Raw genomic sequence first — 142426 nt, forward strand, 5'->3', positions numbered from 1 at the left:
ACAACACGGCAAGTATGTTACCAACATAAATTTCAATGCTGAGATCTTTTTGGCAGGCATCTCCACTGTTTATTCAGTATTTCCAGTTTAAGCTCAAGCACTGCTTCTTTTTTGAGACAAACACAGGTCTCCACACAAGATAAAAACAGAAAATCAGAAGGAACCTTCAGTTTGAAAGCAACAACCTTAACAGCCTGATTAGAAAATAAACTGGATGGGGCCAGGAGGCTTCCTTGGCTGACCAGAGAAATCCAGGGCAGCCTACGGGCCAAAAGGGGAGCACATAAAAAGTGGAAACAGGGAGAGATCACCAAAGAGGAGTATACCTCCTCTGCTTGCGCTTGTCGGGAGGCAGTTAGACGGGCCAAAGCCACCATGGAGCTGAGGATGGCATCCCAAGTAAAGGATAACAAGAAATTGTTTTTTAGATATATAGGGAGTAAAAGGAAGGCCCAGGGAGGAATAGGACCCCTACTAAATGGGCAGAAGCAATTGGTGACGGACAGGGGGACAAGGCTGAACTCCTCAACGAGTTCTTTGCCTCAGTGTTCCTAAGTGAGGGGCAGGACAAGGCTCTCACTGGGATTGTAGAGAGGCAGCAGCAGCAGCAAGACGCCAGACTACGATGCATAGACCCTGAGATGGTGTAGAGTCACTTGGACGAACTGGATGCCTTTAAGTCGGCAGGCCCGGATGAGCTCCATCCGAGGGTACTGAAGGCACTGGTCGACATCACTGCACAGCCACTGGCAGGAATATTTGAACGCTTGTGGCACACGGGCCAAGTCCCGGAGGACTGGAAAAGGGCCAGTGTGGTCCCCACATTTTCAAGAAGGGGAGGAAGGAGGACCCGAGCAACTATAGGCCAGTCAGTCTCACCTCCATCCTTGGCAAAATCTTTGAAAAAATTATCAAGGCTCACATTTGTGAGAGCCCGGCAGGACAAAGTATGCTGAGGGGATACCAGCATGGGTTCGTAGCAGGCAGATCGTGCCTGACTAATCTAGTCTCTTTTTATGACCAGGTTACGAAACGCCTGGACACAGGAGTAGGGGTGGATGTCGTATACTTAGACTTCAGGAAGGCCTTCGATACGGTATCCCACCCCATACTGGTGAACAAGTTAAGAGGCTGTGACTTGGATGACTACACAGTCCGGTGGGTGGCGAATTGGCTGGAGGGTCGCACCCAGAGAGTCATAGTGGATGGGTCGGCTTCGACCTGGAAGGGTGTGGGCAGTGGGGTCCCGCAGGGCTCGGTCCTGGGACCGATACTCTTCAACGTCTTCATCAGCGACTTGGACGAGGGAGTGAAGTGTACTCTGTCCAAGTTTGCAGATGACACAAAGCTGTGGGGAGAAGTGGACATGCCGGAGGGCAGGGAACAGCTGCCAGCAGACCTGGACAGGTTGGACAAGTGGGCAGAAAACAACAGGATGCAGTTCAACAAGGAGAAATGCAAAGTGCTGCACCTAGGGAGGAAAAATGTCCAGCACATCTACTGCCTAGGAAATGACCTGCTGGGTGGCACGGAAGTGGAAAGGGATCTTGGAGTCCTAGTGGACTCCAAGATGAACATGAGTCGGCAGAGTGACGAAGCCATCAGAAAAGCTAATGGCACTTTATCACGCATCAGCAGATGCGCAATGAATAGATCCAAAGAGGTGATACTTCCCCTCTATCGGGCGCTGGTCAGACCGCAGTTGGAGTACTGCGTGCAATTCTGGGCACCGCACTTCAAGAGGGATGCGGATAACCTGGAGAGGGTCCAGAGAAGGGCCACTCGTATGGTTAAGGGCTTGCAGGCCAAGCCCTACGAGGAGAGACTAGAGAACCTGGACCTTTTCAGCCTCCGCAAGAGAAGGTTGAGAGGCGACCTTGTGGCTGCCTATAAGTTCATGACGGGGGCACAGAAGGGAATTGGTGAGGTTTTATTAACCAAGGCGCCCCCAGGGGTTACAAAAAATAATGGCCACAAGCTAGCAGACAGCAGATTTAGACTGGACATTAGGAAGAACTTCTTCACAGTTTGAGTGGCCAAGGTCTGGAACGGGCTCCCAAGGGAGGTGGTGCTCTCCCCTACCCTGGGGGTCTTCAAGAGGAAGTTGGATATGCATCTAGCTGGGGTCATCTAGACCCAGCACTCTTTCCTGCCTATGCAGGGCGTCGAACTCGATGATCTATTGAGGTCCCTTCCGACCCTAAAATCTATGAATCTATCAAGGCATGAAAAAAGTCAGGAAGCATCTTTTCCCATGACTAGGAAATTCTGTAAGATGGTGTTTGTTGCATTGGTCAGGTTAAGACTTTGGTGCTCTTACGCACATTAAAAAAAAGTCCGCCCTACCATGTTATTTAAATGAGACAGCTGTGAAAATTGGGTTGGAGTTGCATTAAAGCCTTGGATAAGTGACAAGAAGCATGGACCTTATTGTCAAAAACCAGAGTGGTTTCAAAACAGATGTTCAGAAACACAAACTGCACACTACATTGGTTTTGTGCATACAGCAAGGGGAAACAGTGAACTGGGGAGAGTCTGAATTTCTATCTGTTCTTTCAAATTAGATATAAAGTGGAACTGAAACACCAGCTCTGAACACCCAAAATGTCTGGATCTGGGATCTCTAAAGGGCCAAACCAAAGCCTCAGATCTGAACATACTTAAAGAAGTTGGTTCTAAACCCCCAGCTTTCTAGCTCATTCCCATCCTGAATTATCTGCTGTCAGCATAGTCAAAAACACAAATTTAAAAAAATTGCAACTATTTAGTTGATCTAATAAAAGATATCACCTCTACCAAGAGTTCTGCAAAACAATACAATTGCATTAAATAATTAATCTGTGCAACTCACATCCACACAATGTTATTCAGGACGAAAGTTCAGTAGGTTTCAAGAAAGGATTATATATTTACATGCAAACATGTATAATTACATTAGACAGGTAAGAGTTTAGAATTTGGGTGTTGCACTGGCTGCCTTGTATTAGGAAAAAAAAAACTTTCCTCTGAGAAAGTTATTTCATAACTTACCTTCCCTGGCTTCATGCCCTCTTAGAGGAGAAAGCATCTAGTAGCAGCCAGTGATTGGGACAGCCTATTGGACTAGGCAGACCAGACTAGACTGACAGCAGACCGTAAAGAAACCTCAGATGAATAATCTATATTTAAATGATGCCATATAACACCACCTAGTGGAAAATGGATAGAATCATGTGTTCCAAATTCCCTGAGTGACCCATGGGACAGAAAAGAGATATAACAGTCCAGCTCAGAATATCACGTAAAAATACCAAAGTTGGTGCGTGATAGAGTGTGTTTGTTGTTACTCAGGTCTCATTTTTCCAGCTGTAACATGGGGATAATGGGATTCCCTTAACAATGGTGCAATGAGGTCTGATTAGTTAAAGTCAGTGCAGATTGCTGTCACCAACAACAGCACTTTTATACAAGGGTCTAAAACCACTTGTTATTGGGATTTCAGAGCCAACCAAGAGGGAGATGTAGTGCCAGGAGGATGAGCTAGATCTGGAATTCTCAAGGCAGCTCTCAAAGGTTGTATGGTCAAGAGATACAGTTGTCATGGGTGACTTAAACTACTCTGACATCTGCTGGGAGCAGTCAGCCAGATCTAACTGCTCACGTAGGCTCTTAACCTGCATGCAGGACCACCACCTAACACAGGAGGTACACGGTCCCATTGGGGGAAATGCCTTGCTGGACTTGGTGCTAGCTACAGGGGATGACCTGGTGGGGAATCTGCAGATACAAGGTAACCTAGGGGATGGTGACCATCAATTGATGGAATTCAATATCCAGTGTAGGGTGGGAAAAGTAACCAGCAGGGCAGAAGTGCTAGACTTCAGTAAGGCTAACTTCAGTGTGATCATGAGATTAGTTAGTGAGGCATTGACGATCAAGAGCATTGGCAAAATGGGAGTCCAGGAAGGGTGGTCAATTACTCAAGGGAGCAATCCTTCAGGCGCAGAAGGAGACAATCCCATTGCGCACAAAAGGGGGCAAAGGGGCCAAGAAACCCTCTTGGCTGAACAGGGAAATCCAGAAAAGCCTAGGGGCAAAGAAAGAGGCATACAGGCTGTGGAAGCAAGGGGTAGCTACCAAGGAGGAGTATACCTCCTTGGCTCACACTTGCAGGGAGTCCATCAGAAAGGCCAAAGCTGCAATGGAACTTAGGCTGGTGACAAAAATTAAAGGCAACAAAAAGTCTTTCTTCAGGTATATAAGGAGCAAAAAGAAGGTGTAGGGGTTGTATGTTACCCTGCAAGACAGGCTAGGGCAATTGGTGACAGATAGGAGGGACAAGGCTGAACTCTTCAATTAGTTTTTTGCCTCTGTATTCCTGAACACGGATCGAGACAAATCTCCCAATTGCTTTATAGATAGGCACAGAAGGAACACCAGCCCACCAATGGTCAGCACTGACCTAGTAAAGGGACACTTGGAAGGGCTGAATGTGTTTAAGTCAGCAGGTCTGGATGATTTTCATCCAAGGGTGCTGAAGGAATTGGCCAGTGTCACTGCAGAGCCATTGGCATGGCTGTTTGAGCACTCATGGTGCTCAGGTCAGGTCCCAGAGGACTGGAAAAGGGCCAGTGTGGTCCCTATTTTCAAGAAGGGGAGGAAGGAGGATCCAGGTAATTATAAGCCAGTCAGTCTCACCACTATCCTTGGGAAAACTTCTGAAAAAATTATCAAGGATCACATTTGTGGGAGCCCAGCAGGAAAAATAATGCTAAAGGACAACCAGCATGGGTGCATAGCAGGTAGATCCCACCTGACTAACTTTGTTTCTTTTTATGACCAGGTCACAAAATGCTTAGATGCAGGAGTTGAAGTAGATGTCATCTACTTGGATTTTAAGAAAGGCCTTTAACACGGTAGCTCATTCTCATCCTATTCTCACAAACAAACTGAGCGCTGTGACAGATGATTATACGGTCAGGTGGGTGGCAAATGCCTTAAGGGTCGCTCCCCAGAATGTGGTAGTGGATGGGTCGGTATCAACTTAGAAAAGATGTGGGCAGTGGGGTCCCCCAAAGCTCGGTCCTTGGACCTGTGCTATTTAATGTTTTCATCAGTGACTTGGATGAGGGCTTGGAGAGCACTTTGTCTAGATTTGCAGATGGCACAAAATTATGGGGTAAAGTTACCACACTAGTGAGAAGGGATTGAATCCAGGCAGACCTGGACAGGTTCTGAAAAGTAGGCAGAAAAGAATAAAATGCAGTTCAACAAAGACAAGTTCAAAGTGCTGCATCTAGGAAGAAGGAATCACCAACATACCTATAGGCTAGGGGATGGCCTTCTCAGCAGCACAGCAGCAGAAAGGGATCTCGAAATCATAGTTGACTCCAAAATGAATATTAGCCGTCAATACACAGAGTGTAGAGTTGGAAGGGATCACAATGGATCGTGTCCGACCCCCTGCCCCTGGCAGGAAAGAGGACCGAGGTCAGATGACCCCATCCAGGTGACTATCTAGCCTCTGCTTAAAGACCTCCAAGCTAGGTGACAGCACCACCTCTCTTGGAAGCCCATTCCAGATCCTGGCCACCCTTACTGTGAAAAATTTCTTCCTAATATCCAACCTAAATCCACTCTCAACTAGTTTACACCTGTTATTCCTAGTCACTCCCTGAGGCACCTTAGTAAACAGCGCTTCCCCTATTCCCTGTTGACCTTCCCTAATGAATTTATAGGTGGCCACAAGATCTCCCCTCAGCCGTCTCTTGTGAAGATTGAAGAGATTCAGCTCTCTCAACCCCCCCCCCCCCCCCCAATAGGGTCTATCATGAAGGCCACTGATCATGCGAGTGGCCCTCCTCTGGACCCTCTCGAGATTCCCCGCGTCCCTCTTGAAGTGCGGCACCCAAAACTGGACACAGTACTCCAACTGTGGCCTGACCAGTGCCGCATAGAGGGGGAGCATCACCTCCTTTGTTCTATTAGTCATGCACCTGCTAATGCACGACAAGGTGCAACTGGCCTTGTTGATGGCCTCGTTACACTGCTGGCTCATGTTCATGTTGGAATCAATTATGACCCCAAGATCCCTCTCTGCCTCAGAGCTGCTGAGAGGGACACTCCCCAACCTATAGGTGTGCTGAGGGTTCCTCCTTCCCAGGTGGAGTACCTTACATTTATCTTTATTAAATTGCATCCTATTTCTCTCTCCCCGTTGATCCAACCTGTCCGGGTCAGCCTGAATCTGCTCCCTGCCCTCCGGTGTACTAACTTGGCCCCATAACCTGGTATCATCAGCAAACTTGGAGAGGGTGCTATCCACACCCTCGTCCAAATTGCTGATGAAGATATCGAATAATATCGGTCCGAGGACCGAACCCTGCAGGACCCCACTGCCCATCTCCCTCCAGGCCAAGAAGAAACCATCCACCACCACTCTCTGGGTGCGGTCCCTAAGCCAGCTGCGCACCCACCCGACCGTGCAGGCATTCACTCTGCAGTCTGCTAGCTTCCCAATGAGGATAGGGCACGAAACTGTGTCGAAGGCCTTCCTAAATTCCAGGAAGATGACATCAGCCTCAGCTTCCTCGTCCAGGCAGTGTGTGACCTGGTCGTAGAAGGCTACAAGGTTTGTCAGGCAGGATCTACCTGTGACAAACCCATGTTGGTTTCCCCCCAGCATAGTTTCCCCTGCTGGGCCTGCACAAATATGTTCTTTGATTATTTTCTCTAGCATTTTCCCAGGAATAGAGGTAAGACTGACAATGTGACAAAGTGATCAGTAAAGCTAACTACACTATCATGCATTAGCAGGTGCATCACAAACAGGTCCAGGGAGGTGATGCTTCCCCTCTATGTGGCACTGGTCAGGCCACAGTTGGAGTACTGCATCCAGTTTTGGGCACTGCACTTCAAGAGGGATGTGGATAACCTTGAGAGGGTCCAGAGGAGGGCCACTCATATGGTTAGGGGCCTGCAGGTAAGGCCCTATGGGGAGAGAGTGAGGGCCCTGGATCTCTTCAGCCTCCGCAAGAGAAGGCTGAGGCAATCCTGTGGCCGTTTACAAATTCTTTGGGGGGGTGGGAGCAGCAAGAAATTGGAGACGCTGCGTTGGAACAACCAGGAACAACAGCCACAAACTAACAGAGAGCAGATTTAGGTTAGACATCAGGAAGAATTTCTTTACAGTAAGGGCTGCCAGGATCTGGAATGGGCTTCCAAGGGAGGTGATGCTCTCCCCTACCTTGAGGGTCTTTAAAAGGAGACTGGGCAAGCACCTGGCTGGGGTCGTATGATCCCAACGCTCTTTCCTGCCCAAGACAGGGGGTCAGACTCGATGATCTATTGAGGTCCCTTCTGACCCTAGCAACTAAAAAAACTATGCTACACCCAATTTATCAAGGGGTACACCAAAGTGTTCCCTAAGTGACAATTTCTCAAATTCACACACTGAATTAGTGGCAGAGGAAATAGAAAGAAAAAGCATCAGGGACTCCTATATCTTTTCTTTTACCACCCACACAAATGATGTCAGGACAAGAGGATATTTCTTCATCTTTGTACACACATTGTATTCTGCAAATAGAAATGGATTTCTGACGCACCTAGTGGCTTTGACCCCAAATCCATCAGTAACTGTTTGCTCTTCTCAATTTAGGCCTTCTCAGAAAGCACTGGCTAGGTATCACAGATCCAACCACAGCCAGTAGACACACAGGGTAACAATAATAGAGGACATTTTCAGTAAACCTAATTAGATGGGACAGCTCATGCTCTGGAGGAGTAGCTGATTTTCTTGATGCTGTCATATCCAGGCTACAAGCGGTATCTGGGATTTGACTTGCTGAATGAGGAACGAGACCTGTATTCAGGTCCCAGATTCAGTTTCTAAGGGGACCTTGCCTACCTTCCGAAATAATGACTTGTATTTATAAGCCCAGTTCCTGTTTCTAGTTCATGGAAAAGTTGCATAGCCCTGTATACTGAAAATACCTTTAAATGTCAGTAGCAAATTTTTGCACATGATCTAAAGCACAAAAACAAGAAACCTTCCCAGGTTTGTCCTCTGTTGTAAACATGCACACTTTCTGACGAGGGATGGGCTGTGTCAGTATTCACTTTTAAGCATAAGCTTAGGTCCCATTTCAAGTCAAACTTAAATCAGGGCTTAAATGCTCTGCTGAACTGAGCTTGCTGAATGCTTGTCAGTATGAGACCCAGCGTGAAGTCATGTTTTTCACAGAACTACTTCCCATTAACCGGAATAGCAGCCAGCGCACTGCAATATTTGATTCTCTTCCAGTTTAAACAATTTCACTGAATTCGCTGTATGGGGGTCACACCATGCTAGGAAAGTAGCAGAGATGACTCAGATCCGAGTACATCCTTCACCAAGAAATTTGGCATGAAACAGTTCATCTTCTCCAAGATTTGCAGAAATATTAAGTTATTATTTATATGACTCAAAATATTCTAACAAAATATATAGGGAATGGATTTATTTTGGCCAGAAGTGGAAATGACAATGTTCTTAGACTGTTCTGCCAAAAGAGATAAATAAATACAGTAATAAAAAGCAAGTGGCTGGTCTCTGCTCTAAGATACCCTCTGGCAAGGTTGAAGCAACTCTACAGCTTTTCAAAGGATTTATATTGGCATAAATCTGGAGTAACTGTGAGCAGGACCTGGCTCATGGTTATTATCAATAACTGCAGCTGACTCGTATGAGGACAACTCTAGTGTCCTTCTAAAAGCGACTCTCAACTAGCTAAAGTGTGTGAAAAGCTATGCGAGTTAATAAACATGTCACTGGACCAGAACTTAGATCTGGCACCTGTTCTTAGTTGGTCCACTGATTCCTCCATGTAACTATTTTGTTGTAGTTACATTGTTAGAAACCCATATTGGAAACACACTTTATACTGGTATGATACTGTAGGCACTAGTGTAACTTTACCCACTTTTGAAACTGCACTTACATTTTTCCCACATTCAGACTCCATTAGGGCTTTTCAGAGACAGCAAACTATGCTTTTACTATAGGGGTGCAGCCCTGCAATACTAGGAGCTAACAACATTTCTAAAATGAAAGCATTTCTCTACATGCAGACATTAATCCAGAATGAGACAGAGTGTAAATTCAAAGCACAAGAGTTATTCTGAATTACCTTGGATTTGTCTACATTGGGAAGCAAATTCACTCTACTTTAATCTGAATTAAAAGCAGCATACCTAATTCCTGGTTAACTCCTGGTGTGGATGCTCTTATTCTAGAATAGGGCCTTGTCTACATTGGCCACATCCACACGAGCATGGGTGTTTGGTTCCCTGGGGACAAGTAGTGCTACTTGTCCCTGGGGAATGCCCGTGCCACACTTGCTCTGGTGTGCAGCAGGTTACCCCGAGTAGGGTAGGGGAGGTTGGGGCCCACAACTGTGCTGGCCCCAGCACCCTTACCTGGGGTTCTGGGGGCTGGGAAATTTGCAGCCTCAGTGGTCCTGCAGCTAGGAGTGTGGTTCCGACTGGCCAGGCTCCAGTTTTGGGCAGCTTGTGTTGTTGCCACATGCACTGCCTCGCTTTTTTTCCCCATGCAACGTTTTTTTGACCCTGGAATCTCCTGCAGTCAAACCCCCACCCCAGTGCTGCAGGGGGGCAGCGCAGGGAATGCCTGTGTGGTACTGCAGACAGGTTTGTGACACCACATGCTGCATGGCCACACTCATCAGAACACAGTCATTAGGTTTCACCTCCAGAACTTTCATCATCTTACAGCTAGCAACACTACTTTGTCACTTTACCATACTGTAAGAAGTTCTGACGTCAAAAACAGTGACCCAGGGCTGATGGTGCTCTAATCAATGCCAGCGGCACCTACACTGGAATTTTGCTGATGGCTGTACGGTGGATAAGGAGATGCGTCATGTGGGGAGGTTGGTTTAGCTAGGTTTTGCTAATTCACATCAAATTTCTGTGTGGACTTATGCAGACTTTGAGTAACCAACAGGTTACTCTGGTTGTCACTACAACCTGGACTTACTTTAAAAGGAGCCTGTAATTCACTTCCATTCTCCTTGGGCAAAAAAGAATGACTGTTAATCATGCACATCAAAGAAGCATGAGCTGCTGCTACAGGTGAGCTGCAGAATGAGCAGTCTGCTGCAGCACGGGTTAAAGAAAAAGAGGCAGCACCACAGCCCGTGGACTAAAATGTCTCAACAGAACAGATTAGACTCAAGGACAGGGCTGTCAGGATCACGTAGGGTAGCTGCATTTCAGCTTTGCTGTGGATCTTCATACACTTGGTTAGAGACAGAAGAACTTCCTGAGGCAGAAAACAGAACTGGGCAGAAAAACACACTAAAGCAAAATGCAAGAACAAGGGGCTTGAAATAACCTGTGCTGTGGAAAGTCGGGATTCAGGGTAACTAACACATGAACTAATACTCTAAAACTTCAGCACGGAAACGTGCCACAAAAGATAGTCTTCCTCGTTATTTCCCGACCAAGGCCCAGACTCCATTGTGCTGGAGTCCAAGTACAGGCTGAAAGACAGTTCAAGCCCTGGAGAGACGACAAAGTAAACAGCCAAAATGTAGAAGAAAGGAGACACAGACAGACAAAGTGGCTTGTGTCATATGTGACAGAGCTGGGAATGGAGCACGCTTTCCAAGCCTGAGTCCAAAACCAGCCTTCTTTCAGTTAACTCCTTGCCCACCAGATCCAAGCTGAAGCCTCTGTGCTACCAATTTATTTGGGCACACCATATTCATAACTGTAATACCCATGAATCTTTCCACCACTACATTAAATAAATAAGTAGAGAAGCTTGAATTGGGAATATTCAAGTGCCAACTCTTCAATTCTATAGGCTGAATTCCCCAATGCCCACTGCTTCTGTTTTAAAATGTCACCAGATGGCTAAGGGAGGCTTTTTGTGCTTGAAGCTGGAGCCCGTTTAGTCTGCTGAGTTGCTTTGGGAAATATTCTTTCGCTGGCCACATTACCAAACCCACCTCTGCCCTGACATAGTGGAATATATTACAGGAATTTACATGGCCTGCGGCAACAAGGGTTGGCACTTGGGAACCCCACCAGAATGGATACTAGTACAGAAGAAGCCATACTACTGCATCTGTGGTTAGACAGACAGGAAACCAAAGAACTGACTTTACAGCAGCTGAAAGCCCTTTTCAAATGATAAGTTAATGAAAATAATCAACCAACAGAATTATTTCACAGTGTGGTTAATTAATATTTGTAGCCTTGGGGCCTCAACCAAGGTCTGGTTCCCTTTTTGCTGGGCACTCTCCATACAGATTAAGCATGAGATTTCCTGCTGAAGTGAACTTACAGTACAAACAGACAAGACAATAGAAGGTGGATGATCCCCATTTTACAGAGCCGAACCTCAGAGAAATGCCCAAGGCTGCCCCAGGGAGTCTAAAAGCAAAGCAAAGAACTGTAATCTCAAGAGTCCCCCCACCTAGTCTCTCTTTGGTGTAAATGGATCCCTGCTGTTGTCAATTTATGCCCAGGTGAGGATCTGGCCTCAAGTTCTCCAGCAGCATCCTGAGACAGCCAGGACTTCATTTCTCAAGTCCATCTAAGAATTCGCTGAACTGTGAGTGCCCACTTAAAGCTGATGTTTTTACACATCCAAATTCTTCCCAAGAGAAGGGAAGGGGTTTTTGATCCACAGGGTTCATCAGTCATGATCTGTCAAGTGTTACACAGTGTGATATGACAAAGGCAGCTGAACATCATGATGCAGGGCAATGGGCTTGTCGCATCCTATCCAGCATGTCAGTGGCAAGGGAATCCATTATTCACCCACCCAGCAGCACCATGGACAAGGGCAGAGATGACCACTGAGCAAAGCCTCTCCCGAGCGCAGGCACTTCCACAAATCTGCTGGTACCCCTTCTTATTAATACTGTGGTTTCCTCTCTTCTTCATGCAGAGTCTATGGGATTCATTTCCGTAAGGGAGCAGAGTCAAGCCTTGCAGCAAGTCTTTAAATGAGGCTGGATGATTTTATAACATGCAACTGAGGTGATTAGCTATGCCTCCTAACGACACAGACCAGGAGACTCAGAGACTTCAGTCAGTGCAGAATGCAGCTGGCCTCTTCCTGCATGTTTCACATATGCATCAGATCACTCTGTGCTGACTTCCAGCACATGTCCAAAGTTGGTTTTAGCTCTCTATGGCCCTGAATGCATTGGGACCCATGTATCTTAAGAGGCAAACTCTCCCCTTATGCTGAAAAGCAATGCCTGGGACCAGCCAGGGTGTTGGAGAGAAACTGTCCCTGTATTTCTGTCACCTGGTGATGGAAGCCAAGGCACTAATTCTGATTTTTCCATTGACCCCCCCCCCCCCCCCCTTGATTTATGGGGTACCTTCCATCTCAGGATCTCTAAGCATTTTACTGACACTACTACTGAGGCTTTTCAATACCTGATATTATACCCATCTTCCATATAAAGAAAGTAAAGCAAGGGGAAGTTAAGTGATTTGTTCAAAGTCGTATAGAGACAGGAGGACTGACTCCTTTGCCTGTGCAGTAACTGGTAGGATCCACTTCTCCTTCAAGTCTCCTTCTCACGCAGGTGTGGCTTGATGAACATTTGCACTGCTCTTGCTTTACCAGGACTGCCTGGCCTCTGTATTTCTCACCAACAAGGAATGAAAGGCTAAAATACAGGTGGCAAGTTAACATGATTTGTAGCAAGAGCTTAAATAAATGGTCCAAGGCAAATCGTGCTAGTAAGCAGATAATCCTTTCAAGACCTACAAGCAGTTACCTCTTGGCTCTGGGTAAATATTTAAAAATAAAACTAATTAGTTGTGACCAGTGGATTTTGACTTTGATGTGCCAGTTCAGGTTATAGTGCCGATTCCTCCACAGCATTTGTTCTTATAGTGCCAAGGCAGATTTCCCACATGGCTCATAAAGAAACTTAACAATGATTCATTGCACTTTTGTTCCTTGGTGCAACTGCAGTCAGCTGGCAAAAGCATTCTGTATGAATCCTCCAAGCTTTCCAAGCAAAGTTACAGGAGCAGACTTTGTGCTGTCATTTCAGAAAGATGTAACCAAGTGCCCTGTTCTGCTATACGCATCAGAGGATGAATAAGGGGAGGAAACGATGTGGTACTATTCTTGGATCCTCCTACAAAATAAATCCATCCCATGTGGGGCATCAACATAAACTGCCATTCCCTGGAGATTATATGGATGCCTGAAACAGGATGGGCTCAAGTCCCAAGAGCACATGGTTTTGCTGCTTTTCAGAGAGATTTCAATAGGGCTGTGACTCAGATGTTCTGCTGAGGCTCTTGGGGCCTCACATCTTCTTGGTGGGGAAATGAGGAAAGACAGAGGTGTCTCCCAAACTCTATTCCACTGCAGCATCAAAATGAGACACGGTCTTAGATATGCAGTGTGAGTCATCTCCCTCCATTTACTCACAAGAAATGAAATGGTGACAAGTTAGGTGACATCTAAGCTAATCCTTGCCGATACCAACGGGGTACTTTACAGCCTGCAGAGCTATTGAGCTAAGCTACCTTCAGACTCTCACAAAAATGGTTGTACTGCTAATGATGATTTCTGGACCAAAACAACTGGCACTTGTATTTTATTTTAAATGTAAACTCAGATTTTGAAGAACCAGGCAGCAGGCTCAGAGAGGTGCCAGTACGCAGAATAGGCATGTACAAGTAATTTCCAAGCCCTGCTCTGGAAAGAGATCAACATTCTTCCCTGACTCATGCTGGCTACCAGAACATGTGGATCCTATTAATTCCAGCTCTAGATATAAATAGGCTTGAGTCTCCCTCCCTGACACACAGGGAGAAAGGAACCAGAACGAAGAAGCCATAGGGATAATAGGGCTGTGAATTCAATAAAGTTCAAACCATGGTGAGTGAGGTGCCGAGACAGAAATGAAGCATGTAGGAAGCCAGAGTAAGGTCTCTCCTGAGTCTATCTAGTGCCTTAATCAGAAGATGAGCCCTCCCTTCCTAATGTATGGTTCTCAGTAGGATTTACAATGCAAAGCACACAGGAAGAGCCTCTGCAGATCAGTAGCACTCCTTTAGATATAGCTTTCCAAGACAGTAGGGGCTGAAGCCTATTGAAATGCAGAGAAGTGAAACAAACAGCAGCAGCAATGGTGAAAGGTCAGTTTGATTATTTGGAAATAATCTTTTCTAATCCACACTGGAACGTTTTTGTTGTAATATAAATTTTTATCCTGACCCTTGTCTGTACTCAGAGCATGTCTGATTCCCTCAGGAGGTTGGGGAGGACAGAATCCCAGTGAGCTGACTGGGCTATTTTTAGGTAAGCCCAGTATTAATACAAATCTCAAGCTGCTTTTGTATGAAACAAGGAGAAAAGAAACCCTGGGAACATGCGCATCTGCCTTTCACACAGTAATAGTAGAGCACACTATGCCCTAGATTTTAAAGGTCCTGATTCAGCAAGACATTTAAGCATGTGCCTAGCCTTCTTTGTAAAGTCAGCATGTACACTTTTGCTAACACTTCTGAACTGGTAGGCTGAAGCCAGAGGACAACAGAGAGCTTGGTAAAGTGCTGCTAAAAACAGCTGGGAGAGATGCTAGTGGGAAGCACTGGGGAAACAAAGGAACCAAAGCAAAACTTTGGGAGGCAGAAGATGCCACAGTGGATCTTAGTGATGTGCTGTGTTTGGGACTCCCATGAACATGCTGCGCAAAGCAGGGAGACCCCTCTTGCGACTGAAGCATCCATTTAAGACAGAGTACAAGCTAAACCCTAATTAGAAGGGACAAGATTGTGCAGATCCATCCTTCCCTGTCCAGCAGCTTTTTATGTCCCCATTTATGCACAACTGAAATGGGCTATAAGAATAGCAGCACAGTGCCAAACATCTCGGCGGCAAACATAGTTGAACCTGACGGATTGCTGTTGACAGGAAAGCAAGAACCCCACTGCAGGGGCTCAGCTAAGCATGCCTTCCTGACAAATGCCAGGAAGATGCTGTGATATTTCAGATGACATTCTGTTTGTTCAAGGGAAGCATTCATGGAAAGTACTCTAGATAGATGATACTGCCTCCTTCCCCAAAACAGTTTCCTTTTCTTCCCCAATCCCATTCTCTTCCTTTTCATTCTGTGCAGGCATCACACCACAGAAGATAAAACATTTTATATCAAGAAGTCAAGATCAATATCAAGCCTGCCCACATGTGATCAACCAGTCTGCTGATCAACTGGAAGGCCAAACCCTGGAAGCCTCAGCGCACCTAGGTCTTGCTCAGATGACTCAAAAGCCAGACCACAAACAAACCATTGCTGAGAGGAAGGGAATTGAGATCCGAGATCTAACTCTGGTTCTGGCAGTTAATTACCATGAGTTCAGAGATGAGTCACTTCACCTTGCTCTGCTCCCCTATTTTATGAGGTTTAATTAACACATTGACTAAACACTTCTAGCATCACAAGGCAACAGGTGTTACAAAGGTGTGAAGCTGCATACACCTTTCAAACAAAATTTTGATCCTATTGAGTTAAAAAGAATTGTTGCCATTGACTTCCATCAGACAGGCTTTACTCCCTGCAGCTGGTCCAAAATTCCTAGCATGGTGCTTGGACAAAAACTAGAGAGTGCTCAATTACACCTGGGTGTTTGCATCCCTCTAACGGGAGCTGTCTCTGGCTTCGCGTGTTGCTGAGACCAAAGGGGGAAGCAGACACTGTGCTGGAGTGATGAGCTGCATGGAACCCACATGAGGCTGTGGGCCAAGGTGAGAAGTGAACGGATGGCCATGCCAACAGTGTAACATTGCTGGTTAAATCAAACCAAAGGAAAGACTTGCGAGTCAACCATTCCAAGCCCTTCACTCCCCACATTAGGTAATTACTGTAGCGAGTGTTTACTAGGCCACCAGCCCCAAACACCAAGATCCCTCTATGCTGGTCAGCCACCTTAGCAGCAGCTCAATCAAACATGCTCCCAACGCGATCAGAACGCTGGCCCCTTCCACCAGGGCGCATTTGATTTAAAAGAACCATTTTGTGCCAGCTCCGTTCTTTGGATATTTGCTATATTTCCTCCCCAAGATCCCTTGTTTGGCCTTTCTTCATTGAGCTGGGTCACAACAAGAGCTACTTGTATATCCTTATTGTCTGGCAGCTCCGTGTCTGACAGCCCTTCTATTGGATTAACACTGCCAGGGCTGTTGCATGACCCTCAGTCACTAGGCTCAGCCACTTGGAACATGGTGCTGGGTTGCACTGGTGCTCTGAGATGGTGCCCTGTTTCAGTCTCTTTTTCGCTCTTTCTGTTGCAAGGTATTTAGCAGCACAGGAAGCCATTCATGGAACCCCAAACCAGGACAAGAGCAGCTGCAAACTGGCTTATTTCTATGCTTAACTGAAACCGTTTGCCAAAGCTCTACTCTCTGATAGGGAAGGACATCACTCCTGCACAGGAACAGGCTGTGAGAAGCGCTAGAAGATCAACATTAATTACACTTGGCATTTCTGAGCCTAGAGCTACAGGCAGCCCTCTCTCTCAGTTAGCGTCGCCTGTTGTCACTGCCAGGATGAAAGCCCTTGGCAGAGACTGGGAAACAGCCTCCACTCTGCTTCAGTGAGCTGGGTACACCACTAATACAGAAAAAAAACCAAACAGTGTTTATAGACATGAGCAGCAAAGAAAGGAAATACCTACTAATCGGGCCTGGTTCTACTGTCAGTCTTACAGCACTGAGGCACAGCAGCTGATGTGTGGGGGACACAGCTCCTCAGCTACCAACCAATGTCATACGCTGCATTATCTAAATCTCAGAGCCAGTCGAGACAAGGAAAACTCACATTGGAGTTATCACATCAGTGAATCCAGACCTGCCTCACTAGCTTTGGGCATGTTAAACAACCCCCCCCCCCCCCCCAAAAAAAAAAAAAAAACAACAACAAAAAACACACACACACGTCTGGCTTTACAGCAATGAGTTTCTTTTAAAAATAATACATCAGGGGCGATTTCTCTCTACCTTCTGGTTTCTAAGCCTTCATGTATACTGGGGTCATATGTTCAAGCTTTTTCTTCAAATGTTAAGGCTGTTTGTGCAACCTTAATTTAGCCTATCTGCATTCATTATAATCCATAGTGTACATTCACATGATCACATGCTTCCCCCCCCCCCCCAACAGGAACCCTGCCTCCTTCAGTCACAGGACAGATGGTACACAGCAACGAATAAGTTGCTTCATTTGCATGCTTCACTCACTGTATGAGCCCGTGCCTTATTTATTATTCAAACCCTGCTCCGAATACAGAAGTAGAAGTATCCTCAGAGAGAGCTTTCACTTAACATTTGTTGTACTTCCTGGTTTGCAAACGATGAATTTATTTTCACACTATTCCTGAAAGGCACGGCAGGGCTATTGTCTCCATTTTATATGGGGAAACTGAGGCACACAGAGACTATTACTGTTACTTAGGTTTACCATATTTCATCACATACAAGACATCCCTACAGTGATACACATCTTGTTTTTGAAAGGCAGAATTTGGCATTATATCACACCCTGTACGTGTCAAGCAAAAAATCACAACACCCAGAGCAGCTCCTTTAAGCATAACACTGTGAGACATGAAAAAAAAAATCATGAGTTGTCAACAGTGGTGCAAATCCTGGATGTGGACTTGCTTTGCCTAAATGGGCTTTGCATTCTATGCTGGTGCTTCTCACATTACAAAAACAAGAGCTTGCACTGATCCACTTGTGCCCTTATTTGAAGACGAAGTAGTTGTAGCCAAGAGGAAAGCACAGCTTGCTGTGCCCTGCAGTCTGCCACTCACTGTTATGCTGGTTCTGAGGCCCAAGTTCCAGAACAGACAATGCCCTCCACAGCTGGCCCCTAAATCCTTGCATAACCACTCTCCATATGTTCTCAGGGAAGTAATAGAGGTAGAAGTGAACTTGTGTACAGAATTTGTGCAGTGGCGTCCCCCGCCCCGTTTCCATACAGGCAGGGACTAAGAGAGTGAACTACAGCAGGGGCTGGAGGCCTCCTCCTCCTCTTTAACACCTCATTTCCTCCACCATCCTCCTTCTCCCAGCTGCCCGCTCTCACTTTCACTTAAAAGCATCTTCCCATCATTCCCCTTTTCCACCTCCCTGTGCAAGTTTCCCATCCCAGGACAGAGGCTAACACAAGACTGATTCATGGCTGTGTCAGCCACTGATCTCATTGCCCAGCCCAACCCTAATGGATGGATTTCAGCTGCTGTTAGACAGTGTGACGACATCTGGACTGACATCAGCAATGACACCCAACAGCAATGACATAAGCAGTGTCATAAGCCTGGGAAGGCCAGAGCGCCGGGCCACCTTGACACAGGAGAAGGGACACAACGCGCCTGCTTCACTCCCTGCTGGGAAAGTAGCAGATGCAGTAGAGAAAGGGAAAGTCAGGACCTTGTCATCACTCGCTCCGTTCCCATGACGGACATACGCAAAGCATTTAGTAGAGTGCAGCAGCCCAGGGAGCAGACTGAATGTGCATGGGAGAGAGCAGGGTCCGGAGACTGAATGAAACGCAGACCGCTGGAGCATAAATGGAGGAAATGAAAAAAAGAGAGGTGGAAAACAAGAGGCCTTGAAAACAAGTACTTCCCCTCTTGTCAAACTATAATGAGAACCCCCTCACCCACCCTGGACAAACTCACCCAGGCCCCACCATGTGCCTACTGGGCACTGGAAGTGATGCCTGGCATGGCAGGAGTACTTCTCCTTTGAGACGCCTATCTTCAGGACAGAGCTGTTACCACATTGCACAGCCAGGGAAAGACACAGAGAGATGAGTGGCTTGACTTTCAGGAGCAGGGAGCTCGTATCACTTCCAAAGGCCAGAAGCCAAGGTTACTCCCCACCCCCGAAATCCTCAGGCCATAAATAACTTGCCTAAATCTATACACCGAGTCTAGGGTGAAAGCACAACTAGAGCCCTATATTGGCTCCAGCCAGCAGACACTGTTTCCTCCTGGACTTGTTATGTGAGTGCAATAAAGGAGATCCACACATCTGGCCCACACTGCCAAGTGATCAGCACCTTCAGGTGCTTTAAATTTTTCTAGTGTCTATGGAAAAAAACTTCCAATAAGACCCGATTTCCACAGAGTGCTTAGCACTCTTCTTCAGACAATTAGAAGGCCCCAAGTCTCAGTCTAGAGTTCACCCCACAAGACTGGCAATGGGACCCAAAAAGCAAAGAGAGGGAGAGCAAAAACTACTGCTCATTCTTGACAATCATGGACTAGCTTTTCTGCAGGGCAGGAATTGTTTTCTAGGGGCCTGTGCAGATTGAATTCACTGGGACACAATTTGAATATAGAAAACAGTACTTATTTGCCTTAAAAAATGAATCGGCACCTATTATTTGCCTGTAGAGTCCTTCATTCATGAGATGCATAAAAAAGGAAGGGACCAATCCTGTGCTTGTTAAGCTGTGCACCCTGTGAAAACACCAAGTAAAAGGGCTCTCTCAGACCCAAGTCTAAGTGTACAGAATGCTCTTCCAGGAGTCTGAAAAACAAGATGGGCAACATTTGCTTCTTCTAATCCCCCACATACAAATTGTACGATCATGCAAAGTACCTTAAAAAAATAAAGCCCCCTCTTGAGTGGATTGGATGGACGGGTAAAGATGCCACTACTAAGACCTAAACAACCTGCCTCTTAGAGCCCTTCTGTGGCTCTAAATTTGGATGGGAGACATTTCCACATCTCACAGATCCTCAAGATAAATAAACCCCAGTCCTACTCCTTCAGGCCATTGGTGAGCAGACCCTTTCTTCCTCCATGCCCAAGTTCATGGTGAATTTGTGATCTGTAATTACACCAGAGCTGAATGAAAGAAGAGCAGGAGAGAGAAGAGTCATCCTGCTCTGCAGAATGTATGTGCTGTCCAACCACACTGGAGAAGATAATTAACCCCACAAACTACCACAATGCCTGGCTCAGTCAGCCCACTCTGCCTCCGTGGAAGCATAGGCCCATAAATTGCTCAGAATCCTGTTTGGCAAACTGTAGCCTGTTGTCTATCCCAGAGGGCAAATGTACACAACGGAAGGGAAGGCACTAGGCCACAGCAAAACCTTTGTCCAATTCCTGACAGGGTTACCCCAGGAAGGGGTGAGAATACTTTAAGTCCCAAGAGGCTTGTATGCATTAAAAGCAGCAGGGCTTACTAACAACAAGTACTATATAGTCAGCTTTATTTCTATTAAATGCAGATGCTTGAGTTTAACAGAACAATTTCTCATTGCATATTTGCTCCTCACAAACAGTCTGAGGTACTTGACACTCCAGACACTAACTAGATGTTATACATCAGCAAACTGGAAGCTACTTGTCTGACTTCCCAGAATACCCTAACAAAGCGATGCACACTGAACTTGTCAGATACAGAATTGCTTTGCACCTGGCTAGGGTACCACATACACCAGCTTCTACTGCTAAGATAAAATGCCCCCAAGTACTCATAAACAGATAGATCCATAATACATAATACAAAAAACTGGGAGCTCAACTTCCCTAATGGTCACCAGCATTCAGAACCATGTTAGGAGACAGGGAATTTGGGACCTAAACGGTAATTTTTCATCCTCTCCTGCCATAGAGGATCTTTAAAATGGTTAACGAGCCAAATAATATATCTTATTATATATTAGACAACAAGTATAATTGGTCAAAACTATTGGTATGAGGGGAAACAGCTTTCTTGGGAGGAATGTTGAAGCTAGGTAAGTGGCTCTCAAACTGACAGCTGTGGTGCAGAAAATACACTCCACAGAAATCACAACACATGGACCCATTTTTTTCCTTATTTGCTTAAGGCTAGCAGATAGGTCAATATTCCAGATGCAAACCAGGGGATATGTTGGAATTGTTTTCCTGAGTTTACAGCAACAAGAAACTGGATCTATAAATATTGTTTATGATAAAAAGTCCCTGCTATAATTTTGCTCTATTTGAAAGATAAAATACACTCTGCTGGAAATAGTGATACATTTAGATTAAGTCACAATTTTTTTTTTTTTTAACCACCCTCAAACTGTGTGTCTCATCTGTTTTATGGGAAATTGCTATATGTGCCCTGCCCTAGAATTTCTCGACAGGAACAAGGAATCTTATTTTCTGCTTTACCTAATGTAGCTGTCAATCTCCCTGTAACTCGAGAAAAAAAAAAAATCTGGCAGTTATTTAATAAAACATTTACAGGGCCAGGAAACTGCATCCTAGGATACATCTACTTTGTTTAAGTTCTTACATGTTTTGCCTTAAATATCCAGGTTCAGGGTGGTGACTAACAGCACTTATCACAGAAATGGGGACAACGCGATCCAGACTCCTTTTCTCCATGGTGCGCATTAGTCATCAAAATCTGGGATGTCATCATAAGAGTAGCCCCGGTAGCCTTTGGAAGCATAGTAAGCAATGCGCAAGTGATAAAAGCCTGGTAGAAACACCAGGATCCCAATGATCAACACAGGGATGGCTCGGTCAGTGCCCTGAAAAAGGGGAACAGGAAAGATACACCAAGTTAACAGAATACTCCTAACTAGGCAAGTCCCTATTGCAAAAGTCTTATCTAGCGTTAAGCCCTGCCTTTGGCTCTGAATTTTCACCTTTAAGAATGGAAGCTTGCAACAGACCTTTTTTGGCCATTATGAAACAAAGCTGTTAAAAACAGATTCCACTTACTCCTTTGCTAATGTATCCTGCAAGCAGGAGGGCTCCTATGACAATGAGAAGTGTCCCAATCATGAACAGCACTGTGGCAAGTGCAATTGCCTTGTAAGGGATTTTTGGCGGGCTCTTCTTGAACTGTAGGGAAGACAGATATTAAATGGCATTATAAGTGGTACTCAAGACAACCCAAATGACATGAAGACTTGCCCTCTTGCTTTTGCAGGAGTACATATTCCACACCTAGGATGAAGAGCAAAAGGGAATCTCACAGGGACTGTGGGTCTAGCAGCAGCATCTCAGTCCTGTGAAACCAGCTTCCTTGTAGCTGACCATTCAGTCTCAATAGCCTTATTTTTTTTTAAAGCTAGGACTTGCATACAGCTATTGCCCTGCAGCTCAGGGGCACAGGGAGCAGTCCCCAGGGCTGTGTGAAGTTACAGAAGCCTCCCCAGAATTGCCTGTTACTTGTAACTCAAGCCAGAACTGATGACATCTCTGCAGGTAGGTGCATGAGGGCATGATACAAGGGGACACATGCATAATCCAAAGGGCTTTTCCCTTGACTCCTTGCAAGTTGTTCATGGATGTTATACCTGACAAGAGCTGCACACACAAGTTAGAGTGTAACCTCAGCCCTGACATAGGAACAGAACTCTGAACTGTCCCATATTTTTGGCACATAAAAAGAAAAGACGTCCTCCTCTGCTTTTCCCTTTTACCTGCAGGTCAATGTAACCTTCATCAGTGCTGGAGAGCTTGGAATACTTCACTTTGCTACTGGGGATCCCAGCAGCTAGATTCGTACGTGAAGGCATCATAACAAGAAGGCCGTGTCCTCAGCTAGAACCTAAAACACACAAAAAGTAAAGGAACATAGCAGGCAAGCGGGCAATCAGGGTCGGATCCATACTGGTTAAAAACCACTTCTGAAGAGTTTCCTACCTGCATTAGTAACCTCTTGACTCAATAAAAATGAGGCTCAACACTTGCATGGCTCAAGCAGATTTCCAAGTGCTTTCTAAGTGCAGCTGATGGGTCAACAAAATCCCTCTCTCACAGGTGTGTAAAGGGAGGTCCGGAGAAGGATGCAAATTTGCCTCCAAGTGATGAATACAGAGCAGGGAAAAGGATGATCTCCTGGAGTCCTGTCCACCCCAAGTCCATGTCCTTTAAAAGTTTGGCTCTCTTTCCCTCATCTGTGTTATTTCTCCACCTCCGCCCTTCCTTCAGTGTGGACCTAGAAAGCAAGCTGCCCAGTGTTCTCTGCTTTGGGATATGCACCCTTATGCACCGGGACAGTACAAATACAACAGACAGGATGACACTTGGTTGAAGCTAAAATGCTTTGCCGAGATCTACTAGGTTCAACATCATGTTCTTTGAGGTGCTCTGGTTACAAGTGACCAAAAAAGAAGGTTGGTCCCCAAATCCAGCTTCCTCCATCTGCAGGGAGAATTTCTGGGGCATTCAGCAGAACTTGCAAGCATTCCTTTCTAATAAAGAACAAAAGCCAGCTCCAGGACCTTAAACACCCCCATGAAAAAGAACAATCACAGTCTGGGCAGCCTGACACACACAGGTTAGAGCAGTGATAGACCACTGGGGATGAAATGGCTGGCAAATGACATAACCCAACCAACAGCAATGCAGTGAAAAGCTTGTCAGTCACAGGTCCTCACTGCTCAAGCAGGAATAGAATAGTGAAGGAAGCAGTGTTCAGAAATGGAGCTTTATTTAATTATGCAGGGTAGGGTTGTGGTAATTTCACCTTGCTGCGAGTCCAAGCCATGTAGTTTCCTTGCCAGGAGTGACAGCTCCTTAAGATGGGATTTCTGAGGCTGGTGGATGTGGCTTTGTTCTGCAATGCTCTCACTTTCCAGGAGCTGAACCATGTACTTATCCTGCCACCAATGCCTCCTGTGCACCTCTGAGGAGGTAATATTTACGCTAGCCCTCAATTTATACTGCCACCAGAAAAACCGTCAGAGGCAGCTCTGGTTAAAAGGAGGGTGTGAATGCAAAACACTATTGCATTTCCTGAAAGGCCCCTGTGTAGAGGTCTTAGACCCAGAAGAGCTGATCTATTCTTTCCAGAGCCTCCACTGCAGTCAGCAGGGATTTCTAATGTACTCACTGCCATGATGCCTGGATGTCAGGTATCTGCATGCCTAAGCAACCATTTCAGAGTTGCATTGCAGCCTGAAAGGACTCTCTCACCCATGGTCCACGAGAGGTACAACATTTATAGTGGACCTTACGCGGAGAATGGTGTTCTCTCTGTATTCCCTAAAAACATAACACCTGCCTACAGATAACAATGGTCCCAGTGGCCCAAACTTGAGGTGTACTCGGCTTGTCTCTGTAATCTATTGGACACCAAAGGGAGCGTGCTTCCAAGCTGCCCATGCCTCCAGAGCGCAGTCCCACCCTCCCTCCCAGAAAGAGATCAAGACTTCTCCCTTTTTTTGTGCTCCAACACTAATCTTTGGGATATTCCCTTTCTATCAGTACCCTTCCCTTGCCAGCTTCAGCCTTGCTAAAATGATACATCATGGCTCCATTCCGAATTTTATACATGCTCTGTTTTAAAATAGCTCCAAGAACCCTGTATGCATCCTGAAAGGGACAGAAAGAAGTGTTCAGCTCATGGAAGCTAGATGCCAACATCATCTCAGCTCTGAATTTGACACGATGGATTTTTTTGTTCTCTTTATGGACAAAGCAGAAAGACAAGCCAAGTTTCTCATTTCTGTAGCTCATGGTCATAAAAATACTCCCAAAGTTGACAGTATTGCAAATCCTTAGTTTCCCCCATGAGGCATTTATTCTCACCTCCTTCCCCCTGGGCCTGCAGAAGCTGATGGCAATAGGACAGGTGACCAGGAGGTGCAGCATACTAAAAGTTACTTTCACAGCATAGCAGAGTAAGGTCAATGCACTTCATAACTGCTGAGCCTTGCATGCAATTGCCACTTTAAGAGGGAAAAATCAAGCGCACACACCAGAAACTGAGAACTGGAAAATAAACCCAGGTCTAACTCCCCTTCTTGTACTGTAAAGATCTATTTCATTCAGAGTAATGTGGTCTTGAGTCTTCACTGTCCTGCACTAGTTTTACCCCACAATTTCCCCTGGAATTACTTCTGCTTCATAGCGCTGCAAGAGAAGAACCAATGCAATCATTCCCCTACCCATCTATGAACCAGAGGTTGAGCATAAGCCCAGGAAACACTACAAGCTCACATCTGTACCAACCTACAGTAACTCCACAGAAGAAAGTGGAAGTAATGGGGGGGGGGAGAAATATAAAGATCTGAGATCAAAATACAGCCTCACTATCTGCTATTCATTCTGGGACAAACTAAGTCAAAGTGACAATTCACACTACTGCAGTTGCTTCCTGCTTGTCAAACAGGCTGGTCATCATTGACAGAAGGCACCCAGAGAGAAATTGGAAAGATAAATGTCAGCCTCAGAACAAAGGGTCAATGTTCACCCAATTAAATCTCCACCCCACAGCAATAGCAAGGTCCATTCCCACTGCATCTTGCCAAGACCTTGCATGGGCAGAGGCGATTTAAAAAGCTTCATTTGAATTACAAAGGTTACACCAGTCAAACAGGGGTCCCAACGGCAGAGGAAGAACAAGGTACCCTCTCCCTCGCTAAATCTCAGGTTTGCCCACTGCTTCTGGAAACAAGTCTGAACTCCTGCCCTGCCTGTCTTTTAGCTTGAAAGTTACCCCAACCCTTGGGGAATAAGGGAACCTCATCTATCACCTCATGGCTCAGTATCGCATCAAGGAAATCTGCTCTGCAAACTTCAAAGCCTCCATAAGCAAGAGGCTGAGCAATCAGGAGCGAGACCCTCCCTGCAAGGCTACTTTGTACCTGCTGTTAGACCCCATGGCTCCCTGCGCCGCTTCCTCTCTGGTAGTAGGAGTGGCGTTCACCCCAGGAAGTTGATTCTGCGCGTGCTTCCAGGGTACGGGCAGCAGGTCCTGCTCCACTTCCTTCCTGACAGCGAAGCTCTCATTGGTGGCCGGAAGTGACATGCAAGCTGATCTGGGTACATCCCAGCTTGTCTACTGCACGCAAACCCTCCCTACGTAGACTGCATTTGCATCGTGTCAGGGATACAGCGCTTCTCAGCGCACAGGCAGCCTTCAACCTACCTTGCAGTTAGCCAAGGAATAGAACACAGCAGCAGGTCACTGCAGAGAGCCTTAAGGAACAGGTTTACAAGCTATGTTATCAGGTCCTGTAGCTTTACTGGCTTTTCTTTGAAAGCCTGGCCAAGAGCCTTGGATTATGTGAGAACCCTTTCCCTAAACTTCCCTATGCTTGTGAAAAAATGCCAGGACACAGGAATAAGACTTGCACGGCAAAAGCAAAAGGCAGCCAAAACTTCTCTTTTTAAAAAGCAGGTCATTTCAGGGAACCTACCAAATAAATTTGGCAATGCTTGTCGGGTGACACAGTAGAAGGAAAGGCAAGTCAGAGTAATCCCGGGACGTCATTCTCCCCTTGTACTCGGCTTCGGTGAGGCCGCAGCTGGAGTACTGCGTCCAGTTTTGGGCTCCACAATTCAAAAAGGATGTGGAGAAGCTTGAGAGAGTCCAGAGAAGAGCCACGTGCATGATCAGAGGTCAGGGAAGCAGACCCTACGATGACAGGCTGAGAGCCCTGGGGCTCTTTAGCCTGAAAAAGCACAGGCTCAGGGGTGATCTGATGGCCACCTATAAGTTTATCAGGGTGACCACCAGTATCTGGGGGAAACATTTGTTCACCAGAGTGCCCCTAGGGATGACGACTAGGTCAAACGGTCATAAACTACTACAAGACCGTTTCAGGCTGGACATAAAGGATTTCTTTACTGTCCGAGCCCCCAAGGTCTGAACAGCCTGCCACCGGAGGTGGTTCAAGCGCCTACACTGAACACCTTCAAGAGCAAACTGGATGCTTATCTTGCTGGGATCCTATGACCCCAGCTGACTTCCTGCCCTTTGGGCAGGGGGCTGGACTCGATCTTCCAAGGTCCCTTCCAGCCCTGTCTATGAAATCTATGACTAGTGAGAGTTGTTGTTATTTAGACTTACAACAACATCAGTGTCTCAGAACATGCTTATGCAACAGGGACAACCGAGTAGTTTAGTAGCAACTCTCCACCTGTGAAACGTAACTGTCAAATGGGTCAGTAGATTTTATCCTTTATTTAAAGCTATAGCCCCAACCAAAAAAAAAAAAAAACAACAAAACAACCCCCCCCCCCCGCCAAAAAAACAAACCCAACCCCGTTTCCATTTGTGAGAAGCTGCTTGTGCTATTTTTTTCCCCACGTCACCAACGTTTAGTACCTTGATCCATGGAGTATCTTATGCCTCTAAAACAGTAGATCAGTCTTCTTGGATTTAAAGCACTCCTTAATGTTAGCTTTCACTCCATTTTGAATAAGGAACAGAGCAAGTCTTGTGCTGCAAAGAACCCAAGACTACAACAGGTCAGAATATTTTTATTGCTAGGTCCCCATTTCAAATCTCTGAGTGTAGTTTGCATGCAGAACAGGATTAATCATGTGCATCACCTCATGCTTGAAAAGATATCAAGGAACACCAGGGTTGACAATCAGTGCTCTAAAAGCATCCCTCAAGCCCACAGAACCTAGATTCACTGTTGCTTCAGTAGCCTTAGATTGGCGACTCCTAGTTTCATCAGTTCACAGCACAATTAGGGTTACATAGTACACACCGGGGTAAAAGACCCCCTGTACCTTTAAGCTACATCTGTACTGAATTAACATGTTACCATACAAGCAATAAGGAAATAATGCATTTGTTCACCAAAGGGCCAACACTGCTATTGCACCCTGCTCCAGTATGGCCCCCCCCAAATATTAAGAACTGACAGACACTGGCTGCCACAGAAGCCTAAAGCTAGTTTTAATCCAAGGCAGCAAAATCAGAATGTCCCAAACCTTGGCCCAACACTGCCACCTTGTGATGTTCTCTTGCCAAGTCAACCTGGGCAAGTGGTTAACACTGCCCAGTAGTATTGTTTTGGTCCATTTAAACCATCTTACTGAATTGTTTTAGTAGATCTCATTCTATATTTTGTTTGTTTGGTTTAAAAACCAAAAACCCAACCCCCCAACTATGTATTTCTGGTACCTGGAGGTACTAGTGCTCATGCAGAAAACAAAATCCCCAAGGGGGGGGGGGGGGGGGGAAGAAGAGAAGAGCCACATAAACATGTACACATAGTAATGAAGGCTGAATAGTAATACCTAAATTAGTCTTTCAGTAAATAACTATTGCCATTTAAAAAAAAAAAAAAAAAAAGTAGGGAACAATGAAGAGCTTATTACTGACAACTACATTTATAAAGGCTTCTTGAAGTTAAATCAAGGCAATGGAAGAAATTGCTGACAAATTGCTTCCAAGACCTGACAGTTCTTCAACAAGACCCTATAGTGCTTAAATGTGAGCCATGCCACTCTGCTTTGATGGCATTAGTTTCTCTACTTAACCAGTTACATCTCCAGTACTCAGTCATGTTCCATAGAGCTGGAAGTTACATATACTGATCAGTCCATTAGTAATGAAGTGTTCCTTTAACTACACCGTATCAAAAACTACTGGCCGCTTTTTATACAATGGTTTAAGAATAAAGCTTTGAATTAGTTGGGGGGGGGGGTCCCCACTGATGCCTACAGTGAACCTTAGACGCTGTAAATTACTGTAACTTTTACCTGAAAAGGTCAAAGATGTCACCTAACAATCCTGGAAATTGTTGTCTTGTTGTGAAGAGAGATACAAGGCTATCCATCTAAACCCTTGCATACACATAGTGTATGCCTAGTTAGGGAACATCAACTGATGGAGCCAGTAATGGTATGGGTATGAACCTGCACCAGATTACGTGTTAGGTCTACAAAGATAGTTACACCGGTAACTCTAAAACCATTGTCTTATCTAGTTTAAGAAAAAAAAACAAAAACCACAGGTCTGACAGACATGTACACATTGTTTCAGTTGGTCAGGACTGCAAGTAAATAAGAGTGATTTGGCTAGAAACAGCAGGGAGATCCAAGTGCAAGGACAGTTTGATTAAAGGAATATTGAGTCTATCCTTTATTTACCACCTACAGCCACCAACTTCCAAATATAGCAAGGAGTATTCCTTTACTCCTCCAAATATTATTGATCTTGTCAAATTCAATATTGCCTACATGGCTTGCAATTTAGTTAACAGGTATTATGATCATCATAGTAACAGTTGTTAACTATTCATGGTCATGTGAGGTACCAAGAACTCTTTATTTTATTACAGACCCAGCTGATATCCCTTTAGAAAAATCTACTACTTAATGCATCTCACTTATTTTGACAGTATTTTGAGACCCTGTGGAGTTGGTCCATAATTAAACAGGATAAAATAGCTGAATAATGCGCTTTATTGCCAGTTTTATATTAAAGACATCATGCTCCAAAATTGAAAAAAGGGGGGGGGGGGGTAGAGGGAGGTATTGAAAAGGCTGCATGAGTTCTCTAGACTACTCAAGGCAACAGTAACCCCTGAACTGCAGTTCCACAGGTAAAGCCATAGGGAGATCACTGCAATTTTAATATTGCACCCTTTTTGCTGCTAGCAGTGTCAAAAAGGGAATAAAAAAAAAAAAAAAGAGCTTTGGACCTAAAAAAAAACAGCATTTAAAAAGTAAATACTTCACTATTCTAGATTATCTGCATCTGCTATGAGAAGTTTTTGTTTAACAAAAATAGATTGGAAAAAAATATTTACAGAGAATTATCTACAAACATGCCTAACAGTGCTTATCTGATGCTCCATGCACTGAAACTGCTAGCAAACTGAATGGACATTTTTTCCCCCCCCTTTCAGAAAGGGAGTTTCCTTCCTCAAAGGGCTTTCAGTGGAACTTCCTCAGTCTGAGATCATTTAAGAGCCTTCTTGTTGATCCTCAATCTTTGGAGCCAGGTAGTATTTTAAGTGTCCCATATCAGCAATCTTGTACTCCACAACTGAGGAAAAGGGAAGAAAGACACCACAGGTAAATCAGTTAACTTGTAGCACCCACAAAAAAAAAGTTTAGTTTACAAGAGGGTCAAGATTTTGGAATTCAACTAAAAAAGTAGCGACAGCTGCCTCCTCTTACCAAGGGGAACATCTGCAGACATGCTGAGCGTTACTGTAGGCGACAAAGGAGTTGCTTTGGTAAAGAAGTTCAAATACCTCAAAGCAAAAGTCAGCTGGACTGCCTCATTCATCTCTATTGTAACCTAACAAAGATGTTTAAAAACCAAACAAAAAAGTTAAAACAAGTAGTGCACCTCTTGGGCAATCAAAGTTATTGGCTCTTAGCAGCATTTCTGTCCTCTTACCCGTTTGGATGGAGAAATTGTTTTGTGTTCCAGCTCTAAGCACAGCCTGGTACTAGCACAACTTCAGCTGAACCAGCTGTTCAACCCTAAGCTCTGCGTTTGCATAAATCAAGGATATTAGTTTTGCTGTAGACCAGCAACTTTTTCCTACCTCTGTTCTTTCAAACCCCCTTTAGATCAGGGTTCTGGAGTAAAGATATAGGAAATGCTCCATTATGTTTGCTGTAATCATTTCAGCCACCTTAGTTCTCTAAACCCAGAGAGACTCAATATATCTTTTATTATTCTACTTGTAACTTGTAGAGCGTGGCAGCAACAGATGTCATTTTTTATTATTATTATTATTATTTATTTATTTATTTATTTTTTTAAAAGACCTCTTAAAGGAAATCTCAACTTACAGCTTCTTCCTCTTTATCAACATTACTGGTCTGGGACAGTTTGATGTTTCCACTTCCTAGCTCTCCATTAGCTGAAAATTTGACACCATCTTTTGCACATGAGATAACAACTGCATCTCCAATATGGCTTAGATCTCTGCAGATGCGTGCAAATTCAGCTGAAGGCATTTTCACAACACAACTGTATTCTTGTTCCTGTAAGGAAAAAAAGAACAAACAAAAAAAAACAGAAACTGGTCTCAGATCATAGGTCCTCAAGGCTGAACTAAATAAGGCATGTTACAGCTTAAAAATTTACAGTAGAAGATTTCTACTCCTTATGAAAAAGGAGAACAGCATCTCAAGGGTTGTAGTCCTCATGTCTAGGACAAATTCACTTGTCTTACTTGAGGAAAAAGATAAGCCTGTTACTTAAACTGGTAAAAAAAAAAAAAAAAAAGGAGGACTTATTTAAATATCTTCTATACCTTTAATCTAATATGCTTACATAACATCCTTTGAAAATACCTTAAGTCTGTGTTTATAAAGAATAGACTGCTGAACTGCATTATGGCAAATCTGAATACCGAACTTTACTCAAGTACTTCCAGAAAGCACTGGGGAGCCTACTCCCTTTTGAACCACCTCAAAACTATGAATAATCACTTGTGAGCTTTACCTTCAGTGGGCATAGCCAACAGGGGTCAATTAGTGCACCTCTCTTTGTAAAAGGAAGTGCTTAAAAAGGTAGGTTACAAAACGCACTGTCCTCCTGATCATGCATTTGAGAACTGAAGAGCCAAGTCAACCACTATCCACAGTGATCACCACTTCAAAAACTCTAGGCTATTCCTAATGCTTCCCATGGGCCATCTTAAAACTATCCCACTGAGGTGAGGAACTGGGAACACAGAAAATTTTAGAAGCCTTCAACATTAACATTTTACTCTCACTTATGAGTATTAGCAATTAAATTTAGCTCAGACAAAACAAAATGGCTTACTGGGATGCCAAGCTGTTCCACATCCAAATCCATTAGTTTCATCTCATAATCGGAGACCTTTTCTTGATCTAGGAGAAAAACATCAAAATACATCTGTGTGTTTGGTGAAGCAAAGTTAAACCTGTGTTTTGCAGTTAGATCCTCTTAAACTTTTACACAGAAAAGAAAAAAAGTGATATTCATAGATTGTAAGGCTGGAAGGGACCTTGGAAGATCATCAGGTCCAGCCCCATGCACCAAGCAGGAAAGATAACCGAGGGTCAGGTGACCCCAGCAAGGTGACTGTCTAGTCTCCTCTTGGAGATTTCCAGGGTAGGCAATTGCACCATCTCTGGAAGGAGCTTATTCCAGGCTGGACACCTCAACTGAAGTTTTTCCTAATGTTGAGCCTGAATCAATCTTCCAGGAGTTTGTGCCCATGACTCCTAGTTTTCCCCTTGGGTGCCCTATCAAACAGCTATGAGCATGCCACCCCACCCCAAGTCACAGGACACAAGACATTTCTTGGTGCAACTACACAAGTATCCATAAAAGCTTCTGGTCATTTAGATGATCGTCATCTACTGTACTCAGCTAAAAAAAATAAATAAATAAATAAATAAATAAATAAATAAATAAATAAAAAAAGTATACACATCACACAAAGCTTTTGAACTAGGTACTAGCATAAACCAGATGAGTGGTTCTCACACCACCCCATCATGGCGAAGGGCCTTGACTTTGGATGCCACTTTATTTTGTACAATTTCAAAGGCTCATCTGTATACTACAGTGCTCAGCTGCTTTCAGGAGAACCAATCAGTGAAGATGGAGAGGAACCAGCCAGACAGAGACAAGCCTGAGCCTCCAATTATCTAATTATATCTGCATACCTCCAAAATATCTGGCAGCACTTCAACACACTGCGGGACCCTGGTTGTGACTCAATGATTCAAGTGTTCACTTCCAGCCTCATCTGCCTATTAACTTAATAAGAGGCACTCATTTTAGTCTTCAAGTAGTGCTGCAAGTTCAAAAACTGACACTTTTTTTTTTTTTGAGGGGGTGTTTATTTTTATGCGCATGTGAGCTTTTAAGTGTTTCCTACCTTTGCTGAGGCAAGGATTTCATAGGGTGATCTCTTTGATTAGATAAACAGCACAGGATAAGAGCTAGACAAACTTTTGGAAGCAAGACATTTATCAGGCCTCCTGCATCCCAGCTGTACAGTTGGCCCAAGAGATGACCTTACAAAATCCCTGCCTATCACCTCATTCTCAGACCCCTGCAGCTCCAACATGGCTTGAGGCACCATACCTGTGAGGACTCATCTGACTTCTTTGCTGCTCATGTGACCAGACTCTGGAACTGATTCCCAGCGGAGGTGGTGCAGACACAACCTAGAGATCTTCACAAAAGTTTAGGGCTGGAAGGGACCTTGTGAGAACACAGGGGTAAAGGAGACTAGATGCACACCCTGCAGGGGTTGTTTGAACCCAGTAGTGTTTCTTGTCCAGGGGCTGGACCCAATGATCTCATGAGGTCTCTTCCAGTCCTAAACTTCTGTGAAGTACAGGTACTTACTTGGGGCCTCGAACACCAGGGCCAGGGTGTCTGCATTGTCTTCTGCTCGCAGCGTGATGATGTCTTCGTTGCCAGCACACTTCAGAATTTTGGACATGCTGCAGCAAGGGCTAGACTAGTTAGACCAGCCCAGGCAAGGCATCCTGACCCACCACATCCACTCTTCCTCCCCCCAAGCCCTGCAAGCCGTTTCCAGGCCAGAGGAGCAATGCACTGCAGGGGCCACATCCACCCTTCCCCTTCCCACCAGGCAGAGCTGCCGAAACTCCTCCCCCCGCAGGGGTTCTTTCCCGCCACTGCGCGCGGGAAAACCCTGAGCGCGGGGCGCCGGCGTGACGTCACCGCGCACGCGCGCGGCACAAACGGGACAAGCGTTGCGCTCCAAGCCCCCACAACCGCCCCCGTGGCACCTGGTCAGGTTGACGCCCATAGCGATGTTACGGTCGCAGCGGTAGGTGTCGAAGCCCTCGGAGCGCAGCGTGAGCTGCACCAGTGAGACGTGCGAGGAGTCCATGCTCTGCAAGCTGATGCCGCCCGAGCCCAGGTCCCAGCAGGCCTCAGTGATGAGGTCTTTAAGCGCCTCTAGCACGCGCTTCAACACCGAACCCTGCACCAGCCGCGCCTCGAACATGGTGACGAGAAAAAGCTACTAGACTGCTGCTTCTCGGGGCGCGCCAACGGCTCTCTTTATAGCGCCTCTGACCTCACGTCCGGGTCCCGCCTCCCCGGCTTCTCCACCAATCGCAGCAACCTGAAGCCCCGCCTCCTTGCCGCCAATCTACCGATCCGTGCCCACCAGCGGGATCGTGCGCGAAAAATGAAAGCTCCTCCTTCCGGCCAATCAGAGCCTGGGAGTCACCGGTAGTTCCGCCTACTTGGGATTCTGGACAGAATCCCGCCCACGTGCTCTGCAACCGCCAATCCCCACGCAGGTAACAAGCAGCGCGTTTCCTCCCACCAATCGAGGCCGGCCTTACAACCCGCGTTGTTTCACAAGGCTGCGAGGGTCGGCTGCTCGGCCCTGCCTCTGGGATGCTCCCAAAGCAAGAGTGCCGTGCCCAGGGGCTGCTACAGGGAGCTTCACGGCGTCTGGGGGATGGCTCATGTACAACCGCCATCGGCGTACGCCTATCATGGCAGCCACCACAGGCCGGGGAGGAGGAGGAGGAAGAGAAGAGTTCCTACATCCGGGTCAGGAGGGGCAGGGCGGGGCGAGGCGAGTGGCCTCGCCTCCTTCCCGGCTCGCGCTGCTCCCATTGGCTGCGGCGGCGCCAGGCGGATGGAACGCTGGGGCCTGGGCGCACGCGCTGCTGCTGAGGTTCGCAGCGGGGCTCAGCATGAGCGAGCTGCGGCAGCGCCTGGGCCGGGAGCCCGACGACAAGGTACCGGGGCGGGGCCTGGCGCCTCCCGCCTGCCCGCAGGTGTAGTGAGGGCTGCTCGGCCCGACCTTGCGGAGCGCGGGGGTTGCAGCGGGGCGGGGCAGCGGTGCAGTGCAGTGCAGTGCAGTGCAGTGCAGTGCAGTGCAGTGCAGTTCATCTGGGTTTGTATGTCGGTACAGCTCGGGTGGCTGGGGCGTGGGAGGCACAGCCTCAGTGCATCCCTGCCTGAGCTGGGCCATGTAAGCGTTTGCTCCCCGGGCGTAGCTCCCAGAGCCCAGAGGGATCCACTGCCAGGGCACCACTAGTAATGTGCCAAATGGGTTGTCAGCTGCACCCTAGGGGCCAGCTGGCTAGGGAGAGCTTGCATGTTGACTTCTGTATGCATAAATGCTGGTAGCATCACACCCTTAATTTCCAAGACCAAGATGAAGATGTTTTAGGGAACCAGGCTGTAGCCAAATTCATCTCTCCTCAACTCATTAATTCCTGTGAAGTAAAACACTAACTGTTTAGCAAGGCATTTCCACTCTCTTTGGCTGCAAGACGCCACGTCTAAGAGCGGGTACTGAGTTGCCATGGGATTGGCCCAGCCTGGTGCTTCTGGAGTCTCATGGGACTTGAGGCCTAAACCATTGTTAAGATGGGGTGAGAGAGCTGTTCTTTCACTGTACGCTATTACTGTACGTGCTTCTGCCAAAGCCCAATCCAGATGCTTGGAGAAATAGAGCTAAAAGGTTGGCTGTCCTTCACTAAGTCATTTGCACTCTCACCCTCTTAAAGGGTGCCCCTTGGAAGATGTGAGCAACTAAAAGCATGGACTTTCAAGGTAAAAGTCCTATTTTGAAAAAGTCTTTGGGGTTCTTTGCCATTCACAACCCTATGGGCCTCAGGAATCAAGCTGAGGGGGAAATTGTAATTACTCTTGGCTGTTTCATGCTCTTACCTTGGCCTTGTCAGCTACCATTTGGCTTGCATTTATGTTAGAACAAAGTTCTGGTTCTAATTCCAAGACAGCAGTGGAGTGCTTCAACCACGTAACCTTGAAAAGGTGAAAAGCTTTCTGTGTCAAGTAAACATCAAGTGATCACTTGAAATTCTTTTGTTTTTTTTCTCAGCCGAAATCTTTGCATTTAAAATTACTTAAGACATCCTTTTTTAGCAGCTAGCGCAAACTGTAAAATAAAGCATCATCCTTGGGTCTAATTACTTTCTTGGTTGCTATACAATTATAGAGCTGGAAGAAATGACTCTAGAAAATGGGATTGCTGGAAGCTTAACTTTTGATGAAGATGTAAAATGCCTGACTGCCTGGTAACTTGTAAAGCTTTACGGTGTTTAAATTTACCGACTTGGTTTAGCTTTGCTTTTCTATATTAAACAAGAGTGGATGGAAACTATCACCCTCTTGATAATTGACTGTTTGCACTGCATTTTTGCACTGTAGCAAGGTGACTTAACTCTTCCTGTGCCTGAAGAAGGATGTTTGTACCTGAAAGCTTGCAAAGAACAATTTTTCCAACTATAGTCTAATAAAAGATATTGCATTTACCTAAAGAACCTTGTCTGCCTATGTCCTTAGACCAGTACAGCTACAACCAATAGCCCTGTTGTATCCTGGTACTTTTGTGGGAGTTGGAATGCTTCCTTGGGAGCATTGGTATTGCTCAACTGGTATGCATACTCTCAGCAAGCAGAGTTGTCTTAGCTATGTGGGACACAGAAGGCCAAAGGGCTGTTTCTTAAAGTCTGATCTCATCAGACCCAAACCCCTGATCTCATCCGATGCATTTTTACATACAACAGGATTCCTTTAGTTAGCATTTAAGTAATGCATCCAAAATGCTCTCCATACAAGTTGGGGTTAACTGAATATCCTAAAATAATTTGAACAAACACAATGCACAGGGCCAAGAATTACATCAGCCCCACTGCCCTCAAACAAAATGTTGAAGCAAACCCCTCTCCTTCATATTCCATCGCTGACCTGCTGCCACTGACTGAATTTTGTATTCAACAGAACATGGTATAGAATAGGCAGCAAAGAACATCCTGAAGGCTGAAGTTGGAGTGGAATGTAACTGTCTGAACTGCTGAGTTGGCCAGTATCTCTCCTAATAATAATGTATTCCTTAAAACCGCACAGGGTCGGGGTCTAGGATTAGGAACTCTTGGAGGCTAGCATTGTGTTGTCTTCTGGTGTCTGCAAAGTGTCTGTAGCATACTGTGGGCATACCATCAATATACAAGACAGCAATTCAGTGAAACCTGTGCTGATACCTTAAGCCACTAGCAGGAGGTCTTCTTGAATTTTATCAGGGATGTCCCCTGTTCAGACATCCTTGTGAGTCTTCCTTTACTTACTTTGTCTCCCAGCCATAGCATAGCCAATAATATTAATTCTAGTACAGTATGCCTGTTATATTTCACAGCAGGGGAGGCTGCTTTCAAAAGGACACTGAATTTGTAAAGAGAAACCAAAAAGAATGCACTTGGTTTCATTTTTTTAAAATAAATTGTTCTGTTAGTTTTAAAACTAAAACTGGAAAATTCTTAATCTGGCTTTTCTGCCTTAGTTTTCATTTAGCTCATCTTTGACAATGGAAACAGGAAGGTGTGTTTCATTTTGTGGTGCTTCTTTTGCTAAGGTAGTGCACTAGCTGTGCTGTTGCCCTTTACAGTGCTCATGGGATTGTGTAAATGCGAAACCACATGAATGTTACTGAAATGAAAACCTCCCCTTAAGGTAGCTTGCAAAAGAAGTTCTGACTGTAAAAGGTCAGCATTATTTTACTCTTCCCTTCAGATCACAATTTAACATTTGATTAGGGAAGCTTGAATTGTGACTGCTACCCTTGGAATAAATAGGATTTGAGTGATCCTAGCTGTCTTTTTCTAGCAAATAATTCACTTGAAATTAGCTAAATAGATAGCATTACATGAGCAACCAGGTATTTAGTTTCCTGCTGTTATAGAATAGTTCAAGATTCTCATTTCCTATTTTATAGAGTTATTGTTTTACTCTGTAAAATTCAATGTCTTCTCTATTTGAGAAACCTTAAAAAAAAAAATAAAATTGAAGTCATGCTCCTGAGTTGCAAACATCGTGTTTTCACCTCCAGTTTTGAAAACGAATAAGGGCATAAAGAGAGACTATTAAGGATGCACTTACTGTGGGGTTTCAAACAGTGTTGTTTCTAAAACTGAAATTGTACTGTTTACACTGAGCTCAGCTTTGGCACAGGAAGGGTTTGGTTTAGTTTTGGATCCTCCACTGCTACCAGCTCTTTGTTGGGCATGGGGCCCGGAGTTTTTTCAAGGGCCGGTAGTTCACTCGGCTAGTAGCCGTAGGAAGGGGGGAAAGAGGGATCCGTGGCATCAAGAGGCAGAATCTTCTGGGCTTTGTGTCTCAGTGTTGCATCATCAACTTGCAGCTTGTCACAAATATTCTACACTTTTGGTGGAAAGTGACCCACCTAATCATGAGGGGAACTGCTGAAGCAAATGAAAACGGGATATTTAGCATGTGTGCTGCATGGAAGTTGGGTATACCAGTTATGCAGATAGAGCTTTCCACTGAGATGTGCAGCCCTTTTACTTACCAGCCACTAACTTACTGACCCTGATTGCTAAAAGGAATAAGCTTAAATATAAAACAAAGGATAGAGAGACCTGGGAGTCAGGATCCCAGGGGTTTTCTTGTTAAATTAAGAATGGGCACGGCTTCTAGCGTGTTATGAATGGACTTAGTGGTAAGGATGCTTGCATTCTAGTTCCAGCTGTGCTGTAGATATAGTTAGACAAAAGGCCACAGAGCAAGTCTGATTGCCAAACTTAAGTTCCTTGTGCCTGGTTTCTATCTGGATATAGGCTATGACACTCACCTACTTTAGAGATTTTGTGGTGTTTATCTACTGCACACAAAGGGCTTTGAGAGCTTCAAGTTATATCAAGTCTGGTACTATAGTGTAAAAGCCAAGAGATGTGATTTATTTTGTTATGTATAGCAGAACCCAGAGCTCCCTCCATGTCTGACTTGCACCCATTCTCCAGCTGTACAGAGAAGGAGAGCGGAGGAGCTGAGACTTGCTGTGTGGTTAAGGAAGGAAAAAAACTGACCAACAAGGTCGTCTTAAATGTTTGGGTAACTCGGAAGCCTCATAGAGTGTCCTCTCCCTGTGCCTGAAGAAGAGTGTTTGTGCCCAAAAGCTTGCAAAGAACAATTTTTCCAACTATTTAGTTGGTCTGATAAAAGATATCACATTTACCCAAAGCACCCTGTCTGCCTCAATCACAACAGGCTTAAGTCTCTAGATGATGGCTGTGGTTGTCTCAAGAGGCTCTGATGATTCAACATAAGTATACCACAGAAATGATGTTTATTCTAGTTCTGAGCCATGAAGGTGAGAATGCTGGGGGTATCTGATGATTTATGGATTTTTGGAAATTGGATATTCCAGTGGTAGCCACTCTTGCTGCTGGTCTGACATGCTGATCCACTGCCACTCAATCCCCCTGCCTACTTATCTGTACTGATGCTCAAGTGGTTTTTATCACTAGTGAAATCTGGCATCTGGTAGGGCTCACAGAGCAATCACACCCTTTGGGTAACTGCAAAAAGCTGGTTTCTTTGGTTTATGCTCTCTCTGTCTGTGTGGAATGCATGGCAATGGGATCAGCATCTGCTAAGGCTAAGCCATATATGGAGAAACTCTTCATAACAAAGACCCTGAGCTAGGATTGGCACAGCAGGAGCTGAAGTGCTGAACCGTTTGTTTTTTCTGCTGGTGGGTGGAGATGGGGAAAAGGCACCCCGGTTTGTTCAGGGCCTTGATGGGGATGTCACCTGCACTGCTGTCACTTAAACCATTTGCTTTAGTTGGTTTGGAGGTTTCCTTTTTGCAACACCAGGGAAGGAAGTGGCTCTTTAGGCATATGGCTGACCTGTTTTGTTGAGATGGTGTTACTCTGACAGCTCGGTGGTCTGGTTTCTGTGCTCAGGGATTACATTCAGTTACTGTGCATAACTGAGCTATTACATCCCACTGTGACGGAGAGGACTTGGGGTGTTCCTTCCACTGTCACCTTACACTGAATGTGCCTGGTCCTTTGAACTCCACCGAGATGTGTGTCCCAAGCCCTCTGCAGGGGAAGGCCACTTTTGGATGCTTTTTAGGTGCATGTTCTATTTCTGAAGCATACAGTTAGGGTGAGACCGTTGGGATGAAGCAAAGAGAGAGGACAGATGTTCAGTGCTGGGTTCAAGGTACTTGGCCTTAGTTCAGAAAGCTGTTGAGCCAGCACTGGGAGACTGGAAAAGTGACTGGTGGGAAATCGTGCCAGCCATGGAGTCGGTCCTGTTAATAGATGTGGGAGGGCATGGTGTGAATTTAGCAGAATTCTCAGTGCCCCAGTCAAAGCACAAGATGGTGCTGTTAAATTATCTTCAAAAATACAAGCATCAAAGCTTTTGTTCCTGGCTGGTCAGGGAAACTTAGATTTTCAAGATGTTGGTTTTTATCTTTGTTTTTATCTTTGTTCAGCGTGTCCAAAGTTTTATAATAACTGTCAAAGGTCTTCAAGATACTGGGTAGCCCAGAGGTTGTTGTGTATATCTCTGATTGGATAAATCTTCCCTGTGATTTTGGTTGGTTGTTGTTGAGAAAGATTTCATGTTTCAGTTAAAGTATCCTGTATAAATGCCAGTCTTATTTATTTTTTGGTCTCTGCTAAAACAAGAAAATGCTTTAATTCTATAACTCTAATTCCTCACAGGTAGACAGGTCTGTTACCCACCTGCCTGTGATGGTGGATCAGACTATTCTACATGGTGTAGCTCATGCATTTGTGTGTGCGCGCGTGCGCACAAACACACACACACACACACACGTTATCTTTTTGTAGTGCACACATGAATAGAGTGCTGAGAGAGTCCCCTCCACACTGCACGCATGAAATTTCACCCAGACTTATCCTACAGCTTATAGAAGTACAGAATGTGAAACTTAACTTTTAAAACTTCAAGGCGAGGTGAAGGAAAGTGGCCATCCTAGTGTGGTCAGGAGCAGTGGTGAGAGTGGGTGCATATAAACTGAGTCCTTTTGATGGTAAGAACTGAGACCTGTGTGACAGTGAGTAGGCTGTGTGCTTGGCATCCAAAATATCTATTCAGTGCATGTCTACCGTGTTGTTTGGCAGGAACCTCCCCAGGAACCCTTTCTTGCTTTTCTTATTCCCTGCAGTTAAGGTGAAAACAGAAATCCCCTTGCTCTGGCCCTCATACCTTCAGCATTACTTCATCCTGGAATCAGAGCTCAACATTTGCCTGCTCGAAGGGAGCCATGAGATTTGTTTAGGGCCCAGACATTTAACAGAGAGTACAGTGAGGGTTGGCCCTTTCCCAGAGTGTGTTGTTTTTTCTAAACTTCAAGCACAAAAGAGCGCAGTGCATGCCAGGGAGGAAGGAAATGCATCCCTGGAAGGAACTTCTGTAAATGCTGCCCTTGTCTCTCTTCTCCATGTTTATGCAGTGGGCTCTTGCCAGTTGTGTGTCACAGTACCATTTCCTTATTTATGTCTGCCTTGTTTGTCTGTGTTTAGAAATAGCTCCTTCAGGCTGCTTTGCCTGCTTCTGCAATCCAGAAATTGAGGCAATGAATAAATAAAGGGTACAAATCTGTCCTGTCAACAAACAGCAAACCAGTTGTAGAGCTTAGGGAAGAACCTGCAGTGTAAGTGCCCTGGAGAGCCCCTGCATGCACTGTCTACTGTTCAGCAGAGAGACTGGCTGTCTGCAGACCATCACTGATGCATGCTACAGTTCTTCATTTTGAAGGAAGAATAAAGCCCATCTCTGGATAGGAAGAGGTGTAGGGTGTGCTCATTTAGTTAGTTATAGGTGGCAGGTGTGCAAGGGGTCAGATAGGGAAGGATAGGCTGAGCAATTCTTCCAGCAGTAAAATGACAGTAGAACGCTCTTAACAAGAACTGCGTAGAAGCTGCCCTTGCGCTCTGCTTCTGACAGTAACTTTGTCATAGAAGCTAAGGGGTTTGGAAAACAGCTTCGATCAGGTTCAGGTAGGGATTGTTGGTTTTCTGCCTTACCAAATGTCATCCCATTGCTACCTTCAGATAGAAATATAGTCTCACGTTCTCTCCTTTCCCCAAGAAACACAATTGACAATATTTAAGCAAGTCTAGTTTTCTTGCCCATGGACATGGTCAATAAGTGGGTTCCTTGAAGCATTGCAAATTGCCACCTAGCAGTGCAAGCAGCACAGTGCTGTCAGTTGAGAGGTGAAGGAGGAAGATTTGGTGCCCGGCTTTATTGATCAGTTCATCTTTTGAAGCATTATCTCTCTTTGGAGTGTTCCTAGAAAACCCATTGCCTAAGTGCTGCTAACATTAATTTAGATAGCTACTTAGGAGGTTTGTTCTTCGAGGTGTCTTGCAGTCCATGGTGACTGAAACCATGGCAAAGCCAAAAAAAAAACCTTTCCAGTAAAGAATGTTCATAGCAGAGCTACCAAATGTAGCATGTAGAGGTGACCCGAGCAGGGTGCGGGGCCTGGGGCAAATCAGCCCATGTGGGGCCTCCCCCCCCGCTTTGATCCTACGGGCTTCAGACCTGAAGAAGCTGCCGCCGCTTAAGGGGGGGGGGAGCAAGTGGCTGGATGCGATGTCACCGCTCCGCCTGGCTCTGCACCACCGCTGCTTTGCCCAGCTCCGTGGGGCCCGGGGCGGTTGCCCCAATTTGCCCCCCTCTAGGGACGGCCTTGCATGTCGGCATACTAGACCTAGACCAAACTAATGGTATCTGCTCCAACCTAAGAGTTGTTCTCTGGCTTATTATAAGGCTTCTACAGGAGACTCCCAGCCCTAGTACCTTCACTTTTCTGCTTCTCTGGAATCATCTGGGAAGTGGATCGAGCAAGAGGCATGGGGGGGACAAGCATACCCAGCCCTCATCGTGCTGCACTGAGTCACCAGGAGATGCCATACAAATAAATCACCCATGTCAGGTTCTCAAAATGGTCAGTGGCTACAGAGCAACAGACCCATTTCAGTGCACATCTCTGATGGAGTCCCACTGCCTGGTGACCTGTTGTGTTCAGAACAAATCTGTGGGCTTAGGGGTGGGCAATAGCAATGGGTAGTTTTGTTTTATTTTTTTTTAATGCTTGGGTCAGTATTCAAAATGCCTGTGTCTGCTATGTTAGCTGTAGCTGCTTTCTCTCTCTGTCTCTCTCTGTTCATTGGCGTGGCCTAATTCCTGCATGCTCACTCAACTGGGATATGTCGGGAAATAGTTCGTGTCAACAAAATTCAGCCTTGTTGGTTTTGGAAGGACTAATTTGGCAGGCTTCATTAGGTGTCTGGGCAGTGGGGATGCTTGCACCTATATTACCTGTAGCATTGCCTGGTCGTGGGGGGGGCTGAAAGTAGGGAAGCAGTTGGGGCTACATGGAATACATCCTATTGTTTCTTGAGCATACCGTGCTTGTGAGAAGAAAGCATCTGAAATTCGACTCCCCAGTTCACTTAAGACTCATCATTATCTAGCCCAGGCTCGTCCAGCATACAGCTCACGGGCTGCCACGCGGCCCGCCAAGCCATTTTATCTGAACAGCGGCGGCGGCAGCGAAGGTGAGGCGGGCAGGGAGCACGGCAAGGCAGGCAGGAAGTGCGGAGGGAGTGTGAAGCCGTGGCAGCGGGGCGGGCAGAAAGCGTGGAGGGAGCGCGGCGAGGCAGGCAGGGCCGGCCCGCGGGCCCCAGCCGGCAGTGAGGGGAGGGGAGCTGCTTACTCCCGCGGGGCTCGGGGGGAGCGATCCCACGCGGGAGGCCAAGCAGCAGCCGCTGGCAGTGCTGGCCTGTGCCTGCCCCCCCCTTCAAGCCAGCCCGGCTGCCCTGCCCTGCCCTGCCCCACAGCAAGGCGGCGCCTACTCCCCTGGCCAGTCTCCCCCCGGGCACTGTGGCTCTCTGGGCCTGGTCGGCTGCACGCAAGGCCCCAAGGAGGCCGCTTCTCACGTGCTGCTGGGGACAGGAGGAGCCCGGCTGGGTCTGCACCGGCCAGCAGAAGCGGCGGCAGAGCGGTGTGCCGCTCGGGATGGGACGAGCCTGCACCTGTCAGTCCCGAGCGGCACACAGCTCCGCCGCCGCTTCTGCTGGCTGGTGCAGACCTGGCCAGCCTCATCCCGTCCCCAGCAGCACATGGGAAGCCGGCTTCAGCTGCATGCTGCTCTTCCTGGCCGGTGCTGACCCAGTTCTGCCCAGGCGGGTCCTGCAGCACCATGTCAACCCGGGCATGGCACTGGAAGGCTGGGCAGGCCACAGGTTAACCCCGGCCTGGCCCCGCAGCTTCTCCAGCACCAGGTCAACCTGGTTGTAGCCAAGCGGCTCCCGCAGCACCATGTCAACCCGGGCATGCGTGCCCTGTCAACCAGCACCACGTCAACCCCTGAAACATCATTGGTGTCAAAGGTCACATGACATCACTTCCTGATATGATACCACTTCCTGTGATGTCTTTGAATATGGCTCGCCAGCCCACTAGGTGATTAAAAAGTTTGTGATCCAGCCCCACATTCAAAAAGGTTGGACACCCCTGATCTAGCCCAAGCCTTCTCATGGGGGGGGGGGGGGAAGGAGTGAGAGAGCGAGCGAGTACGTGAACGAGCATGCAGTAGCCTTGATGCAACTCGGGTCTACAGTCTTCCTTTTGTTGTACTTTTTAACATCTCTCCCACTGGCTGAGTTGTAGGCTGCTGTTTCATCCATCTGAGCTGGTGAACAATGCATCATGTAAAACAGAAGGAATGTACTCCTTGGATCTTTCTTTCAGTTTTGTAGTGGAGCTCCTGCTGAAGTTTTCCCCATGGGTAACACATAGGGATGTCTGGCTTTTCCCCCTTCTTCACCTTTTTCAATAACTACATTCAGAGTGGGTGAATTAAAGCACCCAGTACACCTTACCATCCATGTTTTATTTTTGAATCAGTTGCTCACTGAATAAGATTGTAAATGACTCATAAGAAAAAATGCTTTTAAGGTTAATTTAATTGCCTCTTAAAGGATCATTAAAACAAACACTTCTAAAAAGGGCCAGTCAGTCATGCCTGGCAGATGTACTGCAAAGAAACTTTGGCTTTTGATCATTGCTTATAATAGCCGACGGAGGGGAAAAATGTAACATGTAATTGCAGTTTAATGGACTTGGCGTGTTTCAACAAAGGAGAGGATGACTTTTAAAGTAATGACTGATCCAGGGAAACAGAAGCGCAGGGTCTTCTCTGTCTTTATGCACACAGTCACAGTGACATCACTCTTGGTAACAAGCTGAAGAAGCTGGTACAGAACAGCTAGATGTAGCTTTCCTGCATTTTGAAGAGCTGCTTCAGCCTGAAGCCTCACAATTACTAAACAACCAACTTGAATGCTAAAACAGGGAATTGCCTGTGTAGGTCCCTTGCCATCTGGCTTTGTAGTAATCACAGGTCAACAAGTGAAGCAGCTGCTGTAAGACCCCGGTCCATATGCAAATTGACGCAACTGGGAGAGACTTTTTACAAGTGCTGAGCTTGTGCTCAACATCAGTATGCCTTTTTACTCCCTGTCTCTAAAAGACCTCTTACTTGATTCTTAGGATGCAGAGCCCCAACAGTGCCATGTGAAAATACAGGATTCCTGTATTTTAAATGTGTGAACAGGTTAGTGTCTAACCTGCCTTGCTTGGTTGCTTGGTTGATATTTTCTCTGCTATTTGTGGGTTGCTTTTGCGGACAGCCACCAATTGTGTGCAGAATGTTAATATCAGATAGTTATTCTTTTGCCCGGCTCTGTAAGGATCCAACTCATTTTGTTTGAGGCCTGGCGAGATAGCACTTGAAGTGCATATAAGGTTGTTTCTATGGCAACTTCACAGCTGGATTAAGTAGCCCAGACCATAGCACATCATTCACAGGCCCAAACAAGTTATTTAGTGCCTTGATCAGCTGCTTGGACTGATGATTTGTAGAGCAATGGTTGTGATATGTATAAAAAGGTATAAAAATAGTGTCAATTACTAAATCACCACCTCATCCTATATTAAGAACAGTAACACCCTACATAATCCCAGCTCCCTATTTGAGATCAGCGAAGGAGCAGAGCTGATTTCTCTCATTGTAGCTTTGAACACACATCTATGTTGTTATCCATCAGCTTTCCTGACTGTTTTTTTTTCATCCAGTTAGAGCCAGGCACCTTCCCCCTGCTGTTGCTGTAAGGGACAGAGTTACTGAGTGTGTTGCAGTTTACCATAAGTTCTGAGCACATGAGAATTAACTAAATATTGCTCTACAGAGCTAGAAAACAGTATTTTTCCAGAGTGGACACTGATGCTGTAATTTTGAGCGACAGTGATCTTACCATTTTGTTAAGTCTGGATCATAAAATTACTTGAGATTAAAAGCTGATTTTCTTTTGAAGCACGTGCAGCAAAGATGATCTCTATCCAGAGCCTTTTGTTAGATGCAGATAACTTGGGAAGCCAGAAGGGGAAGTGAGTCAAACTAGACTTGAGCTGAAACCTTTTGCCCCAGGGTTGGCTGCAAGTCATTTAGCAGGGCCAGTATGATACATCAGGGCACCTCAGGAACCCCAGAGGAACCAACAAACTTCTCATAGGACAAACTGAAGCAAGATGAAAATGTTCATTTGCAGTTCTCTGCTGAATGCCCCCTGCCTGTGCAGCAAGTGTTCTGTGTGTGCATTTAAATCAAGGAAATGGGTTCATCTTTGCTCTTCATTTTGAAATTAAAAAAAGAATAATGTCCCCCTGAGAGGCTGCCTCTGGTGCAGGCAGCTGAGATACTGTGCAGTGAGGAAACATTTGAGGGTGTGACTTTGTAGCTGCAATTCCTGGTATTTCACTTGCCCTAGGAAACAACTTAAGCTTGTAGCAGGGAAGCAGCTAAAAATACTGCTCTGGCAGCGGTTCTGTCATTGCCTGTGTGGGAGACTGGCTTGCTGCCACTGCTGCCTGATGTCTTGGAGGTCATTTCCTTCCCTGCCTGCAGGGAAGTATAAAAGCAGCTGAGGCTCAAGCTCAGCCCTTGCTGGTGCGTTGTACTGCGGGTTGCGCTGGCTCCGCCACTACCCTGCTTTTCTGAGTAGTCCTCCCCAAATGCTCTGTAGTTTTGACAGGGCACTTGGGCATGACTGGAGCTCAGGGTAATGAAGCAACGAGGTTTGAACAAGCGTGTGATGTTCGCAAACTTGGTTCCCTCTTTCTGCCACCTGCCAACTTCCTGTCTTTGCTGAGAGTTTTAAAATGGGACGTCTCATCTGGACTTTGGAGGCTGAGCAAAGATAAAACGACCTAGGCAGACTCGCCATGTGGCATGGCTGGTGCACGGGCATCATGCACTCTTATTTAGGGGAACTCCCAAGAGGTAGAACTTGGGCATGGAGCCCTGCCGGCAGAAGTGACTGGGGGAGAACTAAGGGTTCTTGCCACTTCTTCCTTAACTGCGTCTAAGTCTGGAGAGGAGCTTTTTTACCCAAAGGATAAGATGCTGGACTGGCTGAACAGCCATGTGCAAGTCTCCTGTCCCTTCCCTGTCTCCCTTGCTTCTATGTATGGACAGTCTTTCCTCCAGCGTTTCTGCACAGCAGCTAGCTCTGTGAGACTGCTCTGAGCTGGGGACTGTAACAATACAGACAGGGAGGAGAGTGCATTTGTTGAGTTTGTAACATATATTGGACTGCTGCTGTGGCCTGTATGGTCAGTCAAGCTGGAGCCATAAGCTGTGCTCTTCAGTTTCTGGAGGGTGATGTGGCCTTAAATTTGAGTGTATGTGCATAGAAGTGTACAGAGAACTGCTTCAAAGGCCTGTGTGGTCCCCACCTTCCTGCAGATGTTTTGCTCTTAGCCAGTGCCATGCACTTGCACCCCTCTGGTCCCCCAGGTATCTTGAATACCTTGCATAGCTGGCTGTTAACAAGCTACATCCCTCTTACCTGTGGGGGGTGTTCCCGGATCAAGTACAAAGCATATCTGACCCTACAAAGAGAGATCTGCTCTTTCTGGGTTCAGTGTCAGCTAGTTCCCTCCTGCTAGCAATTGCGCGAGAAGTCGACCCATTTTTTGTATGTGTGTCACCAACAGTTAGTGTCTACGTTCCTCTAATCCTAGCTGCCAGCTCTGATGTTGTAAAACTAAGTTCAGATGGGGGATTGATTTATAATGGGTGGACGTGATTTTTTTAAGAAAGGTTTCTTACATTTAAGGAAAAAGCCCCCAAAACTAGACCCTTTTTCCCCACCTAACTCCCTTCTGCCTCTGTTTGCCATGCAGGAGTCTGAGTCGGAGAACAAGCTGGATGGAGAGACCGCATCAGACAGCGAAAGCAAATCGGAGTTTGGAGGGTCAGCTCCAGTACCCACCTCTGATGACACTCCTGAGGTCCTCAACCGGGCTCTCTCCAACCTGTCTTCAAGGTAGAGCTGAGTAAATTCACCCGTCCTTCCAGAATCCTGAGCAAAACACTCTTTCTCCCCTTTTCGCTAACAGTTACTTCACTAGACTAGGTAGCGTGTTGGATCCTGTCAGCTAACAGAGATGAGGAAGTTATCTCCTTGGGATCATCACCTGTTGGGAAGTCTGAGGCAGAGCCAGGAAGGGTTCTTGGTTCGCTACCTTGACCCGAGAGCCATTCTTTTCTCTGCGTCTCTTTCCCCACCTTCTGCTTGTCATTTTAGGTCATGAACTCTTGTGGTGGGGAGACATGGCCATTGGCTCTGTTCCAGGTGCTACCTTACTTACAGATCAATAGCCATGATTATTCTTAAAGTGCTGCAAACTCGTAGAGGCTGAGAGCATGACCGAACTGCAAAGGATCCCCAGGGTTCTCTCCCAGGGTTCTGTATTCAGCTGTCCCTCTGCAGACCAGGACTGAGCTAATGTATCACTTGTCCTCTGCACTGTAGGGAAGAATAAGATCATTTCTACTAAACACCACTTCCTGCCAGTGTTGCTCGGTGGGAGAGTGTGCAGAGGAGATAGGAAAGCAGCAGAAGTTACTCTTACTAGAGAGGCGTCATGTGCTGATTCACATTCTTGCTTAACATTTGAACTTTTCTCTCTCTCTCTCTGCCCTAGATGGAAGAACTGGTGGGTGAGAGGCATCCTCACTCTGGCAATGATTGCCTTCTTCTTCATCATCATCTACCTGGGGCCCATGGTTTTAATGATGATTGTAAGTTCGTCTGGGAGACACCTTGTCATGCATTTTGTGGTACGGAGTAGAGGGTCATGAAGCATGTGCTGCTGGCGGTGGGGTATAGTGCCCTTCTTGCCCTCAGGTTGCCACAGCGGCCCTGGCCCTGTAGTTGTGCCTAATAGGCCTTGCTACTGAATTAGCCTTGTAGTCAGCAAGCCTCTGGGAAGAAGCATTCCATGTCACCAGTGCTATTTCTTTGGTAGGATCCACCTATTTCTTTGATTGCTCTCATAGCTTTTGTGTGTTACTACAAAGGTTTTTTTCTTGGGCAGTGTAATTGTACACTTGTAGGTCCCAGGTTTGGGTACTCCCCTATGGATTGTCCCTCCACTGGCTTTTTGTCATGTTTGGAAAGCCCATATCAAGTACAGCAGCCATGTCTCTGCTACATGTTTCCTTCTGGCAGTGATCCAAAAATGCCAGTCTTCTTGAATTCATGGGATTAGGCTTGGTGCTTTCTGCTAAATTGTACCAGTTGCACGGCTAGCAGGGTGGTGTGGTCTCCATAGAACTGTACTTCACATCATGGGACCATTTGTGTTTGGTGCTACATAGAAAACTCCAAATGCACCCGTGAGCTTTTACAGTTTAGATTTGCCGGCTGCAAACTACACCGAGATTCAGGCTAGGAATGTGCTTTGCCAACTAAGCATCTGAGCCTGAGCAGCTTGTCCTAAACAGCTTGAAGAAAGTACATAATTTCTCAGTCTCAGAAATAAAAGCCCTTTGTCAAATTTGGAGGGAGTGGGGGGAGGAGGTGACAGTTAAGAGATGATCATTTGCTTTTTGGCTTCATTAAGCTCCTCCCAGTGTCCACGCTTCATACACAGACCTCCTCACTGAGGTTTATAGATGAACTTAACCAGGACCTAGTCAGTAACATTTAACATTTCTTCTGTAGGTGATGTGTGTGCAGATCAAGTGTTTCCATGAAATCATCACAATTGGCTACAATGTGTACCACTCATATGATCTGCCCTGGTTCAGGACGCTTAGCTGGTAAGCAGAACAACTGGGAAGTCATCAGTGGGTGATACTGCGTTTCCTCTAGAAGCATCCCAAAGGACATGCCTCCTCCATGATATTCAGTCACTTCTGGGCATTGTGTCCAGTAGCCTTTGTTCCACTGTTTGGTTGTCTGAGTTCTGAATCTCCCAGTCTCTGAAGTGGGGAAGCGTCAAATGGTGTCTCCAGTTGAAGAGAGGGACAGTATGGCTTGCCCATTCCCTTCTTTCATCTGTATATTTAATCCCTGGTGTTTCCACAAGTTGTTAGTGTGTTTGGGATGAAACAGGGCTGGCTGTGCCCCGCTGCTTGTTACATGGTTAATGGATGTACGTGGAAGGAGAGGCAGGCTGCCTTCAGTAGCTAGGAGTTGAGAAGTCTGTTAAGCAGCACCACCTGCAGGCAGTACCTTTCCATGCATCTCAACAGAAGAAGCCGGTTGGGTTAGCAATATACAGTAGGGGTTAAGAGGCGCTTGGGGTGTTGCATCTAATACATATAGAAGTCTAATGTCTTAGTTGGTGTGAAAAACAGAGCCTCATTTCTTTTAAGACTTTTCTGTACTAGGATGGTGGTTCCTGTCTAAAAGGAGTGTGCATCTGTTCCCAGGTATTTTCTGCTCTGTGTCAACTACTTCTTCTATGGTGAGACTGTCACAGATTACTTCTTCACTTTGGTGCAGAGAGAGGAGCCCTTGAGAATCCTTAGCAAATATCATCGCTTCATTTCCTTTGCCCTCTACCTAACAGGTATCTAAAATAGTTTCCTGCAGACTTCATGTGGATTCATGTGGTGCTCATTTTCAATCTTGCATCCAGCCTTCTCTACGCTCATATCTCCCCACCCCAGCACAGGCTATTTTTTTGTGAATTTACTCCTCCAGGTGAAAGGATACTGCACGTACAGCCCTGTTACGGGCTTCTTTTGTATCTGAGGGTCAAATGAGACTCAGCCTGCCCTTGAGATGCCAGAGAGAGAACTTTTTAAAAATATAACCAGTGCAGAAATGTACCTCCAGAGCTCTTCTTTCACTGTGTAAATGCTCCCTCCTGTGCAATGGAGGTTGCAGTAGCCAACTGAGAGCTCAGAGTGCCACTAAGCAGGAAGCAAAGAACCTGTCTTCAGGTGTCATTACATGGACTTCATGAAGATAGAAGGTCCAGGAATGAAAAATTAAACTGTTGTCAGAAAATGTCTTGCGCAGGGGATTGTCCTTGTTCATTGATTATTTGTATCTAGGGTTTTTAATATATTATGCGTTTTGATGCATTAGACTGCTTTTGTGCCCACAGTTGCACATCATCATATGCTGCGACTTTATCCTGGAGCAGAAGCAATGAGGAGATGTTGCAGTGATAGTGAGAATCATTTTCTTACTATTGCAAGATCTGATCTTGCTCTCTGGTTTTGTTTTTCTCCACCCTCCTCTAGGTTTTTGCATGTTTGTTCTGAGCTTGGTGAAGAAGCACTATCGTCTCCAGTTCTACATGGTAAGGTTTGACCAACAGTTCAGCTTCTCCAGAGTTAATTGTGCCTGGATACAGAGAAATGGCAAGGCTGTTTGCATATGTCGTGTAGAAGAATGCAAGCTTATAAGCACTTACCTGTTACCTGTGCACTTTGAAGCTGCCTGATGCAAACGCCGTTCCTAGTAGCTGACACTGGGGAGGTGGCTCTGACCAGACTTCTTCCAAACTCCTTTTTGTCTGTGCTTGCAGTGCAGTTCTCCTTAACTTTAAGAGCAACTTGAGCTGAGATGGTGCAAACCTCATATTGTGACAGTAGATCACTTTGCAGGAGTGGTCTTAATCCCCCACCATCGCTGCATAGCAATGCACACTGCCACATAGGGGAGGAGGTTTGAGCTGGTTGCTTCCTGCTAGATAGATGTTCATGCCTTCTCTGTATATGGATTCTTTTCTCCCTGTTCTCCTGTACCCAAGTGGACTGAGAAGTTTAGGAGAGGTATTGAATAAAAAGCCCTTAGGCCAGGCAAGTTAACCATTACGCATGGGGTAAGACTTACCATTTGTGGCTTATATTGCGTTCTTTCCTGAGGGTATCTAGGTGCCTGACATACTAACCATCTGTTCTCTAAATGCTACTTAATCGGCATTCGGTTTCTGCTGCAGGCTGTTGTGAGAAATGTCTTTAGGCCAACTGGATTGCATGCTGTTTTCTCTTCCAGTTTGGTTGGACCCATGTGACTTTGCTAATTGTTGTTACCCAGTCACACCTCATCATTCACAACCTGTTTGAAGGAATGATCTGGTGAGTTGGTGCTTGTTATGAGTTACTTCAGTTTCTCTTGACTGATATGCACTACGGCATACAACGTGTGAAATAAAAGCATCTCACTAATAACCTGCGTGGGGTAGGGGGTGGCTTCCATCAGAAGTGGTGTAGTGTGCATAAGCAAACCAAAAAAAACCCCACAACCCCGAGCCAAATCCCCAGTCCTTTCTTTGATGGCTTTGTGAGGTTGGCACGAAAGCCATCCTACAGAGGGACCCATTGGTAGGAAGGACTCCCCCTGGCAGCAGAAAGCCAATGGATGTGGTTTCGTCACTGACTCCACCAGTCAGTGTGAGAAGGGGAGTGGGAGATAGAAACAGTCTATAAATCTTCCTAAGCTTCTTTCAGCTGCTGGGCACAGCTTCCATGTTGTGTATTTGAGCATGCCCTTAACAGCCATCTTTCTTAGGCCAGCAATAATGAAAAAGATGATTTTTTTCTGGGCCTTGTTATAGTGACAGAGGATACATTGTGCATTCCGGAAGTTCCCAGGATGCTTTTCCATGTGGAGAACAGCTTGCTCAGTACTAAAGTGCTGCCAGTAACAAGATGAAAGAGTGAATGTGTAACAGCATGTGGGATACTGGGGTGAGAAAAAGTATGACTTAAATAGAGTAGGGTAGATGAGGGTGTGGGAGCTGGCATTTAGCTGTGGTGCCCTGATTAACACTCCTTATCTTTCCAATACAAGGTAGTCAGTACAGTAGGCTGGAAGAGCACCAAGTAGGTAGAGTCTGGATGCTGTTACAGAATAATTGATAGTGTGTGAATAATCTGGCTGCTGTGGGATGGTGTTGAATGGCTTTGCTTTCCTCCCTTCTAGGTTCATCGTCCCGATTTCATGTGTGATCTGTAATGACATCATGGCTTATATGTTTGGGTTTTTCTTTGGCCGCACCCCACTTATCAAGGTGAGTCCTGAGTTTCAATTGTCCCAAGACACGGAATGAGACTGGTGCAGTGATGCCTTTGACACAAGATATAGCCAGCTAGAGCAGGGGAGGGAACTGCTGGGCTCTAGGACTGAGACTAGCACCAGCAGACAGTAGTCTTTAGGAGACCCCCTGCTGACCAAGTATGATCTGGTTACGGTATGGTTTTGGCCATTCCGCTGCCACGCCTGCAGAGAAGGTGCTGCTAGAGCAAGTCATACCAGCTTTCCATTTCCTGGGACTTGTCTGTGATGGGCATACTCCCAGAAGGAGAGTTTGACCTAGACCAGGTTACAGGATGTGCCCTGGGCCATGGCTAGTTTATTGTCCCTGTTGAATTTCAGTTGGAAGTGGGCACTGATGGGGCTCAGTGAGGCTGATTCTGAGGCACCCCTATGAGCTAGGCTTTAATATACTGTTCTTTCCCTTTACATTTTAGCTTTCCCCAAAGAAGACCTGGGAGGGTTTTATTGGAGGCTTCTTCGCCACAGTTCTGTTTGGACTGCTGGTAGGTAACCCACTGTGGTATTGGCTGGCTGCCTCTTCAGAATCGGATGCTGGCGCTGTCTAGCAACAAGAGTTAGTGGTGTGACAGTGGTACATACAGTCTTTCTGTGGGATAAGTGAGGGGGAGACGGAACAGTTCGGGGACTCAGGTTGCCAAGATATTCTGGGTTTTTTCCTCATTGCAGTGCTCATTGCAAGCTGCCTTGGTGGTGCTGTGTACTCCAGCTTGTTCATGCAGTGACTGATCACCACCTTCCAAACATACAAAAAAGAATCTGTTCATAATCTCGTTAGGCAATTACTGCTTCTCAAGAAAGTAAGCTGCATGACAGCCCAACAATATGGCTGACTTGTAGCGCAGCACCTTGAAGTTCTCATGTGAAGGTATATCTGTTCCTTCTTGTCAGGGCCGAGGGGCTGTGGCCAGCAGCCGGGGCACGTGGGCCGGGGAAAGGGTTGGCACGGCGAACTAGAATTAGGCACTGACGCGTAGAGGTTGATTAAAGATTGTTTTACTTACACCGTAGGTGGCCGCGGTGCAGGCAGGAAAAACTTTCTTGAGTTGCAGTTACAAAAAAACCCCACACACGTGGAGTTTGCTAGGCTCCACCGAAAACGCACGAGCGGAGTTTGCTAGGCTTCGCTTAAACGAACACAAACAGAGCTCTGGAAACCACTCACGGAGTTTGCTAGGCTCCGTGGACCGTCCAAAATGAGAGTCCAAAAGGTGACTCTCCACGAGCGCGCAGGGTGGGGTACGTCGAGGGATCGTGCGGCGACGGGGAGAGGCTAGAGGTTGATCAGGCCCCTGTATCCTCCTCTAAGGCACACGCGGAGTTTGTTAGGCTCCACAGCGCGCTTAGAGTTCTTCACGAGACGGATGTGAAGTCCTCCAACTTGGGCGGAAACCGCTCAAGCCTCTTGTACGGCTAGCAAGCCAATCGCTAGCTGCCACGGAATAATTTAGAAACAGCCAATAGTAGGAAACAAATTTACATACGGGTGGCGGGAACTCCTTTGCACCGGGGTTTTCTCTATGCAACTGAGAATTGCACCGTGCAAAGAAAGCTCCATGTGGCGGGAAGTAGTTCTGTAGTGCCGAAGCACACACAAAATCATACCCTTTGGGTCATGACACTTCTGAGCCCTTCATCTCTTTTTATGTATCTTCTTTTTTCCACCTCTTTTCCTTTCTCCCCATCCCAGCTGTCATATGTTATGTCTGGCTACCGGTGCTTCACCTGCCCTGTGGAGTACAACAATGACACCAACAGCTTCGCTGTGGATTGTGATCCATCTGAGCTTTTCCAGCTGCAAGAATACAACATCCCCCTGGTGCTACAGTCAGTCTTGGGCTGGGTAGGACTCTACACTCTGTATTCCAAATGGCTCGGTAGATGCTTGCTTGAGGGAGAGATGCTAGTTGGGCTGGAAATGCCAAGAAAAGAGTGATTTTTAAGATGCTGTGGAGGAGTTAGGGTAAAACTGAACCCCTAGAAACAGGCTGTATTTTGAGACCTGTTTGCATAATGGTGAGATGAGCAGAGTCCAGCTGGGGCCAAGCTTTGTGGTAGGTGAAGCCCTGTGCCTTCTGAGCTCTTTCCTTTGCCCAATTTACTGCTTTGCTTTCTGAAGCTTCCTACCCACAGAGGCTCCCTGTGCTTTCTGTGAAGTGAGTAGGAGTTTCATGTCCAACGAGCTGAAACAAGGAGTAAGATCCACACCTGGTTTCAATCTGTTGACACCAGTGCAGTAAGAACAGGGGTGAATGTTCTTTGTTTAGTTCTTACACACTTGGGGACTGAGGTTTGCCTTGGCAAATTTTTCTGTCGAAACAGACATGATGATTATAAAAGTTTCACCCAGGATTTCTGCAAGCACTTATGATTTTGGGTGGACAGGTGAAAAACACCTTGCAGAGGCTAGATTTGTTTGTGTGGGGGGGGGGGGGGGGTTAGTTTTTTTTTCCCCCAGAGCTTAGATGAGCAGTGTTTTTCCCCATGTCTGGCATTTCAGGTTGACTAGACAAAGTCACTAGCAAAGCTTTACCTTGGGCTCTAGAAAGCCAGCGCCAAGTGCGGTGCTGTGCTCCATGGGAATCTCTTTCTAATGTTCTGACTCCCCTCCCTTTCTGTAGAAAACAGTCCGGATGTATCCCTTCCAGATCCACAGCATCGCCCTTTCCACCTTTGCCTCCCTCATTGGGCCCTTTGGAGGATTCTTTGCCAGTGGGTTTAAAAGAGCCTTCAAGATAAAGGTACAACACGGGCACTGATTGCAGTGCATATGAGACTATTTTTGTCTTCTCAGCAGAACCTGCAGCTGAGAATATAGCCTCATGCAGAATAGAGGCAGTGCATACATACATGAATGTGCATGTGTATGTGTATGCAGTAAATATAAGTAACTAAGGTTTTTAACTGCTGTCTGCTTGCCAGGACTTTGCCAACACAATTCCAGGGCATGGTGGCATCATGGATCGCTTTGACTGTCAGTACCTGATGGCTACCTTTGTCAATGTGTATATTGCAAGTTTTATCAGGTATGGCTTTGTACTACTTGATAGCAGCACTGAAAGGTTCCAGCTGATGTCTAACCCTTGCATACTGCAGACTGTACTATCTAACACTACAAGTCATTGTCACAAGGAGCTTAAAATCGACGTATAAAGGTTGAAGATTGTGAGGGGGAAAGTCCCAGGGTCATGGAACAAGCTAGAGTCACAGCCGGGTCTAAAACCCTTGTTTGCTGCAACTTCCCACGTGATTCAGTGTTAGGCTGTTTACCCTTCTTGCATTTCTCTTTTTGTGAAATGGGGAAAGCTGCGTAGGTTCCCTTGTTATGTGTTTTGGGAGATGTGAAAGGAAGTGCCATCATAGGAGCATGGGGTGGGGATTCCTAGGTGTAAACAGCTAAACCTGTGCTTTTAGCTGAATCTGAGCCATACCTATTGAATTGTCTCAGCCCAGATACAGCAATAAACTGCTCTTTCATTGTGTGTTCCAGGGGTCCTAATCCCAGCAGGCTGATCCAGCAGTTCTTAACCCTCCGGCCAGACCAGCAGCTCCACATCTTCAACACGTTAAAGGCACATCTGGTTGACAAAGGGATGCTGGCCAATTCAGAGGATATGTAGACATCCTGGCGTTTGGAACAGGGCTGAGAAGAGGGCAAGCAATCACTTCCCCAAGGAAATCCCAGTTTGCCTGATTCAAGACAGTAATCACAAGGCCTCATGTCACTGTATTTTTTTCTTCCCTTGTAAATGTTTGCATTTGTGGGTTTCTGTTTTTTTATAATGCATATTTATATATATGACTTTGGTTCAAGTCAGCCAATCATCATGTCTAGCTGGAAGGGCATCGGGGTTGGGAGGGCTGTCCAGCAAAAAGCATCTGACAAGGCACAAAGGTTCTTGTGGTCCTGTGCACCTGTTGTTCTGGACGTGTGTGGGCTGAGCTTGACTTTTGCACTCCCTCAGGGAGCCTGTTTATGCTGGGAACATGGGTAGGAGTTTTCTGCACTAATGGAAGCTCCAGTAAAAGCAGAACAGCAGGCGCTGTTGCATCTGTCTCTAACCCTGCTAAGCTGTGTCTATACTAGGACAATTGGGAGCCACACAACTCCGCCAGTGGTATTTACATAATATAAAGAGGGTGCTGTTCTTTGATTTTTTTTTTTTTTTTTTTTCTTTTTCCCCAGCCCATCTCTAACCCTCTTTGGCTATGTATATGTTCAGAAAGCAGGGGACCTTTAACTCCCCACTGGTGGTAGTTGTTACTTGGAGTCTTAATTTCTTCAGTATAGCCTGTCTTGCACAAAACCTTCATGGTGGTAGGGGAGTAGAAAGTTTGACCAATCTGAAGGGAACTCCTGTGCTTATCCAGCTTCAGGATGTGTGTGTTGGCTAGCTACACAAGCCAACACACACATCCACTTCAGCTTGCTCTCTTTGCAGGGTCTCCTGCATTCTGCCACTCCAGCAAATATATGGCCAAGACTGCTGATTCCAAATGTAACCATATAAACAGAAAGACATGGTATATCTTTATGTGAGGGGCGAGTACCAAGTGTTGCTGTGGGAGGTTTAAGTTGCAACTTAAATCAGGAATATTTTTATTTTTAAAATACGTTAAAGTTGTTTTGTTATTGAAGAAATCCTACCGAACAAGCTTTGAAATCATGGATTCGCTTCTCTTTTCATGCCAAGCATATTTTTAATACTGGGGCACAAAACCTTCCCTTAAGTAAGCAACTCCATGCCCTGAGACTTTTGGCATGTTGGGGAGCAGTTTCCAACCCATGTGGCTTTTTCCAAGAGTGAAACTTGGGTGGAAGAGCACCCACCCAGCTGTGTTATTTCACAGGTTGTTTTTTTAGATTTTGTTCTATTTCCCTTTCAGGGGCCATGTCTGTCAAACGCCACTTGAGTTCTAGATGTCGTGCTACTGAGGTTCACGGTCCGTGTTGCATTGCAGTTTGGGTTTGGTCAGCTTGCAGGCTTTTTCTAGTTTTGTTCCAGTAATTTTGTTCCAGTATTTGTCTTCCTTACATTTCACTTAGCATTTGGGCACGGGTGGTTGTTTCCCAAGTATGTGCCCTTTTATTTCTTCCGATGTGCCATCAATTAAAAAAAGGAAAGGGGAGGAAGCGCTAAGACCCCAGACATTTCCACACTTGATACTGTTTATGTTCACTATTGATCTCAAGTGTTCACACATTTTAAGCATCTTCATGCATCTTATCTTCCTATGATCTTTCTCCATAGTTTGCAGCTGAGGCAGGCTATGATGTGCAACTCTAGCTGTTTGAGTCTGGGGAACAGTTGGCAGGGAATGAAACAGAGATGCTGTCACTGGTGTCTTCAGACAAACTCTTTGCTGTCTCTCACCTTCCACACAAATGTGTATTTCATCTTGCTAATCTCCCAACTGAAACAAAAACACCTGGAATAATGTTGTATCCTGTCATTCTGTTCTGATGCTAACATTATTTACACGTGCCACTAGTGTGCATTTTTATCTGTAGCAAACTCTGCCACTTCCTCACGTAGAGAAACTACAGAGGGCAGAGATGCATTTGTAGCATTGAATACGCAAGGAACGGATGGGGGAAAAAATGGTGTTTTTCCCAGGGTGGGAAGAAGGCAAGGTACAGCCGAAGTGAGATGCAATTGAAGTCTGGTTCTGCCAGGTGCTGCGTACCCACAGCTTCCATCAAGGGTGCTGAGCCTCAGCTATTAAGGGTGCTGAGAGGGTTTAGCTCTGCTGCTGTGGTCTAAAGTTAATACAGTATGTAGGTATGTGCTTCAAGTGCTCTTGTGAATGGGGGCTTAGCCTGAGTCTGTCCACTGAAGTCGGTGATAACCTTTCCATTCAGCCCCTGCCTTGATTTCAGGAAATATCAGGAGGTTGTTTAATATTAAAGTAAAGCAATCTTGCCGCTCTTCGTGGTGGTGTTAGGGGATATTCACTTGATGAAAGCACCTTGATAGATTGCAGTTTTCATTACTTGCAAATGAGTGAAAATATGGAAAGTGGCTGAGCTGGCACAGCTTCCTGGAGACTAAAACAGAGCTCATGCCATGGTAAAACAAGCTGACGCTGCCCTGCATCCTACCTACCCTGTACCAATATCTGTCCAGCACCATGCACACTGAGCTTTTGGGAGCAGATGAGCTGAAGCACATATCAAATAAGCTTGCCATACTATGTTAAACCTGATTACAGCGTATTGATTTGTAGAAAGAACCACTTCACTTGCTTTTCATCTGAGATTTGAATTGCTGTCCCCTTCATTTGTTCTCTCCCCCCACCCCCTCATCCCCATAATCCCCAGTTATAATGAGCAGAACTGAAAAAAAAATCTGGGACGTATGTATGGTTTTAAACAATAGGATTTGTTTGGGCGATTTCTGTTAAATGTTGCCATTCTGGCAGTGGCCACTGGAGGGCATAACAGCTTCTTGGGTGCCTGCCTGTTGATCTGACTGTACAAACTGGTTTGATTAAAAATGTGCATGGATTTCTCAAGTTCTCAGTGCAGGTTTTCAAAGTTCAGTCTTCTGCTGTTCCACAGCTTCAAAGTGAATTAAGTAGAGACCCAAGGGGAGTTGTGTGTGTATAGGTGCTGATAAGGTTTTCGTGTTCTGACTTTAAGAGTGGTTGTCCTTACATAGACAAAGTGCAACAGGGCTGACAATTAGTGGACAGAAACTTAAAATCTGAGGGACCGTGAGGAAATTGGATTGTGTGTGCGCTCTATGGCCAGTCTTCCTGAGCAGGACTAGGAGGGTAGAGATCTGTCTGCATAGCTCCAGTGAGCCATGGAGTCATGTTGACTGCAGGGTTCTGGGATGGAGCTATAGGGAAGGCCCACTCTCTCAAATATGCCGCATAGTTCTCCGTTTGGATTAGACTCAAAATATTTCCCACCAAAGGAGGTCTGCTTCTGCCCAGTGCCTGAAATGCAGCGTAGTGAATATGTTTGATATTCTTGACAAGTCCTAAGCAATGTTCTGCTCTTTCAATGTCAAGCTGGTATCCTGTCCAACAGGGGAAGACCCCAATTGAGAGGCCACTTTTGGAGGACTTGGAGCTAAGTGAAATGGCTAAGATGAGATGGGAGGTAACAATTACTATAGGCGCTGCTGTTTAAAAACCTGAGACTGATCAGTGTCCTTTTTTACTACGTAACCAAAAACATAGCTACATGCCAACTAAAGTGTGTGAATTTTGAACACTTGCATGCGCAGAAAAAGTCTAAGCACTTCAGACTCCAGCAGCTTTAATGTCTCTGCCTTATACAATATTGTGCAGGCAACCAGTTCCTTCCTGATAATTTTTTTTCAACCCTGCAAGGAAAGTTTGTTCCTAATGGAAGCTTCCCCAGACTTCAGGGAGAGAATGAGTTTCTGGAAGGGTTTTTTATGGAGCTGGTGCTAGCGACAGGCAATAGCGGCAATGGAGCAACATTGGCAAAAGTTCATGTCAAAGTTTCCCTTCTCTTCTCCCACAAAAGTCAAGACCTCTTGATTGTTCCTATGCTCTGCTCACTGCTGGGAGGCCCCTGTTCAGTTAGAAGGAAGTTCCCTATGCTTGCTGTATAGCAAGAGAGAAACCAGCTGTGAATGCTGGAGATCAGATGACTGAGAATTATTCAGCAGGTCCCTGGGTTGCTTGGGCTGGGTAGAAAATGCCTTTCCTTATTCTTTTGGAGGACTCTGAGCTGACAAGGGGTGGAGTTCCCTAGCTGTCTCTGTTGTGGTTGGCTTTTGAAGCCACGTGCTAGCAAGGCCAAATGAAAACATCAGAATGGCTCAAAGGAGTCTCTAGACTGTTTGAATAAACAAGAAAAGAGGCAATGGAGTGTCTGATCCTGCAACTGGGTTTTGTGTTGGCAGAGTGATTCAACCTGCTGTACTTCTCCCAGCTAGCTTGAATGTGTCTGAGGAGAGAGGTGTCTCAATAGACTGCCTTCCTAAAGTAGCCTCCTTGGCCCTTAGTAAAGCAAGAAGCAGTCCTGCAGGTAGGATGTTGTGAGCTTGGCCATCAGCTTGGAAATGAACAACAAGGCAGCTGCTGGCACGTACTGGTTTGCTGGAAGGACTGGGTAAGGAAGGTCAACTCATCAGAGTGCATGTTCATGAGCTCAGCAGCCTGGTTGCACATCCTCCAAGAGCTTCCTTAATTCATGAGTGTAAGCTCAGTGAAAACTGAAGTGGGCAATTACTGTTCAAAGCAAAGGGAGTTTCCTTTGTATCCAGTATCTTGGGGAATGTACCAGACACTAGTACCCAGGTCTTAACAGCCCTTTGTTTCCTAAATCAGATTAGCCCCTAATAAAAACCACTAGCACAGAGCATTTGTTATGGGGGTGCTTGGCCAGGAGTCCTTGCAAATAAGCAAGCTGTCTAGCCGTCCATTCGGATTTCTCAGTTGCACTTCTGCAAAGTGGGTTAAATCCTGTTACCCAGGATCTAAGATGTGAGATGCCTGCTCACATCTTGGCTTTAGCCCAGAGTCTAGATTGTGTGGGTATTTGAAGATCCTATTAAGCCAGGGAAGGAAGAGCTGACTTAGATTTTGAAGGACTCTGAACGGAAGAGTCTGTGTGCTGACTCAGGCTTTGTTAGCAGGGGACCAGGTTGGGTGGTCTGCTGCACTGGAATTCACTGGTGGCGGTTTCTTTTCTTCTTAGTCTGTTTTGGGGATCAACGAGTTTGGGCACTATAATCGGTCAGTTGGAAGAAAGGCTTGACAGCTGAGATGCTTCAGACTGATGTCACTTTCCAAAGACTCCCACCAAGTCCAAAGGTAGACAGATAGCCTGCCCCTAGTGCTTTGTGACGGAGGCTTCTCCAGATATGTATATAATGGGACTTTTTTTTCTTAAATTAAAAGAATGAATCAATTGGAAACATAACAGCACAGCCTCAGTCAACGGTAGCATTGTTTACACTGCCTGAAATGCTGATGGGATCCAAATGCCTGCAGACAGGTGGACTGTGGTCCTGAGATGCCATGTGCTGGCTCCCAGACTCTCCAAAAGCCTCAACCTGGGCCTGGTACTTCCTTCTGGAAACTGGCTACTGGGAGCTCAGTGGCAGCCTAAGCTGGGTTGTAAACAAGGCACTATTTGAACAGCTGAAAGTCAGGAGTTTGCGGTGCCCAGCACAAGGGCATACTGAGGCCAAGGTTATGCTTGATGTGCTCATGCTGAGTTATATATGTAGTAGCAAGTGTTCCCACGGATTTTACTGTCTGCCTTTGGTACAAGTTTATTAAAAGGTCTTTAGCTCCTACAGTTGACTTCCATTGGATTGATTAAAAGGGGAATTGTTGCCATTAATGTCAGTGGGAATAGAAGGAAGGGAGGAAAAATCCTAGAGCCCTGCCTCCACCCAATTCATTCCTTATTCCTGTCTCTGGAAAGAGATGATTTCTTGCAGATTTAGCTGAGTCTCCTTGTTTGACGTGCACTCAGCTCCAGGAGTGCCAATGCTAGCAGGTTCAATGCATTTGAGGAGGAAGACTTCACCCATCTTGCCACAAGAATCCCTTCTCTTCCCAATAGTTCTGTACAATTGGAGAATAGATTTCACCATGCCAAAACCTCCAGAGCTGCTGGTTTGGGGGTGTTTGCCCTTTCTTAAAAAACATGGGGTCAGCATGCGTCTGTCAGTGATATCTCATGTACCTCCTGCCATCTGTAGCCAACCCCAGAGTTTCACTTCGTACTACTGTGATCTTCCTGAGAGTTACCATTCTCTGGATCTGATGTGTTCTCAGCCATTATCTGCTTATTTCTCTGTGCATTGTTTTTTGATCCATGTTTTAGCAATACACGTAGCCTTGCCTTTCTTTGACTGAATGTCAGAATGTGATATATTGTATATTTTAAAGTATTTACCCTATTTATATACTGTATGTTACTGTTAAAATAAATATAAATTCCATTATCTGTGGTTAAGTTCATGCTGCAGGGGAGAATGGAGATCACTGTTTAATGTCGCCTAAGATAAATGAGGCACTGGCCTTGTCTAGAGTTAAGATGAAAGCAAGACCTATGAATAGAAGGACCTGATTTATCTGTCATTTGTTGGTCTTGTTTCATGCAGCCCCCTCTCCTGATTCATGCCCATTCTAAGTGAACAGAGTCTGCTCCTAGGCTGCAGCCCTTAACTCACTTTACATTTGCATGCACAAATGGAAGTTTCTTGTTCGTGCTCTCTGTGAGACTTGATTTTTTTTTTCCCCACTGAGACCAGATGGATGTCTGCCTGTCACAGTTCTGTACAACCGTCCATCACACAATCTCTATGCACCTCCAGGTATTAGCAATCCCATGGCACCTAAAATTGTAAGTCTCATGGAGGTGTGTTCTGTTAACTCTGAAATGGTTAGTTTTCACTGTAATGCTTAGTTTTCACCTTCTTCCCCCCCCCCCCCCACAAGGAAGGGTTTTTGTTCTTTTCTCCCCCCCCCCGGTCTCAAATAAAACCTGAAATGTAGCCCAAACCAATGTGGGAGCTGCCTGTCATAATACGAGAAGTTCGTCCTCCTTTAAAATAGCTGAACTGTGCAATATAAGGTTCACCAATTCTCAGAAATTATGCCAGTTCATTACTTAGATGGGCTGCCAAATATTTCTAAGACTCGGAGGAGTTTGCTGCAAAGTGCATATGGAAAAATACTGTCTCCCTGATGGGGCAGGTATACTGGCTTACTAGAAACCACCAAACTAATAAACCACAACACTGAAGTGTATACATGGACTTGATGGTGTGTGGAACTGTGCTGTCCCAACTGACTGTGGTCCTAATAGCTGAGCATCCGGGCACCTTGCAGTCTAATGTGTCCTGTCTTTGCAGTGCCCAAGGGAGGCAGTGAAGTGCCGTCATCTCGCACAGGAAACGTGGCAGAACAATGAAAACCCAGGTTTACCAGAGTTTTGGACTTGCCCATTAACAACAGCTGGCATGTTCCTCCATCTGCTTTCACCTGGGTCATGATGTTTGAGGAACATTTTTCCCCCTTCACTTTTAACACTTCAGTAAATTATGTGTGGCTCTTCCCCGCTTTCAGGTTCACTTCCCATTCCCCTCACCATTAGCTGGGGCCTGTGACCAGGGCTTGCATTTCCTTCAAAGGGTGACTGAATTTCTTTGTCTGGATAGCTCATATGCTGCACTTGACATCATCAGGAAGCAGGTAAATAATGGCACCCCTCTGAGTTGGTGGAGGCAGATACACATAGCAGAATAGCATGATCCTCAGCTCCTTGGAGTTTACTGTAGCTGCTGAGTTATGCTAGTTGAGACTCCTGCATAATGGCCATGTCTACATGTTCATTAATGTGCAGTAGTTACAGGGCATTTAGTGTAGTACTTGCTTAATGAAGTACTACCCTAAATGTGCAGTAACTACTGATACTGTGCAGTAGCACTAGGCTACTGTGCAGTAAGCATCACTAAGAAATTGTGCACATGCGCTACTGCATATTAGCATGGTTTTTGCCCAGCATGCTCCTGCAGAGTGTTGTTAGGCTACTGTACATTAAGTGTCTTGTGTAGATATGCCCAATATGTCTGAAAGCATCTCTTATGTGGATGTTTGTGTGTTGGGTGATTCTTGGCTCAGCCATCTTTTCAGGTTGATTAAGTATTAACCTAGTGGCCCAGTACCAGTGGAGGATGCAAACCTTTGTGCACAAGTCAATCACATCCAATCTTATGGTTAAGCTTTGAGGCATCAGTTTTAGTGAAATAAGGATGTCAGCAACTTCCTGCACATGAAGACAGGAACTCTTCTCTGAAATGCAAGTCATTGCCTCTTGTGTTGAACAGTCTCTTCAACAGCCCCCCTTAATAGTTGGTTCCCTGACTAGGTGGCTTCCTGCATTTCCAGATTGCTTCTTCCCCAGCAGAGGACACCCATACCTTTACAGAGCAGCTAATGAAATTTCATGGAAAATCAGCTCCTTCATTGCTAAAAACAAGCCTATGTGATTTTGCAGTAGGGATGCAATTCTCTATCTGTCTCTAGGGTAGTTCAAACACTTCTGAAAGAGGGAAATAATTTCCCATGAAACTCTTTTTTTTCCAAAAGGGTTTCTGGGAAAAGTTCTTACTCATTTCATCCATTTTAAATCCATAAGGGTACATAACATCAAACAGGAAGTAACATAAAAGTTTTCTAGGGAAACCAAAGTCCTATGATTGAAATACTTTCAGATCTCCCTTGTAGCAGTGCTTTGTCTAGCTGCACTGAAATATTCACATGGAATAGGCCCAGACTGTGAACCACTGTTGTCTCTGAAGTTAATGTGAAGTGAATACATAGCTCTGTTGCCTTGTATGCTGTGACATCTTGCATCTTGTTCATGCAACCTAGTGGCGCTGGGAACTGAAATGCTGAGTTTTTCACTGTGTAAAATGACTTTTTCACAAAGAAAAAAAACTTTGGAAAAGAAAAGGCCATAAAAATGCTGCCAAAAATGAAACTCTGAGACTGTTTCTTTCCAGTGATGTTAATAAAATAGTACAAAGAATAGATTGTAATATTTTTACCAAGTTTGCAATATTATGTTAGCACACTGGTCTATAACATCTTAAACCTGTATCAAATCAGGTAGGATTCTGGTGTGGTTGCAAGCAAATACTCCAGCTGCAGAGAGAGATGCAGTTGCCTCTGAGGTGGGGCATGGGATTGGATAAACCAAGGAAGGCTGCCTCGGTTCAAGAAAGGATGTTATGTTCTGTTGAAATACATGGGCGCAGCCTGAAAGCAGCGCTGTATTTTGGTCTCAACTTCAGGAGAAAGGAAGTTCAGGAGCAGCTACTGAATCTAAGATACCATGATTGGTGCTCCATCGTGATCACTCAGATTTCCCCACAATCTCGTGTTGTCACGTTACCAGCAGTTTGGGCAGTGGAACAACAGAGACTGGGGAATGTTTGACTTGACTCGCTGCTGTATTCTGGGGCTGATGTGGTTTATGCACAGAGAATTTCTTCCCCTGTGCATCAGTAAGTTGATTTTTAATGTAGACTTTATTATATATCTAAAGCACACTTAAAGAAGGGTAAATGAGCCCGTGACAGGAAACCCAAAGCTGAGTTCATTCATTGCTTTGGTGACCTAGAGAAATACCCTGTAGGGCACCAGCTAGCAGAGAGGATTACTGAAGAGTAAGAGGCTGTGGCATTTTCACTGCTGTGCTACTAATTTAATCCCTTTGCTTTGCTTAGCAGTGACCCCAGGCCCAGTGAATCACACACCCCTAGTTATGACATATCACCCCTCCCTGGAACCTATACAGAAAACCCTCAAACAATTGCAACCCATACTGGAAGAAAACCTAATTCTTAAAGAGATCATCCCAGAACCACCCATCCTAGCCTTTAAGCAAGCACCAAACCTCACCAACCTCATCACCAGAAGCAAATTTCCTATGGCCCCAAACATTACCAAATGGACCCAGACCACCCATGACAAGAAATGAAAAACCTGCCAACATATCTCCACCACCCTCACAATAACTACACACCACAACAGAACCATCACCTCCAGAAATGTTATATATCTCATCCAGTGCACCAAATGCCCTGATGGAAAATCTGTAGGAGAAACCAACTGTATGCCAGAATGAATGCACACCGAAAATCTACCAAAGACAAGAATACCCAATTACCTGTGGGGACACATTTCTGTGGGCAGTCGCTGCTCACCACCCCCGACTGGCTGCCGACACTGCCGGCAGCGTCTGCAGCTGGTCTGTGATTGCCGCTGCCGACACTGCCGGTGGCATTTGCGAGTGGTCACCAACCACTGGTGGTCACCTTCCACCACCGACAGCGCCGCAGCCGCCTGCAAGAGCTTCCCGCTTGCCGCTGCCAGTGCTGCTGCTGTCTGTGGGAGCTCGCCGTAGCCCCCCAGCCCCTGGGGGCACATGGCGTTCATGCTTTCCCCCCCACCCCAAACTTGTATCTCACCCATTGACTGCCTCAGTTTGCATTTTCACTGACTGGCTTTCTTGTATGCATACTGGCTTCTTTTCTGTTCCATCCAGGAAGCGCCCAGACCCACTGCAGATGCTTCCTCAGCTTGACAAAGCACGTATGTACCTGAAAGCGTGCAAAGAATAATTTTTTCCAACTGTTTTAGTTGGCCTAATAAAAGATATTGGATTTACCCAAAGAATCTTGTCTGCCCAGGTATCAAGAAAGACTTGTACCAATGTATCCTGTTCTGGTGCAAGGTGCTTCCAATTAGTGCAGCACAGTGCAAAAACCCGAAGCCTTGGGCTTTGTCTGCATACATGGCTTTACACTGGTGCAGCAAAACAGGGGTATACCCCCCCCCCACCTGTGTAAACCCAGCTATATCAGCCTAATGCTGCTGCTACTGCCATGGGACGGGGAAATCACTGTACAAAGTATTGGTTGAACTGCATTCAACATAGGGCTTGCATCTATCTGGCCATACCTCGCCCCTGCTGGCAGAGATGGAACAGCAAGTTCAGACCAGCCCTGAGTCATGGTGTGTTAGGGCCTTTAATCTTGTGCACAGTGGATATAAACCCCTCTTACTGGATCTGGGAGCCTCTGTACCTGTTCTGTACTCTTGAAACTTGCATCACATAATACTGAGCAAGCCTTTTGGGGGGGGGGGGGGGGGGGGGGAAGAGTTCAGTTTTCCAGCCTGTGCCACTGCATTCGCTCCCCATGTATATGCCCAGCCAAGGAGACCTGCACATGAGCTTTTCTTTGGGTTAATCTGTCCCAAAAGGGCTGAGTTGCAGCCGTTGCTCTTCACGCTCTGTACTTCTCGAAACCATGCTGAGCCATACCCTCCAACCACGAAGCAAATGCTCTGAAAGCTTTTGTAGCACATCAAGTGCACAGAAAAGACACCCACTTCCTCAAACGCTAAGAATGCACATGCAGAAGCAACAAAACCAAAAGCTGTGTTATCTATCACTGCTTTTCAGTGCTGCCCAAGCAAGGGGCTGAAACAGCTTCTCTGAAGAGGAGTTACTGAAGTGGGACTGGCCAAAGGTAAAAGAAGTGGCTTATGTTGCGTCTAAAAAGCAAAAGTGACAGCTTTGCAAGAAAATATTGAGAGAGAGAGAGAGAGAAAGAGGAAAAATTTAGAAAAGCCCTTGCATGGGGTTTGCTCAGAGGAAGGAGGAGGAAGTGCATTGGCAAATCAACCTCAATCAAGACTTCATTTTTTCAACCGCACGCAGGAAGGAACGAAGAGAGGGCGCAGGGCTGGAGGTGGAGAATAAGTGTTGTCATTCAGACCTTAACGTAAATCTGTTTCCCCATCAGAAAAGCAGAGCAGCCTGGTTCAAAATGTCCCTCAAGCTGCCACGCAACTGGGATTTCAGCCTGAAAATGGACACAGCAAAAATAGGTACCGTTCTTGTTTCTTTCTGCCTCTAAACCCTGGCTTGAATGAGAACCTGATCTGGCAACCGAGGAAGTGACTTCTCTGTCAGAATCCAGAGGGGCTAGGTCCTTTGCTGATGTAAATCAGCCTCACTCTGTTGAGGTTTATTTACACTGATTTACAACCACCTGGATGGCTTTCGAGTACAGCCTCTTAATATCCCCAGATCTGAAAGAGATCATTGCGCGCTCCCCAGAATTGGCTTGGCTGGTTTCAAAGATGTTGGCAACCCAACATTTGACTATGTTTATTTGAAGCCTGGCCCCTCTGGGTTGCTGAATAAATGACAAGTTCACTAGTTTGATTACAGGGCCAGGACACCTGCTCTGCCACTAACTCATTGTGTGACCTTGGTCAACTCCCCAAGGCCAGAATTTTCAGAAGGGCTCATCAGCTTTGGACACCAAGCCCTTGAAAAGCTGCCCCTGATCCATTTTAAAAGCTCAGATTCTCTCTCTCCTTCTGTGTCTCTGTTCCCCATCTTTGAAGTGGAGTTCAGGTTACTTATATAACATACTTGAGAATCCTGGGATGGAAATGTACTGTACTATTGCTACCTTGTGTGTTACTGAGCCTGACTGACCTCTGAGGGTGATGTGGGTAGAAGGCCCTGGGCAGGCCCGGAGACATATATGAGCCATAAAATTTAAGTTGAGGCCTAGCGTGTGGTTTGGAGCCCTGCAGAGTGAGTGAGTCTTTTGAACTGGGTGTACAGCTAGGCTGAAAGTGACACACACGGCTCTGATTCTGGTGTGGACTCATGTGTTTGGATACCACAGGGATAGGCACAGCCACCATGTGCAAACTGAAGAACTGGTCAGGGTACATGTCATCCCTGCCCACTGTTGGGTGGCGGTTTGGAGCTCAGAGCTTTACTTCTGGCTTTTTTCTGTATGGCATCCTGGCATCCTCCCTGTTTGCAGTATGATGCTAGGTTTGATCGATGCACCTGATGCCATACTAGTTAAGTATTTTTGGTATAGAAATTTAGTATTTTCTGTTAGAGTGCATGTTAGTCTACCTGAGTACAGCTGCATACACAAATGCCTGCAAGTCTACAGTGAATGAAAGGGCTCAAATCATGGCCTTAATGAAGGGCCCCTTGTGTCATCAATAGAAACTTTGCCCCCCTGATGAGTTTTAAGACCGTGTCAGAGGCCTGAGCTAACAGGAAAATGCTGACATTAGGACTCCCATGAATGCCTTCAGAGTCCTGCACTGGGTGGATAATGCAGCTGCTAAAACCCACCACAGCTGGAGCACTTGTTTTTTTTTTTTCCCAAGGAAGGTTTTGTTTCAAGCAAAGGATCTTTTTACCATCTTAATCTAAAAACTCCCAGACTCCTGCACAGTGCAGTGGGGTCCCAGTCCCTGACTGGCATTCCTACGCTCCACTGTAACACAAATAATAATGACAATAAACAATAAATACAATAAACCAACCTTATTATGCAACTGCTTGTTATCATAGACCTCCCCAAACCTCTTGCTGAGTAAGCCCAGCTCTTCTCCACCCTTCCTCAAGGCTGCCCCCAGTGAGGAACCTCATTCTGACAGGCCCATTGAAAAAATTATGTGCAAGCTTCTTGCACTAGCATTGAATCTGGTAGGTGGGAATTGGCACATTGCCTGCGCTAAGAGTTGCCCAGAACTACCAAAGATGTAGCTAAGTCCATGCGGTGGCTGGCTTCTCGTAGCACTGCTGCCCAACATAAATGCCACCAAGCTCTGTTTGGGGCTTCCCTCTTGGCCAAGGACTGAAGGGGGCACGTGTCTGTCTGGCTCCTCCTCTGCCTCATGCACTGCCCATTTACAGGGTCTCAGAAAAGAGTCTTCAAGGCAAAGTTGACTCAGGCTATTACTAAAGTATTGCCCCAGCCCCTATTGCCTGCATCCAAACCCCACTCATGCAAATCTCATGATGCTTTCACAGGCTGCATGGCTGAGTTGATGTACCACATACACAGCATAAACTTATACACTGTGAAATAAGTCAACCCCATATTTCTGATCAAAAAAGTTAGGATTTGTGTAGATCTGGTGTATAAGTCAACCCACATTTTATAACGATCCATGTGTCAAAAATTCTGTGTACGGTAAGTATTCTCTTGTAACAGGAAGCATTTAGAACGAACAACTGCTCCCACGATCGTTTCTGACGATAGTTAAGCCACAATTTATAGCAGTGAACAATTTTGATGACTGTTTCAAAGATGAATTAAACTTTGAAACACAATATTTTTTTTTATTTCAAAGTATTGATCTGGTTTTTAAGTTGAGGTGGAAATTTAAGGCTAAATATTTTGGCTTCAATCTTCAACTTATATACTGTGAAATATGGTAAGTGATAGGGCTGATATAAATGATACAGCTGAACTGATATAAGTGAGCAGCCAGATAGCACTTTGATTTGGGCTGGTATCCCCACCCTCTTTGGAGTGGGGCTGCCAGATAAATCCCCCCAATACTGAATGTCCCTCAGTGCCTTCCCACTGTTCCCCTGTGCTCTGAAATGACAGACAGGTTCTCCAAGCCACAGAGGAAGACCTGCAGTGCAGCTCAGCTTAATGTGATGCAAAGGAGCATGGGCTAGGTTGCTGGATGTCCCAGTAATCCATCAAGGTTCATACAGCACCAATGGGGTCATGTTCATCCAAGCTTTGCTTTGCAGTGTGGTGATTCGTAACCCTGCTACGTTAACTTGAGTTAACTGCTATGAAGAGAGAACCTGATTACCTGAGTGGCATGCTATGTACTTGCTGTATGCATTTGCATCAACAGGAAATAGTGTCATAACTTGCACATGTCACTCTGCCCACAGCCCTAGCAGATAGAGGCGAGTACCAAAAGTTATGGGAAAGTAGATTCTTGCTGAGGTAGCTGCTCGTATCTAATGCTATCCCTTCAGCAGCTGGCTTCCAGCTCAGGGCTGTGTCTGCTCTCAGGAATGGCATGCCACTGGGAATGGAAAACTGATTTTTGCAATAGGGGCTTAACAAAGACATGGGACTCCACACCTGCAAGCTGGTTTTGCTTTCAGTAGGATCAAGAGGTCTTGTATCCACCAGCCTCTGATAGCTAAAAGTCACGGAAACAATAACACAACCATGGAGTGGGGTAGAAAAGTCAGAGACAGTGCCGTGGTATGGCAGAGGCTGGGGACAACATACCAGAGAAGGAAAGAGAAACAGATGATGGCTCAGACTTAGATTTGGTCAGGTGAAAATATCCCCCAGAATTTGGTTTGAGGTGTAGCAAGATCTGATTCTCCCCTCACTTTACACAAGCAGAATTTAGAGCGCCGCTGCTGTGTAGTACCAATTCCACCATTACCACCAAAGAGCCACCTTCCTGACACGTTCTGGCCACTATAGGCCAAGGTGTGCTCCAGAGGGAGTGCATCTGAAGCAGAGATGGTTCACAATTCTTTTTCAATGGACAACCCGGTTTTCACTAAAGGAGTTGCTACAGCTCCTGTCCGCCTTATCCTAGGACATAGTTATTTCCCCAGCCTTGGACTGGCTGCCTCATTCAAAAGCACCTCTGGGTCAAGGAGGATCCAGCTGCCAGCATCTCAGGTGCAGCTGCAACTGCCAAGCTAGAGCTCCCCTCACATGCAGCCGACACACGCCAGCTGACTATAAGCAGCTGTGCGATAGCCTGAGGACAGCTTATCAGTGACTTGTGCAGTGCGTTGAGCTCCACGTGCTTTGGGGTTCCTCCCCACCCGTCCCCAACACACACCCAGTGACCTCCAGCATGTGGCAGCAGAAGTGTCATATCAACAGAAGGGCAGTGCCCAGTTTTTCATTGCTGTGGGTCCTCTTAAGAACAGGGGCTTTGTATTCCTACAAGGTACCTACAAGTGCTGCCCACCAAGTGCTTTGTTTCACTGTTTCCCATGTCCATCCTAGGAAACTAATTCTGACTGTACAGTTGCTCAGTAATTCCACAGCCTCACAGGCCTCCTGATCTTGTCTTCCTGACTTCAGTTCACGTGCGTCTCATCTCATAGCTGTTGACACTGAACCTCTGGTGCCCAGGGTCAGGGCACATCTCACTTGATGCTTAGAAAGGAGAAGCAATTCCTTTCCCTGGGCAATCACAGCTAGCTTAACTTAAAGTTTATTTTATCTGGCTTTAAAACAAACCTGTGTCTGCTCAGTCCTTCTCTGCTTTAAAAGGATCATAGAAAATTAGAGTTGGACAGGACCTCAGGAGGTCATCTAGTCCAAAACCTTGCTCAAAACAGGACCAGCCCCAACTAGATTATTCTAGCCTTGTATAAAATTCAACCTTGTATGAAATCCAGCCCCTTCTGCATCCGATATGGAAGAAAGCTACTTCTACAAACTAGGAATTAACTGAGGAGCATGATGATAACTGGAGCTAGTCAGTATTTCTTGAAAATCCAGCAACTGATTGGAGGGTTGCTTGGCTATGTAGGGATTTCATTTTTTGTTTTGAGGTTTGTCTGTTTTTTAGAACCTGAAAAAATGTGAAGGAAAGTGTGACATTTTAAGGAAAAAAAATAACAACTAATTTCTACCAGAAAAAAGCACCAGTTTTAATTGACTAAAGCAGCAAAACCAATCCTTTGCTTAAACAAAGCATTTCAATCATCTCTAATACTAACTGCCAAAGTGCCCACTTTGCCCAGGAAAGCAGCTGGCTTTGGAGATAGTTAGAGCCATGGGAATTGATTTTTCAGCGCAGCGCCTGTGGGAAGATCCTGGCCTGTCTGTAGAACTGCAGCATTGCTCGAGGGCCAGGATGGACCCAAATTGGTGTTGCCACCTCTGGTGCAGCCCGTAGATTATTCTGCCAAAGCAGGTTTTGCAGATACTGCTCTGGTGCTGCTGTGACCCCCCCCCCGTAATTTTTATCCTCATGGCTGCTTTAAAAATTAGAATAAACATAAAGCTTCTTCCAGACCCAATGAATAAGTAATCATTCACACTGGCAACCTCTGGGATGACCTTCACACAGAGAGGTCTTACTGCATTATCCATTCTGGCACAGTTCAAGTGGTATAATTTCCTCCAGAGTGAATGCTGTCAGTACGAAGGTGCCATATAGCTGACCCGCTCAGTGAGAGAGGAACAGCATGCACCTATAGAAGGCACTTCTATATTCTGCTATAACTGGCCACATCTACACGTGTGCCCAACTGCACAACAACAACTGCTAATTAAGTGACAGCACAGTCCCAGAGGTGCACTGGTCGTTTCTGACCCTACTGTGCATTAGTTCATTGCTGCAATGCAGTAGCGTCGGCGTCATGGTTTGTGCCTGTAACAGGAGCGACGTCAGGGTCGCCGTGCTCTCCCCTGTCGCCTCCTTTACCGTGCCAAGCTTCTGACCCATACCCTCCTATTCTCGCCCGCCACGACTTTGATTGTATATGTGTTTTTATAGGGAGGCTACCTTTCTTCTAACTTGGCCACAGTTCTCCTGCTTCAGGTGTTCCGTGTATCCAAGCCTTGTGGGCTGTGCATGGCTCCTTCCACCCCAATACCACGCCCTAAGCCTCGCAGATGGAAAAGACGATATTCTGTCTGGGTCTACACGCCCTCTGGCACTCGGGCCCTTCGTGGCCCTGTCTCTCTCCGCGGCCCTCTCACAGGGGCCTTCTTGGCACCGTGGCCCTCTCACAGGGCTCACCGTACTGCTATCCCTCTTCTGGGGTTTCTCAGCCACCCCCCTCTGGAGCTGGGGTCTGTACACCCCGAACACTGTGCCCTCACTGGGGCTGGGGTCCTCACACTACCGTGAGTCCCCTTTGAGGCCTCCTCCATCCCCTTATAGCCTCACCCAAACCACCGGTGTAATCAATAACAAACATAAACAGTAACATAAACACCAGCCTCTTGGCAACAACTTAAATATAAGTCACTAGCTATAACTATGCTCAGACCTACCGGGTTTTCTATCCTACTGCAGTAAGCAACACTGCTCTGGCATTCAGGCTTCTCTCTTTTCTGACAGGGAGCTCCTTCATCCTTAGTTGCTGGTAAGGAACTGACTCTGGCCTCCTGCCTGTGCTTTATATAGGAGCCAGGCCCTGCCCCTTTCTTCAGCTGGCTAGGCAGGTCCGGGTCATTATCCCACTAGTTGCCTCAGCAACCAGCACCTGAGGAGTCTTCCCTGCTCTCTCAGTAGCAGGCACCTTAGTGCCCTGCTACAGTGCCCACCAATGCTACACCACCATAGTGTCTCATATAGACATGCCAGCTGTGTCTGAACTTGGGCTGGTACCAGTTTAACTCTTTTAATCAAAAAATCACTCTTTGCTCTGCAAACGGCATGCTCAGGCTGGTACAAAAATTGCATCTTAATGAAACAAAACTCTGATCCAATTTTCCTCACTGTCAGCTTCTCCAAAGCCGGCAGAGGGCACTGCTTTGCAACCTACCTACTTTCCACTTGTTCCAGCATGAACCATTGGGGTACTGAACAGAAAGCATGATGTTACATGGACTAAGTCTAATCATCAGGCATTACCTGACTGGTTGGCTGAGACAGGTCTGGCAGGACAGTGAAGGGAAGTGGTAGTAATTCACACACTCTCCTTTTCATACGCAGGAACAGCTTTGGCAGAGCGGTGCTGCTCACAAAGACTTTTATGTGTCCTGTGCCCAAAGCAGCCTGTGTGGACAGGCTCAAGTGGGGTCCAGCTCTTCTCCCAGCTAAAGGGGTAGCAAACATGTTCAAGCCTGGGTTGTTCAACAGGTCTGCAGCTTGCTGTTGGTCTTTGCTTCCTATTCTGCAGCAGTGGTGAGAAAAGGCCGGGAGCTGATGGGTTGCAGGTGGACCCGAAACTTCAGAAAGCAATTTAGTGCAAGGCAGTGGGGGTAAATTTGCATCTTTCTTCAAGAAGCCTGATGCAACCCCCCTCCCCCACCCCCCAGGAGAATTGGGGCCGAGCTTAGATCTTGCTTCCAAAGCCTGAAAGCTGGATAGTTTCTTGGGGTTTCTAGCCTGAAACCTGTTGAGAGTGCAGGTCTTAAGCACAGCTCTGTTTCTTCTATGAATGCCAATGACTCTCCATACTACTCAGGTGATATAAAGGGGTTTTAAAATGGACACAAGTGGTTGTTTTCCTAAGGGAGCTCTCTATGTAGCTATGCTTCCAGTCCCAAATGCAGGTGGGATAGCAGTGCCTGGCTGGTGGTATGCAATAGGTGGGCATGGGCTGGCCGCAGCTGCCCCCCACACTGCAGCAACTCTCCAATTCACACAGTCCTCAAGGGGCCATAGGAAATGGAGCAAGAGTTAGAGCAGCTTTGAGTTATGCCGAGGGAGCTGAACTGGCCCCCTAACTGTGTCAGGAGACGGGGAGCTGAAGGGACTCACAGCCACTGTTAACTTCTTTGCTATCTGTTTTCTGCCTTGCTCCAAACACTTCCCCTCCCAAAGAAAAGAGATAACTCCTAACCTGATTAGAGAAGAGCTGCTGGGCTCTAGGTATTTGCTATGGGCCTACCTCTAAGCCCAGTCTGTGTCTCTAAGCTTTGTTAGCCTAGTCACATTGTGGGAGGTTGTAAGTGTGCCATGAAAAAACAAGACACTTTCTTTCAAGCATGCACTTGAATTCTGCACTGACACCAGTGCGGCTAACAGTCCTAACACAGGCAAGGCCTCAGGGGCTGAAAACAGACCATCTCGAGCAGCACAGCACCTCTGTTTGTTTCAGGGAAGTTTCTAACACAAGTTACTAGCTTTTTATAGAGCTGATGCGGGGGACTCGCTGTATGATTGCTGAGACAGTGGTGTTAGATTTTCCTTCAAGTGAAGAGGATTTAGAGAACAAATCCCTGAGAGGCACGAAGGGAAAGTGACGGAACATCCCAAGGATAGACTGTCCTCTCCCATCTACACAGAATATCACCCCTGGGATTTATATGAAGCACAACAGGTGCCAGTGGAGGACTTAGGGAATGCAGGCAGCACTACAGACCCCCATGAAGTGAAATAAAACCTGCTTGACTCAAAGGGCTTCCAGTCACCTGGAACACAACGCAGGCAGCAGGAGTTTATATTAGTGGAACATAAAATCCCAGCAATTAAGGAAGGCTCCTAAGGAAATGAATAGCCTGAGAGAGTTTTCTACTGAATTCCCTCCTAATTAGTGTTAATAGTTAAGTGTTGGCAGTGTGTTCTGTTCTGTGCAACACACACACAGTTCCTCATCTGGAAAAGCAAAACTCTGGCAGATTGAGCAAGTCTCTAAACTGACTGGCAGGGGTTGGTGTGTGTGAGAACCAGGTGTAAGGCCAGCTGACAATTTCTTGCAGGCTTGATATGAGCCTTGTATGCCCCTGCCTCAAATTTTCCTGTGCGCGCTGCATCAGCTAACTCTGAGGACTTCTCATTTGCTTTGGGTAACTCCGACTGATGTCACAACTAACAGCTATGTCAACGTCACAAACTGGACCTTGGGGTCCCAAAGACCTGAGACTTTTGGTTGGGTGGTAAGACTATGCCTCAACGGGTGCAGAGTTCTTTCAAAAAGCTTCCTTCACGTGGTCTGTGAAACTTGGTTGCCTGGAAGGGCTAGGTCTTTAAAGCTAGGGACAGAAATTACACATGAACTGTTCGAGTCATCAGAAACTGGTTTAAACCTGTAACAGAACAGAAGTTCAGTGCACATAAACCAATTTCAAAATGGCTGAAACAGGTTTAAGATAAACCTGGTTCAATGTGGTGTCAGATTTAACTGATTTGGGTCAAACCGGTTTATGAAACTTCTGTCCCAGACCCCTTCCTGGTTCAAGTTAAATCATAGTCCCCTCATATCCCAGCATGCTTTCCAGCCCTGGGCTGGGCTATGCTGTCTGCTCCAGCAGAGAAGAGTTGTGGGAAAGAAGTGGGGGGTGGGAGGCAAGGCCCCTCAGGCAAACTCAGCTGGGGCCAGAGGGGGGTTAAACTTCCCTTCCCCCAAGTACAGAGCTTCCCTGCCCTGCTAAAAACATACTGCTGGCTGCAACTGTGAACTACAAATCCCAGAGGCACTTGGAAGCAGGAAGAGGAAATGATGGGCAACCCTGCAGAGTCTTGCTGTGATTCTGGACTGCAAATCCTAGAGACCTCAGAGGCAGCAGGCAGAGGAAGTGAATGTCTGTCCAGTTGTTTCTCAGTTTAATCTATGGTTACCATATCTCAAGGTCCAAAAACAGAGGAGACCTGGGAGGGGGGGGGGGGGGGGCAGGGGAAATATGGTGGTAGAAGGAGCAAGTGACATGCTGGTGTCCTGCCCCTGCCCATTCTGTTGCCCCTCACTGACAAGCCCCAGCCCCCCACCCCAGCCCTGCTGGTGCCCCTCACTCCCAACCTGCAGCCCTCTGGCGCTGCCAGTGCCCCACAAACCCAACCCACAGTCACCCCCCTGTGCCCCTCACTCCTGACCCACAGCCCCTGCCCCCCAGCCCTGCCAGTGCCCCTCACTCCCAACCCGCAGCCCTCTCTCCCGCCAGCTGTGCCGGTTCCCCTCGCTCCTGACCCTCTGTGCTCCCTGCTGCCTCTGATCGCCCTCCCTCTGCTTCCACCAGCGGAGCAAAGCAAAATCATGAATTCAGCTCCCAATCATGCATTCTGGAAACTGCAGTTCTACCTAGCAGCAGCCATGTTGAAAACAGACTGGGGAGGAAATCCTGGACATTTGCTCACATTTTAAAAAGCTGCCTGGATGCAGCACAGGGGGACAAAAAAGAGGACATGTCCGACAAAACCCGGACGTATGGTAACCCTATTTAATCTCTGCAGCTAAAACTAACCTGCAAAGACTGAATCGACTCAGCCTTGGGCTTTTTGACTGTCTGTACTTAACCTGAGAGGAACAGACTTGGCCCTGTGCCTTTGGCAATCATGTAACAACTCTTGTGCCAGTTGTACTCTCTGGATAATGCTTTGACCTTGTTAAACACTCTTTGTCTGGGATGGCAAACTCTTCAACTAGGCTAAATCCTCAGTGGGGTTGGATGGAGAGAGCCAAAAGGTGCTTTTGTTCTTCTGGATCTTTACAACCCCCAGCCAGGTGGTGGTTAATCTAACATCCCCACTTCCAGGAGCATGAACCAGTACAATGGGGTCTAAGCCTCAGCTGGAGCCTCTTGATACCACTATAATGCAGCTTGTTCCAGTGAGAGGTGTCCAGTTTTGGGCTCCACAATTCAAAAAGGATGTGGAGAAGCTTGAGAGAGTCCAGAGAAGAGCCACGCGCATGATCAGAGGTCAGGGAAGCAGACCCTACGATGACAGGCTGAGAGCCCTGGGGCTCTTTAGCCTGGAAAAGCGCAGGCTCAGGGGTGATCTGATGGCCGCCTATAAGTTTATCAGGGGTGACCACCAGTATCTGGGGGAACGTTTGTTCACCAGAGCGCCCCTAAGGATGACGACTAGGTCGAATGGTCATAAACTATGAGAAGACCGTTTCAGGCTGGACATAAGGAAGAATTTCTTTACTGTCTGAGCCCCCAAGGTCTGGAACAGCCTGCCACCGGAGGTGGTTCAAGCGCCTACATTGAACACCTTCGAGAGCAAACTGGATGCTTATCTTGCTGGGATCCTACGACCCCAGCTGACTTCCTGCCCTTTGGGCAGGGGGCTGGACTCGATGATCTTCCGAGGTCCCTTCCAGCCCTAACGTCTATGAAATCTATGAGGCAGAGCTGGGAGAAGAAGGCAGGGCTCTCAGTACAGCATAAGGTTGCCCACAATGGGAACACCTGCGAAAAGCCTTATGGCTGGTGGCGTGGGCTTAGGACGCAAGAAACTCAGACCCTAGTCATAGATTAGCTGTGGATGTCCAAGTCCCTGCAAAACGGGGACCTAATGACACCTTTTCCGGAGCTGCCTCTTACTACATGGATGTACAGCACCCAGTACAATGGGGTCTAAGTCTCAGCTGGAGCCTCTTGATCCCACTGTAATGCAGATTATGATAAATGCTGTGCTTGCTCGTATGAAGGAGCACACAAGACACCAGGCAGCAAAGAGTCAGGCTATAAATATTATTATTGCTGTAATTATTATGGCCTTGTATACATAGTGCTTCAGGTGTGCTGTAGCTGTCAGCCTTATATATCTCCAGTAATGGCAACTCCTCAAGCCTCCCTTGTCAGCTCTGATTTTCCATGATAAAAAACCCCAAATCAAATACCAAAATGTATATTTATAAATTATTTTATAATAGTGATTGAGGCACTGGTAGGCTTCCAAATTGCTTTAAAATTGTGAATACAGTAAAAGCTTTGTTATCCGGCATAAGTGGGATAAGAGGAGTGCCAGTTATCAAAACATTCCAGTTATCTGAGCGTTATACTGGCCCCAGCCTGGAGCTGCAGCCCGCTCTGCCTGGACCTAGCGCAGCTGGGCAGTGTAGGGCAGGGCAGGGCCGGGCAGGGAAGCTTTTTGCTGCTGCAAACCCAATTTCATCCTGACGAGGCATCCCCTGCCCACCCAGCAGCAGCGGGGATGGCAGCGCAGGGTGCTGCAGGGTGGGCAGGGGGAACTTTGCTAGTGCAGCGTGAAGCTGGCAATGACAAGGAGCTTCCCCACCCAACTCCATCGCATCTGGACAAGAAATTGAAGGCCTTATTTACAGAAGGCCATGGCAGTGTTGTGCATCATGCCACACTTGTGCAAACTGGGTCAACACAAGGGGTTTGCCTTAGAAGCTACTGCCCAGCTAAGGCATAACCCTTCTCTCTTCATTTCCATCCATCCCTGCCTGACAGTGCCCATTAGTAGAGGAACTGCATGTAAAGAGCAAAGCCACTGGAGAATTTTTACCGCTAGTGCTGCTGCTGCATTAGATACTGGTGCTTCTGCAAGAAGGCAGGAGAAACAATGACTATCTGGAGAAACGTAAAGGATTGTAAAAAGGTCATTAGTCAAGGAGGGCAGAGCTGGCAATACAATAATGAGCTTAGGAGGTAGCAAAGAAAATTCAAGTTTAATATTAAAGAGGAACTTGGTCTTATTCGGCAGCAGAGCAATCTGATAAGGGAGGCTTGAGGAGCTGCCATTACTGGAGATATATAAGGCATACCTGAAGCAATATGTATACAAGGCCATAATAATTATAGCAATAATAATAATTATAGCCTGACTCTTTGCTGCCTGGTGTCTTGTGTGCTCCTTCATACGAGCAAGCACAGCATTTATCATAATCTGCATTACGGTGGGATCAAGAGGCTCCAGCTGAGACTTGGACCCCATTGTACTGGGTGCTGCACATCCATGTAGTAAGAGGCAGCTCTGGAAAAGGTGTCATTAGGTCCCCATTTTGCAGGGGCTTGGACATCCACAGCTAATCTATGACTAGGGTCTGAGTTTCTTGAGTCCTAAGCCTATACCACCAGCCATAAGGCTTTTCACTTCCAATAAGGAAAGCAGAGTCTTTGGAGTGGGTAGGACAATGAGTAGTGATCCGGATTTTCCATTTCCAATAGAAAAATAGAAACAAACATGTATTTCCCCTTTTACCTGAGAAAAACATGGATTTTTCATGTTAATGGAGAAACGTGTGGATTTTGCAGTTTTTTTGCTGGCAGAGTTCCATCCTGCAAGGGACTTAGGGGAACGGTGGACCAGGGGTGCACCCGTGCCCCCAGATGTGTGTGTGGGGTGGAGGTAGGGGTGGGTGGGGGTAGCCCACTGTGGGCTCAGGCTCCCCACCCTGCTGCTCTCCCTCGGGGCCTCCGCAGCCCAGCAGGCAGGACCTGGCACAGCTGGGCAGGGCAGGGCACAGAAGCTCTTTGCTGCTGCTAGCCCCATTCCATCCTGACAAGGCACCCCTGGCCCACCCAGCGGCAGCACCAGGGATGGCAGTGCAGGGTTGTACTCCTTGCTGCTGCAGTGTAGGCAGGGGGAACTTTGCTAGTGCAGCACGGAGCTGGCAGTGACAAGGAGCTTCCCCAACCAGCTCCGCTCTGCCTTGCCAGCTCCCACCCACTGAGCTGCAGTGGCCCCAGGGGAGGGAAGCAGGGCAGGATGCCTGAGCCTGCAGTGGGCAGCTTGCCTCTGCCCTACGCACAAATATAGGGAGCACAGGTCCCCCTGCCCGGCCCCAGGACTGCGTGCAGTTGCAGGGAGCCAACCTCACCCTGCAGCCGAGCTGGTAGCAGGCAGCCCACACCCCGCCTCTGGCCATGTCCCTGTGGGATGTGGGGAGCTGGGCTCCATGCTCCACTACATTGCAGCAGCCCGTCTGCAGAAGGTGGGGCTTGGGCACTGCTGCGGGGGGGCAGGGGGCTGCAGACCTGGGTTTCCTCGCCATGCAGCTCTGTCAGCCGGGTGGTGGGGAGGGACACCAGCAGGGCTGGGGGGAGAGAGGGGCAGCAGCAGGGCTGGGGAGGGGGAGTGAGGGGCCTGGACCTATGTTCTGTGAGCTAGGGAGGCAGGGGGGAGCTCTGATTTTCCATGATAAAACCCCCAAATCAAATACCAAAATATACATATATAGATATTTATTTTGTTATAGTGATTGAGGCACTGGTAGGCTTCCAAATTGCTTTAAAATTGTAAATACAGTAAAAGCTTTGTTATCCGGCATGAGAAGGTTAAGAGGAGTGCCAGTCATCTACAAATTCCGGTTATCTGAGAGTTATACCGGCCCCGGCCCACAGCTGCAGCCTGCCCTGCCCTGCGCAGATCCCTTTCATTCCTCTGAAAGAGCTTGCCTTAGGGGCCATCTGAATGACGTGTGGAGCCTTTAATAAAAATAGAGCCATCAGCATCACAGGCATTTGTGCTTGTCTGGTGGCTGTGTGTGGGGGATGTTCTTTGCTGAGGGGGCGTTTGGAGCCTGCTGACTCCTGGTTTGACACTTAATAAAGGGTGGGTTGTGTGGCTTTGCAGAACAAAACTTCTGCTCAGCAGAACAGGCCCTACTAGGGCCTGCAGATGGCAACAGACTGGTGAATGAAGCTTTGTGCTTGGAACATGCCTGCCTAGCATCCTAACCCCTTGAGTGGCTCATTCCCCTCATGGGATACGAAGGAATTGGCTCTAGGAACAGAAGTGAGGCCATTAACTAGCAGTTGTTACTAGAATTTATTATGGGGCCTGAACAGCAGCTGTGCATTGGCAACAACATGCTAAGTAGAAGAGTTTCATGTAGGTTTAACTGCCAAGCTATTAATCACAAGCCCCCTATATTGATCCCGATATTAGGATTCTCTCCGACAAGAGTTCTTCGAAGAGAGCAGAGCTAGGCACTTCTAAACAGGCTGGTCCAAAGCCCAACTCTCATCCTAATTATTGCAAACCCAGAGACTTAAAGCCTGATCCCCCACTGTTGCGCATCCCAAAACATTAGTTAGATGGGTACAAAATGTGAATATGAAAAGTAACCAAGTCAACAGGGCAGTTGCACTCACTCTGCCCAACTGCAAGTGACCATAAGACGTGAAACTCAAAGGAACCTGACTTCTGGTCTACAAGGACAGAGTGGGATTTTCTTTGACAGTGTTTTAGATAGGGAAGTAGGGCAAGCTACAGCTGGCTCCCACCAATCTTCCTTCGAGCTGCAGCACCACTTGCCCACAGCAGTAACCACTAACCACTTCTAGAACAAAATGCAAATCTCATTAGCTTCCCAGCCCTAATTTATTCACCCAAAGATGTGCACACATCCCACGCCCTGCCACTCACAAATGCACTCATGTGAAGCAGCCAGAAGCAGGATGACACTCAGCAACATCACACACTTAGTGTTCCCATCCATGTATGTGTAGTGATATAGCGTGTGTGAGCACACACACACACACACACACACACACACACAGTCATATACTATGCTCCTGCATATGCAGACATGCTCATTTCTCTCCAGCGGAAAGAGGGTTGCCTGTACCGCAGGAACAGGAGTGTAGTGTAGAGAGACACCAAATTCGTTTTAAAACCAATGATCTTGGGTGCTTGTAGCCACCGCAGCATGGAAATCAGCACTGGCTAATTTGCCTACATTGATGCATCTGCTCGTTAATACATACACAAATGAATCACGCTGTTTGTTCTACAGGTTGGGGAGTAAGAGGAAGTGTGTCACTGGTATGTCTACTTCTTAATAGGAAGCCCTCTGATTCAGTGGTAATGGCGGGTGCTAGTGGATAGAAAAAGAATCCGAGTAGTCCCTAAAAATGTATTCAATTCTCATTTAATCTTGCATCCTTCGAGATGCTTATTTTTAGCCCACTCCTTCCAGCCAACTGCTCCATCTATTGCCATAAGGGACACCAAGCACATTCTCCTAACAGAAAAACGGCTTTGGAGATGTAACTTCTGATTTAGAGGACTGTCTGATCATCACCATCACACCAGGTTCACAGTGGTATAACTCTGTTACCTCTGTTGACATGTAGTTCTCACCAGTGAACCGAGAGCAGTATTACACCCAGAGTGTGAAATGGTTTGACATAAAGGGTGATTAGTGTAGCTAAATTCCATGGTATATAAACACACCTTTTATCACTGCTGCACATAATGATAAATGCACTCCAGCCTGCCACCCTAGGCATGTGACACAGTTTATTTAAGCACCATTGGGGTGCACCCAGAGGCAAAAACAAGTGGTAGCATTGCATATCCCTTTCTGGAAATGCGATACCTAAGTGCAGCCACATGTCCCAGTTGGAATCAAGGTCCCCTTGTGCTAGGCACTGAATACTTGCACAGTAAAGCTATATCTACCCGGTACAGTGCAGTGCCATGGAGAGATACCCGACCTAGCTCTGAATGAGCTACCTTGTGTGCCAGAAACAGCATAGCTGCATGAGCATATCATGGCACCTGGACTAATGGTCTCTGCTGAGAAGCAGGATCTGTATAGTTGGCTTGGCTGTATCCATGATGTGCTGCATAACACTGGGAACATGTGCTTTAAGAGAGAACCTTTGCCCCGGGGTGCTGATGATGGCCTTTTGTGGGTAATTATTTGTTGCAGGAATTGTTCAAAAGGCACGTGGGCTCTTTGTACTCCTTAGCTGCCATCAAATAGGCTCTTATACCTTGCATTTTCAAAGCCAGAAAGGATAACTCTCCCATTACTGCTGTGTTTTCCTTGGATGGGTGTGCATGCACAACAACAGTCCCATACAGAGCTCATTATTTTCTTCTCTCATTTGTGAGGCAATAACTCCCACGCAGGAAAAAGGAAGCATTTTTTTTTTTTTTTTAAAACAGATACTGCAGCCACTTCCTTTAAAAGCCCTTCAGCCAGCTTGCTGTGTGCAGGCAGAAAGGCAGAGCAGCTTCTGCTCGTCTCATTACAATTGTTTTTTGAGTTCTGCTCCCTACATCTGCAGGGACATGTTCCTGGCTGTTTTTCCTTACGGGAAGGTCCTAGAAGCACTCGGGCTTTGAGCTCCACTGCAGCCTCAGCTGTCTGCTCCAGGGCCCTGCCCACAGCCATCTTATGTCCCTCTGTCAGTCTGTGTCTTTCCTCCTCTCTCAAGCCCGCTCCAAGAGTGTGATGACTGGCGATCCCATGGCATCCTGCCACAGACCGGCCTCCAACAACCCACTGGAGCGGCCCCTGAAGATTGGCTGGCTGAAGAAGCAGCGCTCCATTGTCAAGAACTGGCAGCAGAGGTACTTTGTGCTGAGGGGCCAGCAATTGCTCTACTACAAGGATGAGGAGGACGTCAAGCCCCAGGTACAGTGAGCGAGCACATTGCTTCCTAGGCCAGTCCTACGGTCCCTTGAGACTCCCCACTGTTGTGCCCCAACTCCTAGGAAACCAGATAAGGATACGGCCAGGAAAGGTTCAGAAAGGAGAGGAATACTGGGGGCATTTTGGTAAAGAGGCAGCAGTAGAAGAATTAACCGTGGCTTTATGGTTCTATGGCTCAGCCAGTGGCTTTAGTGCCTCAGTGGTCTCATGGTGAAGCCGGTCCATACAGCATCAAGAAAAGGAGGGACTTTGGGCAGGGTATGGAGATAGCTCTAAGGCTGGGGGGAGCTCCGGAGCAGTGTCTGTTTGAGAATTCACTAAGCAAGTGCCGGAGACTGCCATCCTGGACCAACCATAAGCAAGAGACCCATCATTTCAGTAGGATGAGCATAGCTTGCAAAGGGGCCTGGAAGTGAGGACAAGCACTTTGTGATTGAGGTGGCAGAGAAAAGAGAGAGCAGAAATGGGGCTTGGAAGGAAAGGGAAAGGCAAAACAACAGGTTAGGAAAAGGACATTGATGACAGTTTTCTGAACAGATGCAGGGCAGGCAGAATCAAGTTGGTCAAAGCTAGAGACTAGGATGCTGTTGTCATTGAGATATGGGATGATGAGAGTTTTAGGTCCCGTTTGACTAGGAAAGGTTTTATTTTAGGGGGATAATTTCAGAAGACTCTGAAAGTGTTGGACATGCCATAAACATGAGGAGCTAGAGAGAGAGAGCCAAGCTGAATGCAATGCCCAGATTATAGGTCTGAGAGGGGCAGAATGGTATTTTGACCATCATGATCAAAAAAAGGGAGTGAGTGGAGGGACTGAGAAGGGAAGGTTAAGAGCTGTGTCATGGTGAAATTGAGTGACACCTAGACCTAAGCAGAAGCCCTCACTAAAGCCCAGCCCCAGCTCCAGCCCTGGGGTGCTTCTGCTGCAGGGTTTAAGCTCAGGCTGAGCGGCTATGCAAGACCTGTTCTCTTTGAAACCAGGGCTGGGGGTGGGCAGCAATATGGAACAAATTATGCAGCTGCATTTTCAAGCAAGGCTCCATCTTTGGAGGAAAGTTCTGGATCTAATCCCAGAGTCTAGAGCTGTGGGCATAGTGTGGGAAGCTGCCTTCCTAGCTGAGGGTGAGAAAGCTTGAGACAACTGGAGGAGGTGGCAGGAGGGAATCCAGCCTCCAGATGCACAGGAAAGTTGTACTGTACAATCCTGCAGAGAGCAGAGCTCAGTTATTGGAACAGGTATCCCTGCAGAAGCAGGGCCTGCATTAAGGTTTGAGTTACACTGGTTCTTCTCACTCCCAGCTCACTGAAGAGTGTATTGCCATAGAGAGAAAATGAGAAGGAAGCTTAATAAGGTCTTTGCAGAGTGTGTTTATGCTATGTCACTTATCTGGCATCCTTCTCCACCTCCTCCCAGCCACATCCTTTACAACAAACAAGAGTGGTATTAACAACAGCTATTTCTGTGGCTCTCTTAAATGGCCATGCTTGGATGGGTCAGGCATTTCCCTTCAACAGCTGCAGGCTAGAGGGGACTTCCTGCTGGCTAGTATCTGTACAGCTCCACTGACTGCAAAGGACAGATCTGCTATGGCTTGTGTCAATGGCAATGGTTCCAATGGAGAGTCACCTCTTTGCAGGATCTGGAATATAGCCCAGAGCTTTTCCTTTCAAGGAGCAGCCTGGTTGTTCCAAACTAGGTCTTTGGAACCGATTACCATTCTCATCTGTCACTTGTGTCATCCATACTCCCAGGTCAACATAGCATGCACATGGCTCTGCCTCCTTCATTAGCTCCACTTCGTACATGCATAGCGAGCCCATTTCTGGATTCAGACACCCAGGCTTTTGATCCCCTTAAAGCAGGTACCATCCTCTCCCCGAACTAGGGGGACCTGCCTCCTGTTCCGATGGATGTAGAATGGGGAGTGACAGGCTAGACTGCAGTACTGCAGAGAAGGACCTAGGGGTTTCAGTAGACAGTATGCTGAATATGAATCAATAGCATGCTCTTGCAAAGGAAGCAATTCTTTCACACTATTCCACACCGGTGAGGCCTCACCTGGAGCATTGTGTCCAGCTTTAGGTCCCACATTTCAGGAAGTTTGGAAAGAGTCTAGTGCAGAGCAACAAGAAAGATTAGGGGCCCAGGAGGCAAAATTTGTAGGGGAAGAACTAAGGGTACTGAGCTCGGAGAAGAAAAGATGAGGTGGAATTTGCTAACAGTCTTCAAATACCTGAAGGGTGATTACAGAGAGGATGAGGATGGGCTTTTCTCTATGGCCCTAAGGGACAGGACTAGGAGCAATGGCCTCAAGTTGCAGTAGGAAAATTAGGGGAATTTTGGAGATTAGGAGGAACTTTCTGACTATGAGGGTAGTCAAGCACTGAAACAGGGGCACTGAAATTTCTATCTCTAGAAGTTTTTGAGAGCAGGTTAGACAGACACTTGGCTGGAACAGTTTAGTCAGGGATGATCCTGCCTTTTGCTGGGAGATGTCAAAGAAAGAATCTGGTAACGTCAAGAATTTAGTATGAGAAGCCATTTTGTATGGAGATCTTTTTTGATTAAAAGGTTCTTAGGCAAGCTGTGACTAAAGAATTACAGGTTCTGGGAGGCAGGGCAGTACTACATATAATCTGTGTGTTTGGGACACATTTGACTTGTACCTGGGAAACTTAGTCCTTCTCCCAGCTCCGTCACTGGCTTGCTGGGTGACCTCAGCTTCCTGAGCCCCAGTTTCTCCATCTGGGAAATGGGGAATAAAGCTACTGAGACCATTGGTCAAGCACATTGAGATCTAAAGGCAAAACATGCGCTACATAAGAACTAAATATTCTTATTAGGAGTCTGCGGTGTTCAAGCATACAGACTTTCCAGAGCTACCTAAGGGCTTTAGATGCACCCTTTCCATTATATTTGAAAAAGGAACCATGCATTTAAGACTCCCGTATGTCTCAGACTGGAGCTACAGCCCCTCCTGCTTGGATCACAGAAGGTCACGAGGCTGATCCTCACCAGCGGTCTGAGCAAGGTCAACTGGTAAAGCAGAGACAGATTCCTCCATTTCCAGCTGTAGTATCACTTCATCATACACCCCCTCAAAGCTCGTTCGTGCTGACTCACTCAGTTGTTTAGACATCAGAGACCTCATGTTCTTTGGCCAAAGGACACATTCTTTTTTTTGGTGGCACTGTGTGATCTGATGAAATGGAACTAGAAGTCACGAGCATGATGCTCCCTGTGATACCAAGCAACCAAACCACGGCAGCCTGCGTTGTAACGTGACATAACTGGCTCAGGCCCTTTGAGGGTGACGCTGGCCTAAAGACCTCCGTGATAAGCATCTTGAGGCTACTACTAACTGTTACATGGCTGTTTTGAAAGAAGGGCTGATGGATCTAGGCCTCATTTTCAATGGATAGGCATCCAGGGCATACAAAAGACCCCCACCCACTCATTGCAGTATCAGCATGGAGGCCAAGAGCTGGGTAGCTGGAAGATCTGTCTCTAATTTCTAGCTGTTTTTCAAGCAGAGATGGGGTCTCAGTGATGCCTCTGTGTGAATGGAGCTTGTGTTGGCCGTGTGCTCTAATGAGCCTCATCAGTAGGGGCTGTCAGAACAATGGGGCAGGGGAAATGCTATTTTTAATAGGCTTGTTTTTAACAGGCCCCTACTTGTTTTTCACCAAGATGATTCAAACCAATTCTAATTTCAGTTCAAATAGAAAGTAACTCAGCCAAAATGCTCTTGGGTTTTTGCAACTCCACTTTTCCTCCTATTCCCCATTCCAAGTAGGAGAAATACAAGAATTGCTCTCTTTGGTTTCAGGGCTGCCTGTTTCTCCAGGGAAGCACTATCAAGGAGGTAGCCACCAACCCAGAGGAAGCAGGGAAGTTTATCTTTGAAATCATCCCAGGTGAGCACCAAGTTCCAATTTGGAATAAAGGATGCTTAGTGTAATTTCCATAGCCAGACATTCTTCACTTCTTGTCCTAATCTGGTAGAAAATTTACCATGTTACACCCATAGTTGGCTCGCTTTACCAATTGCTAAAGGAATTCCTTTGCAGGATATACTCATATGGCCAGATTTTTTTTCTCCTTTATACCAGTATAAGTCAGGTGCATCTCCACTGGAGTCAGTGGAACAGTACTGAGGTGGAAATTCAAGCTCTCCTTTGTAAGTCAGTTTGGAAGGTACACATTGCAAATGCCAACCTCCATTGTTACCCTTGTTTCTATTCCTGCATAGAGTTCAGAGGGAAGCTGGGATAACTCTTCCTTCAGCTGTGAGGTTAAGCAATTTTATCTTCAATCCATTTACTTGTTGGAATGCTTTATATTGCTGGAGAAATGGTATAAACAACATGCCTCCTTGAGCCACTACCTCATTCTACAGCTATGATAGAGATTAATAGGATAATGGGTTTCTCTCTTTTAGAGGGGAGGACATAGCACTTATCTTAAAAAAAAAAAATATCCAGTGCAGGTCTGTTTTCCTTCCCCCAATTCGCTTTGTGGCAAATTATTTCTGCAGGCATCTCGGGAGACCAGAATCGACCAGGGCAAGATTCCTACGTGCTAATGGCCAATTCCCAGTCCGAGATGGAAGAATGGGTTAAATCAATCCGAAGAGTGTTGGGATCTCCATCTGGAGGTAAATGGGAATGGGAATAGTACTTGGAGGGGCTCTTTAATAACTGCATCTCATGGTTCTGCAGCATCTCCTCCAAGGGGGTTTTAGTTGCTTTATCTATGGTTTAATTGAGCCATGCAGCACCCTTGTGATGTAAGGAAGTTATTGCATCTGGAATGTGGAAGAGTGGCATACTATCATTTGTGCATGTCATGGCATGGGGTCCCCAGGGATGGACATGATGACCCTAGGGCTTCGTGACCATGCCTGCTCTGCCCTGCAGGCACCTTCTAATCTTACCTACAAGATCTTGTTGGTTGAAATAATAAAGTTGGGAGGCTGGCCATGAGTTTGTGTGATCACAGTCCTGCTGAACCCTATTAGACCCTGCTGATCTTGGATCCCTTGCTGGGTCTCACTCAAAGTCAGTGCCTCTCGAGACACCCTAAGCCTTATGGGGTAGGTACATGGCCCCAAAACTGCCCCTTTACCATGCCCCGTGCCTCGCAAATCGTACTTAGAAACAGTCCCTCTTGATGAGGCCGCAGTCTAGCTCAGCCTCTTGTTGTCACTGCTCCACTGGCCCCAGTAGCAGCATCCTCTGGTGCTGGGGTCCTTGCCTCCACGCTGTCTGGCACCGAGGTCCCTTCGGCCCTAATGAGTCCTCCTCTTCTAATAGCCTCATCCCAGTCCACCAGATTCAGATAACAACATAAATACAAGCCCCTGGGCTAGAACATAACAACGGCCATCTCACTGGAGATCACACTTTGCCCCTCCTAAGGAGTCAAGCTTCTCCCTCAACAATGCGTGCCTCCTAGCCCCAGATACTTAGGAGCTCTTAGAGCCCATTAATCTTACCAGCAGCAGAAAAGGCAACCAAGCATCTCTAAGTAGTATTGCTGCAAGAACTCATTCCCTTTGGCTCCTGATAGAAAACTAACCAGTCCCAGCCCTGGGGCTTATATGTGCCCAGGGCCCTGTTTCCTTCCAGTCAGCTGACCAGGTGCAGGTGACAGCTAATACCCTGATTAGCCTGCTGGCCGGCAGCCTGCAGCTGTGGAGCCCTGCCTAGCTCTCAGGGCTCCTGAGCTAAGCTGCCTCTGCTCTTGAAGGAGCAGGCACACCTTACTACCCTACAACATAGTAGCGCTTAGAAATCCACAAAATGGCCTTGCTCTCTAAGAAAATTGTAGCCCAACATGAGCAAGGCTCTCTGGACCTGATCTGGAGTCCATGTGAAAGATTCCTTTTGGCTTGGGCAAGTGCTTGGCATCAAAAATTAGTTGCTTTCAACATTGGCATCCTTTCATCGAGGAGTAAACTCCTCTGTGACAGAGCACTGGCCTGGGAGTCAGGAGGTATAGATTCTATTCCTGACCTGGACAAACCTTGTCATCATTCTGTGCCTCGGTTTACCCTTCCATTCTCTCTCATCTTTTTAAAGAGTAAGAAGCTGGGGACAAATTAACAATCTGTACTGATGCCAATGCAAGTCAAGTGAGGTTTGCCTGCTACCATAACTAACAGTAGATGGAACGACTTGTGACTGTTATTGCCAAGTGCTGGGCAGTGCTTAAACAACCTGGCAACCCCCAGTGCCAATGGCTTTGTGACAAAAAGCATCTTAGAGGGGAGTACTAGTCTTACCCCTGGTGGAGAAAATGCTACCAAAAAGTTGTGGAACTGAAGTCTGATCTATGATAAGGTACGCTGGGCTCTTTATCCCTGGTCGGCAGCCAGTTTAAGAGTGGAGCCCTGATAGATGGAAAAATGGATGATCTCCTTTGTTTTGGCAGTTCCTGCAGCCAAACTGATTCCAAACGTATTGGCACCTGCCTTTCCTTTGGATTAAACCAGCAAAGCTGAGAAGGTGACACTGGCGTGTAGGCAGCTCAGAGTCTCCATATATGCTGCCCAGCTTTGTTTTATCTGTTAGCTAAGTTTTACATTCAGCGAGCTGATGTCTCACTCGGCATCATTCTATTGTCTTGTGAGATGGACAGATGCCTACTACTAGTGGGGGATACAGCCTGCTTTTAACTTCTTAAGTATATAGCACTGAACACTATGGAGCCCTAATCTCAGGGCATTCAGCTGCCACTCCAATACAAACAACAGTACCCAGACAAGTGCCTACTGTTCGCAGACAGTAAAGAAATCCTCCACTAACCTGTTGCAGCAGCCCTGCTGTGGTTAAGCGTAATACACTGAAATGCTTAACTGCTGGTTGCAGTAGGTGCACCACATCTTCACTCAGACAGTCTTAAAAATTTCTGTGCTCATGTACGGTAGGGCTGGCTGTCCAAAACTGGCATGTTTGAGCAAGGGAGATCCCACCATCTCCCCACTACACCGTCTGATGTATTTTACATAAAAGCTCCAGCCCGATTCTCATCTGCACTAAGGAGACTTCACACTATTATGTCAGCTTTTGAGTGAGTGTAAATGTGAGTGGCAAAGTGCTGTACCAGGGCTTCAGCACAGATGAGAATTCAGGCATCTCTCCAATGCCATGTTATAAATTAATGCAAGGCTTAGTGGATTCCCAAGCTCCAACATAGCATTGGAGCAGCATTATTGTCTGTGGAAAGCAACTCTCTGCACACTGTGGAATTTCCTTCCCCCGGTGCTGAAAAATGTCCCACATGACTTGCACATTATTAAATAGCTGCATTATCTGGGTCTGTGGATTTGCTTCATGTGAAGAAAGCAGAGTGGCTGTGCTGAGTGAAATGAAACCTTTTAAAATGCCTCTGCCCCTTGAATGTCTGCCTGAGCCAATACAACACGTGAAAGCATCTCTGGGTTGGCTCACATGCTAAGTGGAAATCTTGGAGCCTGCCAGATAGAATGACAGAGAGCGCCGTGTTGGGAGAGGGCTGCATTGTTTTTTCCTGTTTTAAAATCAACCTCCAGGGTATTAACTGAATGGCAGCCGATTATGAGCTATTAAGGGGAAAAAAAAGCCATTGACTTTTACTGTGTTCAATGACAGGTTTATGTTCGTTATTTAAAAGCAAAAGAGAGTCTTGTGTAAATGAAAAAAAAAGAAGAAGAAAAACACCACCAGGCAGGTGCTGACAAGTCTTGTAGTTCCAGAAGGGAGGATTTATGAGCACAGTACTGATTTAGAAGAGATAGGGGGATTATTTCAACCTTTGGAGCAAGAGGTGAACACATTACAGGAGCTACCGGGAAGCTAAAATATAGTAGAGGGCAGTGGGACTCTTTGCTGTTAATATTCGGGAGCTGATTGAGTCCAGGACTTCTCTGCTTTTGTTATCATGCCCAAAACACTGAGGAGGAAGAGCTGGGACATGGGCTGCTGCATTTCAGCCTTAGAGCTGCTTTTTTGCTGGGAGTTCAGGAAGAAAAAGCCCTTGCTCCGAAGGACAGGTACTGCCCCCTCTTTAAAAAACAGCAGCTTTATTTACATCAAGGACATCACCCGGGGGAAGACTGGAGCTCCGTCACTAAACTGGTTTGCTTCTATATCTTAGTTTTAGAGCCCTCTATTTAATTAATGGTATTTCTTCCCTGAATACAAGTAAGGTAGGTGCATTAATAAACTCTTTGTGAGCCTGGCAGCATGAATCTGCGTGCTTCATTCAGCCTGGCTCTCTTACTTGATGTTATATTTTGTAAAAGTTGCTAGTAGCTCAGTTTACAGAAGCCCTGAGCCATTGACTTGGAATGGAGATCTGGGTGCTAAGCACCTCTTAACATTTCTGTCAACTCCTAGATTCCTTGTTATGTGTGCATTAGATACAAGGGAAAGAAGGATCATATCTCCATCCATGCACATTTATATTCTCCGTATTCACTCTTGGCTTCCCTCAGCCTTTTCCTTCTGTCTGCATCTCTGCCATGTCTCAGATTCCCGCTATCTAAAGAAGAGGCAAAACTTGTTTAATACAAAAGTGTTGTGAAAATAGTTAATATTTGTATAATGCTTTGACAATGTAACATTTTACTGTTATTGTGGAGAAGTGTTTAGTTAGGTTTGTTTCACGTATGCAAAAGTTCTTTTTTTCTATCATTTCCTCAATACTTCCTCCGAGTTACACTCCTAGTTTTTCAACTTACGTATATCCCATGAGTGTTTAGGAGAAAGAGCATGTCCTATTTATAAAATGTTTGTGACAAAGCATTTGATAGTGAATAATACAAGACAATCTCCATATCCCACAGCAAATTAACTTTATCAGCTGCTTGCTGTGCAGTGTTGAGGGGTCATATAGAGAGTAGAACCTAAGCATAAAAGAACCTGGAAAATGGTCCACATCCCACAAAAATGGGGAAGTTTTTTCTCAGTCCTCATCTCTAGCCTTAATGCTAGGGTCTTCTTTAAGGAAGATGCTCAGGAGAAGTTTGCAACAAGCAGGCAGGCAGACTGATAAGCATCAAGGAGACTGCTCCATGGTGTAGATTTGCATGATTCAGTGTATTGTCTGGGTTTTGCCTCTATTTCTGAAGCACCTGGTGGCAGATCAGATGGACCACCAGCTTGGTCTGGGGTGTCTGCTTCTAAATTTAAAGATTGTAGAGGCCAGATTTTCACTCCCTATAAAATCAAGCATAATTCTCTCAATCAGGGAGCCTGAGCTAAGTAGCTGGCTCCATATTTTCATCTGGAAACCAAACTCACATTTAATTACACCAGTTTTGCTTCAAAAGCATGTTCAGGTAATAGTAGTACAGCAGAGGCATAGGGATAAATCCTAGAGGAGCTTCTGTGCCCTGATCCTTCCTTGAACTTGTTTTTTCTTCTATCCAGTGGTGTTTGGCCAGCGCTTGGCTGAAACTGTGACATATGAACAGAAATTTGGGCAGCACCAAGTCCCCATCCTGGTGGAGAAATGTGCGGAGTTCATACGGGACCATGGCATGAATGAGGAGGGCATCTTCCGACTGCCTGGGCAGGACAACCTGGTGAAGCAGCTGCGGGATGCTTTTGATGCTGGAGAGCGGCCATCTTTTGACCGGTAATGTTTATTTTTCCTGATGCCCTGCAGCTATGTGCTCTTTCTGTTGACTTGAGTGCTCATGCAGTGCACTAGCCTGGGGATCCTCAGTGGAGAAGTAGGTAAGAGCTTGCCCATTAAACAGGAAAAGGGGGTTGAAAAAAAGGCTAAGCTCAATGGTAATCTGAGGCATGGGTGGCAGTGGGGCTGGTGAGGGGTAAGTGGGATGCTGAGCAAAGAACCCCAGACCATAATGGCTGCTGCTTAAAACACTGCCTACTGGGGAAGTGACTCAAGCCAAGGCCCCCTCTTTAACTACAGCAGAGACACCTTGCCAGTTTTCCCCAAGACTTTGCCTTGACAATGTACCTCCGTCCAGAGCAGGAGAAGTCAGCCCTAGGGAGAGTTCTGCCACGACTGGTTGCTACTGACTGTAATTGCAGCTTGAGTAATGCAGATACATACCCACCAGGGATCTGGCTGAGACCCATAAACTCATTCCACACAGGGCCCCAATCAGCATGAGGCATGGCTCCATCATGAGGCAACCAGGGAAGCTGCCGGCGTAGAGAGCTGGAGATGAGGTGTTGCTGACTTCAGTGTGACTAACAGGCTCTCATCCATGGCTCCTCTCAGCAGGAAACGGGAGAGACTGGTGAAGTGGAAGTGAATTGGGGATTGAAACTAAGCTCAGTGGAGAGGCCAAAAAAATGTTGATCTCCTATTCCATTCCCTGCAAATCTTTTAAGTTTCCTATTCTCACCATGCCCAGTTCTTTTTATCACTGATCTTCCCCTACCAGGAAGCCTAGAAAGATAAGAAGACCTAACGTTCCCTTGCTTTTAGAGCCCCCAAGTTATTTTTACATGAGCCCCAAGTTACTCCCTAGCTACAGTCTTGTCAGAGGCAAATGTGGGAAAGTGGTGCTGTGCCTCTCTTTATAACATTTCCTGAGCAAGCCCATTAGTTTCTGATTGCACCCAGACCTGGTTTCACTTCCTCTCCATCAGCTGCTTTGCCTCATTACTACTCATGTTGCCCGCTTGCTTGGAGCTGGTTTTAACCCCTTGTTGTAATTCTAGGTCAAAGGCTTGCTTGCTCTATAACCTAGATGCAAAAACGTTGTCTTTTATTGCCCTGCACCTCACGCTGTCTTTGTATGCCAGTGCAAAATACTAGCAAGTCAGAAAGCAGCCGATTTGAGCCCCTAGCTCCACCCTGGAGTCACCCCAGGTGCAGGGCCAGCCAGAGGCATTTTCATCTGGTTCTGCTCTCCGTGTGCATGTGTGAACCCCACTCCCTACTGCACTTAGCAGTGCGCTTCTCTCTAGCCCACCAGCTGCACTAGTGGCTTGGGGTCAGGTTCAAATCCCATTTCTGTCAAGGGCAAAATTCCAATTGACCCTCATGAGAGTAGGATTTAGGCCAATATTTTTAGAAGTGGCTGTGAGCCCAGCTCAAGAGACCTTGGACTATATTTCCAAGGGGCTAAGGATCTTTCCCACTGATTTCAGCCTACTTAAGGTGTCATAAGCTCGGCCTTCCAAAGTGGAGGGGCCCAAAATGAAATACTTACAGTTGAGTCCAGAAACATTTCCTTTCAGAGCTGGGAACTAGACCTCCACCCCAGGACTCCTAGTCCGGTCTTTTGACCATGCAGCCCTTTCTATTTACTCCTTCCCTATACATAGAAAAGAAAGTTTGCATAAAGTTAGCTACACAAAACCAGGGCTTATTTAGAATAAGCCATGGGCTGCTCTGAAATTTGAAAGATCCCTGTACTTGCTGGTTTTGAAGCCTGGCTTCCCAATGCATTGTTTTTGGATCTGAATAGCTTCTGCGTTCTGAACTTCTGAATTGCTTCCTGGCTCTTCCATAGCCAGCTTTCCTGTTACAACCTGTAGAGCTTCATTAGGAGTTGAAGCCCTTCTGCCAGACAGTAGTTTGCAATGGGGCATGGAGAAAAGGATCATCTATCTTTTCACAGTGCCAAGTGATGTTGGCTTTACATTGGAGGGCCTGGGATAAACATTTCCAAGCAGCTACATGAAAATGTACTGGATGGTAATACCACTTTGCCCTTCTGAAGAGAATCTTTAAGCTCATTACAAATGTCGAGATTGATTCTGCTTGCACTTAAGTCAGTGGCAAAACTGACTTTGAGTGGTATATGATTGTGGCCTTGTTTACATGCTTTTGAGAGTTAAGAAGCAGCACGATCCCAGGAGTGCGGATGCATTTATATTGGTATAAACAGGATTATGCTTGTTTAGCTCTTCCAATCCTGGGAGGAGAATAAGATATACTGGTACAGGGTATCTTTACACCCGTTTAACTTCTCTACTCGAATGGTTTTACTGGTACAACTGTATCAGTAAAAAAATCCTCTCATCTAACCAAACTGTTATCGTGTTAGACCTGTGTGTATACCAGGCCTAAGGCTCAGGGCAGGCCTACAAAGGGCTGCCCTTGAACCACCCAAGTCCCCTTGCCTCAAAGATAAGTACATGGCTCAGCGCTGGCAAGGTCAGTAGCTAGACACGTGGGAAGCTGAGACACCGAGTAGTGAGACTGGCTTGAGCATCCTACAGTGAGTCAGTTGCAGAGATAGGAAAAGAACCTACGAGTCACTTGCTCTAGCCAGCTAGTCTAGACTGGGCACATCTACACATGCAGCAGACTGTGCAGTTGTTACTGTGCAGTCATTTAGTATTTGCTTAAGCAGTATCTGGCGTTACTGGGGAGTCCTGACGCTGCATGGCTATTTTTAGCAGCTACTGTGCAGTAGCTCGCCGCTACTGCATGGGTATCACAGTTTGTGCCCCGCGATGCTATGTCTTAGTAGCAACGAGCTACAGCGATGTGGCTCACCACTACAGCGACTTACTGTCTCATGTAGTCGCTCCCACTGTGTGTGAAAAAGATATACTACTTATCTAATATATAGCAAATGTAACAAGCACTGTTTAAAGCCTGTTCCAAGGCTCAGTGGTGCATGTACCCAGGGCCATGCCAGGACTGGCCTACCCAAAGCAATATTAACTAAATTCCTCAGGCAGTGTGTATAAATGGATCAGAATTCCAAAATAGTGACTTAAAAATCCCCTAAAAAACAAGCCTCCGAGGTTGCATGGGAGGTTAAAAAAACTTATTAAAAAATAAATGACTCGAAGGGTTTTGCCACAAGATTAAAACAATTTCACAACTTCAAGGTAGGTCAAATGAAAGGCCTCCAATCTTAATAATGTCCTTCTTTGACATAATATAAACTTCTTGGTATGCAAAGCTGCAAACATCTGGCCAAACAGAACATGCTCAGTAATTGCTCTCATTCTTAAAAACCCACAGTGAGCTTTGCCAGCTCTGCACAGGATGGAAAATGCCTGTCAGACATGCGAGTGCAAGAAAATATTTGCCTACGTAAATGCACAAAATGCACAAAAACATTCATGAGTCAAATGTGTCTGGGTCATAAATGCTGGGGAACTGCCAACCCCATGGTGAAGCAGGGATCTCTGCTAGATACTGTCATTCCTTCCCTTGTCCCACTTGGTACACTCTCAGGTCAGCGGGTACTCCATGGGAGTCTCTGCTTTGGTGCCCTCCACTGGCACTTGCCCCTACAATTTTGTTCTGCCCATTCTATTTAGCTAACCTCTGTTCCTTTATGACCTCTGCCCTCTCCTGATGCTGTTTAAGGTCAGAAACCTTCCTCTACCACTAAATTCCTACCAAACAGCTCAGAATTTCACAAGTGGATTCTTGATTCAGATCTCACCTTTTATTTTATAGAGATACTGATGTACATACAGTGGCGTCTCTGTTTAAACTCTACCTGAGGGAGCTCCCAGAGCCAGTTATACCTTGGATGCAATATGAAGGTTTCCTCTTATGTGGTCAGCTTCTGAATGCAGATGAAATGAAGGTATTCCTCATTTATTTCCTCCTAATTTCATTTTAAATCCAAGTGATTTATGAACCTTAAATATTTCAGATTCAGAGCTTAAATACAGGGCTGGGATGCGCCACCAAAAAACTTAATACAAAAATGCAAAAATAGTAGATACAAAAATGCAAGCAAGCAAATACAAAAACTTGTGACTGTTCCACTTTTGGTATGTCTGCTTTAGCTGAGTTTTTGCAGTTAATGAAAGGAGGGTAAAAAAATACCAGAGGAAGGAAGTGCAACATCCTGCAGTTCTCATGTCACTAAACAGAGAGTGTGGCTGGTAGGAGAGCTGTAGGGTGAGCGAGAAAGGAGACAGGGAAAAGGAAAAGGCTGAAGAAATGCAAAAAATAGATGGGAACAAAGCCCTGGAGAAGCTTACATGAGTCACAATGAAGAGAACTTTTTTAGCAACTGCTTCCCAACAGAAAAGCTCATGAGAAGCAGAGCAGAAGGGCCATGAGCCTGAGTGAAGAGCCAGGCAAATTACCGCAGTATGTACATCTAAGCACACAGCTTCTCTGTTTGAGAGCTGAGGGAGCCCATGGGTCTGAGATACAGAGAAGCTGCAAACTCATAGCTTCCCATAAACATTAGAATTGCTCAGATAGGAAAATAGGGACTGCTGTACTGGATCACACTAGCAATCTATCAGCATCATCCATCACACTACTGCTAATACGGTGTAGAAGTCCTCGACTTCAGGAAAGCTGACTTTGACAAGCTCAGGAGGCTTGTTGGTGAGGCCCTAAGGGACCACGACCCCAAGGGGAACTCAGGAAGAGTGGCTGCTCCTTAAGGGAGCGATCCTCAATGCACAAGCTAATGTTATTCCGTCTCGGAGGAAGGCAGCAAAAGGGCACAGCAGCCCCCTTGGCTCTCCAGGGAACTAGCAGACCTCCTGCGGCTAAAAAGAAAGGCCTACAAAGGATGGAGGATGGGATCCACCTCCAAGGAGAAATATTCCGCACTGGTCTGGTCCTGCAGGGAGCAAACCAGGAAAGCCAAGGCTGTGACGGAACTCCAGCTAGCTACAAGTATCAAGGACAATAAAAAGTCCTTTTTTAGATATGTGGGGCACCAGAGGAAAAGCAAGGACAACATTGGATCCCTGCTAAACCAGATGGGACAACTGACAACTGACGCCCAGGAAAAAGCCAACCTATTAAATGGGTACTTTGCATCGGTCTGTCATCAGTCCCATGGGATGCCCCGTCCCACTATGGGACAGGGGGGCCTGGGTGAGGGAGGCCTGGGCGAGGGAGATTCCCTGCCCTCCATCAATGCTGACCTCATGAAGGAACACCTTGAGAGGCTGGACACCTTCAAGTCAGCTGACCCTGACAATCTACACCCCAGGGGACTCAAGGAACTGGTGAGCATCATAGCCCAGCCCCTGGCACGGATCTTTGAGAACTCCTGGTGCTCTGGTGAAGTGCCCGATGATTGGAAGAAGGCCAATGTGGTGCCTATCTTCAAAAAAGGGTGGAAAGTGGATCCAGCAAACTACAGGCCCATCAGCCTGACCTTTATCCTGGGGAAGGTCGTAGAAAAGATTACTAAAGAGGACATTCTCAACAGACTGGCCGATGGCAACATCCTGAGGGATAGCCAGCACGGGTTTGTTACGGGTAGGTCTTGCTTGACCAATCTTATCTCCTTTTACGACCAGGTGACCTATCACCTGGACAAGGGAGAGGAGATTGACATCATATATCTTGATTTAAAAATAGCCTTCAATCTGGTATCCCATGATCACCTCTTGGCAAAACTGGCCAACTGCAGCCTCAGGTCCACCACAATCCGCTAGCTGGGGAATTGGCTCTGTGGTCGGACCTAGAGGGTGGTGGTTGATGGAAGTCAATCGTCATGGTGCCCTGTGACCAGTGGGTCCCCCAAGGCTCTGTCCTTGGACCTATATTGTTCAACATCTTCATTAATGATGTGGACATTGGAGTCAGAAGTGGACTGGCCAAGTTTGCCGATGATACCAAACTCTGGAGTAAAGCATCCACACCTGAGGACAGGAGGGTGATCCAGGCTGACCTTGACAGGCTCAGGAAATGGGGAGGTGAGAACCTGATGGTGTTTAACACCGAAAAATGCAAGGTTCTCCACCTTGGGAGGAAACACCTGCAGCATCCTTATAGGTCCGGCAGTGCTACGCTGGTTAGCACTACAGACGAAAGGGACTTGGGGGTCATGATTGATCACAAGATGAACATGAGCCTTCAATGTGATGCTGCAGCTAGCAAAGCGAGCAAAACGCTGGCTTGCATCCATAGATGCTTCTTGAGCAAATCCTGGGACGTCATTCTCCCGTTGTACTCGGCCTTGGTGAGGCCACAGCTGGAGTACTGCATCCAGTTTTGGGCTCCACAATTCAAAAAGGATGTGGAGAAGCTTGAGAGAGTCCAGAGAAGAGCCATGCGCATGATCAGAGGTCAGGAAAACAGACCTTATGACGACAGGCTGAGAGCTATGGGACTCTTCAACCTGGAAAAGCACAGGCTCAGGGGTGATCTGATTGCCACCTATAAGTTAATCAGGGATGTTCACCAGTATCTGGGGGAACGTCTGTTCACCAGAGCGCCCCAAGGGATGACAAGGTCGAACGGTTATAAACTCCAGCAAGACCATTTTAGGCTGGACATAAGAAAGAATTTCTTCACTGTCCGAGCCCCCACATTGAATGCCTTCAGGAGAAATTTGGATGCTTATCTTGCTATGACCCCGGCTGACTTCCTGCCCTTTGGGCAGGGGGCTGGACTCGATCTTCTGAGGTCCCTTCCAGCCCTAATGTCTATGAAATCTATGAATATACCCATAGAAAGAGAGAGACATTTCCTGGTTGACATTTCCTGACTTTCAGTATTTTGATTAAGCTATGTGAGCTTTTTGTGGCATGGGCCATCATTTTGTTCTGTGTTTTTGTGTTTTGCACAATGGGGTTCAGGTGATTCTTGTAGGTTGTTTCATGTTGGGATCATTTAGGATAAAAGGTGCCATAATACAAATAATTTGATCCAGTAAATGCAGTAAGAGTATGTGTGGTCAAATATCGAGAGCTCAACCCACTGGAGAATCACTGGAAATCTAACCACAGGACCTGCTGAGCCCTGAGCACTTCTGAAAGAATGGTGAGAGGCGACCTTGTGGCTGCCTATAAGTTCATCACGGGGGCACAGAAGGGAATTGGTGAGGTTTTATTCACCAAGGTGCCCCCGGGGGTTATAAGAAATATTGGCCACAAGCTAGCAGAGAGCAGATTTAGACTGGACATTAGGAAGAACTTCTTCACAGTTCAAGTGGCCAAGGTCTGGAACGGGCTCCCAAGGGAGGTGGTGCTCTCCCCTACCCTGGGGGTCTTCAAGAGGAGGTTAGATGAGCATCTAGCTGGGGTCATCTAGACCCAGCACTCTTTCCTGCCTATGCGGGGGGTCGGACTCGATGATCTATTGAGGTCCCTTCCGACCCTAGCATCTATGAATCTATGAATCTGGTCATTTATTTGCTGCTGAAATGGGAGCTGAGCTCTGCTGAAAATCTAGCCCTGTTGGAAATTTTGCATCTTGGCAACCCAGGCTTAGTCAGGTACTAGTACTTCCAGGCTAAGTACGGATAGTCAACAAGCCCAAGGCTCAATCGATTCAATCTTCATAGTCTAAGCTTCATAGATAGAAGCAAGTGAACAGACATTCACTTTTAATTCCTGAAATGCAGCCACATGCCTGCAGTGGGTCAGGCCAGAGACCAGGGGGCACTAGAGCATGCCTCTCTGCTGGCCTAGAGCACACAGCTTGGACCAAAGCTAGCCTGCCCACCCTGTGGGGGAGGTGTATAGCATCCTGGGATGCTGGGGGGCTATGAGTTAACTTGAATCTGGAGGGGATCTGGGATAGAAGTTCAATAAACCGATTTAACCTAAATCAGTTAAGTCCATCCAGGTTTATTGGTTTCAGTCACTTTGAAAATGGTTTATACACACTGAACTTCTGTTGTGTTATAGATCTGAACCAGCTTCCAATCACTTACACTGGTTTATGTGCAATTTCTGTCCCTAGCCCTAAAGATAGAATGAGAAAATGAGTGAGCTTATGGAGGGTTTTGATTTCATGTATATACCTATGAATCTTTATCAAGCAATTCTTAAATTGTCTTCAGGGTCATCAGGAGTTAGAGAAGCAACTGTCCCTCCTTCCCCGAGACAATTACAACCTCCTCAGCTATATCTGCAGGTATGTTCTCCCTGTAGCACACACACAGTGCAACTTTCATCTTGGTGGCTGGAAACTTATGGGTGAAACCATAACTGGGCAGAAAGGAAACATCAGGCTGCCTTGGGATTTTTGCATGTTCCCCTTAAGATTTCAGATGCCAAAGCTGTGTGGGGAGCATCTTTTATAGATCTGTACCAGGAGAGAAGAGATAAATGAATCTGGGAAAAAATGCCTTCCAGATTGCCCCAGGGTTTTCTTACAGTTTGAAATTATAGGCATAAGTGCTGAGAAATGGGCTGTAATCACCCTCTTTCATCCAAATGCCCCAGGACATAGGGGAAGTCTGAAATCTGACCCTGGATTTGAATCTGAATATTACAAATGGGCAGATCTAGGCACTCCAGGTTTTGTGGTTTCAAGGATCTTTTAATAGAATATACTTTGAGCACTGGGGCAATTTAGAGATTTCTCCCAAAGCCATCTGGTATGTTAATAGTGTGTTTCCATGTGAAAGCAGTTGAAGGTTTCTCATCAATTTTGAATGGCCTGTAAGTCAGAGGGAAACTCTCTAGGTTAAATTTAGCTCTGGTAGATGCAGACTTTGTGCTGGCTGCTGGGAAAAACTGAAGGAAATTCTCTGGCCTGTGCCATGCATGAAACCAGATGATTGAATGGCCCTTTCTGGTCTTAAAAGCTAAGGACTTACTGATTTCAGCAGCATTCTGTGGGCACATCTACATCCATCTATAATTAGCATGCCTGAATAAACTCCAGTGCAGTTTGCACTGAAGTTTATTGCTCCTGGGCATGCCGTTTGCACATGCTCCCGGGACCGCAGCATGTTGAGCTGGGGCAGAGCAGCCCCAGCTGGCAGGGGGCCCTGGGGGAGTTAGCCAGCAGGCAGCCCCCACACTGAAGCACCATCATGCTCCAGCCAGCCCCCTCAGTGTCTATACGTAAATAACTCCATCGTAGGATAGCACTTGTGTCTGGCAGTACCGTCCTACATCAAAGTTAATTAGTTTATTTCATCCTAATAGCATTGCACGTGTAGATGCTGACGTTTTGCTGCAGCACTAATTAGGCAACTCCGCAGTGTCTTGTGTAGACGCTCCCAGTGAGTATAATTTTTCCTGGTATGTGCACTCACATGCTGAGTTATGTAAACCATTGAGAGTCAAAACTGAGGACAGCACCAGCCAAAATCTTACACGGTGAAACTGTTGAGTTTCGCCCAGCCCAACCCGGCCCTGGTTGATGGTTCATTTTTCTCTGGCAACATCATTAAGAATCAAATCAGACTTTGTTTCTTTTTGTTTGTTTCTGAGGGGACATGCCTTCTCATTGTTTGACAGTTTTGGCTTCTGTAGTGATGCCTTGCAGACAAAGCCCCTGTGTGCACTGCAGTGGAAAGAGCCATGTAGCTAGATTTTTGTACTGGGGATTAGCAGCACAGCTGGGGGATTGTTAGGATTTTACAACCCCACCTTTATAGAGTTTGTCTGCAGACTATTCATTTTCCAACTTGGAATGTTTTGCGTTTGGATCCTGGCAGGTTCCTACATGAAATACAGCTCAACTCCAGTGTCAACAAAATGAGTGTGGATAATCTGGCAACTGTGATTGGAGTGAATCTCATCAGGCCAAAGATAGAGGACCCTGCTATTATTATGCAAGGTATTATGGATTCCAGTAACAGTTCAGGCGCCACCCCCCCTCTGCATTTAAATGATCCCTGAATCCAGAGTCTTCAAACAATAAACTTAAGTCAGACACATGAAGCCTAAAGTCTATCTTTCCTGGAGAGAGTAGGTTCTGCCCAATAATGTTTAGTCATAATAAGGCAGTCAGGCTATAAATACCTCCAAAATAATAAAACTTAGCACTTACACCGTGCGTTTAAAATACTTTATAAAAGTGGGTTAACAGCGTTTTTGGCCTCTGGCTGAAAGGCTTTGGGGAAGCTGTGTCATTCTTCCTTACCTTTAAAAACACAAGAAACTCATGGAAATAGCAACCAAGCTGACCCATGCAATTGTACATGCAAGCAAGGGGGAAAGTACATCACAACTAATAGAAAATAGCTTTTGATCTGCACAGAGGCAGACCTTTGCTGTTTTGCAATGTAGTTGGCCTGTATGTTACTTAAGTCCCCATCTCTCTTCAGCGGTGAATTTCACCCAAAGCCCAAATTCCACTCTGCTTTTAATAACATGTATGGTATGGTAGGATAAGAGAAATGTATGCCTGCAGGCCCCATTTAAAATAATGGCATGAATTTCTTCCTCATCCTCAAGTGTCATAGGCTGCTCAGCCAGATATGTTATTGGCTTTGGTGTAACCAATACTGCATTTTCCATAATAATCCATGGAAGTAGAACCTCTCTTGGTTTGCTTCAGCTTAATGAATTCCTGGCTCAGTTGCTCAACGAGTTATTCCTCGTTGCTATAGGCCATGTCCCTTTTCTGTTGCAGGCACACCCCAGATCCAGAAAGTGATGACCGTGATGATCAGTGAGCATGCCAATCTCTTTCCCATGTCTAAAGATGTGCCTCCATCTCCACCCATGCAGAAGAATGATTCCAAGAAGGCCCCCATACCACGCAGCTCTGTGGGCTGGGATGCTGCAGAAGACCCACCAGCAGCTAAGCCAGACACATCAACCCAGGGCCAAACGGTAAGACATGATCCTATGGGAAATGATCATCAGATGTTTTTTGTAAATGCTTTCTTAATATTAAGGGAGTTTAGGTTGTGGCCTTGTTGATCTAAGGCCAGAGGCAGACAAGGTTCTTTGGGTAAATCTGATATTTTTTATTAGACCAACTCAAATAGTTGGAAAAATTCTTCTTAGCAAGCTTTTGGGTTTAAATACCCGTCGTTAGGCAGAGGAGGCATCTGCAGTAGGTGTGTGCTTTTCCTGGATGTTCTTAATAGTAAACTTGTTAGAGAATCAAATAAGTTAAGTCAAGATTTTCCCTGGAAAGCAGACAATACCCAGAGAAAATTCAACTTGATGGGAAATTGAATTTACAATTAAAAATGGTTTGGTAGAAAAATTTGAAGAAGCATTAAGTGTAATGTATTAGCCTATTATGAATGTGACTTTAATAAACAATATGACTGTATGTTTACCACAGAAATATGTATCTTTATTGTATATGAGCTCGGGTGAAATTATCCTAATGTTCATCACTCTGTTTCAGAGAGAAAACCTAGATGTCAGCAGTTACACTGCTTTTGGAGAAACTGCCAGGTTAGGCATAGCTGTGGAGGATAATTGTGTGAACCAACCCACAGATACTTTAGAAATGTGGAAAGCACAATCGAGGAAAAGAACTCAGACCCTCCCTAACAGGAAATCTTTCCTAACTTCTTCCTTTAAAGGGGAAAAAGCCAGCAATGATAAAAATAACATATTCAACAGTGAATTTTGGAAATTTTCTGCAGGGAGTCCACCTTCTCTCCTTTCTCCAACAGAGGGACATAAGAGAACATTGTCTCAAAGCCTTTTTAGGTTGATTGACATTCAGCGTGCTTCAACCTATGATAATGTACCTACATCTCAGACAGAAAGTGGGGAATGCACTAGCCTGCCAAACACAGCAAGCAGCAGTTCTGAGAAAGATTTTTTATCAAGCCAAAGCCCTAGCCTTGTGCACAAGGAGACATCAAGTCCAGTCACTGATCCCAAGGACTGTTGCTCTGGTCAGGAGGATCATGAAATCCTACAGCTAAAAAAAGAAATGGAGATGCAGAAAAGGGACTATGAGGAACAAATTAAGAGGTAAATGGTTCAAAGTACAGTCTTCTAGAAGTTGTAAAGACCTCAGTTCACATGAGCATAACTTTAATATTAATCCTATGGGAACGCTTACTTGCAGTACTACAGTGCCATGTAATTAGGTCTACCACATTTAATTTTGATCATTTGGAAATATTTCATTCTGATTTTTTTTTTAAAGTTACCATAGCTTAAATTTCTACATAAAAAGTCATTTTGAACAAGAAAACAACATTTTCCATTTTGACAGTGTTGAAATTTGACATTCTGAAATGCTCAGGACTTTTTTTAAAGCCAGGAGATTTGTCAAAACTCATTCTTCCCCACAAAAAAGTTTTAGGTTTTTATGAAACTGCATTTTCTGACAAAAAAAATCTCTTGTAAAATTCCCGACTCACGGCAGTTAGGGACAAAATTCAGAGTCAGATCACTGCTTGCCCCTGTAGGAGTTTTCCAGAGTGTGGCATAGTGGAAGAATTCTTGCCCATATTCAGAAAACACAGCATGGCCTTGCAGTAACCCACAGCAAACAAACCACCTGAAGCCCATGTTTCCTCCCATGGTTCCACATGCATTTCCACCTACTGGTGAAAGGCAGAATACATTCAACACCCCTTTATAGTGATACAGTACTCCAGCTGGGCCATTATAGCTTTAGTTCATTTTCAGTACTACTTCAATAGGCACAGTTTGCACCTCAGTTATCCTGTCCCACTTGCCCTATTGTTTTAACAGGGCATTTTGGTTTGCGGTGGGTTTTGTGGGTAGGCCAAAGCATTAAGAGATGAGCTACTGAGGCTGAGGGAAACATCCTGTTCTATATCACTTGGGATGGAAGCTCTCAGTATTGTATTGCTTAATGATGTGGAAGCCTGAATTACCAAGAGCTGAATGCTAACTTTCTAGCACTGTCCCCTTTACAGCCTCGAGAAGGAAAACTATGATGTCTGGGCCAAGGTGGTTAGGCTGAATGAAGAACTCGAGAATGAGAAGAAGAAGTTTGCAGCACTGGAACTGAAGCTTCAGAACGTGGAGCGCTCACGGGAAGACGTGGAGAAGAGGAACAAGGTGCTAGAGCAGGAGATCCAAGACTTTGTCAAATCTGAGTAATCCAGAAGCCAAAAGCAAATAAGAGTATGGCCGCGGATGTGCACATGCAGAGTGGAGCTGCAGAGCGTATAATCTTCCCACTTCAGAGAATATAGGAACTATTAGACTGGATCAGAGAAAGGGTCTGGGTAGCCCAGCATCCTGTCATTGAGAGTGGCCAGCATCAGCTGCTTCAGGGAAAGGGGGAAATTTCCTTTCTCATGCCCAGAAGTTATGGTTGGTTTGTGCCCTGATGCAGGAGGTTTGCATTGCTTTCAAAGCTTCTCTTCCCTATTTTGTTGAAATCTTGCTCTGGATATTCATGTTGTCCCTATAAATGGCCATTCTTTTTTCCTTGGTCTGACTAATATCCTGTGGCTAGTAGTTCCACAGATTAATTGCACATGACTTATGGAGGTCCCTTCCAGCCCTACTTCTCTATGACACAGCCCTAGATTCTATGATTCTGTGACATCTTTTTAGTGGTAGCCCTGAAGAAATCCCCTTCAGTGGCTTCAATGTAGAAAAACCAGTCTGTGGGCTGAGTTCTTCTCTGGTGTACATCATTGCAACTGCAGATTTATGCTGAGGCAGTGTACTTCAGTAATGGTATGTCAAGCTACTCTCTGCCAGCAGTGCACACATGGAGCTCAACATAAAGACTGAGGCCTTATGTTTTCAGTTTGACAGCTTGTAAATCTGTTGCTTTTTCTGCTGCATTTTCAGCTGATCATCAGTTAGTCAGCTTCTCTCCCAAGCAAGCCCAGCTCTTGAATGTGATCAGGACTTTTATGCTGCTAGAGGCTTTATGTATAAGACACAGGTCAATCACATGTTCACTAGACAAACACATGGGATTGTTGGGCTACAGTACAAAAATGTGCTTCGGATGGGTGCCTTTATGGAAATAATGCAAAAGAACTGAGGTATGGATTGGCTAATTACTTTGGCTAATCTGAAATTAGACACCTGGAGCAAACTGATCAGCTGAAGTAAATCAGTGGTAGTTCTACTGCTGTCAACTAAGAGCCCTATATATAGTAGAGTTAAAGGAACTACCTTGATTGAGACCAGTTGAGCATCTGGCCTCATCTATCAAGGAGTTGAGCTCAAACCAGGTTCAAGGTCTGCTTGGGACAGCCAATAAAAAACAAAAAAGGAGCAGAGAGGAAAATCATGCAGAGAGACTGCATGAAAAAGAGTAGGTTAGGAGAATGGGGAAAATGCTAATAAAAACCCAAGGTTTCTATTCTGTGTACATATATATATTCCACTAGCTTCTGCTAGATTAGCTTTTGGAGAGTAATTCTCACTCTAAAATGGGGCTGATCCTCTTTATCCAGAAGTCTAGTGCCTTTAGTTTCTTTAAATGTAATTCATCTTGGTACAAACCTGGATTTAAAGCACAGGGAACAGAAAGGTTCTTGATGAATGCCAAAGTACAAATATAGGGGCATAGGTTGCAGCCATGTTGGTCTAAGGACATAGGCAGACAAAGTTCTTTGGGTCAATAGAAAAGGTCCATGGGGTTTACAATGCCTTGGACTCCAGGGGCATGTCTTTTGAGAGGACCACAGTGAAGCAGAGCATGCCTTCTCCAAGCACACTACAATCTGAAATGGAAGTAATGTAGAGAGGCACCAGGCCCACGACAATAAGTCCTATGTATGTACAGTACTGCTTCAACAAGGTGCTCCCTGTCACGGTCCTTTGATGTAGCTATGCCTCATAAGCTTCACCTAAACCAAGCGAGCGAACCTAATGGCTCCCTCAAAAAAAGCTTACATGAGGGAAGCAATATTTGTTGCCCTCACTGGTCAATGAAAGCTCAGTACAATCATTCAACATTTGTGCTATATGTTCTGTTGGCCTGGTATATTGTCACCCGGTTAGTCTTTCTGGGGGAACTGTGAACAAGCCATAATGTTTCTGTTTGTGTGACATCTGAAGTAAGCATAGTTGCATTAAGCTTCTCAATTAAAAGCATTTGTTATTTTTTCCAACTGGGCCTCTGATCTCAAGTGGTATAACCATAAATACAGCAGTCGCTTGCCTCCTGATAGAGGCATTGCATCCACGGTGGAGTGTTATAACCCCATATTAACCCATCACACCAGGAATTTAGTATGTTTTTGAACCCAGCACTTGAACCATGGTGAATGGGGCCACTCTCAACCAGCACTGGCCCATCAACATATACTGCTAAGCAAATGACCTTCAGATAGCAGAATGGCTGCTTTGATCATCCCCTCTGCATTTGAGACACCAAATCCCACACAAACAGCCTTAAGTGCTTCCCTGGCACCCCAAATGTCACTGTTGCTTTGTGCAATGGAGCCCCCTCATTTTTGTATTATAAAGAAGAAAGAGAAAGGGAGAAAGGCCCTTTTAGTGGGGCACTACTGACTTGGGGATGGGAGAGGGGGACCTTCCCTGGCATGAGGGAGACAGAAAGGAAAGGGCAGAGGAAATTCAACAGTGCAAGGGGGTGCCTGCTGGACCCTGAGTGTGGAGTGTGGTGGGGGACCCACGTCGCTGCGACAGGGTCTCAGGGATTCATAGTTGTTAGGGTCAGAAGGGACCTCAGTAGGTCGCTGAGTCCGACCCCCTGCCCTGGGCAGGAAAGAGCACTGGGGTCAGCCGACCCCAGCTAGATGCTTGTCCAGTCTCCTCTTGAAGACCCCCAGGGTACAGGAGAGCACCACCTCCCTTGGAAGCCCATTCCAGATTCTGGCAACCCTTACTGTGATGAAGTTCTTTCTAATGTCCCACCTAAATCTGCTCTTCATCAGTTTGTGGCCATTGTTCCTACTTACTCCAGGGGGTGCCCTAGTAAATAGAGCATTTCCGATTCCCTGCTCCCCTCCCCTGATGAATTTATAGGCAGCCACAAGATCACCTCTCAGCCTTCTCCTTGTGAAGGCGGAAGAGATCTAGGTCCCTCAGTCTCTCTTGGTCGGGCTTTGCCTGCAGGCCTCTGACCATACGAGTGGCCTCCTCTGAACACTCTCGAGATTCTTCATATCCTCCTTGAAGTGCGGCGCCCAAAACTAGATGCAGTACTCCAACTGTGGCCTGACCAGTGCTGCATGGAGGGGAAGTTTCCAGAGTTTTCCCAAGGATAGAGGTGAGACCAACTGGCCTATAGTTTCCCGGTTCCTCCCTCCTCCCCTTCTTGAAAATAGGGACCACTTTGGCCCTTTTGTAGTCCTCTCGGACCTGGCCAGAGCACCAAGAGTGCTCAAACAGCCGTGCCAATGGCTCTGCGATGACACTGGCCAATTCCTTCAGCACCCTTGGGTGAAGGTCATCCGGGCCCACTGATTTGAACGCATCCAGCACATCCAAGTGCCTCTTCACTCAGGCTGCGCTAACAATTGGTGGGTTGGTGTCCCTCCTGTGTCTGTCTGTGATACAACTGGGAGATTTGTCTTGGTCTGTGTCTAGGAATACAGATGCAAAGAACTCACTGCAGAGCTCAGCTTTGTCCCCCCTTTCTGTTACCAATTGGTCTAGTTTGTCCTCTAGGGGTCCTATGCTATCCTGTGCCTTCCTTTTGGCTCCCTGAAGAAGGACTTTTTGTTGTCTTTAATTTTTGCCCTCAGCTTAAGTTCTAATCCTGCTTTGGCCTTTCTGACGGACTCCCTGCAAGTGCGAGTCAAGGAGGTACACTGCTCCTTGGTAGCTCCCCCTGTTTCCACAGCCTGTATGCCTCTTTCTTTGCCCTTAGGCTTTCCTGGACTTCCCTATTCCGCCAAGAGGGCTTCTTGGCCCCTTTGCCCCTTTTATGCGCAATGGGATTGTCTCCTTCTGCGCCCATGGGATCACTCCCTTGAGGAACGACCACCCTTCCTGGACTCCCGTTTCGCCAATGCTGTTGAGCTTTAACGCCACACTAACTAATCTCCTGAGCACACTGAAGTCAGCCTTTCTGAAGTCTAGCACTTCAGTCCCGCTGGTTAGTTTACCCACCTTTTGCCAGATAGTGAATTCAATCAATCGATGGTCACCATCCCCTAGGTTACCTTGTACCTGCAGATTCCCACCAGGTCATTCCCTGTAGCTAGCACCAAGTCCAGCAAGGCATTTCCCCTAGTGGGACCATATACCTCCTGCATTAGGCGGAGGTCCTGTATGCAGGTTAAGGACCTATGTGAGCGGGATGCTCAGGGCTGAGGGGACCCTGACTAGGACTGAGTGAGTTGAGGAGAAAGCCAGGGCCAGTGCGGCCAACATTGAACTGGAGACACTGTGAAAGGAAAGACCCTGGCTAAGCGGGGTTGCACCCCTGTGAGGAGGCACTAGCCTGCTACCACTGTGAGGAAACACACGCTGAGCGGACAGCCCCACAAGGTAAAGCTGAGGTGATTGTTATTTCCTCTCAGAGTTAGCCCTGGTGGTTTTCACAAGGGCAGTAGCAGCCCCTTACTTTTCAGTGAGGTGAGAAGAGAGTATAAGGAGAGGAATCAAACTTTGTTCCCCCCACAGGTTTCAGAAAACACAGGAAAACGGAGCCAGCACCCTCTCAGCAAGGCGCCTGGGCATGGAGGCAGCTCCACCTGGAAGGGGACAGCAGGGCAGATAGCATCCAATGCTGCTCCTCAGTGACCGAAACACTAATTAGCTAAAAAAGAGATGAGGATTGCCTTAAATAACCCACAGGTATCTTAGGAAGGGGCCTTGTGGTTAAGTATTTTCCTAGAGCTCTTTACACAGCTAGCCATAAATAATAGAAAGCAAGATATAACACCCTACTAAATTCTGACTGAAGTACCTCCAAAGAGATACCTGCTCTATACTGCCTATGATAGAAATGAGACATGGAAAAACCCTACTAGTTTAATTTTTCTCATTGCAAGGGGGGCACAAGATCCTTCTGTTCAAAGGAGTCCTAGCTGCAGCCTTAACTGCATAATTAATAGCCTTAATTGTCTCTACAGTATGGATTTAATTTGTCTGAGAGCTAATTCCAGTAGGCCAAAGCTTCAACCAAATGCAGTTGAATGTTTTTTTACATCTCTTCTAAGAGATTTAGTCCCACTAAGTCTGCTTACAGGAGGACTTTATTCTAGGAAATCTTTCCTGGCCACTAAAATATTCTTATAACCCATGTAACTTTAACTGGCTGTGAGCAATAGCAAGGGCAAGAATACTTCCCAAGGTTTCTGCAGTCAGAAAAGGTAAGCATGGAAGCCGTTAGCACCTTCATTGGCAGGAAAAACAATTGTGATTTTTCATGCCAATGGGCTGGGGTCTGCAAAAGAAAGCAGCTAACATGACAGAGCTAGGTCAAACTGCTGGAGTTAACACTGTTCTCTCTTCCCCTGGAGCACACACATCCAGGGTGCCGATATGAAAGTCTCTCAATCAGGATTCAAAAGAATTCATAAAGCTGCTCCAGAGCTTCTAGGATAAGCTTTAACCCCGGGGTCAAGATGTGCTTTGCAAACCCAGTCCATAGGTCTACACAGCTTTAGAGCACTATTGTCTGTACATAGCCATTCCACTGTACCATCCAAAGATCCCATCTACAGCTGCAATATAATTTCCCCACACATGGCAGTTCAAACCTGCTTCCTGGATTTAAAAAAAAAAAAAAAATCCACTAATTTTGAGACATGTTTAAGTGTCTTAGTTATATTAAGCAACTTATTCACACTCATTTTTCTCTTGTGTCTGATTTAAAATATTTTTCTCCAGTTCCATCAACCAAATGAGTCTGGGAAGCTTCTGTCTACACATGGAACAGGTGCTAAACAGATCTTTGTACCAAACAATATCCTGTGTCTACGTGAGACACTGACTGTGCGCAGTAGGTCGTTAGTACTCCGTGTGGCATGCAGCATGTAATGAGCTACTGTGAAGTCAGTGTCTCCAAAAAGCCATTTGGGGATACTACTGCGCAGTAACTCCGGTTACTGCGCAGTCATTTAGTACTTGTGTATGCAAGTGCTAAATGACTGGACAGTAACAACTGCACAGTCAGCATCTCGTGTAGACACGGCCACTGAGTACTAAGAAAACTCGTGTTATTGGAACTATATTAATATACTGTACTTCTGCCAGTGCAAAAGATGTTAAATTGCTTACTATAAGCAAAGCCTTACAGTTGCAAGATTTCTATGTAAAACTTAGCTATATAATTGTGTATATGTTTATATGTAACAAATATAAACAGTAGCAGGTACAGGCAAATAAGAATAAACAGTGTTGTTCATAAGTTGTGAGGTTCAATAAACCTGGTACTACACATTATGAATGACTTCATGAATCCATTCTAAACACTTACAGAGTTTGGGTGGTTCTAGAAAGTGCCGTTTCTTTGCACTGTTAATGGCGGCAGTGTTTCTCAGGATTCAGCTATTTGACTGCAGTGATCATATTTGATCCCAGTGATCAAGATGTTTCCATCTTTCTGTGCTCCACTTCTGCCTCCTACAATGCTAAATTCCTTGCTCCAGAGATTCGCTATAAAAACATTATAGTCTCTAAAAAAATATTATTAAATAGGATAACTAATGGGAACTTTTACTGCTACCTTCCTAACTTCTAAAGTACTGAACAACAGTGGCATGCATCATCCTCTTGAGAAATGTTCAGCAGCTGCTATCAAACGAGTTGCTGCATTCTAGGCTGCTGCATGGTGGGCTGGTGTCTACATCACAAAATTCAGCATCACAGCTGATATTAATGGCCCCCTCCTTGGCAGTTTCATCAGAGACCAAAAACTGAATGAATTTACAACTAATAATTACAACTAGACGATTGGAGAATTCATCTGTTGTGTAATATGTTGAGGTCTTTATATGAAGACATCATATATTTACATTTATACATGGGTCCCTTGTGAAAAGCACTACAGAAGTGCGGCTACTGAGAGGCCGTAGTATGTTTAGTTGCAGTCTTTGCCATAGAAAAGAAAAGCACTAAATAGCTCTGGACCAAGAAGAAAAAAACTATTGCCCTTGTGTTCATCTTCCTGAGTGTCCTGTCCTATTAGATTGGAGTAAACTAATTTACTCTGCACCAGGATAGCACTTGTGAATACAAGTGCTATCCTGCTGTGGAGTAAAAAACTCTGCAGCAGCACACATGTAGATGCCGCCCCAGCTGGCTGGGGCATGAGGGTGCTTCAGTGGGTGGGCTGCCTGCCTGTTAGCCCCACACTGAAGCACCCTTGTGCCCCAGCAAGCCCCTCCTCAGCATGTTGAGTCAGGGGGACTGGCAGGCTGACCCCCAGGACTCCCTGCCAGCTAGGGCTGCTCTGACCTGCCTCAACATGCTGTAATCCTGGGCGCATGTGCAAATGGCAATAAACTTTGGAGTTTATTGCTCTCAGGCACACGTTCAAACAGCGCGCCTAGGAGCAATAAACTCTGAAGCAATAAACTTTCATTAGCTTCACATTAGTTGCATGTGTCGACATACCCAATTTTTCTTTCATGGTCTCAACATGCTACACTGCTCCTGATGGAAGAATGCCAAGATATGGTGACTCCAACATAAGTTATTTCTATGGTTTATCATCTTCACTGTTCAATGATGGTGTCTTGCTTCTCATCTGAATTGCTCTAGCTTCAGCTTCCAGCCACTGGAACCAACTCTTCATGCCTTCTTCTAAGAGGTAATTTTGTCTTGGGCTCAAGACACATTTGGACAGCAATGTTGAGGGGGAGCATGTGCTAGAGTTACTCCATATGTTGGACAAACAGTGGAATTCTGTTTCATTAGCATGAAATGGGCCTAGAAGAAACATGGCCATCTGTGCTGGAAATGTCACATGCTCCTCTCAGCTCAGATCCAATGTGTGAGGAGGCAAATAATGCCTTAATAGACGAACAGCCGATCTTAATGACGTGAGAAAGCTTGGCTGGGTCTCTGAGGTCTTGGAGATCAGAACAAGTGTGCATTAATTTAGTATAAACTACAACTTCCTCCACTTCCTCTGCAGATAGGCAAGAAGGGCGTCTACTGAGCCGCATCTGTTCCTAAAGAATGAAGTAACCATTTTGAAGATTTTTCTCCCCATTAAGATTTGCAATCATATTTAAATGATGCACTTTTCAATCTGGAGGTCATGTGATCTGGAAACTCCCAGTGCATAGGGGAAGCAAAAATCTGGGAGGTGATAAAGTCATCTCATCAAATGGTTATTGCTTGTGTTATGGATTTAAAAAGGATGTACAGTTCAGGATGTTACTAGTACAGTTCTCTGGAAATATAATAAGACTCTGCAGAAAGTACTCTGTAAATCTGCAGGGTCCTTTTCTGTGAAGGTCTTTTACACCCATGAAAAGCAGGTACCAAATGGTATAAGAACAGCATTTTCCACATACTTTGCCCTTAAACTGCACAGACTTACGTGATTGAACAAGGGCAATGGAGAATCATGACCATAGAGCATAATCAAGATGAATCAATCTTTTTTCTGCAGATGACTGAGGCCATCCTGTGGAATCATTTGGCAATTCTCTCTGGTTCCACTGAATAATTAGAGAAAGGTTCTCATTCAGCATTAGATTCTACATACTTTTCCAATGTGAGGCAACTATATTTCAGTGGCTCTTAACTCTTTTAACCAGGAATAAATGAGTGAAAGGACATTACCTCTGCCAGTGCAAACATCTGAAACACAACTCTAGGTCTGCTGTAACTTTTTGGCACAATCTCATTCATGATAAACATTTGTTTTCATTACTCCCATGTATTTGTACCAGTGTATGTAATGGGGGGGATTTTTATATTGGGCATGAGGGTTGAAAATGTAAAAGCAATTTATCTGCACAATGCTCTTTGGCTAGGAACCAGTGACAACCAGACCAGCTTTTCCTCTCAAGTTTTATCAATGTTGCATTTTTGGCACTATCACAATGGTTCTTTTTAAAGCTTAGCAGCTACATAAAATTGAAAGCTATTTTTTTAGGCAAGAAACTTTGGATGCATGTGTGGGAAAGCTATCCAGGCATTAGCTAGTGTAGCTTGTCCATTAAAGAGGAGAGAGACATAGCGTGAGTGTGGTATTTTGTCTGAGAATTACTGAAGAACTAAAACCCAGTGCCCCAGTTATTCCTTTCCTTTTACATGGCTGGCGCCCACCCTTCTCCCTGGTACTAAAAAATAGCCATAAATGACTGGGGAAATAGTACTGGACTGGAACCATATAGTATACCAAAATTGACAGTATTTAAATCAGACTACTCGTGTGAGTAGCCAGAACAAGTAATGAATTCACAAACTGGTCCCTGATGAGGTCACCAGCTGCAGTTAAAAATGAATAGGAATTGGGTACCTACCTATCCTTACCTTAAGGAGTAGTCTGCTTCCCAGACTCAGACACTGATATCATAATGGTTTTCCTCAGCAATGTTCTTCTACAGCCATATCAACATGGCAAACCTATTGTCATACAGAGCTCCCTTCATGCTGCATGGCTCCCTGACAACTCCCTCCTGATCCAGAAAGAGTATTTGCATGACACTGTGCCTGGGATTATTGGCATGGGAGCAGCCTGTCCAAAGCAAAATGGCACTTTGAGGGAGCTGCCACTCATCATGGATAATTTGCATAGAAAATACCTCACAGCCTCGGTTATTTCACGGCACATAGTTCATACTACAACAATACCTTTGGTGACTTGCACTGTGAATTTATTCTGCAAATAGCTTACACTTGGAAAAGTTTGCACCATGGATAACTTACATTACTGATAGTTCACAATCTAGATGGTATGCACTGAGAATATTTTGACCTTCAGGCAGTTTAAACTTAATAGCATTTACACTGAAGATAGTTCATCCCATGAAGAAAGAGCTCACAAGGGATTTTTTAAATACCTGAATACTTCAATCCATTTCAGGCAGAGCCTACAAGCAAAACCATTCACTGTTTATGTACAGCCCTGTCAGAAATGCTCACTATTTCCCCTCCTACATAACATATCTTTGTGACCCTGGTTTGGAAGTAGTGGGGGATGCTCTTACATACAGTAATATCATCGCCAGCCGCCGGTGCAGCTTGTGAAAATTTGCGTTATCACGCGTAAAAACATGATGTGATATTTAAACCCTCTTTACACAATGTACCGATAACAGGAACTGGTAACAGGAGAATGTTCTTTTAATCTCTTCAGCTGGCCAGGCTGATGTTGCTGCATCCAAAGAGCTATTTTCAAATTAGCGTATTTAACTATGCGTAAAACAGCTGGAGCACGGAGGAGCGGAATGGATGGAGGGTTGGTCTCTCCTATTAAATAAAGATGACAAGCATAAGGGCATATGGCAGCTGCTGCTTAAGTCTTCTTTCCCCAAATAAAGTTTCCTTGCCTCCCTTCTCACTACTCAGATAATTGGTACAGGTGTCAGCCTCTTGTAAAAAGACACACTTAGGCTTCAAAGAGCTTTAGATAAAGCCAACAGTCCATACCTATTCACCACAACAGTTACATTATGGAATCATTCTCTCCAGTGACAGTCTTATCCTGCAGCAACTGCTTATACAAATTGTCTCCAAGCTCTCAAAAATCAGATTTCCCATTCCTCATATCTGTATCCAAAAATCCTGGACACCCAACATACATGTAGCATACTGAGGTCTTCTGAAAGTCTATCTTCACTTGAAATGTGAGCCCAAAAGGAGGAGGATTCACCTGACAGCAGCAAGATGGTCTGTTTATTAACTGTGGCCAGCAGATGAGAATCCATGTGGAAGTTCATAATCATATTAGTTGGAGATCTCAGTCAAGTACCTAGTAGACAGTTTTACAGAACACAAGAGCTAACACCCTCGTTGGCAGGCACAGCAGAGAAGCAAAAGGCTAAATGTCCTATGGAAAGTGAAATATTCTCACACCTTCACCAGAGTTCTTTCCATAGCAGGGGTGACGGAAGAATCTTGCTGTGACAGCCAGCACAGGAAAAATTTGTTGCAAAGCTGCATATGTTATTTCTACACAGTGACTGTACATTTCCTGTACTACTACTTTAAGCACTGAAATTTTCTGGACAGAGAAAACAGACAGAATGCATTTCCCATAATAATCAAGAGCTGCAAACAATGTCGTCTCACCACTTAAACTGTCCAGAATACCAAGGACAGGTGCAAGGTTCTTGTCAATTAAGAGCCAGCTTCACTGTTGATTGGTGTGGGACAGCCCACCACTTGCATCTTTCCCTTGCTCAGCAGATTGCATCAGTATTTGCTACTCACATCTATAGCTCTATTATTTAAAGCTTTAAGGTACAGTTTGTGGCAGAGGGCAAAGCCAAGCCTTAGGTGCTGCCGACAATGGCTTAATGCATTGCAGTCTGATTTTCATGGAGACCAAAGGCCCTTGACTCCACTTGGACAGTATAAAGTACAGATAAGTTATATTTCTACCCAAACAATGCGAAGTGTGAGGGAGACTCAAGCCCTGTTATAGATATATATTATAGACACCTGGCAATGTTTGATTCATTTTATTTGGACTGAATATTCATTTTTCTCTCCTCATCTTGCAGATTTGGAAACGTTTATATACCTGTTCGAACCATGCCAATAAGGACCAGATTTAGTTCTCATTTAGACCTGCCAAAACCCTGTTGACTTCAGTGTACTTACTCCTGATTTACACTGATGTGGACGACAGAAAAATCAGGACATATACTTGTATTCTTGTCCCATCCATTTGAATTGAACGCTGTTGTTATCACTGAGGTAAGCAACACACCATCATACATGGGGGATGCAGGTTCAGAAGCACATTAGCGCAATGAGCTGGCAGTGTTAGGGTGTTGGCGGAGGGTCAAGAACATCACAATTCTGGAAAAGCACAGGGAGATTAAATTGCTTTCACCCACTCCTTGCCACTTTACTTCTTTAAATATAAACCTTCCTAGACAATGACAAGCAGGAAGGATTTCAAAAACAAAAACATGGTAGATTTGTTCTTCTGTTATATTAAACTGCCAGGAGCTCAGAGTGAGGGCCAAGTGTATCAAGATGCTACAGCTGTCTGCAGTCTGAGATGTGATTTCATAGATTTCATAGACATTTGGGCTGGAAGGGACCCTGGAGGATCATCGAGTCCAGCCCCCTGCCCCAGGGGCAGGAAGTCAGCAGGGATCATAGGATCCCAGCCAGATAAACATCCAAATGTGTCTTGAAGGCGTTCAAAGTGAACCGCCTCTGGCAGCAGTCTATTCCAAACCTTGGGGGCTCAGACAGTGAAGAAGTTCTTTCTTATGTCCAGCCTGAATCAGTCACAGTGGAATTTGTGACCGTTCGATCTTGCCATCCCTTGGGGGGCTCTGGTGAACAGACGTTCCCCCAGATCCTGATGAGCACCCCTGATAAACTTATAGGTGGCCACCAGATCACCCCATAGTCTGCGCTTTTCCAGGCTGAATAGCTCCATGGCCTCTCATCATAAGGTCTGTTTTCCTGACCTCTGATCATGCGCATGGCTCTCCTCTGCACCCTCTCAAGCTTCTCCACATCCTTTTTGAATTGTGGAGCCCAAAACTGGATGCAGTACTCCAGCTGCAGCCTCACGAAGGCCGAGTACAGCGGGAGAATGACGTCCCAGGATTTGCTTGAGAAGCATCTATGGATGCAAGCCAGCTTTACTAGCTGCAGCATCACACTGAAAGCTCATGTTCATCTTGTGGTCAACCATGACCCCCAAGTCCCTTTCATCTGTAGTGCTAACCAGCGTAGCACTACCGAGCCTATAAGCTTGCTGCAGGTTTTTCCTCCCAAGGTGGAGAACCTTGCATTTTTCGGTGTTGAACACCATCAGGTTCTCGTCAGCCCATTTCATGAGTCTGTCCAGATCCACCCAGAACTTGGCCAGTCCGCTTCTGACACCATTGTCCACATCATCGATGAAGATGTTAAATAGTACAGGTCCCAGGACAGAGCCTTGTGGGAACCCAATGGTCACAGCGCACCAAGATGATTGGCTCCCGTCAACCATCACCCTCTGGGTCCTACCGCGGAGCCAGTTCCCCAGCCAGCGAATCGTGGTGACGTCAAGGCCGCAGTTAGCCAGTTTAGCCAAGAGGTGATCATGGGATACCAGATTGAAGGCTTTTTTAAAGTCGAGGTATACAATGTCGATCTCGTCCCCTTGTCCAGGTGATAAGCCACCTGGTCATAAAAGGAAATGAGATTCCCTCAGGATCTTGCCTTCAGCTAATTTGTTAAAGATGGCCTCCTTGATGATCTTTTCCAAGACCTTCCCCAGGATAGAAGTCAGGCTGATGGGCCTGTAGTTTGCCGGATCTACTTTCCTCCCTTTCTTGAAGATAGGCATGATATTGGCCCTCTTCCAATCATTGGGCATTTCACCAGAGCACCAAGAGCTCTCAAAGATCTGTGCCAGGGGCTGAGCTATGATGCTCACCAGCTCCCTGAGTACCCTTGGGTGTAACCCATCAGGGCCAGCTGACTTGAAGGTATCCAGCCTGTCAAGGTGTTCCTTCATGAGGTCAGCTTCGATGGAGGGCAAGGAATCTCCCTCACCTGGGCCTCCCTGACCCATAGTGGGCAGGGCTGTCCCATGGAACTGGTGAAAAACTGATGCAAAGCACCCATTTAGCAAGTTTGCTTTTTCCCGGGCGTCAGTTGTCAGTTGCCCCATCAGGTTTAGCAGGGGTCCAGTGTTACCCTTGCTTTTCCTTTGGCTCCCCACATATCTAAAAAAGGACTTTTTATTTTCCTTGATATTTGTAACTAGCTGGAGTTCCATCACAGCCTTGTATGAGTACTTGTATGTAGCTTGTATGAGTACTTGTGGTGATGAAAGCTGGCCCAGTGGCCAGGCCACTGGGCTGTAGCCTGACAGATCCAAGTTCAGGTCCCTGCTCAGCTATACACATCCTGGGTGACCTTGAGCAAATCAATTCCAGCATTTTTGTGCTGCCTTGAAACACCCAACACCTAGTTGCTTTGGTTCTGCATACACCAAATCCCAGGCATGAGGCATCTCTGAACCCACGCTAACAAGCCCATCTGAGGCAGTGCAGGTAACAAGAGTGCTGGGTGGCTGCTCTAAAGCAGATATAATACATTGCTTATGGGAGCAAATGGGTACATCATGCTTTACAGCAGCCACATGGGTGTAGCACAGGGCGGGCAATTATTTTGGGCGGAGGGCCACTTACGGAATTTGGCAAGCCATTGAGGGCCGCATGATAGGCAGCCAGGGGCAGATAAATATTAGTTTTCTAAATTTTTTAGGGGCCCTGCGCGCCGGATAGAATGGCCTGGCGGGCTGCATCTGACCTCTGGGCTGCATTTTGCCCACCCCTGGGTAGCACAAAGACAAGCCTATCTGTGTCTTGGTTGCCAGCCTTGCGTCATCACTACAACACCTGAGTGTTTAAATGATTTTCTCTGTAAAATACCTGTATGAAGCATTTCACAAGTGGAAAACAGAGGTACAGAGAGTTCACAGAGATGTGTGATAGTCTGGGAACTGGACTTGAGTCTCCCAAAGCACAGTGTGTGACAAGACATTAAGGAAGATGAACACAAGGCCAATGTGTTTTTCTCTTGCTCCAGAGCTATTTATTGCCTTTCTCTCTTGTGGCAAAGACTGCGACTAAACATACTACAACCATTCAGTAGCTGCACTTCTGTAGTGCTTTTCACAAGGGAACCTATGTATAAATGTGTCTTCATATAAAGACCTCAACATATTACACAATAGATGAATTCCGCAGTCCTCTAGGCAATTTTTCAGTAAAGGTTAAACAACTGTCAATCAAAACTCCAATTCACTTCCACACCTCTAAAATCAAGCCCTTAACACGTAAGACATGAAGGCAAACACAACAAATAGGCCCTTTTGAAAACTTCAGACTAAGCAACTTGCTCCAAATTATACAGCAGAAGAGCAGCAGATCTAGAAAAGGATCCAAGAGTCTCTGCTTTAACCGGATACATGCGATCTCCAGAGAATCTCTATCTCCATGCAAAGATGCTCCCTTTAAGATTCAGATCTACTGGCCAGCGAACAGCCGTTGGCTGATGAACAGATAACAAGACATTGGGCATGCCTATACGTGCATTTAGGTGCAACTAAATTTAATGCACATTAGCTTAATGTGCATTAAGGCAACGTGGCTACATGTGCACACATTAAAGCACATTAACGCCATGTACATGGGCTGATATGAGACTGAAGTTAGTTCCAAGTCAGTCTGTACGTGATGTCTACATATGCTATTCGCACGTAAATTTGACGCCTGCTTTTGCAGGTGTCACATTAAGGCACGAATAGCCTAAAATTGTCATTTTGAAGCTTCATTAAGGGCACACACATGTAGGCACATGCCCTTAATGCACCTTAAATCGGGCTAAAGCACCTTAAATCGGCAGGTATAGATGCACCCATTGACAACTTGTGTTTCAAAGGGGCAAAATCAATCCCTGTGAGCCCAAATATGTCTTTCCAGGTTTCAGTAAAGGCAACACAAAGATTCTAATACTATAAAAGCCTAAATCTGTCTGTCTGTCTGTCTGTCCATAATGCTTCATTTGTGCTCTGATTGGCTGACAAACAGCCAATCAGAGCGCAAAGATGTGGACTGACAGAAGGCAGCTCACCACCATGATGGTGGGGACATAGGGGGCGGAGTGAGGGGAGCGAGGCCTTGCCCCCGTGCTCTGCTCTCTGGAGGTGGCAGCAACAGAGCAGGCAGAAGCAGGGCCTTGCCCAGTCCTGCCCTGCTCCCTGCATGTAACGTGGGGTGAGGGATTGGGACTGGTCCCAACGTGGGGGGGAGGGGAGCGGGTCCAGACCCCAAGCAGCAGGAGGGAAGGGGGAGCGGGCCCAGACGAGGGGGCCTGGGGCTCTGTCCCTGCCCACTCTCCCTCCCCGTCATTCTTGATGGGCAATTGGCTAGAAATACATAGAAACGCCGATCATCTGTTCTTCTGCAAAAATGAAAGGAAAGGATGGTGAATGTCCATCAAGGGAGGAAGCATAACATGAGCCAGATAGTCATTTCATTGTACTAGTGTTTATTCAGTTATACGTAAACATGCATGAGCCTTGGCCCATGGTCAGGGCTGTCCTATCTCAAAAATGTTTATGAACTATATGACTGTCAAAGTTATGCATGCAAGCACACGTGAGTCAGCAAGGAAGAATTCACCATAAATCACCTCAAAAGTGTAACTATAATTTATATTTCTAACAGGGTCAAATCCAGTCCCTGGAATACACTCGGAGTTGTGATTTGTACCCAGGGGGGGCCTGTTTAGCAACTCTGTGTGTGTGTGTGTGTGTGTGTGTATGTGTCAGGGGGCTGTCTAGGGGAAAGTGATTACACTAACCACTGGAGTTTTGGGGTAGGAGGCTGCCCAAGAGAAGCACTGGATCAGCCCATCTCCTTTCCCTTCATTCACCTACTTTAGAGGCTGTTCTGTCCAACTCAGAGGCCACACCCAGGATAGCCAGGGCTGTGGTTGTCTTGGTGGCACACCCCAAACATCTTTATATTGGAAAAGACCCTCTTCATCAAATCCAAATCATGGTAGTTAGCTCAGCCTTTCATCTTTACAAGGCAGTCAAACTGGAGAGGAACAATTTCCCAATAGGTAAGACTTTTGCCCAAGACTTGGGAGATCCAGGTTTAATTCCTTGCTCAATTGCAAATGCTCAGTGTGACCTTGAGCAAGTCACTGAGTTTTTGTGTTGCAGTTCACCAGTTCTCTTTTGCAATAGGAACAAAAGTACTGTACTGCCTCACAGAGGTGTTTTAAGGGTAACTACATTAAATCTTGACAGGTGCTCAGATACTATTGTGATGGAGGCCATGCGAGTCCCTTTGACAGAACTGCTACTGCACGTAGCTGGCTGGGAAGAGAACTTGTAGGTAAGACTTTGCAAAGAGAAATTCTGTGGCTACTGTGGGACTGAGTTACAAAGAGGGATCCTTAACAAGTAACAAGTATCTTGTTACTCAGTGCATTGCCCATCCCAGCGGTGACTACTTTCTCAGAGTAAGCAAGCTGTGCCTTTATCACACACAGCATGATTCTCCTGGGCGATAGGCTCCATCTCAAGTGTTTCTATGATTCTTCATCATGCACAAAGGCGCAGGGGTTAATGCATCTCTGGGGAGAACCCTGGCCTCTTGTCTAAACTGTTTGCCTGGCTTGGAGCTCATTAGTGTTACACATCACGCCCTGAACAATGTCACTGAGGAACGTGTGCTATAGCCCACGTACAGAAGGGGCTCCTATGGGTTATATTTCACAAAGACTGCTCTCCCCACCTCCCTTCTCCTTCCTGGTCATGCCATTAGCGGGGTGAGCTCCTTGCTCAAAAGGCACTGCTTGTCCTTGATGTACTAATTAGGGATGAGGGAGGAAACCAGAAGAATTCTGTAGCCCAGGAATCACATATGCAATCAATATTATTGGACCACATTCAAAACAGGCGCAATGTATACATTGGTAAGTGAATGTAAAGAAATGACATGTGATGTAAGATGCAGAAACTTGGAGGGATGAAGGAAGAGAGTAGCAGGAGAAGCAATGACAACCAGGCCTACATCCCTGTCCCACAGTGGTGGTTTTAGTAAAGGTGTGATTTTAAAACCAGGAGACTGAACTGGTAGAATTTTGTGTATGGACTCTCTTCTCTCTTATTTGAATCTGGATTAATAATTTACACCTATTCCTGCTGTGGCTAAATTGTTCTAAATCAGATTTAAACTGATTAAACTAGGTCTTGAAGTGATTTGTGTTAAATTGCTGCCACTTCTATGTTCAGAGAAGCCCCCACGAGACAATATATGAACCTGTAATTTAAAACAAGGAGAGTCTATCATCGGCCTTCATCTGGGGCAGGCTCTCAGTTACGCAGACCACGCTAAACTTTGTACTACACCATCAAGAATTTGGGCCACAAACCTCTCCATAGAGGAGTTTTCTTTATCGTAGGAGGTAACTAGCACTTTCTGTAGGTACTAGTCAAATGTCTGATTTTTTTTTGCGGGCAGCCTCACTCTCTCCTGAAGCTTTATATTTTCTTTGCCTGCTTAGCCAGTGGCGACAGCTCAGAAACTGGATTCCACCTATCTCACAATTACCGATCTAAAATATCCTAATCTCCAAGATAAGGAGTTGCTACAGCAAAGTCAACATAAACCTGAGAGTTATGGTTTGTTGTTTAGCTGCTGTTGCTAGTTAGCTACTGTACTTACTTGCAGAGACCACCCTGCATTTAAACCTTCTCACTTCACTTAACATATATCTTTTCAACAGCATCTGAAGTTTACATCCTGGATAGGTTCACCGGCACACAGCTGAAGGACAGCATTTGGGGAGTTCCAAAGAGAGAAATTAAGTGCTGTGGGTCTCTGGGCCTTTTGTAAATTACACCTAGTGTTAGATCTATATACCTTGTTTGATCCTGGAACCCCTTTGCAGACACCTGCAAATTTAGAGAAACAGAGCTTTGAAAACTGAGTTCACTAAGCCACTTTGGATTATCTGCATCCTAGCAACCTGAATTGTAGCAGCAGTTAATGAGGCAACGCAAATTCTCTCTCTGTGTTTAAGGAATGGACCTAGTGCCCAATTTGCCTATTGCTTAGTGTGGTGTAACTGAAAAACAACTCTCCTGAACTCAAAGGAGCCACAGCAGAGCAAAAGTGGTGTAAGCTACAGGGGAATGAGTTTCATAGCACCTTAAAACTCATAACCCACATATTTCTGCTTCCTGGAAACTGAGAAAAATCATTTTATTTTGAAAGATTGCCAGCCTGAAATAACATACACCAAGTGTGTCTACACATGTGCTTTAATGCACAGTAGGCTATTTTACTGCGCATTTAAACGTCACATAAAAACCCGTGTAATAGGCGACTACACATTAAGCATCACTTAAAAACTATGTGCATTCCTTACTGAGCATTAAAGCAGCCTAATGCACATTTCTTTAATACCTCACACTGGAGGTACTAAATTTAATGTGCATTAGGAAAAGCGCCTTAATGCATGTGTAGATGTACCCACTAACTACTAACCGGAGTCTCTTTATTAACTTCACCTCAGACCCCGTCTCAATACCTAAATGTTGGGGAACTACAAATCTTGGACCCAGAGGAAAACAGCCAGCCTTTTCAGGAAGCCTTGTTTTGTGCTAAGGAAATCCATTCCTGCCCTATCACTTCCTTTATGGAAAGTTAATTACTTTTTTAACCTTTAATTTTCTGTTGTTTATGAGAAAGAAAGTGCAGTCAAAGGTCCTGGAAAGCCCATAAAAAGTTGAACAGATTGATCAATATGATTTTTGTGTGGCATTACACCAGGACATAAATCCTGGACTTTGCAGACATAAGACACAACAATTCTAGTCTATACTAAGTTCATTTTGGTGGAGTCAGATGTAATTTATCACCCACCGGCTATGCTATTGTGCCTAAGCACTAGGGATGTTCCTGAAGGTCAGTAACTTTGGCTTTGCCAGCTCTGAACAAGTGGCTGCTTTGCTAGGATAGATCACATACAAGCCAACGAGCCTTGGCAGCAAAATGTGGTAGCCCAAGCATGGGAGTAAAAGCTGTGACAGCCAGTCAATATGTCAAATTCTTCTGTCATTGATGGTGGTAGATACCTGGAGTAAGTCCTCAGCCCTCATGGGATTTATTCGGTATTTGTAACTGTATATTTGAAAGCAACATGTTCTCCCACGCTATAACATGTAACATGACCTCAAGAGTGAGCATGAGCACAGAACTTCTTCCACTGCCCAACTTCTTAATACGGAAATCTATTTGTAGTGAGATAGAAGCCTCCCTTGCTTTTTTACTTGAAAAGGAAGTGATCCTTTTGAGAACAGTCCCAGATTATGGTTGATCACAGGATGAACATGAGCTGCCAGTGTGATGCGGTAGTGAACAGAGCTAATAACATACTGGGATACATTAGCTGATGCATCACGAGTAGGGCTAAGGAAAGAAACTTCCTCTGTGCTTGGCACTGGTGAGAATCGCCGGATTCTGGAGAACTGGACTACTGTGTCCAGTTCTGGGTGCCACACTTCAAAAAAGACATGGGGAATCTTGAAAGGGTCCAGAGAAGGGCCACAAGAATGATTAAGGGCCTGGAGGACAAACCTTATAAGGAAAGACTAAGGGATCTGGGACTATTCAGCCTGGGTAAGAGAAAACTGAGGGGGGACTTGGTGGCCATCTATAAGTGTGGAAGGGGTGAATATTGAGAGCTGGGAGAAAAACTGTAAACTAGGGTGCCCCAGGGGAGGACAAGGAGCAATGGCCATAAACTGATAGAGGATGATTTCAAGTTGGACATAAGGAAGAGTTTATTTACTGTAAGGGTGACTAGAATCTGGAATAGACTTCTCAAAGAGGTGGTACAGTCCCTAACCTTGGACGTCTTCAAGAGGAGACTGGAGAGACACCTTGCTGACATCAATTGATCTTAGCAATAGTCCTGTCCAGAGCAGGGGGGCTGGACTCAATGATCTTTCAAGGTCCCTTTCAGCCCTTAATTTCTATGAATCTATGAACAAATTTTCAGGGATTGAGGGCTAATCAATACTTCAACTTAATGACAATGTTTGCAAGAGTAATGGGTGTACCACTATTCCATACCTCGGGCAACACAAGCCCTCTGGGCTACCTCTCCCTCCTAAACCCTTCTGTGCCTGAAAACATACAACTCTGGATGAACTAACAAGGCCCAAGTCTTATAATCAACAACAATAAATTTCCTATAATAAACATCTTCCAAGAGGTTCTGATAAGAATTTCCATTTTTTAATTTGGGACAAACAAAACATATTGCCTTTCTTTGTTGCTATTGCAGCTAAAAAAAGAAACAGAAGCTGATTTTTAACTGTTCCTGTAAATAGTGCGTTAATGAAGACAGATGGGTCAACAATATAAACAAACCCCCTATCCCAAGCTAGTTTTTTCTCCTGGCTTTGGTTCCCAATATAGTAAGCAACAGAGAATCAACACAGTTCCCATCCTATTAACTGTGCTTGCACTCCAAATGTTGAGCTGGGTTATAAGGAAGTTTAAATTAACACTCGGCTGTAGTTTTTCAAACACTTGCAGCAGATGTCCAAGTGCCAGAATTATTTTTTTTCATGAATAATTTAGTTAGTTTTTGACTTGATGTTGTGCACAAAAAATATTTCATTGTGTCTCATCTGTTTCGCTGTTATCTAAGGCAGGGCTTGTCAAATGGATATAGGAGACAGAGGCACCTTCTTAGGAGTGATTCTCATAATGCTTATCATTGGCAGAGCTTTCCATTTTCTTTGAAGCATGCTGCAATCGAATATGGGTAGAGTATGGCAGGAGAAGTTAGTACTCCTGGGTTCTACTCCTGACCTCTGAGTATATGACATTGAACAAGTTACTTAGGTCCATATTTTTAAAATTGCCTCAGTTTTGTGTGACGTTAACTGAAAGTCCCTGAATCTTCAGAGGGTGCGAGTAACCAGCATTCCCTCCAAGTCCTGTAAGAGCTACAGGTACTCCACACTCCTGAAAATCATTCTCCCTTCAGTGCCTTGAAGGGAAAGCACCCAAATTTAGTAGCCACATTTGGAATTCTTGGACTTAGTGCCTCCCTGCTCCAGTCTGTCCCTCTGTAAAGTGAAAGTAATGATATCACTTACCAGGCCACCATGGTATCAGGTTAGTGGGTCACCATCTGCAAAGTCTTTTTAGCGTCCCCTACAGGGTGCTATAGAAGTGCAGATTATTTTCAACTCGAGTCACTTGAGCTGAATCCTCAGATCTGCATGGAAGAGTTTGGGCTGCATGAGGGATTTTCAGGAAACAACTCCACTTGTTTATGCACATGTCTTTAGCTGACAGCTGATCCCAAATCTGGGGCACAAATACCTCAAGGCTCAACCCCTCTTCTTGTTTCACAGAGGGCTAATACAGGCTTTTCAATTCCACCTTTCTCAGGTACACCTCAGGCAGCCATATCAAAGACCTTGGCTAATGGAAGAACACTTGCCTCTCCCCCTACCTAGGATTTAAAGGGAAGTACAAGAGTCTTTCGAGGGAGAATTTGGCGACAGTGAAAACTTCTCACAGGATGCAGAATGGGAGAATGGAATTGGGCTGCAATACTGGTTTTGGCTGTGTGTGTTGTTCAGGATAGAAAGAGAGGGAGAGAGAGAGAGAAAGCTCATTAGTAGGGCCAGAAGCAGTGGATTAGGCGATGAACAGAACTCACAGAGCGTGAATTGCTGAAAGGCATTGCCAGGTTTGCCTTTGCCTGACCAAACAAATAGCCATTGCTAGGAAGAGGGAATGCTTTCATTTCCTGCCAGTACAAAACATAACTCTGGCCTGTCTTAGCAAAATACCCCAACCTATCACCTCCTTAGGCATTACAATGGTGAAAGGGTTGCAGACAATGATGAGCTGCAAATTTATGCTCTATGTCCAGTCATGAGGATGGCTGGATCTGCCACGTACCATGAAACCATGGCACGTTTGGTGTTCTTGTGGAGAAGAACATGGGACCAGGCGTCAGGACTTCTGAGTACTTCCACTGGCAGCTAGCAGCATGAGAAAACTGTAAAGTTAAGTCTGTTCCTGAGCAGTTTCTAGTCCAGTTTTGCAGGCACAAGAGACATGATCATTTGAAGAAATCTCAACTTTTTGAGGTGCTTGTTTGAGTTGCGTGTGGATTCAAAACCTTTTCACCAAGTTGTGGGTCAGTCAAGATTTTCATAAAAGGATAACAACATACTCAGTGTGAGAACCACAGTTGATGGGAACCACACTTATTCTGAGTGTGAACCAATATGTGCATCTCATTTTAAGAGCAGAACTTTGCAACCCTTCATGACGCGAGTCCCTTCTGCTTTCTATGCCTCTGTTCCCTACCACCATCCTGTGTTTTCTGCTTTAGAATCATAGAAAGTTAGGGTTGGAAGGGACCTCAGAAAGTCATCTAGTCCAACCCCTTGCTGCAAACTGGACCAGCCCCAACTAGATCATCCCAGCCAGGGCTTTGTCAAGACGGGCCTTAAAAACCTCCAAGGATGGATTCCACCACCTCTCTACGTAACCTGTTCCAGTGCAGTGGAGCTGCATAAGAATGATGGGTGATTACATCATAGACCTTTCTACTCCAGAGTATAAGCTAAAGTAAACTTATAATTGGATATTATTAATAAAAGTCCTATGACATGCAGTTGAGTAATTCTGACACTGTTCAGTAGAGGAAGAGTTTGCAAATAATGTTTACCAGGTCATTACAATGTGCACAGCTGTGGAAAAGAGACAAGAGTAAAAGATGGCTTATCACAAAGCTAATTGATATTGTTCTAACATGGTGAAGGATTTTTATGGGTAAATGCCTTTATATGAATTGCTGATACTTTGGGCATGCCACATTCATTCATATAGTGTGACTGAAAGGAACTGAGAGGTTGCCCGTTACCCTTTGCAGTCTGGCAAATGTGCTATTCACCTTCTTTGAAACTGCCATTTATCCAAGATGAAAACTGAAAGGTGAAAGCTCCACAGTGGAAATGTCCAGATGGTAATGTGGCCCATCAGCCTACTTGTTAGACCTGATCCTCAGATGATGGAAATCCATGTAGTTTCATTGATAGACCACTATCTGGAAGCACAGCCTGAGTTGAGACTGCCCTTCTCTGTAATAAACTAGTTAACTAGGGCACATAAAGGGATTCTACTCCTTGAAAGAGTTGTTATATGGTGGGAAAGACCATATGTGCTCCAAGATGCATTCTTCCATCACTGCTATGACCATATTCTGTAATTAGAAAGATCTCTAAGACTAAAACCACAGCATTTTGCAGCAGATTTCAGCAGAATGATTCTACATAAAATCTGTTCAGTATAAGATTTTTATCAGAGTGGGATTACATACAAGCACAAAAATAAAACATTTTGTATTCTACATTATATTACAAAGGTGGACATCAATAAATAGATCAATAAATTACGGGAAGCACAGAAGGATTTGCGTGAACCTAGGTGAAACTGGCTTCAGCTGATAGAGTCTTTTGAGTTCATTCCCACGGAGTGTCAGAGTCAGTTCTTTCAAAGACAAGTCTCTTATCGCTTCCAGTAAGGATAACTTTGCCTTAAAAGAGTAAAACAGATGCAGGGACAGTACAGTAGGCTCCGGTTGGGGCTGGAAGAGTCAACGTCACTTACACTTTCCCAAGAATCTGACAAATTTGCAGCTTAGTATAAATAAAGTGACGGGTCTATTGTTTCTCAGCTCCGACACCTTCTTATCAGTATGATTTGTTGCAGAAGAGTGGCGGAAACATGGCATGTGACTCCATCATATATAGTTTAAGTGGGGGGCGGGTAGCAATATCTTTATGAATTGACAACTTCAACACATACATAAAGGAAAGAGCCTCTCTGTAACTAGGGTGGAGAGAGTGCTTTCCTTTTCTGCCTTGGTCTACATAGAGTAAGTGCAATGGTACACTGCTTTTTTCTTTGCCTTACATAATTTCATGATGTATAAAACAGACACCGGTGAGGCAGATTTTCAGCTGGTGTAAATCCATGCGTCTCCAAGGACTTCAACAGAGCTACGACGTTGATTTGTCCTAGCCGAAATTCTGGCCCTCAATAGATAACATGTGCCAAATGTATTGTATTTCCAAAGCCAGGATTGTTATGTACAACGTGCTTCCAGAATAAACAAACAGTAGGAACATTTCCTACCTTGCATGTTGGCAAAGGGGCTGCTTGTCAGAGCAATGGAGCTGCCTGACATTGCAAATGAGCATATTATTTGAGTGAGGAAGGCAGGAAATAGGGAAGTTTCCATCTGGTCTTTGGATAGTGGTAAAACCATCCCTGTTAAAATGACTTTTGTTTGTAAACCCAGGCTTGTACAGATACTTCTTAAAGAGCAAAGTATCTAAGTGACTTAGGAACCTAACTTCACTAGGTCTCCTGGTATCAAAAAACCCCTCCTGTGATGCAAATTAGCAATGCAGCAAACACCTGCGTGGGTAGCGCATGTAGTTTGTGGCACCCGAGATGGGTCTGCAGCTCTACAATCCACACGTGCACAGTTGTCTGGATGCACCCATTGTGTCTTAAGAGACTTACGGGGGGTTTCAAGTGTCCGATGAGGTTAGGTTTCAGTTGAGCAGGTTACTTAACTTTGGTGCATTTGAAAATCTTAGTAGATACCTGTCTGCATCCTTGGAAACCTGAATGACTTTGAAAATCCAGCCTTCATGTTCCTAAAGCTCAGAGTCACAAAGGTGCTTAACTTCTATTGAAAACAACAGGAGTTAAGCATCTAAAATATCAATTAACCACCCAGATAACTTGTTGCATCTGGACATTGGTCTCTTTGTCAGATAAGTGATAAGCTCTAAACTTAGTCACTTTTGAAAATTTCGCCCATAATTTTTAGCCTTTGGAAACATGCTGGTTTGTACCTTTTTTTGTTTTGCATAATATTTTCATAATATTTAGCTTATTATTCAATCCAAACATCCAAAGTGAGTGTAATTACACTGTGCTTGCAATTTCATTGATTACAAATTGTGTAAATGTAGTTATTTTAAAATGTTATAACTGATTCCAAGCACATCAGTAGGAAAGTTTTGTCTATGAAAATGAGAAGTTGCGGCATAAAGCTAGAGGAATATTCTGAGAATAAAAATACTAACTCAGTGGGCGAAGGAAGGATGGGAATGCATCTTTCAGAAAATGTTATAATATAATAGATGTATCATACCACATTATTTTTTCCAATTCAGTCCATGCAAAGGCTACATACTATCCTAGATCACAGGACAGAAACATTTTTAAAGAAACAAAGCTCAAGCATTATAGTATGGCACCTTGCCATACCTAAAAATCCTCCATACCCAAAGATTTGGTCTTTATTCTTCAATTTGTTTATAAAGGAAGCTTCTCATAATTTGGACAAGTTAAACAGTGAGAAGAAGCAAACACTGGAACAAAATATACATTTCCCTATAGTCATATGACCTGCCCATTCCCTATGGCATGAAACATAGAATTATCTGTACACACCTCATTAAATAACCTCATTAAATAGGAAATCCAAAAATGTACAAATTTACAGTTTGAATTATTAAATACTCCCCTCGTGCACCCACTGACTTTGCATTTCCTTCTACTATCTGCAGCCACACTCTGACACGACCATGCCCTCATATTTGAACTTGTAAGTAACCACCCCTGCATCTAAGTAGAGGATGGAGATAGGATCAAGTTTGGTAGGCACGCAGCAGGCTTTGGAAGCTTTCTGGGGATTCTTCAGGTGAACCAATGTCTGGACAATGGCGTGTTTCGTTGGTGTGACATGTTCTGTTAAAGGGTAGGAGCACACTCCGCGACACTCGTAAGCTTCATAGCCGGTCGGGGCAATTATCCAGGAATCCCATCCAATTTCCTTGAAGTCTATATAGAGTGGAGTCCTTTTACAATAGTTGCCCTTGGCGTTCCTCCGGATTCTGGCAGTAGAATCATAAATGATGTTGGATCGCATTTGGAGAAGTGCTTCTTCTCCTGGCCTGTCTTGGAAGCTGCCCGCTCCCAGAGTCTCCAAGTCCAGCAGCTGCTCATGGTCTATCATTTCATTGAGTTCCTGCTTCTCCTCTTTCTTGTCATTGCTTTGGTCATTTGAGAACACAATCAACAATGGCACGTGCTTGGCCTCAGAGTTGATGTCAATATCAAGTTTCCCCTCTCCATTTTGCTCCTCTCCTTCTCTACTCTCTATTTGCACCTCTAGCCTGTGAGCGGTCAGCTCCAACCTATGCCAGTGCCTGATGGCATCCGTGATTTCAAATGTCTCCCATTCACTGTCAGTGCCATAAATCTGCCTGGATGCTAGCACCACTATTTTTCTCTCCTCTCTTTTTCTTCCCACATGGTCATTCTCCAGTACTTCAAAAATGGTGACCTTCCTATCCAACCCATCATAGAGCATTCTGTCTCGTTCCACCAGTGTGTAGAGTCTCAGTTCTGCCATGGTGATGTCTTCGTGATGAGGGATGGATACGTTGAATAGAAGAGGGTACTTCCGGATTCCAGTAACAGCAGTGGGTTGGGAAGTCAGGTCTGGAAATGAGAGAAATCCTTATAAACACTTTGGAATGTTTCCATCAGTACATACACACACACGACCCAGTCTTTCACGCCTTGTGTTTCTAGTTTTCAGTGTGAATGGTTACAGGAAAATGATAATTGATTTTCAAACAAAATTATAATCAGATCATCAAGGAAACACGTGGTTTGTACTGGATCCTATAGGAAGCAGGCTCAGACCAGGATAATGCTAATGAACTTAGGTTCTCAGATCTCATTTCCACCAATATAGTTACCAATGTCCTTTATGATATGCACTTACAGGTTACACAAACTATAAATATATTGTCCTCACTTACCCAGCACTGAAAGGAAGGCATTTTTTAGGGTGAAATATAGCAGCTACTTAACAGGAGGATAACAACATTAGGCAACATTTATACTGCAGGCATTGAAGAGTCTTGATCCAGCTGAAAACGAATGAGGGACTGGAGATAGGCAGAATGTTTTACAAGATGCTTATGCAGCAAAAGCAGGTTGAATTATATCTATCTTTTTATTAACACAGGATCTATGGCTGCGTGGAATGGGTGCATACTTCCCACATTAATAGCACAATCTTCTTTCTATACCGTCAATTTTTTTGTCTTTATCACAGTCCTAGAGTATATTGTGAATTCAGACAGTCACTGGAGACTTTATACACGGTGGTGAAAACCGCACCACTGAGCAACTGTTTTTTATGATGAGGCATTGCTGGAATTTCCCGAAACAAATTTCTCAAACCTCTGACAGTGTCTTAAGGGAGCAAGTACCAAAGATGAAGACATATTAAGAGGGATGAAAAAAGATATTTTAGAGTAGGCCTGATTCCAAACCTAACGAATAGCAATATTCCTATTGAACACAATGGGTTTTCACCAAGTCAGGTAAAATATCTGTATTTATTCAGAAGCTTTTGATATTATTAATTTACAAAACATTCAGCAAACACGTTATCCATTTCTCTATTCTGTCTTCATCACATGTTTCTATAGCACCATTCCTTCATAGATACAGGCCATTTAGTAAAATGTTCTGTATGTAACGCTGCATTTCTTCGTCAAAGTTATAACTCTGAAGCCAGATTAGGAGATTAGAAGACATCCCAGCAAGGACTGAGGGGATGGATGGTATTGGCATCTAGACATTTTTCCATCTCTGATTTCTATAGCTTTGAGATTTGTATGTTCCCCAGCTGGCAAAGCTGCCATTATTTACCCTGATATAGACAAGCACTTGAGCAAACAGTGAACTTGAAGCAATGAATAGGTCTCTTGACATCAGTGGGACCCCAGTTTTTTTGGAGTGGCCTGATTTCATAGTTTAAGATTTCCAGGATTGGGTTCTAGGATTTGGACTCAGCATTATCAGCCATCCTGAAAACCGTGGTTTCAGAACTAGAATGGCCTTTCTGATTCCCAACACGCAGGATCATAGAAAACAAACCTACTGTCATGGGGATACCTGCAATCTCCGGGCTAGAGAAATCTCAGCTGACCACATAGAAGATACGCATGAATAATTCATCAAAAGGGGTGGGTCACATCCTTGTGGGAAAATGAGTGAATAATTCATAGACAAAGGAATTAATGTCTTTATAAGGAAGTCAGGATGGGGGTTTGCCCTACAGACTGATAAAAACCTCTGAAAGGGCCAAATGTCCTTCTCAATGCTACTAGATACACTGGGAAGAGAATTTAGCAGAGAAATATTGTTACAGCTTTTAAGCAGTGGCCATAGTACAGTCATATCTGTAATGGGGTACAGATTTCTCTTGATAAACAACTGCACCCAGATGCACACAAATTTCATTAATACTGTCATGAAATTATGCGAACAATTGAATTAATAATTGATTTATTGGGTTTAATAGATAACAAGGAAATTGCTATTATCAGCAGCTTTCATTATTACCAGTAGGTGAATATAAGGATTGGATCATGTGATCTCTTACCAGCATAACTGCAGATTTAGTTTTCACTAGATGTTCTAGCCATGTAAAGGAGACAACTACAAGAATTTGTCTAAACCCTGAGTGTATAGAAAAGGGCATTTGCATTAGCATAGGAGTGTCTCAACCTGTGCTCATAGTTCTGGATAAGAAGGACAAGAACCTTCTGAGAAGGCCAAAAGTTACGCCAAGTTTGACATAGCTATCACAAAACGTATGTGATGATGAAAATGTTATTTGAGATTGCTGCCTCATTTCCATAATTAACTGAGTTGTGCATTGCTACATTGACTAACATTAAAGGATCATACTCTGAGATCATTTGTAATGATGCAAATCTGGAATTATTACATTGTTGTCTGTTAAATTACTTCAGCTGTATGCAATAAGCCACGCAGTGCTCTTTCCTCTACCGTATTGGAGTTCCCAAAATTACATTAATTATTACTTTTTCACCTTAAATTTGCAAGAGTCAGAAAAGAACACCAATCATTATCTGGTATATCTTCAGGACCAGATTGTGATTTTTTAATTTACAACGATGAGCAGTTATTCTTACAAGAAAACCCATCAATTTCCATTGGGAGGCTTGTCTGAGTAGTGTTCACCAGTGAATGTTAGTGATTTGCATTCCAGCCCTCCCTTAAATGTAATTGCCAAGCTGAAGAACTGCACAATTAAATTAGATCTGATTCTGGAAGGCAGCGTCCCTTCACACAAAACACATCTTGCTGGATAAGAATGCACGTGCCTGAATGAAGTATAACATAGCTCATGACTAGCCTGGATTCAGTTACTAGCATCTGGCTGTGTTGCTGCACCTACATCTCTTACAAAGTATTTGCTGTCTCACAGTAGTGCACTTCATTAGTGTAGGGGATGATCCATTTTTACTGGAATTCTCCCCCATAAAGCTGAATTGATCAGAAAAAAATATATCAACTTGCTATATTTTTAAACATAATCCATGATTTGTTGAAAAACATTTTGAGTATATAACTGCAGGGCAGGTTGCTCATGCATACTTGTACACACACTATGAACTAGGACTACTTATATGTAAGCAATACTTTTCCCTCATTAGGAAATGTTGAATTCCACAATACTCATAATCTTCTAAACCCAGGACTTCATGGGTTTTTTTGGTTAAAAAAGTTGAAAAAATACTTCATCCATTTAAAATGATCCATGAACTTTAGCAAAGCTAAAGCTGCTAGCTGTATATATTCCTATAAATTCTGTTGACCTTATTTCACACACCAAAGCATGAGAATTTTGAACAATACAAACAAGTTAAGTAGCAAGTTTAAGTGACTAGAGAAATAACAACAGTAAAAATCCATGTTTAATGAACTGGTTAAAGATGTATGAAGACCAAATACTTCCCAACGGAAAAAAGTTTTTACTAGTGTGTGGGTTGTGGAAGACATTTTTTCCATTAACTGAATGGACAAGAAAATCTGATGGCTGAATAGGTGGTATGCAAATGGTACTTAGGTTCCTGGGATGATGATGATCTATTTTTCTTATGCATTCAATAGATGCTAGATGCTGTACTAATATAAAAGGAGGCATTGTTCTTGCCTGAAAATACTGACCATCTGGACGGCACACACAGGCAAAGGATAGGGGAAAAGGATACATCATGGGAATGGGATCTGAGTAAAACAGGCACATGGCAGATTAGTTTCCTATCCCCAATGGCCTCTCTTCCAAATCACTGGTAAGTCCTTTTGCACCAACACAGCCTTCGTGCTCCATGCACTGTAAAGGCACGCCTGGCTGGTTATAAGCAAAGTTTGCTCAGAGCTAATTCACTGAGAGGAGCACAGATCTTACCTTCATTCTTGAAGCTTCTAATAATATTTGCCGATGGCATTGAGGTACTGTCAGTGGCGAACCTGTTGTACAGCTCTAACATGTACTCTGGAGGGTCCACCTTAGCAGTGTCGTGCAGGGGAATATCAGAGAGGTTCAGTGTCTTCAGGAACTCATTTTTCATGTTCTGAAGCAATGCGCTGAAATCAACACCGTCCTGCTCTGAAAGAACCTCATCGAAGAGGGGGACATCTTCCTCCAGGGAAGACTGCTCCAGGCTCATGATGGGACTGCAAGCTGCCAGGTGAACCAAGAAGTAGAGGGCTGCCCACAGTGGAAGGGCAACAGAATCCATTACTTCTCTCTAGTCTCCAACCAGACTCAACAAGGTTTAACTCTCGTGTGGGCTAAGTGGCTATTTTATCCTCTGGACTGTACGCAGATTGTGTCACAGAGAGATGACAAGTTTGGAAGCCCTGGCCTGAAGCTTGTGATCAGTTCTCTCGCTCCCTCGCTCCCTTTCTCACTCCCTCTCAGCCCCCTCCTCCCCAAAACCAGGTCTCAGTAATTGGATATAACATGCTCTCGCCTATGGTAGCCTTGCCTCTCTTATCTCTTGTAGTGTAAGCTGTGCACCAGATTTCTGTTGCTATCTCACAATCCCCCTCTCCCTTAATGAGCATTTTGTAAACATTCTGCTCAAGGACACTATAAGATAGGACCATTTTTGCCTTGGACATGATCAGCTTTTTCTTTACCCCGCTCAACTGACTTGCATATGGCCAACTTTCATGCATGCCACACTGTTGTGATTTCATGCTATCATGCAAATGTCACATAGCTCTAGGCTTCATACCAGCACTAAACAAAAGCCCCACTAAGGCACCAAGGATTAATAGGGTTACACCAATGTCCTCTATCAAATTATGTTTTGGAAACAATGCTTCCAGTTCAAGGCCTGTCTTAGATTGCAGCCTCTTTGGGGCAGACGCTGGCCTTTTGTTCTACACTGATACAGCCCCTAGCACAATGGAGTCCTGGTCCATTGTGGGTCCATGGCTTGGCCTCTTAGGAGCTAAAAAAAGAGAAAGGATCAATAACAATTTGAAGTGCTGGAGAGATTCTGGATGCAGTGGAACTGGTGTGATTAAACTGTCAAGGTGCATAGAGCTTGGTAGTTGTGCAGTCCTGTTAGGCTAGAGATTCACTGTAGAACAGGATCTTGTGGGTCAGAGTAAATGCAGGTCAGGGAAGGAGCAGGGCAAGAGCAATCTGGGCTGAGGTTCCCCTGTCCTTCATATAGGTACTGTGCACCTGTGGTGATGCCCGTAGACCTGGCCCTCTATGGGAGAATGGCAGTTAGATATTCTTTAGTAGCAGCTAATTTACCACTGCACACTGTTTCCCATGCAAACCAAATGTAACACACCACTGTTCCCATTCAAACCGAACCATAACACTAGCAAAATGGAAATGAATTCTGTGCTCGTGAGGATCATAGAAGATCTTGGAAATAAAGTCTGAAGGGAGGTCTGGAACATGTCTTTATCTCTTGCCAGTTTCAATTTACTGGCCAACTATATTTCACTGAGTGTCAGTATCCAATCACCTATCAATGAGCTTTTTTTTTTATAATTGTTTTAAAACCCAACCTGAAGGCCCACACAATGCCTTCAATTGACACACATAACTTTCAGTTGCACCAATACATGGTGGCTCAGTAAACAGTAACTAGCACTGGCTGAAAAATACAACAACACGAACAATAACAACAATGATTCCAAATGTTTAAGTCAAATCTTCAAGTTTTCAAAAAAATTGAGCACTGCACCCAAAAAAAGGTAGCTGAAGTTCTTCAACGAGATCAAGTAGTAACAAACCCACCACTATCTGAGATATCACAGCTGTCTAGAAAATGTCCCAAGAGGGCACAAGGGACTTGACAATATCAGCAGAGCTAGAGATCAAAATTTTGCTCCCAAAGCATAGTCACTTCCCTCCTGAGGCAAAGAGGAATCATTGCTTGTATGACTCTAAGGGTGCATCTACATGAGATGCTAAATGCACAGTAGCCTAATTATATTGTGCAGTAGCGTCACAGCAGAAACAGCGCTAATATGCTACTACACAGTAGCATCACAAAAAAGGCATGCAGTGGCACTAATGTGCAGTAGTGCCTGTTGCTGCTCATCAATTTAGTACTTGGTTTTACAAGTACTAAACTTAATGCTTAATAAGTACAACATATTAATGAAGGTGTAGATGTGCCCTAAGTCCTCTAAAATGAATGCACGCAAGGATTACAAAGTCGGACCTAAATTGCAAAGCTCCATTGTTTTTCTGAGGTTTCTGCAACTCCATGAATCTGTGATGGTTCTACACATCTCTAGCATTCACTCCACCTGTTATAAATTCCTGCTAGACCTAGTGTTTCTTTTTACTAGACCAAGATCTTCACTGGCATGTGAGCACAACTCAAGCTGACTTCAGTAGAGTTGCATTCACTCAATCCAGCTGTGAATTGGGTCTTTTACTTGTATTTAGATTATTTTCATGGAGAAAATGTATTAACAATTAAGACTTGAGCAATACATATACGTGGCCCTTTATTCTCTCACTCTACTAAAGTACCTCTCTTCTTCCAAACCACAATGAGTACTTCACAATGAAAGGTTAACCCAATTATCAAAGTACATTTGTATTACATATGGCTTCAAATAAGAACTGGACTGTCCTGAATTGGGAAGAAAATTCAAATCTGGATCCACATTTCATAGCTATCTATAAAGCCAAATGATCGCTCTAACTTCAGCCCTGACTCATATCTATGTTTTGTGGTTCCTTGGATCTGAGTGCACAAAAAAGTTGGGCATTTCTGGCTCCAGCCCATCTCAATTTTTTTTGGCTAAAAGGCAAAAGTTCAACCCTTCTTTTTCAGGGACTCATCTCCTGACTGGGCTGCCCTCGGGAGTTACTTTATATCCACAAGGACAATCAGAAGTAACCGCTTGTTTTCAAAAATGTGGGAACATTTTACGTTGCCAAACAGCCCTTCACAGATTTACCTATTGTAGCACTTGGCTCTTCCAAATAGAAGATCTTTAAAGTGGCTTGGAAAAATGCACCGAAAGACCCACTGGCCAAGGCAGATTTGCAGCAAGACCTATTAAAGGTGTTTTCAAATATTTTGGTTCGTTTCAGAGATGTCAAATATTGTCCATACTCTGGGGGTGTCCTGTAACTTGCCAGAAGTCTGACAGTTTGCTCTGATTTTACAGAGAAATGCACACACTTTTATGTTTAGGAACTGAGCATTTACCAAGAGGTTTTTCACACTCTCATGCCCGTAAACTGGGTTTCATGGTTCCAGATATTATATTTGCCCCTTGGCCACCCTTTCGGACAAACGGTTCTTTCAGTCAGGCTGGGGTTAATTCAGAGTAGATGAAATTAATGGAGTTATTCCACTGTAACTGAAATGAGAATCTGGCCTGTTGTGAAATGTTAGTTTACTTGGTGACCAAATGGCAAAGCATGTAATTAACTATAACATTTCATGCCCAGTGGACACACAATGCATACATAAGAGCTAGCGCACAGAAGGTAAACCCCCACTAAATACCTAATTAGTTGCAGAATTACTGCTGAGACAGTCCAACCCTCTTTGCATTTCCTCTCCTGTTGGATAACTTTGTGAACAATAGCACACCCAAGGGCAATGCAGCCTGTTGCCTTCTATGCAAAAAGCCACCAGTGAGTTTCTTTTTGCATACAGCTCAGTCCCTGTGCAGCTATTGACGATTTTCTAG

General features: G+C 45.5%; 5 protein-coding genes across 8 annotated transcripts; 2 read left to right on the forward strand and 3 right to left on the reverse strand.

The window, feature by feature from the left end:
- Nucleotides 1–20242: 20242 nt before the first annotated feature.
- Nucleotides 20243–25731, reverse strand: TMEM230 (transmembrane protein 230). Of its 2 annotated transcripts, none has more exons than XM_014606436.3 (4): nucleotides 25627–25731; nucleotides 22456–22583; nucleotides 21749–21871; nucleotides 20243–21555 (listed from the first exon to the last, which is right to left on the reverse strand). In XM_014606436.3, the coding sequence occupies exons 2-4, from the start codon at nucleotides 22552–22554 to the stop codon at nucleotides 21415–21417; spliced, it is 363 nt and encodes a 120-aa protein (XP_014461922.1). In that variant the 5' UTR covers nucleotides 22555–22583; nucleotides 25627–25731; the 3' UTR covers nucleotides 20243–21414. The 2 variants fall into 2 exon arrangements, with proteins under 2 accessions (XP_014461922.1, XP_006267238.1); XM_006267176.4 differs by lacking the exon at nucleotides 25627–25731 and adding an exon at nucleotides 22679–23229.
- Nucleotides 25732–29170: 3439 nt separating this feature from the next.
- Nucleotides 29171–34187, reverse strand: PCNA (proliferating cell nuclear antigen). The gene is made up of 6 exons (XM_006267175.4): nucleotides 33491–34187; nucleotides 33081–33178; nucleotides 31518–31585; nucleotides 30536–30730; nucleotides 29909–30032; nucleotides 29171–29774 (listed from the first exon to the last, which is right to left on the reverse strand). The coding sequence occupies exons 1-6, from the start codon at nucleotides 33709–33711 to the stop codon at nucleotides 29692–29694; spliced, it is 789 nt and encodes a 262-aa protein (XP_006267237.1). The 5' UTR covers nucleotides 33712–34187; the 3' UTR covers nucleotides 29171–29691.
- Nucleotides 34188–34326: 139 nt separating this feature from the next.
- CDS2 (CDP-diacylglycerol synthase 2) lies at nucleotides 34327–62916 on the forward strand. Of its 2 annotated transcripts, none has more exons than XM_019482435.2 (13): nucleotides 34327–34501; nucleotides 47793–47935; nucleotides 48597–48693; nucleotides 49619–49716; nucleotides 50332–50471; nucleotides 51154–51212; nucleotides 51911–51993; nucleotides 52841–52928; nucleotides 53389–53457; nucleotides 54663–54815; nucleotides 55594–55713; nucleotides 55895–55998; nucleotides 56463–62916. In XM_019482435.2, the coding sequence occupies exons 1-13, from the start codon at nucleotides 34418–34420 to the stop codon at nucleotides 56590–56592; spliced, it is 1368 nt and encodes a 455-aa protein (XP_019337980.1). In that variant the 5' UTR covers nucleotides 34327–34417; the 3' UTR covers nucleotides 56593–62916. The 2 variants fall into 2 exon arrangements, with proteins under 2 accessions (XP_019337980.1, XP_006267236.1); XM_006267174.4 differs by having other exon boundaries at nucleotides 34329–34462.
- A 5343-nt stretch (nucleotides 62917–68259) lies between these two features.
- ARHGAP25 (Rho GTPase activating protein 25) lies at nucleotides 68260–109738 on the forward strand. 2 transcript variants are annotated; one of them, XM_006267173.4, is made up of 11 exons: nucleotides 68260–68377; nucleotides 84874–85073; nucleotides 88922–89009; nucleotides 89630–89749; nucleotides 94509–94716; nucleotides 98488–98620; nucleotides 102806–102879; nucleotides 104417–104538; nucleotides 105337–105539; nucleotides 106069–106649; nucleotides 107570–109738. In XM_006267173.4, exons 1-11 carry the CDS (start codon nucleotides 68317–68319, stop codon nucleotides 107754–107756), a joined length of 1977 nt encoding a protein of 658 aa, XP_006267235.3. In that variant the 5' UTR covers nucleotides 68260–68316; the 3' UTR covers nucleotides 107757–109738. The 2 variants fall into 2 exon arrangements, with proteins under 2 accessions (XP_006267235.3, XP_019337979.2); XM_019482434.2 differs by lacking the exons at nucleotides 68260–68377; nucleotides 84874–85073; nucleotides 88922–89009; nucleotides 89630–89749 and adding an exon at nucleotides 92585–93127.
- A 21882-nt stretch (nucleotides 109739–131620) lies between these two features.
- Nucleotides 131621–139034, reverse strand: BMP10 (bone morphogenetic protein 10). Its single transcript, XM_006267172.3, has 2 exons — nucleotides 138639–139034; nucleotides 131621–134839 (listed from the first exon to the last, which is right to left on the reverse strand). Exons 1-2 carry the CDS (start codon nucleotides 138970–138972, stop codon nucleotides 133893–133895), a joined length of 1281 nt encoding a protein of 426 aa, XP_006267234.1. The 5' UTR covers nucleotides 138973–139034; the 3' UTR covers nucleotides 131621–133892.
- Nucleotides 139035–142426: the final 3392 nt, after the last annotated feature.

The sequence above is a fragment of the Alligator mississippiensis genome, chromosome 7 (genome assembly GCF_030867095.1).
Source record: "Alligator mississippiensis isolate rAllMis1 chromosome 7, rAllMis1, whole genome shotgun sequence".
In the NCBI taxonomy this organism is placed as follows: domain Eukaryota; kingdom Metazoa; phylum Chordata; order Crocodylia; family Alligatoridae; genus Alligator; species Alligator mississippiensis.

Coding starts and splice junctions, on each gene's coding strand:
- TMEM230 (XM_014606436.3), bottom strand. CDS start 22,554: ATGATGCCTTCACGTACGAATCTAGCTGCTGGGATCCCCAGTAGCAAA. Junction 21,872..22,455: donor AAGGTTACATTGACCTGCAG/GTAAAAGGGAAA, acceptor TCTTCCCTACAG/TTCAAGAAGAGCCCGCCAAA. Junction 21,556..21,748: donor CAGGATACATTAGCAAAGGA/GTAAGTGGAATC, acceptor CCCCTTTTTCAG/GGCACTGACCGAGCCATCCC.
- PCNA (XM_006267175.4), bottom strand. CDS start 33,711: ATGTTCGAGGCGCGGCTGGTGCAGGGTTCGGTGTTGAAGCGCGTGCTA. Junction 31,586..33,080: donor CCTGGTGTTCGAGGCCCCAA/GTAAGTACCTGT, acceptor TTTTTCTCCTAG/ATCAAGAAAAGGTCTCCGAT. Junction 29,775..29,908: donor GTCTGCAGATGTTCCCCTTG/GTAAGAGGAGGC, acceptor CCTTTTCCTCAG/TTGTGGAGTACAAGATTGCT.
- CDS2 (XM_019482435.2), top strand. CDS start 34,418: ATGAGCGAGCTGCGGCAGCGCCTGGGCCGGGAGCCCGACGACAAGGTA. Junction 50,472..51,153: donor CTTTGCCCTCTACCTAACAG/GTATCTAAAATA, acceptor ACCCTCCTCTAG/GTTTTTGCATGTTTGTTCTG. Junction 51,213..51,910: donor ATCGTCTCCAGTTCTACATG/GTAAGGTTTGAC, acceptor TTTCTCTTCCAG/TTTGGTTGGACCCATGTGAC.
- ARHGAP25 (XM_006267173.4), top strand. CDS start 68,317: ATGTCCCTCAAGCTGCCACGCAACTGGGATTTCAGCCTGAAAATGGAC. Junction 85,074..88,921: donor AGGAGGACGTCAAGCCCCAG/GTACAGTGAGCG, acceptor CTTTGGTTTCAG/GGCTGCCTGTTTCTCCAGGG. Junction 98,621..102,805: donor TGAATGCAGATGAAATGAAG/GTATTCCTCATT, acceptor AATTGTCTTCAG/GGTCATCAGGAGTTAGAGAA.
- BMP10 (XM_006267172.3), bottom strand. CDS start 138,972: ATGGATTCTGTTGCCCTTCCACTGTGGGCAGCCCTCTACTTCTTGGTT. Junction 134,840..138,638: donor TAGAAGCTTCAAGAATGAAG/GTAAGATCTGTG, acceptor TCTCATTTCCAG/ACCTGACTTCCCAACCCACT.